Source organism: Hemitrygon akajei, chromosome 10, assembly GCF_048418815.1.
Source record: "Hemitrygon akajei chromosome 10, sHemAka1.3, whole genome shotgun sequence".
NCBI classification, from domain to species: Eukaryota; Metazoa; Chordata; class Chondrichthyes; order Myliobatiformes; family Dasyatidae; genus Hemitrygon; species Hemitrygon akajei.
In genome coordinates, this window is record NC_133133.1 from 51,743,375 (window position 1) to 51,852,497 (window position 109,123).

Here is a 109,123-nt window from a genome sequence, read left to right on the forward strand (position 1 = left end):
TAAACACACCAGAGTCTGGAAAGTTCAAAATAGAAATTGGAGTAATCAGATTAAGAACCATAAAAAGCATGTGAAGGATCTCAGAACTAAATAAATAAGGATAATGTTTACTGAGTGAAGTTCAGCACTTTTGGTGATGAATTGAATCTAGAGGTTAAAATTCATGTCAGAATTGCTAATAACCTGGTTCAGAATTAATTTGAGGAAGGGTTTGAATTCAATAACAAAGAATTGGATGTTATGATAAAGCTATGTTATCAGGAATATTAAGACAAAAGAAGCAATAATATACCCCGACTCTAACCATGGTACTTCTGGGAAAGTGGAAAATTCTTGTCTCCCAAACAGGAAACCTGAATTCAATGCATGAACTTCACCTATTCAGAATCAGATTTATTATCACTCATGTATGTTATGATATTTATTGTTTGGTGGCAGTAGTACAGCACCAAGTTAAAAAAAGTTACAATAATTAATAAATAAATAGTGCAAAACAGGAATAGTGAGGTAATGTATGTGGGTTCACAGAGAATTCGTAACTCTGATAGTGGAGGGTAAAAGCTGTTCCTAAGATTTTAAGAAATTACTCCAGAAATTCTAAGATTTTTCTAGAGATAAACATGATGCCAGATTTTGTTTTTTTTTTACCATCGAGCATTTCCTTTCATTTCCACTGGCAGGGCAACATTCTGTAGGAATCTAAAAAGTATTAATATTTCAGGTAACTGTTTCTCTCTCCAGTACCACAATTGTAGGCCGTATCTTGGTAATGATGAGACTGAGTAGAGAGAGGAAATTAAGAACCTGGTGGCATGGTGTGAAGACAATAACCTATCCCTCAACGTCAGCAAGATGAAGGAATTGGTTGCTGACTTCAGAAGGAGTAGTGGACCGCACAACTCCATCTACATCGGTGGTGCACAGGTCAAAAGCTTTAAGTTCCTCGGGGTGAATATCACAAATAACCTGACTTGGTCTAACCAAGCAGAGTCCACTGCCAAGAAGGCCCACCAGCACCTTTACTTCCTGAGAGAGCTGAAGAAATTTGGCCTGACCCCAAAACCCTCACTAATTTTTATAGGTGCATCGTAGAAAGCATTCTTATAGGGTGCATCACAACCTGGTATGGAAGTTGTCCTGTCCAAGACCGGAAGAAGCTGCAGAAGATCGTGAACATAGCCCAGCACATCACACAAACCAATCTTCCATCCTTGGTCTCACTTTACACCGCATGCTGTCGGAGCAGTGCTGCCAGGATAATCAATGACACCACCCACCCAGCCAACACACTTTTTGTCCCTCTTCCCTCCGGGAGAAGGTTCATGAGCATGAAGATTCATACAGCCAGATTTGGGAACAGCTTCTTTCCAACTGTGATAAGACTGCTGAACAGATCCTGACCTGGATCTGGGCCCTTCCTTCCAAATATCTGGACCTGACTTGCACTACCTTACTTTCCCTTTTCTATTTTCTAATTATGATTTATAATTTAAATTTTTATTATATTTAATTCGATTTGTACTTCAGGGAGTGTGAAGCGCAGAATCAAATATCGCTGTGATGATTGTACGCTCTAGTATCAATTGTTTGGTGACAATAAAGTACATTTCCAGAATTTAAAAATTTTGCATTTTCTTGCCCATCCTCATTCTCAAAGACAAGTGCTCATGGATGTTTTAACTTGCAAGATGGTTTCTGTCCAAGCATTTGATTTCTTTTCTGAATCTTTCCTAGTTTTTAAATAGGTGTGCATCTCTTACAATGTTTTCAATAATAACAAATAGAAAATTGTTAATGTCAGTATCCAAAGGAAAAGATATACTTTGTACTGGGAATTGAAGTTGATATGCTTTTGGAATATTTCTCTTCTGCTGTTGGCATGACTGGCCGGCTGGTGGCGCAATGGCATCAGCGCCGGACTCCGGAGTGAAGGTTTTCGAGTTCGAATCCAAGTCGGGCAACCGAGCACGCTTTCCATCTGTGCCAGGTTGAGCATCGAGCTAGCCACTCGGCCCCGTAAAAAAATAAAGGGTCGAGTCAGGAATGTTCATATTGTGACCCGGTTAATGCGAAAGGAGACCAATTCTGACAAGAATGGCTGAATGTCTGCTGCAAACATACTTAAAAAAAATCAAGAAACTTCTAGAAGCATCAAAAACCTGGCAAAGTTAAGTACCTGTTAGTTTCTGGAGTGATGTGGAACAATGGCACATGTTCTCAAAGTTACACATTGTACTGAAGCAACTTACACTGACTTTAAATGGTTTATTGTCTCAAGTAAAATACTTAAAGAGCAATTTTGGGCACACATCAGTAAATTCAGAGTTATGTTGTTCTTGCTTATTACAAAACTATCCAGGTTTGCAAGGGTTGAATATAAGGTCATAACAAAAAATATAATATAAAATTGTTAAAATAATCAAAATAGCATGTTATTCTGCTTTAGAGATATAAAACTTTAACATCAAGTATAGGCTTAATTTTAAACTGTTGTATAACTGGACTTGTAAGAGGAAAGATAACAACTCTGAGAATTGAAGAAATAAACAGTTGAGCAGACATTTAAATATTAATCAGCTTTCAGTCAGTTTGATTTTGTTATATCTAAAAAATACTGCAGTATGTCCTCAATACTAAAGTTCATAGTAATGCCAGACCCAGGGTAGCACTGAACAATCATTTCTTCAAACTGCTTGTACTGATGAACAAATTCTCCTTGCATTGTGCCCCACACCACCTGCAACATAAATTGTAAATTTAAGTATCACAAGTCTGAGAAAATCTGCAAGTGCTAAAAATCCAAGCAACACACACAAAATGCTGGAGGGAACTCAGCAGGCCAGGTAGCATCTACAGAAAAGAGCAAACAGTCGATATTTTGGACCATGACATGAAATGTTGACTGTTTACTCTTTTCCATAGATGATGCCTGACCTGTTGAGTTCTTCCAGCATTTTGTATGTGTTGATCTAAGTTTAATTATGCTAATTTCTTTGTAGATATAAGGTGGCCTTTGGTTGCTATTCATAAATATCTGTATTTATATGTTTCCATATTATGGAAAAAGTAAAAAGGATACAGAATACCTGGAGTTTGTGTTTAATAGTGTTGACTTATACAATGACCTTGCACCTTAAATTGACTGAACAAGCACAAGATTCTTGAATTCTAAGTACAAATTAAGTTTTTGCCTTTTTTTCTACTTTAAAACTCAATTCCTACAAAATTAAACAAAAATATTGATCGGCAGTTTCTATAAATTATGTTTGTTGGAACACTTCTCCAAACGTTAGCAAAATTAATTTGCATTCAGACTCATGAAAGTTCCTAAAGCATAACTTCTCCCTCAGTATTGACACCGCTTATTCCATTTTTACACATATAAATCTTCACCCTTATCTTCTTGTCTAAAATAGGCTATTTAATCAAATTAAAATAAAAAATAAAATTTATCAGTAGTAAGTAATGTTAGCGGAACTGAAAATCAATCACCACAGGCAGCTGGTGTATCCACATGGCACAGCATTCAGATTTGTTTTGCAGCTTTCTGCACTTGTCCTTTTCACGCATAGACACTACTAAGCACATCGGTACACTACACTGACGTAAATTCTTAACTGATTTTGCACAGTAATACTTGAGTGTGAATAAAGATTTAGAGCCAGTCTTAAATGCCTACCTTTGACAACAAGATGATGCACTAGCTACTGTGTATCATCTGTCATTAGAGATAAACATGTCAAACTGATCCTTCTGTTTGGAGTCACCTTAAATGTACAACTTCTGTGGTTAATCAGGCTTGGGACTTGAATACTTGTATGTTCAATTCATTGCACACACAGAAACACAGTTTAAGAACACATTAAAAATACAGATGGATTTCTAAAAAAAATTCTTAGTAATCTTCCCATAAACAATTTAGTTAGCTCAGACTTGTATTGTGTCAGTATGTATCTTCTTGTGTAGCTGCATTACAACAGGGCATTTGTAATTTCAAATGTACATCTTTCATTTATGTGCCACTGATTAAGCTATTCATGTGCTCTGCAAAAATGTGTTTTACTAACTTTTAACAATAAATTATAGAAACATAGAAAACCTACAGCACAATACAGGCTCTTCAGCCCACAAAGCTGTACCGAACATGTCCTCACTTTAGAACTACCTAGGCTTACCCACAGCCCGCTATTTTTCTAAGCTCCATGTATCTATCCAGAAGCCTCTTAAAAGACTCTATCATTTCCGCCTCCACCACCGCTGCTGGCAGTCCATGCCATGCACTCACCACTCTCTGCGTAAAAAAATTACCCCTGACGTCTCCTCTGTACCCACTTCCAAGCACCTTAAAACTATTACCGCTCATGCTAGCCATTTCAGCCCTGGGAAAAAGCCTCTGACTATCCACATGATCAATGCCTCTCATTATCTTGTACACCTCTATCAGGTCACCTCTCATCCTCCGTCGCTCCAAGGAGAAAAGGCTGAGTTCACTCAACCTATTCTCATAAGGCATGCTCCCCAATCTAGGCAACATCCTTGTAAATCTCCTCTGCACTCTTTCTATGGTTTCCACGTCCTTCCTGTAGTAAGTCAACCAGAACTGAGCATAGTACTCCAAGTAGTATATGACCAGGGTCCTATATAGCTGCAACATTACCTCTCGGCTCTTAAACTCAATCCTATAGCTGATGAAGACCAATGCACTGCATGCCTTCTAAACCACAGAGTCAACCTGTGCAGCAGCTTTGAGTGTCCTATGGACTCAGACCCCAAGATCCCTCTGATCCTCCACACTGCCAAGAGTCTTACCATTAGTGCTATATTCTGCCATCATATATAACCTACCAAAATGAAGCACTTCATACTTCTCTGGGTTGAAGCCCATCTGCCACTTCGCAGCCCAGTTTTGCATCCTATCAATGTCCTGTTATAACCTCTGACAGCCCTCCACTCTATCCACAACCTTTGTGTCATCAGCAAATTTACTAACCCATTTCTCCACTTCCTCATCCAGGTCACTTATAAAAATAACGAAGAGCAGGTTTCTCAGAACAGATCCCTGAGGCACACCACTGGTCACCGACCTCAATGCAGAATATGACCTATCTACAGCCACTCTTTGCCTTCTGTGGGCAAGCCAATTCTGGATCCACAAAGCAATGTCCCCTTGGATCCCTTGCCTCCTTACTTTCTCAATAAGCCTTGCATGGGGTACTTTATCAAATGCCTTGCTGAAATCCATATACACTACATCCACGACTCTAACTTCGTCAATGTGTTTAGTCACATCCTCAGAAAATTCAATCAGGCTCATAAGGCACAACCTGCCTTTGACAAAGCCATGTTGACTATTCCTAATCATATTATGCCTCTCAAGATCTTCTCCATCAACTTACCAATCTCTTAAGTAAGACTCACTGGCCTATAATTTCCTGGGCTATCTCTACTCCTTTTCTTGAATAATAAGAGAACAACATCCATGCCCTTCTAATCCTCTGGAACCTCTTCCATCCTTATTGATGATGCAAAGATCATTGCCAGAGACTCAGCAATCTCCTCCCTCGCTTCCCACAGTAGCCTGGGGCACATCCCATCTGGTCCTGGTGACTTATCCAACTTGATGCTTTCCAAAAGCTCAAACACATCCTCTTCCTTAATGTCTATAAGCTCAAGCTTTTCAGTATACTGCAAGTTATCCCTGCAATTGCCAAGATCCTTTTCCACAGTGAATACTGAAGCAAAATATTCATTAAATACCTCTGCTATCCCCTCCAGTTCCATACACACTTTTCTACTGTCACACTTGATTGGTTCTATACTCTCATGTCTTATCCTCTTACTCTTCACATACTTGTAGAATGCCTTGGGGTTTTCCTAATCCTGTCTGCCAAGGCCTTCTCATGGCCCCTTCTGGCTCTCCTAATTTCATTCTTAAGCTCCTTCCTGCTAGCCTTATAATCTTCTAGATCTCTCTCATTACCTAGTTTTTTGAACCTTTCGTAAGCTCTTCTTTTCTTCTTGACTAGATTTACAATAACCTTTGTACACCACAGTTCCTGTACCCTAGCATCCTTTCCCTCTCATTGGAATGTACCTATGCAGAACCTCACGCAAATATGCCCTGAACATTTGCCACATTTCTTCTGTATGTTTCCGAAGAACATCTGTTTCCAATTTATGCTTCCAAGTTCCTGCCTGATAGCATCATATTTCCCCTTACTCCAATTAAACATTTCCCTAACTTGTATGTTCCTATCCCCCTCCAATGTTATGGTAAAGGAGATAGCATTCTGATCACTATCTCCAAAATGCTCTCCCACTGAGAGACATGACACTTGACCAGGTTTATCTTGCAATACCAGATCAAGTACAGCCTCTCCTCTTGTAGGCTGATCTACATATTGTGTCAAGAAACCTTCCTGAGCACACCTAACAAACTCCACCCCATCCAAACCCCTCACTCTAGGGAGATGCCAATCAATATTTAGGAAATTAAAATCTCCCACCACAACAACTCCGTTATTATTACACTTTTGCAGAATCTGACTCCCTATACATAAATCATTATGTATAAAAGGTGCCAATATTCTTTGTGTCAAAGCTTCACGTGGATCCTTTGATTTATCATGTTTGATGTTGCAATTGTAGGAATGAACATTAAATTCAGCAATTAAACTTCATATTATTTGCTGATAGAATTCAATGCACTTGTAAAGTTATGGTCACATATGTGCTAATCTATGCAAGGAGTTCAAAGTTTTCATTCCATAAGAACGGTCCTTTCTGATTAAAAAAGGATCACTTTTCTTTGCTGCATTTACCACAATATTTCCAGTATTATCATGCTCATTAATTCTTATATTCATATATGCTCCACGGGACACGCTTACAAATACTGTTAGTAATTATCTTTTCTTACACAAGCTAACTACTTTGTGATCTCTAAGATCAAACAGAGTTTTTAAAGAACTGCATGGATTTTTTGTTAAATTCTCATCTCCACTTGATCTGCTGGCTTGACTCACTCCACTTATTTTCTTATTGCACTAAAAATCTATGATATCCAGAATGATGCAACAACTAGACAGGGAACAATTCAATGTGAGAAATTACCGTAGATTCTGGATTTTAAGCCGCTACTTTTTTCCCACATTTTGAACAGCTTTGAACTCTGCGGCCTTTAATACGGAGCGGCTAATGCATTATTTTTTTCACGCCGCCAAAAACATTTTGCCTCGTAACAGTAGACCAATAAAATTGATGAGTAGTTCACAGAGATCCAATGAAATTGTACGATAAATCAAGCGCACTTTCACAATTAAATTATTGTAAATCAGTCATTTGTACTCACCCTCATCAACATGGAAAACACTCGAAGAAAAGCATTGTGCTGCCTTTATGGCAGTTATTTAGTTTATAATATTTTCGCTTAGTAATTCATTTGTTAGTTAAAGTTAGAACTGTTTTAACTATATTTGTTTTCTGTACTACATCGCGGGATGCTATGACGTCACACCCGGTTTCGCCGCGTCTTGTGGGATACCGGTTTGCGATAAACGGGAAGGAGGGGGGCGAGCGGCGGAGCGAAAACGCTGCTTTTAAGTTAAAGGCGATCAATAACTTTTCCTGGTAGGCTGCAGTATATATATTTTTTACCAGTCGTTAGGAGATATTGGAATGTTGTTCAGTAAAGAAGTATACGCAACGTATATTTAAAAGTAGCTGCGTTACAGGCACGGTTCGAAAAAAAGCATTTGCAATATGTATTTGTTTATGTTACCATATGGATTTAATTAAAAGTTAAAAAATCCTCACGTGTAATATCTTTCTGTGTAAATATCTCATATTACAACGTGGGACACCTGCGGCCGAAAATCCGGTGCGGCCTAAAATCCGGTGCGGCCTGTACAAGTAAAAAATTGAATTTATTTCTAAAATTAGAGCCAGCGGCTTTTAATCAGGTGCGCTCTGTAGTCCGGAATCTACGGTAAGTTGTGTGTAATAGCACTTCCATAAATCCTATCCTAAAAGACATAATAGTTACCTAATTAAATGCATTACTTGATTCTTGTACAGGGTTTCAATTTTGAATTACAGAGGGGTACCTATTAATTCTATATACCTGTAACAGGTTTCCTTCTTCACTCAGATGCTTTAGAACTTTTTTGTAGAGGATTTCCAGAGCCTTCTTCACCTCTTTTCCTGGATATTTTTCTATTACTTTTCTTAATTCTTGTTTGCTATATAATAATTGATAGCTTATTTCATCCTCTTTGACTCCCTGTGCAATGCGGGTCTTGACCCCATCAAAGAAGATCTGCAAATTAAAAACATCCATATCAAATGTATGATCAATAGAAGTTCTAAATATCAAAATACTCAACACAGCACACTGCAGAATTTAACATATTTTACAGCAAGTTTTTAAAACATTTACGTTGATCAAATTTAAAATTTTATATTAGGCATAGAGTTGTGGTCATGCTAAAATATATCTCTGAGCCTAGAGGCTGAAGAGTAAAAAGCATCATCTATCCTGTATTCAACACAATTAGGGGAACTTAATTTACTCTGGATGTAGTCAATCAGTTTTGTTACATGATGTAATTCAACAGAACTAAATTCTATGATGGGCATTCTATGATTCAAATTATAAGTTTCAAGTCCAAGATAAATAGATTTTGCCAGGAAATGTGTCAAGGGATAGAAACAAACAGGGGTTATAAATGAGTTAAGATAAAAAAAAATGATTAATAGGTTCCATGGATTTACTGTCTTACTGCTGTTCTATTACTTCAGCAGTTTCAGACAACTTATCCTTGCTCTCTGCATACATTCCTTCAACACCTTCATAATTTAGCACAGTTTGCAAATCTTCCAAGAATGAAAACCTTGTCAACCACATCAAGGACAAGTTTTATAGAAATACTAATCTCCAATTCTTGTGCATGAGTAGCTGGTATTTCCTTACATTATATTGGCCATGAAGTACATCCATCTCATCACAATGTGACATTTAGCAGATCTGTATAAAATAGATGATTGCAATATGCCAACCTTATTTTAGGATTTTAATTCTCCTAGTCTCAGGATATGGAGTCATGAAGTAAAGTGCCAAATGCAACAGCTTCTCTGCTGCTGCTTGGACAGGTAATCTGATACCGGGGAAAAATTGAAGGCTGCAGAAGCATTTGTGCATGTACTACTCAGAAAACACACCTATTAATTCTCATTCCAGTACTGTCATATCACTAAGCAGCGTACGTGGAGGTATAAAAATAGCATAATTTAATGCAGTTCTACTTATTTAATATCCAGAATGATTTGCATATTTAACTCTGCCATTCTAGAGCTGTAAAACAAGGTATTTTTTTGAAAAACCCAAGAATTTCTTGAACGGGTTAACTGTTGAAAATAGCCTGCGGGTGCCAGATCTTCTGTGAAACATTTGCAACATCGGGATCAGACTTGAACTTTAATCTCATGTTATGCAACTAACAAAGGAATTAAAACAAGCAAAATCATGATTACTTTTCACTTTGAAAGATAAAATTAAGATACAGACATTTAGTTTCTCCAATGGCTGTCCCAGATATTTAGTAACATAGAGGTTAAGATGTTCCGAGTATTGTTGGTAGGCTTCTTTTTTCCTATCTTCAAGACTGCTGATTTTCATTTCGGAGAGGAAGCAGTAGATTTGGTGAAAGTTCTCCATTATAACAACATCTGGAGGAATCTTCAAATTCATTAAGGCAATGTTTTTAACTTGAAATATAAACAAAAATATTAAAGTTATTTATTTAAGTAAAATTCTGAACACCTATGAAGGACTTAAATTGAACTGTGCAAAAAAATCTTATTCTAATGTGTAAAAATGTTTTAATGGGCAAGTGCATAATTTAAACATGAAATCTACAGATGCTAGGAATCCAATGCAACACACATAAAATACTGGAGGAACTCAGCTGGTCAGACAGAATCCATGGAAATAAATAAACAGTCAATGTTTTGGGCCAAGGATTGAAAAGGAATTGGTAAGACCCCAGAATAAAAAGGAAGTGGGAGGGGAAGGAGGCCAGCTGGAAGGTGAAAGGTAAAGCCAGGTGGATGGGAAAGGTAAAGGTTTGGAGAAGATGGATTCTGTCAGGAGAGGAGAGTGGACCATAGGAGAAAAGGAAAGGAGGTGGGCCAATTGGAAGTAATAGGCAGATAAGAAGAGGTAAAAAGCCAGAGTGGGGAATAGAAGAAGAGGGGAGGGGGTAGAAAGTATGGCCTCAACATGGCACAAAAGGAGGGCATGGATTAATATGTTGGAATGGGAATGGGAATAAAAATATTTGGCCACCACAAAGTTCTGCTTTTGGCAGATGGAGCAGAGGTGCTTGATGCAGCAGTTACCCCTATTTATGGCGGGTCTCACCAATGCAGAGGAGGCCACATCAGGAGTAACGTACACAATAGACGACTCCAGCAGATTTGCAGGTGAAGTGTTCCCTCCACTGGAAGAACTGTTTTGGGCCCTGAATGGGGGTGAGGAAGGAGGTGAATGGGCAGGTGTAGCACATAGGCCGCTTGCAGTGATAAGTAATGGGAGGGTGATTAGTAGGAAAGGACGAATGGACAAGGGAATCAGAGGGAGCGATCCCTGGGGTAAGCAGAGGAGGGGGGAGATAAAGATATGTTTAGTGGTAGGATCCCTTTGGAGATAGCATAAGTTGCAAAGGATAATGAGTTGGATGCAGAAGTTTATGGGGTGGTAGATAAAAACAAGAAGAACTCTACCACTGTTAAGGTGAAAGGAAGATGGGGTGACCATGGATGTCAGGGAAACAGAGAAGATGAGTGTGAGGGCAGCATCAATAGTGGCGGAAGGGAAACCCCATTCCTTGGAGGAGGAGGCCAACTCTGATGTCCTGCAAAAGAAAGCAGCATCCTAGGAACAGATGCAGCAGAGGCTGAGAAAAGGTAATAGCATTTTTAAGAGAAGATACGGTGGGAAGAGGTATAGTCAAGATATCTGTGGCAATTGGTAGGTTTATAAAAGATGTTAGTCAACAGTTTGTCGCCAAAGATTGAGACAAAAAGATTTGAGAAAAGGGAGGGAGGAGTCAGGAGTAGACCAAGTAAATTTAAGAGCAAGGTAGAAATTGGGGGCAAAGTTGATGAAATTGAAGAGATCAGCGTAAGTTCATGAAACAGCATCAATGCAGTTGCCAATGTAGTGAACGAAGAGTTGGGGAGTCTTACTGGGGAAGGCTTCGAATATGGACTGTCCTACGTAGCTAACAAAGAAGCAGACATAGCTGGGGCCCATGCGGGTAACCATGGCTACCCCTCAGGACTGGAGTAAGTGGGAGGAGCCAAAGGAAAAACTGTTGAAGATGAGGAACAGTTCTGTCAAACAGAGGGTGGCAGTGGTGATGGAAGGGAATTGGTTGGTTCTTTTGTTAAGAAAGAAGCAGACAGCTTTGAGGCCTTCTTGATAGGGGATAGAAGCGTATAAGGACTGAACATCCATGGTGCAAATGAGGTGGTCAGGGCCAAGGAATTCTAAGTTACTGAGGAGATCAAGGCCATGAGAGGTGTTGCAGATGTAGGTGGGAAGGGACTGGACCAAGAGGAATAGAATGGAATCAAAAGTATGAGAACATGGGTTTAGTGGGGCAGGAGCAGGCAGACACAGTAGGCTGATCTGGACAGTCAGGCTTGTGGATCTTGGGTAGGAGGTGGAAATGAGAAATGCAGGATTGGGGAATTACGAATACGGTGGCACTGCATGGAATTCTTCAGAGTTGATGAGGTCAGTGATGGTGCCTGAGACAGTTTTCTGATGGTCCAGAGTGGGGTCCTCTTCAAGGGGTAGGTGTGAAAAGGTGTCAGAGAGTTGCTACTTGGCCTCAGCAAGGTAGAAGTCAGTGCACCATACTGAACAGCACCACCTTTGACAGCGATTTGATAGTAGATTTGGGCTTGATGCAGAGGGAGTGGAGGGCATGCATTCAGAGAGGGTGATACTCAAGGGGGGAGAGGCATGCTGGATTCAAGACAGTTGATATCTCATTGGCAATTTGAGATAAAAAGCTTCAAAGCAGGCAGAGAACCACTGTTCAAATAGAGGACGTGTGTTGAAGATGGGAGAAGGGGTCATCAGTGTGGGTTGAGGAATTCTTTCCGAAAAAATGGGCTCGGAGATTGAATTGATGGAAGGAGCTTGATGTCATGGCGTGCTCAGAACTCACTGAGGTGTGGGCGAACGGGGACAATGGCAAGGCCTTTACTGAGGACAGAACAGGCAAAATTTAGAAATATAGAATAAATTTTAAGATCAGATTTTAAAAATAATTTGTTTTTCTAATATAGATTTATAACCAAGAAATCTATCCCTGAATTAGATAAATCACAATGGCACAGTGATGCAATTAGTATAGCTATTGTCTCACACCTCTTGACCTCCAATGCTGTCTGCCTTGAATTTGCATGTTTTCTCTGTGATCAGGTATTCCCTGGGTACTCTGAGTTCCTCCCACATGTTGATTGTTAGAATAGTTAGCCACTGTAAAATTCTTCTAGTGGGTGAGTGGTCAGAGTACTGCGGTGAGGAGGAGCCAATATGTAGAACTGCATTCGCTTTTTAGCATCAGTGTTACTCAGTAAAAACTTATATTAGCCTGGCAGGAACATAACCCACAATTGATCCACATAAACTACATTTAGAAGAGCAAATCAATCTAATGGATTGGGTGATCTTGCACTGAGCATAATCTAACAGCCTTAAGTGGGAAGCATTGCAAGTTTGAAGTATGTCTGCTTTTACACATATGCCTCTTCTTCAGAAATATTTACTTACTGCTGGTGAAGACTGTTGCAATTAATTTATGGTAAGCTTTGTCCAAATCGCCTCTTCGCTCAGCATTCTTAAAGATGGTTTCAGCAACAGTTAAGAATTCCTCAAATCCAGTAACAAATGGCAGAATACCAATCTTGGTCTTCTTTGGAACCTTAGCTTCTTCTATTTGCTTGCACAAACCAGACTGTATTAAAATAAAACAATAAATATAACTAGGAGAGTTTAAAAATTACTCAAAGTAAAATATTGCACTACTTTCTCAAAGATTACCTTTCCAACATGCACATTTATCATAGGAACATATTGTATTGTTGCAATGCATATCTATTATTTAAATCCATCGACCTTACAATTTGTCTGAATCAGACTAGTTCCAGCATAAAAGGTAATTCAATCCTGAACTACTCCATTTCTACCTCTTCTAACAGTCCTGCAAGTTCCCCCATTATCCAAGTACTTATCCAATGGCCTTTCACCTTGTCTCTATTTCTATCAATCAATTTCTCCTTTTGGTTTTTTTCCCTTTCCCCTCCCCATTCCCTCTTCTTCTATTCCCTACTCTGGACTCTTACCTCTTCTCCTCCCCTGCCCATCCCCTCCCCCTGGTGTCCCTCCTCCTTCTCTTTCTCCCCTCCTATCAGATTCCTACTTCTCCAACCTTTATCTTTCCTACCCACCAGGCTTCACCTATCACATTTTACTTTGTCCTCCTTCACCCCCCGTTGTGTCTGTGCAACTACATATCAATTAAACAAAAATACGCAAGTGAGAGGTATTAACATTGCGGTGTGGGAGAGAGAGAAAGAGGTCAATATGCATGTGTAGACAACAGATCAATGCACGTAGGTAAGTTATTAGTGCATACATAGTGCTAAAGGGGGTTATTGCTCTAAAACAAATAGATGCATACATTGTACTTCCTCCCCCTTTAGTTTAATGTAACAAAACTGTAACTGTACAAACATTCAATTTCCCTTTCACAAACTATATTCAAATGACATGCTTCCAAAATAACGGTCCATAACCAACTTCACTATACTAAAGATTTAGTCTTTTGGGTGGTGGGGCTCTGTTTCTTTCAGGGTAGCACTTCTGGACCTGTGGAGTGGCATCGGGTTTGCCAGGAGGCTTGTCAACGACAAAGTTCTCAGTTGCCGGAGTGACATTGCTATTAGTGACATGATCATCACTGAGAGGCAAGTTTGATGGCAGTAATGTGTCCTTCTTGTTGGATGTTTTTGACTCAGGTGTGTTCGTCAGCTGAGTATTCAGTATCTGGTCCACATGTCATTTCCATGTATGACCTTCAACATCCACTGTGTACATCAATGGTCTAGTTCTTGTAGCTATCCTACCGGCTGTCCATTTACCTTCTCGGTAATCATGTGCTAGGACTTCTTATTCAATCTCAAATCTCCTTGCTGATTGACTTGGCAACTGGTTGAAATGTTTATTCTGCACTTCCCACTGTAGATCTGGTTTCAGGAGATTTATGCAAGATCTCAGGTTCCTGCTCATGAACAGCATTGCAGGTATTTGATTTGTTGTCACATAACAGAGCTCCGATACACAAAAGGAAATTGTCCACCTTGTGCTGTAGAGAAATTACCTCCTTGTCCATAGCTTTAATGGACTTCTTGAAGGTTTGGGTAAACCTTTCAACTAACCCATTCATTACTGGGTGGTGCAGAGCTGATTTGATATGTTTGATGCCTACTTTCTTCATGAATAATCTAAATTCTTCTGATGTGTATTGTGGTTAGTTTGTTCTGGTACGCTATTTCTGGTGAAGATAGTCCTCAGAGCAGAAACAGCCTTTCCTGATGTGGTTCTCTTTATTGGTATGACCACCGGCTACTTTGAATTAGCATCCACAGAAATCAGAAACATGTAGTCCATGAATGGCCCAGCAAAGCCAATATGTACTCTTTGCCATGGGGGAGATGGCCTCTCCCATAGGTGTAATGATGCCTGTGGGGGTGCATTTTGAATTTTTTGCCATCCCAAAGAGTTTTTGATCAAGTCTTCCATCTGTCTATCTATTCCCAGCCACCACACTTAACTCTGGGTGAGATTATTCACCTTGAATGTACCCAGGTGTCCTTCATGCAGATTGTATGACATCTTCTCATTAGAATTAAGCAGTTGTGACAATCTCTGGCTGCAGTTGCCTTTTGATGACACATTGAGAGCTTTGATTGAGTGTCAGCCTTGATGGATTCTTCTTAACCATTCATGTCCACTTTTCAACACAAAGCTCAGACTGTTGTGTTTGGCCGCCATATATCACAATTACTTTCAGTTTGCCTTTGGGAGACATTTTTTCATCTGTGTAGATCTTCAGCATCACTGAGGCCTTCTCTAATGGTAGCTTAAAAAACAGTCTGTTGTAATCAGCCTCTGAAATTATAGACAAAACTGACCCTAAATGTAGCTCTATTTTCATTTTGACATCTATTGTGATCCATATGAATTTGTGATCTGATTCAGTAATACTATGCAGTTCTAGGCATGTCAGCTTCCTTTTGTCTGGCACTGTGTTGTCTGATTCTGTTTCACACTTGGTCACTTAATGCACTTGCTTAGTTTTGTGTTTGAAATTTTTCCACTGGGTGTGTTTTTATTTGGTTGTGCTTTCTATCTGACTTGTACGCTCTCCCTATGTGACTTTGTTTGTGACACTTTCTGCAGACTTTTTCCTTGAACCAAGTCATTTGCATCATGGGACAATTTGCCACATTGATAGCATTTTTGTTTTTTTGCACCATCTTTTTCTGTCTAATGATTTTGCAATGGTCAATGCCTGTTCTAAGGTTAGGTCTCCTTCTGAAGTAGCCTCTTATGAGTGTTTTGACTATGTATGTCACATACAAGCATTACAGAGTCCATCTCTAAAGTTACAGTACTGGGAAAGTTTGCGCAGTACTGCAATGTATTCAGAAATGTTTTAATCCTTTGGTTTCTTTTGTGAAATCTAAATCTCTCAGCTATTACCAGTGGTTTAGGGCTCAAGTGATTTTGTAAAATAGCAACAATTTCGTCGAATGTCTTACTTGCTGGCTTTTCAGGAGTTACTAGGTTGTGAAACAGCCTGTATGTTTTAGCACCCATTAAGCTAAGAAGCATGCGTACTTTCTTTTCCTCATCCATGTGGTTTAAATTACAATACAGTTCAATCCTCTCTGTATACGACTCCCAGCCTTCATTAGTACTATCAGATTCATCAACTTTCCCGACTAAAGCCATTACTTATTTTGACTTTAACTTTGTTAGTTGTGCATCTTTCACTGTGTACTATGCAGTTACTCATGCATCCCTTTGTTAGTATCCATGAAGTCCTTCTCCATACTGTTTAACTCTTCTCTTGCTGTCTGGTCCTGTAATTGTCCCGTAAATGTTAGTGCAGTTGGTGATATTCTCTGACATTCAGGTTTGTACTTGTCATCACTTTGTAGTTTCTGTGAAACTACATATCAATTAAATAAGAGCACGCAAGTTAGAAGTGGCTTTAAATGGTGAATTCATGAGAGAGAGAGCGAGAGATCACTGCACATGCGTAAACAACAGATCAATGTGCATAGGTAAATTATCAGTCCATACGTAGTGCTAAAGGGAGTCATTGCTCTAAAAGAAATAGATCTATACATTACAGCCTCCTCCCACCCTTTTTATCCTGGTTTCTTCCCCTTTCCTTTCCAGTCCCAATGAAGGGTCTAAGCCTGAAATGTCAACTGTATTTTCATTTCCATAGATGCAGCCTGACCTGTTGAGTTCCTCCAGCATTTTGTGTGTGTTGTTGTGGGTTTGCAGCACCTGCAGAATCTCTTATGTTTATAATAATGCTAACATCATTTACAAAATGCATTTCACTTGCTTGCCAAGGCTCCTCAAACAGCACCTTCCAAACCTGCAATCTCCCAAGAACAAGGGCAACATGTCCATAGGAACTCAACATTCTTAGTTCCTCCCCAAACTGCACACTATTTATTACAATTGACTCTAAACCCTTGAACTTACAGAAAACATAAGTACCTTCACTAGAATAACTGTAGTGATTCAAGGAGATGGCTCACTACTCCTTCATTAGAACTATTATAAATGGAAAATATAGGTAGGCCCTGCTCAAAAAGCTGCAGGATGCTCAAATGTTTAAAGGAATATAAAATATGCAGTGAGAGACTAAGGATCAGGGTTGTGAAATAGGAATTAAGTGAATAGTATATGAGATTGCTGACCGTCATTACTCATGGCAGTACACACTTTGTTTCAGCTATTTCTATTGTCTATAGAAAAGTCATATAATCATAGACATTAAAAAAATGACAGCTCAGGAACAGGTCCTTCAGCCCATCTAGTTTATGTCAAACCATTTAAACTGCCTAGTCTCATCGATCTGCACCTGGACCTTAATCCTCCATACCCCTCCCATCCACGTACCCGTCCAAACTTCTCTTGAATATTGAAATTGTAAGTGTATCCACCACTTGTGCCCGAAGCTCGCTCCACACTATCACCACTCTGAGTGAAGTTTTCCATCATGTTCCCCTTAAACTTTTCAACTTTCACCCTTAACCCATGACCTCTAGTTGTAGCCTCACTCAACCTCAGTGGAAAAAAGCCTGCTTTCATTTATCCTACCTATACACCTTATACCTCTATCAAATCTCCCATCAATTCTCTACATTATAGGGAATAAAGTTCTAACCAATTCAATATTTCCTTATAACTCAGATCCTCTAGTCCCAGCAACATTCTTGTAAATTTTCTCTGTATTTTTTCAATTTTATTTACATTTTTCTGTAAGTAGGTGATCAAACCTGCACACAATGCTCCAAATTAGGCTCCACTAACATCTGACACAACTTCAACATAACATCCCAACTCCTGTAATCAGTATTTTGATCTAAGAAGGCTGATGTGGAAAAAGCTTTCTTCACGACCTATTCTACATGTGACACCACTTTCAATGAATTATGGAACTGTATTCTCAGACCCTTTTGTTCTATTGCATTCCTCAGTGCCTACACAAACTTCTGTCATCTGCCCAGTCTCATTCCCTAATAGATCAAGTGTTGCACACACTCTCTAGTTGGGACTTCTATATACCGATGAAGGAAACTTACTGAACATATTTGGTGAACTCTGTCTAGTTCTTTTACATACAGGAGTTCCAGTCAATATGTGGAAAGTAAATCACTTACTATCAAAACCTTATGTTTCTTACAACAGACTGTTATCTCTCCACAAATCTGTTCCTCTAAATCCTATGGACTGCTGGGTGGTCTGTAATATAGTTGCATTAACATGGTCATACCTTCCTTATTCTTCAGTTCCATCCATAAAACCTCACTAGACAAGTTCTCCAGTCTGTCTTGACTGAGCATTGCCGTGACATTTTCCCTGACTAGTAGCACCACCTGTTCCCTATAGTCTCTTGTGCTCTATCACATCAAAAATAACTGAACCCTGGAATACTGAGCTGCCAGTCCTGCTCCTCCTGCAACCAAATGTCACTGATGGCTACAATATCATAATTCTGTGTGTTGATCCATGCACTGAGCTCATCTGGCTTTCCTACAATACTTCTTGCATTGAAATATATGCGACTCAGAACATTAGTCCCACCATGTTCAACCTTTTGCTTCCTGACATTGTCTGAGGTCTTAACAACATCTGTTGCTACAACCTTTCTACAATCTGTCCAGCACTCTGGTTCCCATTCCTCTGCAACTCCAGTTTAAACACCTCGTGCAGTACTCGCAAACCATCCTGCTCAGATATTAGTCCTTTTCCAGTTTAGATTCAAACCAACTCCTCTGTACAGGTCCTTCCTTCCCTGGAAGAGAGCCAAATGACCCAAATATCTGAAACCCTCCCTCATACATTAACTCCTTAGCAATGTGTTAAACTGTATGGTCGTCTTCCTATTTCTAGCCTCACTAGCACATGGGATGGGTAGGAATCCTAAGATCACAATCCTGGAGGCCGTCTTTTAACTTAGCACCTAAACTATGAACTCACTTTGTAGAACCCCATTCCTCTTTCTACCTATGTCATTGAACCACAACTGCTGGCTGCTCACCCTCCCATTTAAGAATGCTGAGAACTTGATCTGCGATGTCCTGGATTCTGGCACTCGGGAGGTAACATACCATTTAGAAACCTCATTCTTGTACACAGAACCTCTTTACTGTTCCCCTAACAAATGAATCCCATATCACCACAGTTCACCTCTTCTTCCCCCTTCTCTTCTGATCCACAGAGCCAGATTTAGTGCCAGAGACCTGACTGCTGTGACTTTCCTTTACTAGGCCATCCCCAACATAATCCAAAGTGGTATTTTTTTAGAATAGTATAGTACAGCACATTATACCTGGTGTTGAGGGAGATGGCCGCAGGGATACTTTGCAATGGCTACTTAACCCCTTTCCCCTACCTGCTTGTCACCTAGTCTCCTGTGTCCTGCTCCTTGGGTGTAACGACCTTTCTATATGTCCTGTCTATCACCCCCTCAGCCTCCTAAATCATCTGGAGTTCATTCTGTTCCAGTTCCAACTCCTTAACATGGAGTGCTAGAAGCTGCATCTGGATGTACTTCTTGCAGGTGAAGTTGTCAGGGACTTGCCTTCCTACAACCTACAAGTATTTAACTATCCTGGTGGAACGCAGCAGGCCAGGCAGCATCTATAGGAAGAAGCACTGTAGACGTTTTGGGCCGAGACTCCTCGTCAGAACCTGTCGAAGGGTCTCGCCCCGAAACGTCAACAGTGCTTCTTCCTATAGATGCTGTCTAGCCTGCTGCGTTCCACCAGCATTTTGTGTGTGTTGCTTGAATTTCCAACATCTGAGGATTTTCTTGTATTTGCGTTTTTAAATTCACTACTGTGAAGCCTCTGCCAGTGATGCCTACACTGAAGAAGTTTAAATCTTCTCTTCGACGGGAGCTCAGTGAAATCCTCTCTTGCTGCTCCCCATCTATAATTTCTTCGGCCCTTCAACTTTTCGATCATATTTTGACCCAGACCCACTATTACAGCTATATATCCTTCCTTGGAACGTGTCTCCACTGCTGACTGACTCCAGTTGGCTTCAGGATCCATTTTCGAGCTTCTCAATTTGGACCTTCTGAGGATCCCAGGTACTCATATTTAATTGACTCTGCCTCCCGTTGTTTCTCCCGTCGAGCTCTGAGGGCAACACTCTCCACCATGAGGAGGTACCTGGCGTCCCTATCACAATCCCTTCCACGCCTCCCAGACACTTTCTTCTCTGTTTGTAATGTACCTGTCCGTTATTTCATCCTCCATTGGATCCATGTGTGCAATCGCCGTTTCTTTGACTTTGTCACGTCCTGCAAGGATCGCAAGATCTTCCATCTGCAGACCCCAGAGCCTGCTGGCTCTGCCACTAGCAGGCATGAACTTCGGATCGCAGCCCTGGCCGTCGATCTCGGCTGCCCCAGCAACCCAGGGCATATTCAAAATCCGGACTCCAGCACCATCAATGCACATTCCAAAGACCATGGATCAGCCCCTGCCGTCGATCTCAGTGGCCCCACCAATGACCATGGACACCTTCAAAGCGATTGTGCAGCCTCCAGCTACGACTCCAGCCTTGAACTCCGGGCCGAGTCTTCACATGCTGCGATTGTGTCTCCCGTCTCCCCTTCCCCCACCACCACTCTGCAATCCCCTCTCCCTTAGATCCCACCATCAACTCCTGGACCCTCAGAGGCTCCACCTTCCTCTCACACCAACTGTCCCCTTTCCACTAACACCACCCCTTTGCCCACACCTCAGCGAGTTTTGTGTATGCCATGACGCTGAACTCTTCTTCCGCCAGTTCCGTCTTTGAGCCTACTTCTTCGGCAAGGACTCTTCCACCTCCACTGATGACCCCTTCTCCCATCTTCAACCCTCCTCCTCTTCATGGATACCCTGCTCTGGTCTTCTGCCTGCTCTGGATCTCGTTATTGCTAACTGCCGACGGGACATCAACCGTCTCAACTTCACCACACCTTGTTCCAATTCCAACCTCACTTCTTCCGATTAGATTCCTGACGAAGGGTCTCAGCCAGAAACGTCGACAGTGCTTCTTCTTATAGATGCTGCCTGGCCTGCTGCGTTCTACCAGCATTTTGAGTGTATTTCTTGAATTTCCAGCATCTACAGATTTCCTCGTGTTTGCATTCAACTATACTGCCTGGCATTCCTACTGCTCTAACCATGCAATTATAAATAAGGAAACAATAAATAAACTGAAAAAAATCTATCTACAGCTTTTCGACTTCTTTCAATCAAGCTTCTTCTTGCTGAAGCCTTAAAGAGCTAAAGCCTCAAATCCCCACTCTTACATTGTCCACTCCAATAATGGTTGCTCTGCTTGCCCTGCCTTATTAATTCCCAGTTGCTAATGAATCCTAGGCTGGCTGGTGGTGTAGTGGCATCAGCACTGGACTCCGGGGCAAATGGTCCAGTTGGCTCCCTTGCACGCTTCCATCTGTGCTGGGTTGAGCGTTGAGCTAGCAACTTGACGTTTTAAAAAAATACTGGAGAGTTCTATAGAAATGCCACATGATGAGCAAAAACCTGATGACTCCACCAGGAGTTAAGGGCATTCTTCTTTTTCTAATGAATCCCAATCACTAAGTGGCCGTTGGTGGTTCATTCACTCAGACTTGGTAGATGGATGTATGACAGTTTTATATTTCCCTTTCTGGGAAGTTATTATGTAAAAGCATCAGGGGTGGAGAGTTACAGCTGGAAATGAAAACAAGCTTTGGTCTGTGATTTGGGGAAAGCAGCCGAAAATGTTTAATAGCTGAATTCTGTAACAAAAACAGAAATGGTGTAAGAACTCAATCAGGCAACATCTGTGGAAACAGTGTTTTCAACTCCCAGCTGTATTCGTCACACGCATGCTCTTCCTGTTACTTTTTACTTTTTTTCGTATGTTGTCACCTTCCAGGAAATTCTTCACCCCAATAGCACCTTGATACTTCAGTTATATCATATCTGTCCAACTCCCTGGCCATCTTTACAACATTTCCATTATTCTTTTCTCAACTTTTTTGTTCTCTTCTATTTGTTGTCTCATTTTGCTCAGAATAGTGTTACTTAAATATCCATTTCAGTTTCCCCATTCAATACTCATTTCCATTCTCCTTCTCTTGTACTTCACTATTCATTGTACTCAACTCCTCAACTTGAAGGCCCTCAGTCAGTACTCTGCTTCCCCTGACTGCAACCTGACAGCTCAATTGCTTTATCCTGATGCATTTCGTCATTCGCTCTCTACTTCTCTCAGGCTTACTGATCCCTCTCCCTCTTTGGATCTGCTGACTTCCGTGGCCACCTCTTTCTGCTCCTGATTGTGCTCTGTCAACACTTTGTGCCCCAGGGGATCTATATTTCAAAAGTAACATATGGCTGACTACCAATCTTAAAAGGGAAGTTACACAGTAAGCATATTTTTAATTGCTTTGTTGGGCTACATTCTAAAGCTCAAAATATCACCTGTTAAATATTTGCAGAGGAAATAATTTAGTTTAATATGAGAATTCAAATATTAAATTAAATGCAATGGCATCATTTGCTTAATCACTGAAGTGAATAAATATAATTATAAATTTCACATATGCATCTGAAATCAACTGCCAGGAAGCTCAACTTTGATAGCAATCCTCTAAAATAAATATGGTATTCTACTGAGATGATGAGTTTGAGCAAATTCTTCAGAAACAAAACTGCTCTATTTTGGCTTGAGCAAGCAAAGTTTTAAGTCACCCACTGGTGTATATTTGATTTTTTACAACAGGGTACAAATCCTTCTCAGTCTTCACTGAGAAGTGAGCAGAAGAGAAGGTGTGCTATAATGTCCGATGTACTGACAGTGGTAACCTTTCAGGCAAAATATTAAAAGATCCTGTATAATATGTTAGCAAATAGACATTATTTTGAAGTGCTTTTGATTTACCTCCAGTGTCATGAAAACATTTAATCTTTATTCAACATCTCAAAAACAGATTGCATTTAGTCAATAAGATACTTCTATTTTTCAGAGGTTGCTGTATTTCCTACAACACAAAAGTGATTTCAATAGTACTTAATTAGTTGCAGAGTATTTTAATGTGATCCAAGTCCATAAAAAGGAAGCATATGAATTCAAATCTTTAAATCATTTTAACAATGCTACAAAATTCATCTGAAATACATTATGTAAAGATATGTAAAAACATGAATTTGAGCTACATTTTTTATTGATTGCTATTGAAGTAATTTAATAAGAACTTTATTAAAAATATAGAACAAAATATCAATTACTTACAATGCATTTGTCAAAGTTGCGCTTCACATGCACCAGACTATTTCCAAATGTAGATTTGATAAAGTAAGGAGTGTCAGAATCTTGAGCTGCTAGTGCACGCTGGCTCACTATTACCAGTAAATGCAAGGTGTTTGATGGGTTGATCTTATCACAAAGGTTTACAAAACTTCTCAGATCTAGTTCAAGAGTACTGAAGATTTCATTCATCATTTTTCGTTTAATACTTATTCCGGCATCTTCCTGCCTAGTTGAAAGTATAGTAAAAATTACGGCACAGATTTTTTGCGCTTATTTAACACTTAGCGAGTGAGTGAATGATTAGAAAATATAATATTAATGCAATGGAAAATTCACCTAGTGTGAACAGACATAATCTGTTACTTATTCAAATTTCAAGACTAATATTGAAGTAATACAGAAATTATTAAGGAAATGAGTTGTAACTTATGTTTGAACATGCTCCGGATTTGTATTTATGGGATGTCATTCACACGCTCAGGATACCTTCATGTGCTTCACAAGAAATGAAGTGGCTTTTGAAATTCAATGCAAGGAGATGCAGCAAAATCCAACAAACTGCAATGAAACAAAAGGTCCAAATAATTTTATATTTGTTACAGGATTTTGGCTGGGATAAAATGCAGCCTATGATATGGGGCCAAGGTAACAGTTCTTTTAAACTTGGAAGAACAAATGGAACTCAGAATAACTGATCTAACAGAGTACTCTTACAACATAGCAACTCTGCAGGCTAGAATTTGTGATCAATTTTCTTAATGTGAACTTAAAGCCATGACCTTTTAAGCCAAGGAGACAAACCTTAATCGAGCATTTCTCTACAGACAAAGATATTTGTGATGCTTAAAACTGGTATTATATTTCTATCTTTCAGCAAGGAAACCAACACTATCTGTAAGTGGATTGAAAATTTCAATAACTAAGTAAGTGGAAAAATCCTATTTGAAATTGTCAAATGCTTATGTGAAATAAATAATAAATCTGAATTAATATTACATGCTGCATTTGAGTGCTCAACTCAAAAATCTAAACTGCTTGCATCTGAATTTTATTTTATTTTACTTTGGGACTAGGAGCAGATATCTGTAGGAAAAGACTTTTTTTGAAGGTGGTTATCAAAACAACGGTAGGGAAACCATTTCTTGGTATAAAATATTCTTTGATTTAAAAGATGTCTATCTATAGGAATAAAAACTGATAATTTTATTACTATAAGTTTGTTGTCAGTAAGTATTGAAATGTTTGTTGGATTCTTCGATCTTAATTCAGTTACCAACATAACAAATGGCCATAAAAATATACATACAGGAAAACAAAAATGTCAGTTTATAGCAAATAACTGACATGTTCTAATATGTTACGTACTCTGCAGTACTCCAATGCATCTGTTCTTTCTCTGTAGAGTCTTGGATAATTGTAGCCGCAAGATCACTTTTACTTCCCAGCAACTGAAAAAAATCATTTAATTTAAAAGCTTTCAAAACTCTTCTGCTATCAGTTAAACACACAAAACGCTGGAGGAACTCAGCAGGTCAGGCAGCATCTGTGGAGGAGAATAAACAGTCGATGTACTGAGGCCATTCATCAGGAATGGAAAGCAAGAGGGAAGAAGCCAGAATAGGGAAGTGGCAGGAGTACAAGATAGAAGGTGATAGGTGAAGTGAGGTGGGTGAGGGAGAGAGGATGAAGTAAGAAGCAGGGAGGTGATAGGTGGAAAAGTAAAGGGCTGGAGAAGAAGAAATCTGATGGTTGATGAGAGTGGACCATGGGAGGATGGGAAGGAGGAGGACACCAGGGCGAGGTGATAAGCAGATGAAAGAGAAGAGGCAAGAGGGGAGCCAGAGTGGGAAATTGAAACGGGGAGGGGAAAGGGGGAAAATATTCCAGCATCTGCCAAATCTCCCATGTTTATGATTTGCTGCTATCAGCCACATTCACACAGTTAAATAATGGTTATTAGTTATTCTGCATGACTTTCTAATTGACATAAAAGTTACTCAAAACATTTAAACAGAATTCTAGTTTATTTTGGGGTTTTTTTGTTCCATGTCTCTAAACCATTTCATTTGGGCATGAAACCCCAGAATTTAAACAACTTTCAACATTAGTGAATCCTTATAAACATCTCTTATAATCAGTGGTAATCATAATCTTTGACCTAACAGCTAATCAGGAAGCAGTCAGGTATACATATCACTGATATTTTAAAGTATTGTTCTGTCTGACCACAGTCAGTGCCAAAAATTATATTGACCACTACAATGCTACAACAATGTAAGATTCTTGGCTATAATCTGGCAATATTTTAAACTGCAAACATGGGAGCAAAAAATCATTACTATTTAAACCACTCAATTAGAATAAGATAGTACTTTTTATTGAATAATGATTTCATTTACTAAAGATAATAAAATGCTTTGCATTTAAGAGTATTGAAGCTAATAAAATTTAAAGGCAACATATTTCACATTAAAACTCAAAACAATTAATATTTAATGAAAACTTGAAATTTATAAAACACTCAAACTACAAAGAGTTTAAAAATATATAGAATGTTTCTACCTGTGGTGTTTCACTATATGTGTCTTCCGTTAACATAAAAAATTTGGTGATAAACTCTTCCTCTGCAATGCACACAGGCTCCAGTTCTGTGACTACATGATCTATGATCTTGAAAGAAAACACAATAACAAAGATAACACAATTACACAGTAATAAAACACACAGGCCAGTTATCCTCATTATTCCCTTTCTGTAATTTCACAAATAATGGGCAAGGAATATCTAAAAATTTTCATGAACTAAATAAAAATAGAAAATGTGGGAAAGTTGACAACGTGTGCATGTGAGAGTGGAAGTGGGAGAGAGACAGAATGTACAAACATCCAAGTTCATTGTCATACACAAGTACGGTGAGGTACACAGGTACAAAACTTCCTTGCAGTAGCATCACAGAGGTACAGACAACACACAGAATTACACTATTTCATTTTAGATACCTGATATAATTTTATGAGAGTAAGCGTTTGGCATGGACTAGAAGGGCCGAGATGGCCTGTTTCCATGCTGTAATTGTTATATGGTTATATGATATTAAACTGGCATCTGAAACTACATAATATTTTGAGTATACCCTACAGAAGCAAAGGGTGAAAAGTGTAATCCAGGTAACCGTGGAATTCAGCATCAGCTGGTTGGATATAATTGAGCACCTGTCCAAAGAAACAGCACAAACACAAAGGCAACAATAAAAGGAGCCAACATCATATCAAGCTCCAAATTCTTCAAGATGTGAACATAATGGGATGAAGCTGGGCTGTCTGCTGAGAACTGAGCATTTGAGGAAGGTTAGAGGACAAAGTGGAGTACAAAGTGAGACTGAAATAAATGTTAAGTCATAATTATGTGATGGACAATTGGAAGGGAAAGGAAAAGTATCTTATTCAATGAAGGATGAAACAATGGATGAAATGTAACAATAGAGTCTGGGTGCTCTGAAAAAGAATGAGTTTGTGCATATAAGAAAGCTTAAGAGCATACATGTGCTGGAACATAGCATTCAGCCTAGACTCTCAGGATTCAGCAAGGATATGACTTGAAAAGCACCAACTGTCTTGAAGACATGCAACTGTGAGTGAATTAAGGCAGCTCAAATCCACATGAAATATGTCTGAGCCAGATACAGTTACTGTTGAAAGTGGCTGTGAAAACAAATTTAGTGGATAACCTGATCAAAGCAGCAAAGCATTTACAGTGATCAGGGTAATGAAGTAAACAAGCATTATGCCACAGAAGACAGTGGACATCCTTCAATTTACAGTGATCAGGGTAATGAAGTAAACAAGCATTATGCCACAGAAGACAGTGGACATCCTTCAATTTACGATAAAACCCCAAATTGCTGGAAATAGAAATTCAAACAGAATCTGTCAACAGAGAAACAAGGTTAATATTTCAGATTGATAACACTGAACAACAAAGATTTTGCTTCCTGAATACACTTGAGTGTATTTTATGGGTTTTGCCTGCTGATCATGAAAATCACCATCAAATTTCCCTATCATGCACTATCTTTTTGAAATTGCCTATATTTGTTATTTCAATTCATAATTCAAGTCATTTACAATGCTGCCCACAACGTCACCTGAAAAGTTTGCTATATTGTCCAGGCATGCCTGGGCATGCTTAGGCAGGGCAGATGATGCATGGCAGGATAAATTTTAGAAAGGCTATAAATTTCCATGAAAGATTTCGATATTTGAGATTGATGTTTCCCAGAATAACTAATGCCAAAATTAAGGAAGGCATTTTTGTTGGTCCACAAATCTAACAGGTCATCACTGACAAGCAATTCAAAGGACTTCAATGTTGTTAAAAATTTTCTTGGGAACTACAGTGCTCCAAACTACATGCAGCTGGATGACAATACGCTTCAAGCATACAAAACCATGATGTGCAACATGTCACTAAAGACTCATTTTCTGCATTCCCATTTAGACTTCTTCCCTGCAAATCTTGGCACTGTCAGTGATGAGCATGGTGAAAAGTTTCACCAGGACATTGCAGTCATGGAGTAACAGTACCAAGGCAACTGGAATCCATCAATGATGGCTGATTATTGTTGGACACTTAGGCCTGAAACACTGAATACAAATTAAAATCACCAAAACTTTTTTTTAGCTTAGTTGAACTATTGCAAAGTGTCAGCACCGTTACGCAATTAAACATATTCAATAAAAGTCAATTACTTGTTTCTCCAAATTCCTACATGATACAAGCAGTCTGAAATTATATCTATGCTCAGCTTCAAATGGTCTATCATAAACAAAAGAAATTCTAAGAAAGCAACACTTACAAAAAATTAATTGCCCAGTGTAACCTTTCTTCATATTTAAGAAAATTAAATTAGGATCCAAATAGTTGCTGTACTGTATGTTTTCTTGGAGGTTTAGCTTTCCTATACTTGCTTAAATGTTTGTATAATCTCCTGTTTGCCTTTAAAGTTTTAGTAACCTGCTGAGTAATATCAAAGTAACCTTTTTATGTATATAAAATGGGAATGATGGCAGCCAACACGAAATGCTGGAGGAACTCAGCAGGCCAGATGTTGTCCTAAAGAAGAGTCTCGTCCTGAAACATTGACTATTTACTCTTTTCCATAGATGCTGCCTGGCCTGCTGAGTTCCTCCAGCATTTTGTGGATGTTGCTTTGGATTTCCAACATCTGCAAATTTTCTAGTATCTATGATGGCAGCCAAGGTAGATTTGGAACCTCTAGACCATGAGGCTGGTGAAGTAATAAAGAAATTACAGATAAAATAAAACATTTTTGCTTCAGTCTTCTAGGTGGAAGATACTGCAATTATCCCTTAGATGAAAGGTAGACTTCAAGCAACAAGGAAGAACAAGTAAAAATCAATCACAGGGAAATTCACAAACAAATCACCAGGGCTCAGTGGCTTTAACCCATAGGTTTAAAAGGAAATAGCTGCAGAGATAATGCACTTGCTGTTTGAAAATATTAAGACTCACTCAATTCTGGAAGCTATCAGAAGATTGGTAAACAGCCAATATCACTCCCTTGTTCAGAAAGAGAGCAAGAGGAAAAGCAGAAAACTACATGCCAGATTGTTAGAAATCTATTGTTGGCAAGACACTAGAGCCATATATAAGTGAGGAAATAAGTGCCAGTTTGGGAAAGCTGAATATAATAAAGCATTGTCAACATGCTTTTATGCAGGGTAAACATATTTGACAAATTTGCTCAAATTCTTTGAGAACATTAATGAATGTTAACAGAAGGGAACCTGTATATGTTGCATATTTCAATTTCCAAAGAACATTTGATAAGGAGCTTTGGCCAGAAAGACCTTCAGTCTACAAATCAGTGCATTCGAATTAATCAATGACACTGGAAGCAGATGGACTAATTGCCTTTGTCCTTGCCATGAGTAAGGAGATGGAGGGCCATTTTATGAAGAGATTGTGTTCTCTATTTTGTGTGTCAGTCACTTGGCTTGATCAGTGTTTTAAAGTTGACACAGTGATGCCTCAGGTAGTCTGCTGAACCAGGGATAATTTTCAATTAAGAAGTTATTTGTGAGATTGTCTTTGGTTGGATATAACATGCAGGTTTGTGAATGTTGGTCTGCGAGATTTGAGCTGGTGGCTGATTGAGAACAAACAGCCATAAATTACTGATTGTCTCTTGCTGGAAAGAGGTCAATAAATGGATGCTGGCCTGGAGAAGAGCCAGTAGAAAGCTGTTAAAGGTCAGCCAATGACACTGAAATGCAATATTTAAATTGGCAAGAAATGAATACAAAAATAGACACTTCAAGAGGACTGGTGGCAGTAACTCTGTAGGAGACCAACTATTATGGATGTGAGGAACCCCATGGACACTTGGAGATTCGAAACGGGACAACGAAGAACATGTGGCCAGCAGCAGAAACTACACATTTACTGGTATTACATTTTCTGTTCTTTGTTCATGGAAGTCAGGAAAATGTAGCTGGTGTGCACACAGATATTGGTAGTGTAGGTTCATGTGTTCTGCCATTGAGATAATAAAGGTACTTAGAGGTAAATACAGGTTCTCTCTCTGTGCATTTTTGATCATTATTACAAGGGGTGATTCTCATAACAGTGCTGCATAAGAGGCTGGTGCATAAATTAAGAGCCCATGTAGTGGAGGAAATGTTTTAACACGGATGGAAAACTGGTGGTCACAAAGAAAAGAGTTGGAAGAAATTGGTCCTTTTCAGACAGGACAAATGTAACTAGAGGAGTATCCCAGGGATCTTGGGCCTCGATTTTTCACTATTTACATTCAACATCTGGAGGAGGATATGAAAGGCAAGATTTCTAAGTTTGTCAATAATATGAAAATAGTTGGATGGGCATATTGTGATGAGGACATTGATTTTGCAGTGAGATACAGGAAAATCTGGCAACTGGAATTTAACGTGGGGAAGTGAGAAGTGATGCATTTAAGTGAGAGGAATCAAACTGCAGATTGCCTCAATGGAGAGAGACTGCTTATGAGTGAAGTTTAGAGGTATCTAGGTTTTCTTGTGCATAAATTATTAAAGTTTGCAAGTAAATCCAAAAAGGTGGCAAATGGCAAGTTGGTCTTTATAGTGAGGGTATTGGAGTTTAAGTTGGGAGATTTTCTGACAGTTGTATAGGGTTTTGGTGAAGTCACACATGAATTCTGTGCAGAGGTTTGGTTGCTTTACCTATAAAAAGGATAGAGGCAGTTCCAAAGTAGTTTCACAAGGCTAATTCCTGAGATGAATGTGCTTTCTTCTCCAGAGAGATTAGATAGATTGGTCTGTATTCCTTGGAGTTCAGAAAAATGAGCGGTGACCTAATGCAGAAGAAGTGAATCTCTGGATCTCTCTGCCTCTGAGTCTGGTAGAGGCTAGATCAATGGATATTTCTAAAGTGTATGCAGATAGATATTTGAAAGACTGATAAACTGAGGGTTGTAGGGAACAGGTACAGTGGAGAGTTGAGTCCAGCACAGAACATCCATGATCATATTGAATAAGGGGGCAGACTTAAGGGGCCTGGCAGCCTAATCCCGCTCATTTTCTTTTGTTCTTGCATTTCAGAAAATGGAAACCTAACATAATAACTGAAAATACTCAAAATGCCGACCATATATTTTTGACAATGGTATAGTACTGTTCTTCATTTATGGCAAATTAATCTGTTCAAATGACATATTGAAAACAATGAGAAAATATATTGGTACAATAATATTTTTATTAAGTTTAAGCCATACCTCTGTACAAAATGAGGAAGTGCTCCATTCCTTGTCCTGGTCATCTTTTGCCTTTATTATTGCATACAAGCCAAAAAAGAAGCAAAATATTTAAAGTTAATTTATTGTACATTAAAGCTGTGAACAGATGCATAGACAACTATTTTTTCAATGGAGAGTCAAAGTTCAGAGTAGATTTATAATCAAAATACATATGTGTTTCCATATACCACATTGAGATTCATTTTCTTTAGGCATTTAAAGTAATTTAATAGAATTTTAAGATAAACAGGCACACATGTTTAAAAATGTGCAAAGGAAGACAGTGAAATCAAGTCTGTAGGGTATAAAATCAGTTCAGAGTAGTGGTGGCTGAAGTTGTCAAGAATGGTTCAGGAGCCCGATGGTTATTGGGTAATAATTGTTCCTTAACCTGGTGGTGTAGGACCCAAACTTTTGTACCTCTTGCTCAATGATAGTAGTGAGAAGAGGGCATGGCCTGGATGGTGGAGGTCTTTGCTGATACTTTCTTGTGATAGTGTTCCAGGTAAATGTACTCAGTAGTGAGGAAGGCTTTGTCTGCAATGGGCTGGGTGTATCCACCACATTCTGTAGCCTATGTATTCCTGAGCATTGGTGTTTCTATACTAGGCCATGATATAATCAGTCAGGATAATCTCCACTATTCACCTACAGAGGTTTGTCAAAGTTTCTAGTAACATGCTAAATCTACACAAACTTCAAAGAAAGTAGAGGCGCAGTCATGCCTTGTCACAGAAACAACTTGATTTATTTAAATATCAAAATAGGTATCTTGTTTTTTTTAAAATAACAGAGTATGCTAAAAAATAGGTTTGTTGAAGTCACAAAGTAAAACCTCTTGTTTAAATTTGTTTTAAGATACAATGCAAAAAGCCAAAATAACATATATAATAACAATAGTAATCCCAAGACATAAGTTGACAATAATAGTTATTTTATTTCCAAAAGGATTGGCAGCCAGATGGTTCAAATGTGAGTGAGCTGACTGTTGAATGTCAAATGAATCCAAGACCATTAGGGGAATACCATCATTCCCACAATCCTGATCGAGAAGTTGCAGAACTTGGGCCTCTGTACCTCCCTCTGCAACTAGATCCTCGACTTCCTAACTGGAAGAGTACAATCTGTGTGGATTGGTGATAACATATCCTCCTGGCTGGTGATCAACACTGGCGAACCTCAGGGGTGTGTGCTTAGCCCACTGCACTACTCTCTATACATACATGGCTGTGTGGCTAGGCATAGTTCAAATACCATCTACAAATTTGCTGATGATACAACCATTGTTGGTAGAATCTCAGATGGTGATGAGAGGAGTGAGATATGCCAACTAGTGGAGAGATGTTGCAGCAACAACCTGACACTCAGTAAGTAAGACTAAGTCAGTAAGACTATAGAGCTGATTGTGGACTTCAGGAAGGGTAAGACAAAGGAACATGTACCAATCCTCATAGAGGGATCAGAAGTGGAGAGAGTGATCAGCTTTAAATTCCTGGGTGTCAAGATCTCTGAGGATCTAACCTGGTCCCAACATATAAATGTAGTTACAAAGAAGGCAAGACAGCAGCTATACTTTATTAGGAGTTTGAAGATATATGGCATGTCAACAAATAACACTCAAAAACTTCTATAGTTGTACCGTGGCGAGCATTCTGGCTGGCTGCATCAATGTCTGGTATGGAGGGGCTACTGCAAAGGACTGAAAGAAGCTGCAGAAGGTTGTAAATCTAGTCAGCTCCATCTTGGGTAGTAGCCTACAAAGTACCCAGGTCATCTTTAGGGAGCGGTGTCTTAGAAAGGCAGTGTCCATTATTAAGGACCTTCAGCACCCAGGGCATGCCCTTTTCTCACTGTTACCATCAGGTAGGAGATACAGAAGCCTGAAGGTACACACTCAGTGATTCAGGAACAGTTGCTTTCCCTCTGCCATCTGATTCCTAAATGGACATTGAATCTTTGGACACCACCTTACTTTTTAAAAAATATACAGTCCACCCTCCTTATCCACCGGGGATTGATTCCGGGACCCCTCGCAGATACGAAAATTCGCGGATGCTCAAGTCCCTTATTCAACCTGTCTCAATCCGGTAGACCTTAGGACCCAGTGGACCCCAGACCTTATTTAACCCGTCTCAGAGCGGTGGACATTAGGACCTGGCGCCAGAGCTCTGAATGCTCAGTGTTTCTGTTCACGAAAATTATCATGATCACGATTGAAAAGAAAGTGGAAATAGTAAAATGATTGGAAAGAGGTGAAACGCCATCGGTCATTGGAAAAGCATTAGGCTAGGTCGGTCAACAATCGGAACAATTTTAAAGGATAAAGTGAGAAAGGCTCTGCCCCGGTGAAAGCTACAATTATTACTAAGCAACGCAGTGGTTTAATTATTAGGTTTTGAGGTTTTGGGTTTTTGATCCTCCACATCAACCCGGCACGGTGGAGAGCGCACTAGGGAGCGATCTATTCCGAGTCCTGAGAACTTCTGTTCCCGAGCCCGGCGCTGAAATATACATTCTTAAGTGTTTTATATGCATAGAAAGGTAAAATATATACTATATACTAAGACAAACGTTTGACTAACTAACGCTAAATAATACCGGATGTACCTGTTCCGACTTACTTAGTAAGAGCACTTCCAATTTTTTTCGATTCCAATGCACGATAACCCACGCACATCCTCTTGTATACTTTAAATCATCTCTAGATTACTTATAATGCCTAATACAATGTAAATGCTATGTAAAATGGTTGTTAGACTGCATTGTTTAGGGAATAATGACAAGAAAAAAAAGTCTGTACATGCTCGAACAACAAGTGCTGGAAGAGCACTTCCGGGTTTTCACGATTCGTTGAATTCGCGCGTGCGGAATCCGTGGATAAGGAGGGCCCACTGTACAGTATTTCTGTTTTTGCACATTTAAAAAAATCTATTCAATATACGTAATTGATTTACTTGTTTATTTATTATTTTAAAATTTTTATTTATTATTATTTTTCTCTATGCTAGATTATGTATTGCATTGAACTGCTGCTGCTAAGATAACAAATTTCACATCACATGCCGGTGATATTAAATCTGATTCTGATTACTAAGGCACCAATCCTGATCACCTTATCAAGAAAACTTACTCAATAAATGAATGAAAAGACATTCTGACCAAATAATAGATCCTTAATCATAAAATTGTGAAATTCATCATGAAAATGGTATCTTAACCCCATCATGAATCAAAACAAAACTGTAGAATACTATTGCTAGAAGCCAAAGCACACATGAGGCATCATCTCTTGACCATAATATCCCCTTTCTCTTTTCTAGCGGCATAATTAGGCTGACCATATCTTTTTTAACTCTAAAGCTGGATAGAAGATATGAAGCAGTAATACCAAAGGAAGCTGATTATTCTTGATGATGTGGTTGGCGCTCTCCTAAATGGACGTGATATAGTCACTGCTGTCCTTTGACTGCAGCAAAGGGTTTTATGGGTGTCTCATAGTGCGTCAGTACAGGTTATGGGATGTTATGTCATGTTTAAATTTAGAGAAGATCCGATGTTCCGTTTTTGAATCTAGTCAAGACTTTTATACATTGTGGGGACCATTTTTGAGTTATTTTCAAAATCTTTGATTTGTTGTAAAAGTACAGATGGTGGCTAATAATATATTTTATTATAGGATAAGGGTTTGTTTTTCCTTTTTTCTTGCTTTTCCTAACAGCTCTTACTTTGGTAGTGGGTTTAGATTTTTTTTCTGTATAACTAAATTACTATATTTCAATATTATGATTTAATTTAATTTTTATAAATACAGGGCTTTGTGACTGTAACTATATTTTTAATACAATGTATTTGTTACTTTTTTTGACTTATGATATGTATCTTCTTTTACTCTGTATTCCTTTATGCAGAAACTAATAAAAATATTGAAAGAGAAGTACGTCATTACAATAAGATTTAACAATCTCTTATTGATGGGTGGCAGTTAGATCTGTCCCAATCCTGCACATGCTGATAGTGATATGTGAATGCTTGAAATAGAGCTGTCCTGCCCTTTAGCTCTGGTTGGTGTCGCTGCTGAGGCTGGCCGTGCGCATGCGTTGTGGTGTCGTGTTCTGATTTCCATGATGGCGGATCATGGGTGAAAACAGGGCAGTTGATTTTGGCGAATGAGCAATTTTATACAAATATATAACCCTGAACTTTGCCTGCATTCTGTGTTAGCGCATTTTAAGTTGATTTAGCCAAAAAAAAGTGCCGCTGTAATGCACCATTTGCACTAATTGGAGGTCACAAACAGATAGAGCATGAGAGTTTTAGTAGTATATAGATAATGTTAAAATACAGAAGTGACAAGTAGACAAATAAAAGATGTAGCCAAATCTGAGTAGTACATGAACACTGCATTATATGATTGACATTTAGGTAATCATTTTTAAATGGTGTGCAGTAGAATTTTTCACATTATACGGCTAATTTTTAAGCATTGATGCAAAGATCAAATAAAGACAAGCAATGCATTAATCAGAAAGAAAATCAAACTTAAATATACATTGGACCAACTGCGATGGTACTGATAAGACTATTATAAAGCTGACTTATTTAACAAAAGGATTGGAAACATGCTGTACCTTGTCGAGGATTCCACGATCTGTTAAGTCAGTTTCTGATTCTAAATGCTCATACAAAGAATTTCTGAAAAATGTTTTCTGAAGATTGGATGTGGAAGCAGTCAGCTTTTCAAAACTTTCCTGAATCTCTAAGAGTCACAACACAACAAAGAAACCAGATTTTGTATGCTAAATATTTGATCACATAATTGTTTCTTATTACAGTACGGTATATTAATACAGTCTGGCTGACATATTCCCTAAAGGTTATGTTAACCATTAAATAGTCATATTTATAAGATACAGGTTGTGTCCACGTTAAAATAAATAGTTGACCCTTTTAAAGCCATTAGCTGGGACCTGGTACTGAGTCCTGACCCAAAATTGACTTATCATTTTGTATCTACAAATGCTGTTTGATCCGCTGTGTTCCAGCAAATTTGTTTTTTCTTGTCTACGTTCCAACTTCCAGCATCTGCACTTGATACAGTATTATATGGACACCCCTATATCTTTGCACTAAATGTCTCCATTTTTTAAACCTTAGTTAGGAATTTTTTCGGTATCTCCTACTTGCCTGTGAACATATCTAACTTACAATGTCTAGCAAGAGTTCTAAATCCGGGAGAAAGGAGGCTATCGCTCCTTCGGACGAGACGTTGGCTGCGCTCAGAAAGCTCCGAGACGAAATTTTAAAGGAATTTAAAACCGCTTTCAAACAGTTGGAAGACAAACTGGATTGGATCAACGATAAAGTGGACAAGCATGCTGAACACTTATCTCGCATCGATTCGACTTCTGAAGATTTAGAAAGTCGTGTTCGATACTTGGAGACTCTCTGTTCCAGCCTAGAGGAAAAATCTAACAAACTCCTTTCCAAAATGGTGGATCTCGAAAATCGCAGCAGACGCTGCAATCTTAGAATTCTTGGATTGCCAGAGGCGACTGAACAGGGATCAACTGTGAAGTTTTTCGCCGAGTTTCTCTGTGAGATATTCGGGAAAGATTTGCTTCCGAAGCCGCCCGAGCTCGAACGGGCACACAGAGTTTACGTTCCCCCCGGAATTCTGGGCTCCCGGCCGCGACCAGTAATCTTGTGTTTCCATCAATACCAGGTAAAACACAGTCTGATTGTAGAGGCGCGTCGCAGGGGGTCTCTTCCTTTCAAGGATACAACCACTCGTTTTGTGGAAGATTTTGCACCCCAGACCTTAAAGATGCGCGCTGAGTTTAAAGGCGTAATGAAAGTGCTGTTTGATCGTGGTTTTAAACCTTCCCTTCATAACCCTGCTGATCTACGAATCAAGCTTAATACTGGAAAATACAAATGGCTCAGGTTGGTGAAGGAAGCTGAGGCATTTGTGGCAAGTCTTCCGGCTATCCAGTCATCTTCGGAATCTGATCGGACCTCCTAAAATGGTGGATAAGTACTCCTCGTAGTAAAATTACTTTTTCTGGACTCAGACACTATTCATTGAAACTCTAAGGGCTGTTGACAATCTCTCCCGGGATTTGGTGTATGTGTAATCTATTTTTACTCTTGTATAACCTTATCTACAGAGTTTTACAACTGACTCTAACTTGTTTTGGAGGTTCGAAGTTTTTAGTGAATGCCTCCCTGTTTGTTGGTTCACAGTTTAATTGCTGATTTATTTTTCCTCTTTTTTAATATTTACTTATTTTATCTTTTTTTCCTTTCTTCATCCCTTTTTTCTAATCTCTGAATTTTTTTCTCTCCTCTCTGTAAATGGTTGATAAATACTCGTCTTGAATTCATAATTTTCCCCTTCCTCTCCTTTTTTTTTTACCTTTTTTTCCTTTCTCTTCCTTGATTCTTCTATAATTTTTCGCAGGTAGGTTAGTTTTGGTTTTCTTCAGATTTTCTCTGTATTAAGTTTTATATTTCTGCAGAAGGTGTTCTAATCTGTAGCTATGTTTTCCAGTGCATAAACTACCGGTAGTTACTATTTGCTATAGTATTTATACGGAACTGTTGTCAATGACACAGATCTGGAAGTTGTATTTGGGTTAATTTTTTTGGTAGAGCTAGCTACTTGTTTTGGTAGCCGTCTAGTTTTGGGTTGTGTGGGTGGGGTGGATTTTCCAGTTCCATCATCACTCACTGTATTTATTGTTTCTCTTTATTGCTCAGGACATGTATATGTTTTGATTTTACAAATCTATGTTTACATTTCTGCTCCCAGACTGCTAGTGTACTGCTTGACTTTTTATATGCCTGCTGCCTTTTATGCATTAGTAATTGATAATGGCTAGTGCACTTAAATTCGTGAGCTGGAATGTAAAGGGATTGAATCACCTTGTTAAAAGGAGGAAGGTGTTCTCACATATCAAACAACTCAAAGCTGACATTACTTTCCTTCAAGAAACTCATATTCGTTGTTTTGATAACTCCCGGCTTCTGTCAAAGTGGGTGGGTCAGCATTTTCATTCATCCTTTGTCGCTAAAGCTAGGGGAGTCTCCATTCTTATTAACTCAAATATTCCTTTTGAACTCCATAATAAAATATCTGATACAAATGGCCGTTTTATTATTGTTTCTGGTAAACTATATAACACTAAAGTTGCACTAGCAAACCTGTATGCTCCCAACTTTGACGATGTTAACTTTTTTGAACGGTTTTTTTCCTCACTACCAGACTTAAACTCATACTCTCTTATACTGGGTGGTGACTTTAACTGTTGGTTGGATCCTAAACTGGATCGATCGTCCTCTGTTACCAGATCACCTACTAAATCTGCCTTAGCTATCCAATCGTTTCTCTCTAATTTTGGTATCTCTGATATACGGCGTTTCCTCCATCCTATGGAGAGAGATTATTCTTTTTTCTCACATGTTCACCATACCTTCACTAGAATTGACTATTTCTTACTCGATAACCAACTTATCCCATTTGCCCACTCTTGTGACTATCAGAGTATACTGATTTCTGACCATGCCCCAATTACCCTCTCTCTGAACTTTCCTGGTCTCCCTCAGAGGAATAAACACTGGCGGTTTGATTCAACTTTATTATCGGATGATGATTTTGTAAAATTTATTAAGGATCAGATAACCTTTTATTTTAACACTAATACATCACCTGAAGTGCCATCCCAGATTGTCTGGGATGCCATGAAAGCATATCTGAGGGGTCAAATAATCTCTTACACAGCAAATCTCAACAGAAGATCCCGTGAAGATCGATCAGACCTCATTAACCAGATTAAAGATTTGGATCAAATATATGCCCAAACTAAGAACCCTGAATTATACAAGAAGCGCGTTGAACTCCAAACTAAATTTAACCTTCTGTCCACTCAACCTGTTGAACGCCAACTTCTCGAAAGCAAGAGTCGCTTTTACATTCATGGGGATAAGTCTGGTAAATTCCTAGCCAATCAGCTGAGGCGCTCCAAAGCCAAACAACATATTACAAAGATCCGGAAGGAGAACGGAGACTTTCCATCGGATCATTTAGAAATTAACGACGCATTTAAAAATTTTTATTCTCGGCTTTATTCCTCTGAATCTCTGAATGACAATATCTCTGTTGATCAATTTTTACATAATCTGAATATCCCCTCACTCTCATCTGATTTCAAAGCCAAACTCAATGCACCTATATCATCAGAAGAAATATCTTTTGCAATTTCTGCACTATCCTCAGGGAAATCTCCTGGACCTGATGGGTTCCCTGTAGAATTTTATAAATAATTTTCCTCACTTCTTTCTCCTCAGTTACTTTCAGTATTATCTGACTCGTTTAATTATGGCAAATTGCCACCCTCTTTCAATGAGGCATCTATTATTCTTCTTTTAAAAAAGGGCAAAGATCCAACAGAGTGTTCCTCGTACAGGCCGATCTCTCTGCTCAATGTTGATGTAAAGATCTTAGCTAAAGTGTTGGCTCATAGATTAGAAACTGTTATTCCCTCCATTATCTCAGATGACCAAACAGGCTTTATTAAAAACCGTCTCCCTTTTTTTAACATTCGGCGTCTATTTAATATTTTATACTCAGCTCCAACTGGGACTCCTGAATGTGTTATTTCCCTCGATGCGGAGAAAGCATTTGATCGTATAGAGTGGAACTACCTTTTTGCAGTCTTAGAAAAATTTGACCTCGGCCAAAGTTTCATCTCTTGGATCCAATTGCTGTACCTGTGTCCTACTGCTTCTGTTTTAACTAATTTTCAGAAATCCCAAGTATTTAATCTCAAACGTGGCACCCGTCAGGGATGCCCCTTAAGTCCCTTTCTTTTTGATTTGGCTACAGAACCTCTGGCGATAGCATTTCGAAACTGTCCTGAATTGACCGGGATTTGGAGAGGGGGTGTTGAGCATAAAGTTTCTCTCTATACTGATGACTTATTACTCTTTCTCTCAAATCCGTCTACATCCTAACCTCTAATGTTTTCACCAGTTTAGCCAGATCTCTGGCTATAAACTTAATTTACATAAGAGTGAACTTTTCCCAATAAATAAAGAAGCACAAGAAGTAATATTTCGTGATCTCCCTTTTAAAGTAGTCCATAATCAATTTACTTATCTTGGAATTACAGTCACAAGGAAGTTTAAAGATCTCTTTCGTGAAAACTTTGTCAACCTTTCATATGCTATAAAACAGAGTCTGCTACAATGGTCACCTCTATCTATGTCTTTGGTAGGTCGTATTAATGTTGTTAAAATGTATGTTCTCCCCAAATTTTTATACCTATTTCAATCTATCCCAATTTTTATTCCTAAATCTTTTTTTGATTCCTTAGACTCTATTATTTTGTCATATCTGTGGCAGAATAAGGGCTCTAGAATTAATAAAATCCACCTCCAAAAATCTAAAAAAGAGGGTGGCATGGCTTTACCTAACTTTTGCTTATATTACTGGGCAGCTAATATACGTTGTGCTACCTTCTGGTCTTTCTTCCACGGCCAACCCGAGTGCCCTAACTGGGTGGCAATGAAGTTGAGCTCCACTAAAGAATTATCTATATCTGCACTTCTTGGCTCTGCACTCCCTAGCAGTATGCCCAGATCAATAGCTAATCCTCTTGTTAGACACACTTTGTGTATTTGGGCTCAGTTTAGGAAATGCTATGGTTTCCAGGGGTTTTCCGTTTCTAGCCCTGTCGCACACAATCACCTTTTTTTACCTACTACGTACGATTCAGCATTCCATGTTTGGTATAGGAAGGGCATTAGACATTTTGAAGATCTTTTCATCGATAATCGCTTCGCTTCTTTTCAGCAGCTCTCTGTTAAGTTCAACCTGCCTAACACTCACTTTTTCAGATATCTCCAAATCCGACACTTCATTGCTCCTTTAATTCCTAACTTTCCTGAAATGCCTGCGAAAAATACTATGGACCTATTTCTTTCCATTAATCCACTAGGTAAAGGTTTAATATCAATTATCCAAGATAAACTAGCAGCCTTACGACAGGCCCCTGTGGATAAAATTAAAATGGCCTGGGAGCAGGATTTAAATATCTCCTTATCCGAGGAGAGCTGGGACTCAGTTCTCAAATCGGCTAACTCAACCTCTCTTTGTGCTCGCCATTGCCTTTTACAGTTTAAGATTGTTCACAGAGCCCATATGTCTAAATCTAAACTATCTCGATTCTACCCTGGCATTAGCCCGCTCTGTGATAAATGCAAGAGGGGCGTTGCCTCTCTCATCCATATGTACTGGCTCTGTCCTAGCTTGGAGAAATTCTGGAAAGATGTCTTCACCACATTATCGGGTATTCTGAATCAGCACCTAGAACCAAACCCCTTAATTGCTCTGTTCGGTTTTTGGGGCGAGACAGATTTATGTCTGGGTCCGACCAAATGCCGAATACTATCCTTTGCCTCTCTCCTGGCTAGACGCTTGATCCTCCTTAGATGGAGAGATGTTGCCCCGCCCACTCATGCGCAATGGCTTAACGACATTATGGCCTGCTTGGACCTCGAAAAAATTCATTATTCAGTTCTTAATTCGGATCTAAAGTTCCATAAGGTCTGGGGACCTTTTATTGAGTACTTTCATAACCTTCCTCCTGACTAGGTTTTTTTTTTCTTCTTTTCGGTCCCTTGCTTTCAGCTCCCTTTTTTTTCTGGTAGTAGGCATTATTATCCTCTGCTGCTAAGTGTATTCACAGTCTGGGAGTTTGACTGTCCTGACCTATACTCTTTATACTGTGTTGTGGTCGGTCTGGAGTTGTTGTTGTTTTTTATCTTGTGTTTTGGGGCTTGGGGAGGACACTAAGCTCACCTGTCTCTAATTTAGGTGCTTTTTTGTTAAATTCTCTTCCTTTGTAGCATATTGTTATTGTACGCTTAATTTTGCACTGTATTAATGCTCCTCATTGGGATTTGGGGCTTTTAATTTGTAAAATGTTTTGAAAAACTAATAAAAAAATGTTTAAAAAAAAAAGGTGCAAGGCACTCCATCCCTCTGCTAGCCTGCAGGTCACCCTCGGGCAAGGTGTATCACCTGCTTAGTCCCTCAATCAGAGTCATGTGAAGGCATAGGAGCAGCTGGTATCACATGCCCTGGTTATGTGACCACTGACATCAGACAGACTCTCTTTGAAAAGTATTGATAATGGTTGGAGTCACCCTTTTTGTAAAGACACTGCCCAGAAGAGGCAATGGCAAACACTTATGTGGAAAAATTTGCCAAGAACAATCATGGTCATGTGACCACAATCATTCACGCCAAACGACATGGCACAATGATGATATATAATACTCTGTCAAACTTTAGAAACACAGACACTGCTAATGCTGGAAGGTTGAATTCAGAATGAAAAAAAAAACAAGTCTGTTGTAGGAAGGTGGTTGATCAAGCAGCATCTATAAAGGATAGTGATGTATTTGGTCAGGACCCTATACCATCTCCCAGCTAAAGGCTTCTACAGGAAACTGAACAATTCATCTTAACTTAGACATAATCTGCATCTCATAAATGTGACTGTTTAATGGCTAACATGATTTTATTAATGCGTCACCCACACTCAGTTCTATCATCGCTTCCTTCCTGCCTTTGGTACTTTTTCCTTTGCCCTTTTGTCAAGGCTTTTGGAGAAAATTTAGAAATTGATAATAGTTAGTCAAGTGGTACAAAATACAAATGGAACACCAGTTTTTACTTCAAGATGACTGAAATACAAACATGCAAAACATATTATGTTCATATAAAGTTCATTATACTTCAGCTAGGGTACTGCATTTTTCCCTGTGAATCACATCTCAGGAAAGAGCCAAAAGATATTATTTGTCAAAATGAGACTGAAAATAAAAGAGTTCATCATTGAGGATGATTGCATTTGGTATGCATTTACAGGTATTTCCTTTAACATGGAAAATTAAAGGATTTTTGAGGTACTAAGATGTTTAAGATAACTGAAGTTTTTAATAGTTTTTATTTGTTCAGTTTCAAAGGCATAAGTATCTAGAACAAGGCATATCATTCACTTTTATCTTTGAGATAAAATTTTGCAAAATGAACACTCAAACTTTGGTACCTTTGATTTCATTTCAAATTTCAAATTGCCTTTTGTTTTAGAAAATGAGTACGACAGTCCTGCCTGAAAGCTGTAATTTAAATACATTTACATTTTTCTTTGTTGTGTCTATAACAAGGCAAAGTTACTTTGGTTTATAATTAAGATCAATCTTTAAAATGGGCAGGCAAAATTACATAATTATCATAAATCCATTTCATAAAGCAGGGTAGCCATGGAAATATCTGTGTCACATATTTTTCCTATGATAAGGCTTTTTGCTGTCATTCCTGTTGTCTGGTACAGTCTCTTTAAGCATACTTACTGAATTTCACACCATTCTTTATCCCAGCCAGTTTAAACTTTACTAAATCAAAGAATTCTTTGACTTGCTTGTCATAAAGTTTTCTAATGCTTTCAGCATATACCTGTTGAAAAAGAAACGGAGAATTAAAATGGTAAGAAGGGAAAACTTGCAATAGTCAAAATATACTCTAATCATAACATTTTCTGGATTTCACCTGTTCTATGGATTTATAAAAAATGTATAAATTCCAAATACAGTCTCAAAGATTGTTCTATCAGATGTTCTTCCTTTGTGTGGTAGAAACAGCTACTAAGAACTTCCATCATAAATTGTTTTCAAAAAGTTCAAAGTAAACTTATCAAAGTGCATATGTCTCCATATACTACCCTAAGATTCATTTTCTTGCTGGCATTCACAGTAAATTTAAAGAAGCACAATAAAAACAATTAAAAACTACACACAAAGACTGACAAACAAATACTGTACAAATACAAAAAGTAAAATAAAATTATATTAGTATGTAAATAAGTAACAAATCATATTGAGAACATCAGTTGTAGAGTCCTTGAAAATGAGTCCATAGGTTGTGGAATCAGATGTGCTTTATGCTGAAATTTCTTATTTCAGTTCTAATTTGCAATTATGTACATGGTCATCCATTGATAAAGCTGATTATTCAGATTTAATAGACTACTTTGATAGACTATGCCAAACCCACATACTTCTCAGTACTATACATGGTCCTGCTCTGCAGTTCAGATATTTTGGCTTAGAACTTCAGACAGCAATAATCCTGCAGACCACACAACAGAATTCTATTACCTGTTTCTCATACACTGAAGATGAACTTCCAGTGTCTTGTCATGGGTTTTCAGAGCATATAACACAGACACATATACAGGTACTGGCAGTTTGTGCCTGATTTTAATGGTAAGCTCAGTGTTTTAAGATGGTGTGCAATGCATGTTTTGACAAAAATTCACATAACCCTTCTGATTAAACAAAATGACGTAAGCTGTAACCGGTCTTGAGGGCTGATTCCCATTAAGGGGGCCCAGCATTACTTGAGGCATTGCAGGAAGTACCAAGCCATTGCCTTCCAGAGAGATTTAAGAATTTTTCACTCAGCTCACTGTATCATCAAGACTCGGAATCTGTTTTGCATCCCTTCAATAATCAAATCTGATTTCATCATTCAAATGTCAACTCCCAATCATTACTGATTCTCTCCCTGACCCTCTGATTTCCCTCAATTCTATTCACTAATCACATTACTAATCAACTGTATTTCACCTCTGTGACGGCTGCTGGATTTCTCCATAACTACGTTTTGATTATCTTTCAAATAGCACTCCTCGCAAAGCCACCTAAACCCTCCCAATTCCCATCCTCTTTAGAAAAGAAAACCCAAATCCACCAAACTGTGACTGGCAGCTCAACAAACAGACTTCCTTTACAAGCTGGAACAAATGATGACATCTAACATTGCTTCTACTTTTAGCAAAACTATTTATTCTGCTGCTTGCTTCCACTCTAGTGCCTGTTTCCTCAGTCTTTGTTTTGTAGTGTCAAGGATTGTTTAAGAATAAGTTATTATGCAAATAAAACTAATAACTAGAATGGACAAACTAAACAATTTTGCACATATTTTAAAGAATTAGTAAGTAAGGGAGCTTCATTCCATTCTAGACATTTAAAATCCTTTGAAGATTCCTGATTTACATATATGCAGGTCCTGGCAGCTTGTGCCTGATTTTAATGGTAATAGCTAAATGTTAATGTCACTTAATTTTAATAGCAGATTTCTGTGCAATGTAGTTGATAACTCCCTTTGGTTTTAAAACAGATATTATTAAATTAATTAATATCATAGAGTAATGTCACATGAGTAAGTAATCATGTATTTACATCACAATTTGTTGGCCTTCCTATCTTATAGACCACATTTTTGACAGGCAAATAAACATACCTTAGACAAGTCATTAAATATAGCGGGTTTGCTGCTTTTTAGCCAGGCCATTAAAGGGCTGTATGGTAACAATTCATCATGATAAAATTTATGCTTGGGGAAGATCAGTTCTCCAGTCTGCTGCATCAAACTAACACTTTGGTCACTTCCCTTAAAAGCAAGAAAGAGTAAAAGTCTTCAGAATATTTAGCAAATGAAACAAGATCACTCAACTTTGCCTCCAAGATTATACAAATATTTCAGCAAAACTTCCAGATAACATACATTAAAATTGAAATAGAGGTAAAAAAAAAAGGCACATTCTGTGGAGTTAATAAGGCTTGTTACTAAGTATGCAGATCAAGAGTTTCTGTAACCTTCTTCAGTTTGACAACCCCATTGTTCAGCAATTTAGTTGAATTTGGACACACCACCTCCAGCAAAAGAAAATTCACGGTCCTTAACGATGATGGACATCCTTGAGCTGTTAATTTTCTGTAGATTAGACATTTGCTGTTGGTTCACCAAGCTCAGGTACTGAAAATGATAACCTGATAGAGACTGCTAGTGTCTTTGCCAATTAACTGAACTCTGAAAACTTGTACTTGTTACTCAATTTCATTTTATTTACTTGTGCATAAGGAGAACAGCTTGAACTCTGCAACCAAACTGTAAGTCTGAAAAAAAAATGGCACTTATATACAGACATTGAAGCTTGAAACAGATATTGACCAATTGCTAACATTGAGGCTGTTTTATAACCTTTTCTGCATAATCAATTACACTACAATAGTTATTAATAACCAATAGAATCTGCATGTTAAAAGCCAATAATGCTTCAGTATTAGTAAAGTAATTGACCAAAAATAAATATCACCCTAGAATCTGAATTGTCTTGCTGCTTGTTACCGGTCAATTATCAGTGACAAAAATCACTGCTTTTTGAACACAAGGACTTGCAAGTGACGCTATTTAAAAACCGTTTCCTCGAAGCACATTGTAGTGTCTAATGGCCAAACAACATGTATGTGAGTGACACTAGTTAGAAGCTGTTCAGCCAGTCTGTCCCAATTAAGCAGTCTAGTGTCCTAAATAAACAAAGGGAATTCCAGCTATTTAATTTACTTATTTTTGTTATTTAAGAGTCAGCTACCCTGATGCGGGATGGCCCAGTTAACTAGAATCAACTGTATTCCTTATTGTAATTTATAGTTTTTTTTAAATTATGTATTGCAATGTACCACAGCCACAAAACAAAAAAATTCACAACATATGCCAGTGATATTAATTCTGATTTTGATTAGCAACATCCTAACAATTACTGTTGGAAAAAAATTCAACAGGACCAGTCCATAAACATTGAGGCATCCCATGACCGCCATCTTGAAACATCTGAACCACTATTCGATAGCCCAATGTTTATTCATCAGCAGCAAGGCTTATATCAAGGATATGATAGAATACTCTTCATTTACCTATATTAATGCAACTCCAACAACACCTGAAACATGACTTTATCCAAGAAAAAGTGGGCATAAATCTTGATTACCCACACAAAGTATTCACATATTCCACAAGTGGTAGGCTATAACTTCAGTGCAGACCTTCTAACAAGGCAGCACAATTACTCATCCAGGCTACTTCAACAGCTCCTCAGAAGAAAAAGGCTGCTTTAGAACACTACTATCCAACTCAGAAACCACTTTGACTTCGAACTACATCATTGTTCTTTTATCACCACAAGATCCAAATATTGAAACTCACTTGCAACATAATATTAGGACCATTTTTACCACTGCATAAAATTCAAGGTTGTATAATACTAACCTTTATTTATTTATTCAGAGATCCAGCATGGAACAGGCCATTCCGACCCAATGAGTCATACCACCAAGCAACCCACCCATTGAACACTAGTATAATCACAGGGAAATTTACAATGACCAATTAACCTACTAGCCAGATTGTGGGAGGAAACCTGAGAAGTACTCAGAGGAAATCCATGTGGTTCACAGAGAGGGCATACAAACTCCTTATAGACGATGCCGGAATTGAACTCCAAACTCTGGAATGTCCCCAGCTGTAATAGCGTTATACTAACCAATAAGCTACTTTAGCAACTTGTCAAGAGCAATTAAGAGTAACCAATAAATGCTGGCCTTTTATGCCAGCATTGCTTAATTATTGAAAAATTTAAAAAAAGAAATTACTTTGAGCTGGTTTATCTGTTGGAAGTAATGACCTCACATTTAGGTAAAAAGTCGTAATTTCTAAGCAGAATTTGCAGCCTTTATTAAAATAAAGAACAGTTGTGAGGAAATACATCTACTAGTGTTCTGTATCTTATGTATTTTAAATAGTTCTTGGAATTTTGAAATTTGTATGTCTAATAGTCAATGGGGTTTGAATGTTTTCTGTTGCCAACATTCTGGATACACGTTTTATGTTAACTATTGAAAAAGCTATCTCTGGAAACATTGGTCTGTTTTAAGGGGCTTGTGCCAATGATTTTGCTTTAGATAATGGTGGGTTTAGTGTAAAAGTAAGCAGTGAGCACCTCAGCAGAAATTCTGGGCCGGCGTTATAACAAGGAACAAACTGATAATGATCACTGTATTTCAAACATTTCAAAAAGTTAACAATGACATGGATAACAAACTTTCTGTAAGGTCTGCTAAAAGCTTGATGTAAAATATTTAATTCAACTGGCAAAAGTTAGTTTGCTGAGTATTGCCCAGTCAGTTAATATCCATTCATCAAGAAAACAAGTATCAAAAGAATTGTAAGCAAAATCAAATTAGAATTAGCTTATTCACACAACTTTTTCTATTCAATTCAAGAAATATTAGATCATGTCATATTCAAAAATGATATGATCAATGAATGAGGCATAACCTTCAATGCATTTAACTACAGTTTATCAAAATATTAAGAAAATTATAAACCAGAACAGCATAATATCACATACTTGAAACTTTGCTCATATACCAGAAAGCTTTGCAAAAACTTTCCTAACCAGGTCTATTCCAAAAACTTCTAACTTCATTAATTGTTAGTCTTACCTGTTGCACAAATATATTGTTAATATGCAGTATGAATCTTCTTTCAAATAGCTGTCGCAAATTTTCAAATGTTATTAATTGCTCGACAACACTTTGCATTTTCCGATGGCCTAATAAAACCAGAGTATTAAGGAACATTTCATGTTAAAGTAACCAATTAAATTTACAGATAATGGTCCACAACTCATATTCCTCATAAACTGCATTCCAAGGTGAAATGATGAATCAACAATATGCTTTTGTGGCTATAAGATCTAATGAAGCTTGTAGCCTCATTGCTATGACTATCTTGCAAATTGCAGCAGTTTATAAGCATTGGGAAATTCCTTAGCTCAGGACATACAGTATATATCTTCATTACCTCAATACTCAGTGTGTTAAAGGAATGAGTTAACCCCTGAGGAGTACCATTTCTCATTTCACATCTGTGTAGATGTAGTGAATTTACCTATGCTATGTTTCTGTTGACATCAGCCAGCAATTGTTACAAGAGGTGGATATGATTTTCCCAACTTAGAGCTTCAAAAATCAGTGAAAACATGTATGGGCTTACTGTAAAATCAGTTTTGTTGACAACACTGCTGATAATATCAGCCTTCAATTGAAACAATTTCTCATTTTTCCTACCACAGATGCTGCATGAACTGATGAATATTGCCATCATTTATTTTGCTCGACTATTAGCTGCTAGATAATTCCTTTAAATTATACATGTAACTGTATTTTAGGCAGCAAGGTTTAGCTCAGTGGGTGAAAAGCCATTTCAATCCCTTACACATCACTATTTGACAGCTCCACCATATATTTCTAAAATATTTTAACAATTACTTCAAAAATCTTTTGGTATATCATCTGTTTCCAATGAAGCAATAGCAGTGATTAATATCTCTTAGGGTTTTAACACTGAATGCATAAAATACCTATAGCACACAGCCAATTTCTTAATAGGTTTAATTTGAATTTCATAGTTGCCTCACAGTTGAATTACTTGTTGCAAGTGTTAAATAAAAAAAAGATAAAAATATCTGATGTAGCATTGTAAGAAATAATTTTCTGCTAGTTTTCCCCCATTTTTGATGTTTATCTCAAGACATGACACAAGACTACACCCTTCTGATACATCCAATTATTAGTGACTCAGCAAATATACTCAGTGGCCACTTTATTAGGTACATCTGTACACTTGCTCATTGATGCATATATCTAATCAGCCAATCATGTGGCAACAACTCAAAGCATAAAAGCATGCAGACATTATCTAGAGGTTCAGTTGTTGTTCAGATCAAACATAAGAATGGGGAAAAAATGTAATCTAAGTGGCTTTAACCATAGAATAATTGTTGGTGCAGACGGAGTGTTTTGAATATCTCAGAAACTGGCCAGATTAGCTCAAGTTGACAGGAAGGTGAGAGTAACTTAAAAAGTGGCAATTGCGTGTAGAATGACGGTATATCAACCTGTAGCCTTTATTTGCTGATAGGTTGGTTTGTCAATCTGGAGGTGAGTAGAGTGTTTTATTCAATTTGTGTTGAGTAAAGGCATCCTTCTTGTACTTTTGGTTCTTTATATAAAAATATACTCAAGAGAAAAACACAGTGTCTTCAAATTGGGTGCTTAGATAGAGTTACGTTCCCTTCAGAAAGATACTGAACAACGACATAACATTCTAATGCATTTATTATTATCAAGGTCTAAAATTTTAAAGTTAATTGGTGGACTCACATATATTCAGTGGCCACTTCATTAAATACCTCCTGAACCTAATAAAGTGGCCACTGAGTATTTGCTTGTGGTTTCTCGCTACAATGTCCATCTATTTTAAGGTTCAACATGTTGTGCGTTCAGAGATATTATACTGCACGCCACTGTTGTAACACGTGGTTACCGGTATTTAAGTTACTATCGTTTTCCTGTCAGCTTGAATCGGCCTAGGCATTGTCTTCTGACCTCTCTCATTAACAAGGCCTTACTGCACACAGAATGGCCGCTCAGCGGATTTCTTTCTCGTTTTTTGCATCATTCTCTGCAAACTCTAGATTGTTGTGTGTGAAAATCCCAGGAGATCAAGAGTTTCTGAGATACTCAAATCACACTGTGGCACCAATAATCATTCCACAGTCAAAGCCACTAAGCCACTTAGATCACTTATCTTCCCCATTCTGATATTTGCTCTGAACAACAAATGAACCTCTTGACTATATCTGCATGCCTTTGTGCATTGAGTTGCTGCCACATGATTGACTGATTACATATTTGCATTAACAAACTGGTGTATCTAATAAAGTGGCCACTGAGTGTGTGTATATATACACACACACACACGCACACGCACATGCACACGTGTAATCTGCACTTATGGGATTTATACATTCATTAATTCCAAACGGTACAAACTACATAAAGTAAGGAAGAAGAATTAAAGTGGTACATACCTGGTAATAACCTAACATTCATGCAATTATTCAAAGCTTCAACAGCAGCAATGCAAGCCTTTAAATTGTCAGGTATGGACAGATCACCAGTCCTTAAAGCCTCTTGATGTTCTTCAGCAAGGTCAAACTTGTCCTATTAAAACAATAATTATTATAAAAAGACACAAAGAACATCACGATGTATTGGATATGTAAAATCATTTAAATCATACAAGATAAAATATTTTCAGCACACACAATGGAACAAAATATCCTTAACTCTAAGCTAAATATTCACTGCATTATAACAAGAGTGATGAGAAGGAATTGTGGTTTTTCAAGATGCAGCAAAGAGAAAAAAAATCCATGCTAACAATCTTGTAGACAGAAAGCCATATCACACTCTTGTCCCTCTTCTTAAATTAATTTAAAATATCCTCATTGTGTGTGGAGAATGTAAATGAAAAAAGTTTCTTTTTCATTTCTAATATGATTTTCTGTATATAGTTTCACTGTTTATCTCATGATGTTAAGTGCTTAATGTTTTTGCAAATAGGCCAACTAATTGCTTCAGTTTTTATCATAAAAGATTGAGCTATATGGGTTTACTTTATAAAATATGGAAAACTGAAATCAAGTATGTCTCAAATGCAAACATTTGCTGGCCAGGAACAAATAAAAAATACGGGAAATAGAAACAAAGACAAATCTTAAATTGAGATACCAGGTGACTCAGTAATTTGAAATTCTATAATTATACTTACAATGGAGAAATAATTTCTCTTTCCTCAGGCTAAATTCATGTTATGCAAATAGAGACTAATTAGTTTCAAATGGTTTTCAGTACACAAGACTATGAATGAAACTATTCACAGTCTGACATGGGCCTGAAATCTCAATCAGAAAAGAGGAAAGCATTGCTTCAATATATAAATTAATAGCACAATCATTTCTGTTCTGAAGTAGTGGTCAGTCACTTTGTTGGGGAAAATATACTACAGAAAGTAACAAACCAATGCTATATTTTACACCATTGTAATATCTCAAGGACAATTTCAGTGTTGGAAAGCTATTCTTGATTTTTTTACTTTCATTCTTATAGTAATGAGTACACAAAGGATATTTCTCAAACTGCTTGCAGGATACAAAATATAAACATTATTAACCAGTAAATTAGACCCCTAACTTTGATTTAAATTCTTCATTAAATAAATCTTCAAAGTAAATTTGTCAAACATGATTTGCAGAAACTAGACCAAGTTATAAGGAAGTGACAACATTACATAAAACATAGTTACATAAAGCACAAGAATTGCATGTGCTGGTACACCACTGAGTTGTGTCACTGTATGCTTCACTACACACACAGCTTGGCAATTCATTTCCATACACAGGAAGGAAAATGATGAAAGAATCAAATATGGATGAAATATACATGAAATTTTCTCCATGTACATCCAGCCTTTTAGCAATAAAAGCCCAATTGAAATTGTGCAAAACAGGCCTGCTTTCTTTTAAGTCTTCTTGTGAAAGCATTTGAGGCTTCATTCGTGCAGATTGAAGCAGTGTCTTTGTCATATTAAACTCTTTAGTTTTGGCCATGCTTCCTAAAGATTGTTACATTAAAACAGGGATTCCCAACCTTTTTTATGCTATGGACCCTCACAATTAACCGAGGGGGTCTGTAAATCTGTAAATGGCAAAAATCACATAGCTCTTATTGCCCCACCTGTAGCTTGGTCATTGCTTGCTTACCACAAGAAAAAGTACTTCTTCTAAAAGTTTTTGTTGGTTAGAATCAATGACTTGTAACTGATTATTACTCTGGTGAATATGGTCCATCTGTTCTTTAACACTCTGCAACAGTTCTTCATAGGTCTGAAGAGTTTGTTCAATGTTTCTCACTTCAACAAGACTCACATCGATCAACTCCATTAGTTCAGTTACTTGTTTCTCTGACACAATGATTGATTGTATGTTTTCCTGAAAGATATACAAGAACCTTAATGTAAAATATCACCATCAATGTCACTTACATGTCTGTGCATATTAAAATGTGCAGTTATCTATACATGTTATCGACTTTTTGTGTCTAATAATAAAGAAAATGCTTCATGTACATGGACAATATAGTGGAAAGGTTAAAAGTATGTAATTAAAACTTAAAGAGTGGAAATAATCAGCAAGTAAATAAGGCAACAATTTTCATTGGAAATGGAAATGTGAGGGAAGTAACAGTTTTTATGACCTAGGGAAAAAGAGGAGCCTTGATGAAGTGTATCCTCAGACATTATGGGAGGCTAGAGGAGAAATTACGGAGGCTCTTGAGGAGATATTTGTTGCATCTTTAGACAATGGTAAAATTCCTGAAGACTGGAAGGTGACTAATATTCTTCCATTATTTTAAGAAAGGTAGTACGGACCAGTCAATGAACTGCAAGCCAGTCAAACTGACAAGTCAGGAAGTTACTGGAGGGAATTCTGAGGGATGGCAAATACCAGCATTTGGACAGAGTTTGATTATAAGTCAATAGGTCTTGGTGAATGGAAAGCTGTGGTAATGAACTTTTAAATTATTTTGAATAAATTACCACAAAGGTAGATAAGGATAGGGTAGTAGATATTGTCTATTTGGACTTCAGCAAGGCCTTCAACAATGTCCCACACAGTAGGCTGGTCCCATGGAATCCAGGGAGAGCTAGTAAGTGGTACAGGAGCCACCAGGTTCAGAAACAGTTATTAACTTACAACCATCAGTCTTCTGAACTAATGTGGATAACATCACTCACCTCAACTCTGAACTGAGATCACAACCTACAGACTCTATAACTTATATTTTCAGTATTATATATACAGTATGTATCTCCTGTCTATAATAAACTGGCCACTGAGTCCAAGAATGTAGCTTTGTGCTTTTCTGCTGCTGTAGGCCATCCAGTTCAAGGTTTGACATGTTGTGCATTCAGAGATGTTCTTCTACACACCACTGTTGTAACACGTGGCTATTTGAGTTACGTCATTATTTGAGTTACTGTCACCTTCATGTCAGCTTGAACCAGTCTGGCCATTCTCCTCTGACCTCTCTCATTAACAAGGTGTTTTCCCCCAAAGAACTGCTACTCACTGGATGGTGTTTTTCGCATCATTCTCTGTAAACTTGAGAGACTGTTGTTCATTAAACTCTCAAGAGATTAGCAATTTTAAGAAACTCAAACCATCCTGCCTGGCACCAATAATCATTTCACAGTCAAAGTTACTTAGATCACATTTCTTCCCCACACCATGTTGATATTGACTGATTATATGAAGGCAAGACAGCGGCTTACTTTATTAGGAGTTTGAAGAGGTTTGGCACGTCAACAAATACTCAAAAACTTCTATAGTTGTACTGCGGAGAGCATTCTAACAGGCTGGTATAGAGGGACTACTACACAGGACCAAAAGAAGCTGCAGAAGGTTGTAAATCTAGTCAGCTTCATCTTGGGCACTAGCCTACAAAATACCCAGGACATCTTTAGGGAGTGGTGTCTCAGAAAAGCAGTGTCCATTATTAAAAACCTCAAGCACCCAGGGCTTTTCTCACTGTTACCATCAGGTAGAAGATACAGAAGCCTGAAGGTACACACTCAGCAATTCAGGAACAGCTTCTTCTCCTCTGCCATCAGATTCCTAAATGGACATTGAAGCTTTGGACACTACCTCATTTTTTTAATATACAGTATTTCTGTTTTTGCACATTTTTAATAATCTATTCAAAATATGAAATTGATTTACTTGCTTATTTATTATGTTTTATTTTATTTATTATTATTTTTTTTCTCTCTCTCTGCTAGATTATGTATTGCATTGAACTTCGGCTGCTAAGTTAGCAATTTTCACGTCACATGCCGGTGAAAATAAACATGATTCTGATTCATGAGCAGGTGTACAGGTATACCTAATAAAGTGGCCACAGAGTGTTACTTTTTTTTGCACATTGGTTGTTTTTCTACTATTTTGCAGTTTTTTTTGTAAACTCTATTGTATTTACTTATTTTCCTGTAAATGCCTGCAAGAAAATGAATCTCGGGGTATCATTTGGCGACATATTCGTATTTTGATAATATCACTTTGACTCAAAATTGGCTTCTAGGTAGGAAACAGAGGGTGGAAGTTGGCTTTTTCTCAGAATGGAGGCTGTATTGGGATGCTTGTTATTTATATAAATGTTTTGTATGTGAATGCACAAGGTTTGATCAGTAAGTGTACCAATGACATGAAATTAGGACATGTTGTTGATAGTGAAGAAGGTTATTGTAGATTAAAGGGGAATTTTGTTGAGTTAGGGGTGTCAATACAGATTAAGTGTGAGGTGATTCAATCTGGGAAGTTAAACCAACACAGAGGCTTAGGAGTGCAAAAGCATCACAGGTAAATGGGTTCATTAGTGTACAGTCAGAGAAGAAATGCATCCAAGAGTAAAGAGTCAAACAGCCAGAAGCTCAGGTACAGAAAGTTAAAAAAACAGAAAATACTGAAAAGATAGGAAACTTCTCCAATTCTTTTAAAAGGCAGTTGAATAAAATGTTAACTCTTTTTTTGCTCTTGATGGAGTATCTCCAGCATCTGTTTTTAGTTTAGAAGCTGAACAAAACCCTTGCAGACTGAAAAGGTTTTCTGGAAAGCAATGTAGCAATGTATCCTCCAACCTGATGACGTGAATATTGATTTCTCCTTTGGTAATCAACCCCACCCCACTCTGACTTTTTACTCCTCCTCACTTGCCTATTATTTTCCCTTGGGCCCTCTCCTCCTTCCCATCCTCCTACAGTCCACTCTCCTCTTCTATCAGATTCTTACTTCTATAGCCCTTGACCTTCTCACCCATCTAGATTCACTTATCACCTTCCTGCAAGCCTTCTTCCTCTCCCCTCCACCTTTTTATTTTGGCATCTTCCTTCTCAGTCCCGAAGAAGGGTGTCGGCTTGAAACATCGACTGTTAATTATTTTCTATATATGGTGGCTGACCTGCAGAGTTCCTCCAGCATTTTGTTGTGTGTTGCTTTAGATTACCAGCATCTGCAGACTTTTTCGTGAATGTAAAGGATGGTGTATCATGAACAACAAATACATTAAAATTAAAGAAAACACTTATTCCAGGTAATTATGAGTCAAAGAACCTTTCACTGAAAAGTAGTAATTCAAATGCTAGGACTGTATTACATAAACCATTTTCTTTAAGGTATTAAATGCTACTCTAGCTTGGCAGTTTATAACCAATACTTTAATCTATGTTGCTTTTCAAAACAATTAAATGTTTTCTCAGTAATATCAGTAACCTATTTTCCATTCCACCATTATAGTAGAATTATAGAAAGTAGAAGTTTTCTTTATCAAGGAAATTATTGTACATATTGTACTCATCAGTAAATACTTAAGGCATCTATCAATTTATGATTTTTACAGAATACAATAATATACCAACTTCCAGTAATTCAGCAAGTAAAAGTAACTCAAACTATCAACTAGTAATTAAACTAGTAGCACCATAAAGAGCACATTGTATTAACTAACAAATGAAATAATGTGCCTCTTTCTAAGAAGATCCAAGTTTCAGAAAGCTAAATAAACATCAAATCCATGTGGAACATTTAGCAAATACATCAAGACTTTCAAAAATATTTACTTTACATGAATACCTCATCTAATACATGGAGATCTCTACTCATCTTCTCTGCAAAAGCTTCAGAATTAGATATAGATTGATCAAACTGTTCCATTATTTTTTCTACATCAAGTGCCTCTTTTGATGTGAGTTCTTGATAAACACCAGTTTCTTCTTCGTCATCAACTTCAACAGCCTCACTTGTTCGCTCTTCAACTGGAGGTCGCACACCCTCTGAAATCCAATGATTTGATTATACTTCCTTTACATTAAATTAAAAACACTCAAAGCACTTCTCATTCAAAGTAAATCTTAAGATTGCACTTTTCACATGGTAAATCTTTAAATATGCTGCAGATGGTGTATATCAGCAAAACCATAAAGGGAAAAACATGACATTAGAAAAACTGGGACTGATACACTACATTATAAGAGCTAACAGCAAGTTGCTTAACACCAAGCTTAATATTCATTGTTCAAGATTTCACATCTACTACTTACAGCAAAGGAACTAATGCACATTTACATAATGTCTTCATGTCCTCAGGATATCACAAAGTGCTTTACAGGCAATGCATACATCTATAGCATTATCACTATTATAATTTCAGTAGACAGCTTTATCAGCAAATTTTGTATATTTCATTATTCATTAACTATATTAAATCATGAATGGAATACTCAACGTCTTTTTAAACAAATCACGCAAGAAGTACAAATTTACAAAATGCAATGCAAGTTTCAAAAGCCCCTCTTGCAAACTAGTTAAGGCCTCAGACTCTGACTATTATTTGCACTCATGGTCTTACCACTAAGGGCAAGTTCATCATAATGGTTCCATTAGGGTCAGATGCATCACAAAATTGTTTAAATATATTCAGGTTTGTATTATATTGCAAGTTAACCCAGTGTTACTCAATCATGTTTTTTAAAAATCTACTCTGTGGCTTACCTCTGCCACAAGAAAAGGAGAGCTTGCATTAAACTGTAATTCTGCAGGACAATACACCAGATCATCAAAAAAGCAATGACAATAACATTCAATGTACTTCATCAGCACTTTAAAGACGCTGATAATGAGAAAGCCATTAAACGAGTTTCTAGCAACACACACAAAATGCTGGTGGAACACAGCAGGCCAGGCAGCATCTATAGGAAGAAGCACAGTCGACGTTTCGGGCCGAGACCCTTCGTCAGGATTAACTGAAAGAAAAGATTATTAGAGATTTGAATGAGTTTCCATCTATTGTACCATTGAACTAAGATATTTGTGACCAATTGGACTTACAAAAAGTGGCAGGCTTGTAAAAGTGAGATAATGACAGTTCCAGGTTCCAAGTTCCTGCTGGGGTGAAGGGCAACGCCGGCAGAAGTGGACCCTGGATGACGAGGTCTATTAAGACTCAGGTTAGGTACAGGCCATGTGAATCTATGGAGAAATACAGGCTATGCAGGAGTATACACATGGAATTTAGGAGGGCAAACATAGGACCAAAGATGGCTTTGGCAAGAGAAGATTAAGGATTAAGGAAAATCCTAAAAGATTTAAGTACCTTAATTAAGGGAAAAGAGTAGCTATAGAGAGATTGGTCCCTTCAAAGACCAAGAGGCTTCTCTGCATGGAGCTGCAGGATATAGGCAGAGTCCTCAAAGAATATTTCTCCTCCTGAGAAAAGTTTCATAAGGTTGTTACCTGGAATGGAGGACTTGTCTTATAAGGAGAGACAGGCAAGTCTGAAATTGTTTTTCTTTGGAGAAAAGGAGCCTGTAGGCTGACCTTATATATATTTATCAAATCAAGTGGGGCATAGAAAAGGTGGATGTTACAGTCTTTTACCCAAGGCAGGAAAATACAGTATAAAATAAGATGGCAGAAATTTGGGCATGGTAATACTTAAAGAGGCCCTCAAAGGAAAATTTTTTCCTTACACAATTCATTTGACCTGGTATCAAGAAACAGGTGGAAGTACTGGATACAGTAATAGCTTCACAATCAAACAACTTGGTTGTTGAAGTAGTTAAGATGTGCACTCCAGAGTGAGTAGTGCTTCCAGTGAAACAAGATATTCCAATGCAATTTTCATACTGTTATTTACCCAGCTACTTGGAAAATTGCACAAAAAAGCAAGACAAATTCAATCTGGACATTTACCATCCATTCAGTTTATGTTTATTCATCAGTAATTGATGGAAAGTTTCTCAAAGGTGCAATCAAGTGACACATGCAATCAATAATAAAATACAAAATGTTGGAAACATTCCAATAACTTTCCAAAACATACTTCAGCTTTGATCAAAGATCTTCTGTCTGAATAATTATTTTTTCATGTAGCCTGACCTGGTAACTGTTTCTAACATTTTTTTGTTTTTTATTTCAGATTTCCAGCATCTTCAGCTTTTTACGAAAAAATTCACAGGTGAAAGGAGATATAAACGGTCAATCAGTGATCTTCGCAGTGACGTGGGAGAAAAGCCTGAAGTGGGCTTTACGTACTTCCTTTTTGAAGCTTCAGGTTCATTTGCAAATGCTTGGACACACCCAGTATCCAGGTTCTCCTGCATCCAGGATGCTGAGAGTGTTCCAAGCATTTGGAATGCATCAACCTTGACCTAACCTCTCTTGGTTTGGTGGCTGGGATTTGTCCATGGGCATAATGGACTTTATGTGTACTTGGCACCGTATAAAAACTTTGATCTATTTCTGAATCATGGATAGTTCATGAACTAGTTACAGATCACCACCATTAGCAGATCTTAAATTATATTCTCTGTATGTTCTAATCAGCAATGCTTGTGAATAACCAACAGGTCTTTAGGCAAACTGAAAGCTCTTAAGGTGCATAAGTCACCAGGACCAGATGGACTACATCCCAGAGTTGTGAAAGAGGTTGCTGAAGAGATAGAAGATGCATTGGTTATAATCTTTCAAGAATCACTTGATACTAGCATGGTTCTAGTGGACTGGAAAACTGCAAATGTCACACCACTCTTTAAGAAGGGAGGAAGCAAAAAAAAAAAAAAGGAAATTATAGGCCAGTTAGCCTAAACATTGTGGTTGGGAAAATGTTGGAGTCCATTACTAAGAGTTTCAGAGTACTCAGAGACTAATGATAAAATAAGTCAAAGTCAGCATGGTTTCTGTAAAGGGAAATCTTGTCTGACAAATCTGTTAGATTTCTTTGAGGAACTTACAAGTAGGATGGACAAAGGAGAGGTAGTGGATGTCATTTACTTAGATTTTCAGAAGGTGTTTGATAAGGTGCCACACATGAGACTGCTTAACAAGAAAAAATCCCATGGCATCACAATGGCAATGATAGGGGAATGGTTGACAGGCAGGAGGCAGGGGGTGGGAATAAAAGGAGCCTTTTCTGGTTGGTTGCCAGTGACTAGTGGTGTTCTTCAGGAGTCAGTATTGGACTGCTACTTTTCACATTGTCAGTGATTTGGAAATGCAATTGATGGCTTTGTGGCAAAGTTTGCAGATGATACAAAGGTAGGTGGAAGGGTAGGTAGTGCTGAGGAAGCAATGTGATTGCAGCAGGACTTAGACAAATTGGAAGAATGAGCAAAAAAGGTGGCAGATGAAATACATTGTTGAGAAATTTATGGTAATGCATTTTGGTAAAAGGAACAATAATGCAGACTATTATCTAACTGGGGGGAAAATTCAAACATCAGAGGTTCAAAGGGCCTTGGGAATGCAAGACTCCCAGAAGGTTAATTTACAGGTTGAGTCTGTGGTAAATGTGGCAAATGCGATGTTCGTATTTATTTCAAGGTGAATAGAATATTAAAAATAAGGAGATAATGCTGAGGTTTTATAAGACACTAGTCAGGCTGCACTTGGAATATTGTCAACAGTTCTGGGACCCATATCTCAGAAAGGATGTGTTGTCATTAGAGAGACTCCAGAGGAGGTTCATGGGGATGATTCTGGGAATGAAGGAGTTAAAATATGAGGAGTGTTTGGCAGCTTTGGGCCTGTACTCCCTGCATTCAGAAGAGTGTGGAGGGATTTCACTGAAAGCTACCAAATGTTGAAAGGAATAGAAAGGTGGATGCGTAGAGGATGTTTCCTATAGTGGGGGTATCCAGAATTATAAGGCACAGCCTCAAATTTGAGGGGTGACCTTTTAGAAAAAAGTAAGGAGGAATTTTTTTTTTTAGCCAGAGAGTAGTGAATCTGTGGAATGCACTGCCACAGACTGTGGTGGAGGCCAAGTCTGTTAGTATACTGTATTTAAAGCAAAAGTTGATAGTTTCCTGATTGGTCATGATGGCTGGTGATCCACTAGTTAAGCAAATCAGCAAGACCAGAGTTAGGTCTCGTATACAGGGTCCTCATTCACTGCTATTGGCAAGCTCTGGGGTTGATACCAAAGATTAAAGCCTGATAGTTGATCAGAAGTCTGGAAGTAGTAGCCTGATGGCCAGAACCCTATGTCTGTAAGTCCACCGATGTCAAAGCCCAATGTCTGTGAATTCACAAGTCCACAGGAGGCTGTAGACTGGAGTCGTCCTGTCCCGGGGCTGGAGAACTGTGTATGTGCATGTGTGGATGGGAGGGAGGGAAGAATGGGTACTGTTTTGTTGTGGTTGTTGTTTGTTGTGCTGAACGTTATGGGTATGCTATGTTATCACTGGAATGCATGGTGACATTTGCAGGTTGCCCCCGACATATCCTTAGATCAGGGGTGTCAAACTCATTTTAGGTCACGGGGCGGATTGAGCAAAATGCAGCTTCATGCGGGCCGGATCAGTCGGATGCGTGTGAACGCAGCTTTCGTTGCCTCCGTTTTTTCAGCCTGCTCTCATGTGTCTCAGTCTCTGCTATAACTACAAAGTGTTTCACTTTACAAATTCCGTTTCTTATGAAGAAGACTGCCGAATAAACACTAAAAACCCTGAAAACCTGGTACCTGAATAAACTCAGCATTAGCCATATCATACGCCATAAGCGCTTCGATTACTGGGGCCAGCTTTAATAGTAATTAGATATTATCTCGCGGGCCAAAGATAATTCCACCGCGGGCCGGATTTGGCCCGCGGGCCTTGAGTTTGACATATATGCCTTAGATTGTGTTGGTTGTTAGTGTAAATAATGCATTTTACTGTATGTTTCGATGTATGTGTTAATAAATAAATTTGAATCTCAGTTGAAATCAATGGAGGCACACTACCACATCAATTCCAACCAGACACCATTAATTGGGTGGATTATACAGTGTACATGCTGGGTAACTGACACAATGTTTATTCCTCTGCTGGAATTCACCAGGGTACCATGGTGAGGCACAGTCACAAGAATGTCAAATACCAACAAGTTCAGTTCTTTCCTAATTATGGAAATACTAAAGAGGTGCACACTTCAAGGGAATTTCCATAATTTCCAGCCCATTGAATACTCTCTACCTCTGCCCTCAAGTTTAAAGATTACAAAACAGAATTCATTAGACAGAAAACCATTTTACTATTTATTGCCATCTTTGGCTGAAATTAAGCATTATTTTCAGTATTAAAACTAATTATATAAAGATTATCAGAGTTATGCAGCTCTACAGCACAGACACAGGCCATTCAGTTCATCTACTCTGTGCCAACCCATTTTTCTGCCTCGTCCCATTTACCATCACCTGAACCATAGCCCTCCATATCTGTCTCATCCATGTATGTAATTTATACAAATTTCTCTTAGATGTTGCAATTGAACCCACATCCACCACTTCTATCAGCAGCTCATTCCACACTTGCAACATCCTCTAGTAACGAAGTTTGCACTTGGGTTCCATTAAATAATTCACCTTTCACCCTAAAACTATGACTTCTAGTTCTAGTCTCATCCAACCTCAAGGAAAAAAACCTGCATGTATTTACCCTATCTATAGCCTTTATTATTTTGTTACCTCTAAGATCTCTCCTCACTTTTCTCTGCTTTAGGGAATAAAGTTTTAACCTATTCAACCTTTTCCTATAACTCAGGTCCTCAATTCCCAGCAACATCCTTGTAAATTTCTCTGTAATCTTTTAAGTTGATTGATATCTTTCCTGCAGACAGGTGACCAGAATTGTAGACACTAAGCCAGATTTGGCCTCATCAATGTTGTGTACAAAAGATTCAGATTCATTTATTTATCACAAGTATATTGGACCAGACAGTGATATAGATAATTTGTGTTAACAACCAACACAACCTAAGTATATGCAGAAGTCAGCTGGCAAGTGTCCTCACACATTCCAGCACTAACAAAGCAAGTCCAAAATGCCTGGCAGTATTACACAGAATATCACAGCAGCAAGACAAGCCCCCTTCCTCCCTCTCACCCACCCATACTCCCACTCACACAATCAGACAGTCCTCCAACCTCAGGACAAGCTGCTTTCAGTATTCTGATGGACTTGCAGATATCAGACCTTCGACTTCCCTAGTAGACTCTCAGACTCATAGTCCTAGGGCTTCGGCTTCTGGACCATCAATCAATCCTTGGGCTTTGGTCTTCAGGATCTTGAGTAGAAACATAATATTCCAATTTCTATACTTAAGGCTAATGTGCCAAATGCTCTCTTTATAACCCTAACTGCCTGCGATACCACTTTCAGGAAATTAGAGATCAGTATTTCCAGATCCCTTTGGGGGTCTACCACACATATCAGTGCCCTACCATTCACTCTGTAAATTCTACCCTGGTTTTGCCTACCGAAGTGAAACATCTCACGTTTATCTGCATTAAATTCCATCTGCCATTTTTCAGCCCAGTTTTCTAACTGGGTCCAGATCCTACTATAAGCTTTGATAGCCTTCCTTAAGTACACTATGTCCTCAATCTTGGTGTCAACTGCAAATTCTCTGATCCAGTTTATCACATCTAGATCATTAATATACTTGATAAACAGCAAAAGAACCCAGCATCAATCCCTGTAGCACACCATTAGTCACAGGCCTCCAGTCAAAGACAACAATCTATTACCACTCTGTTTTCTGCCAATGCTGAATCCAACTGACAATCTCATCTTGAATGCCAAACAACTTAACCTTCTGGACCAGCCTCTCATGCAGTCTTTGTCAAAAGGCTTACCAAAAGTCCATGCAGACAAAGTCCACTGCCTTTCTTTCACTAACCTTCCTTGGAACCTCTTCAAAAATTTCCATGATTGGTTAGACGTGATTTACCACACACAAAGCCATGTTCACTAGTCCCTATCGGGCCCCATCTACCCAAAAACTTATATATCCTGTCCCTTAGAAAATCTTCCAATAATTTAACCTGTAATTTTCCTGCTTATTCTTAGCACCTTTCTTGAAGAGCAGAACAACATTTGCTAGCCTCCAGTCCACTGACACCTCACCTGTGGCTAAGGATGTTTTAAATTCTCTGCTAAGGCCCCTGCAATTTCTGCACCATTCTCCCACACAATTGGAAGGGTCACCTTGTCAAGCCCTGAGGATTTATCCTCTCTAATTTGACTCAAGACAGTAAGCAACTCCTCTTCCGCAATCCAGATGTGGTCCATGACCTCACTACTCATTTATCTCAGTTCTATAGATCATGTGCCCATCTACTGAGTACATACAGATGCAAAAAATTTGCTTAAGATCACCCCCATCTCTTTCACCTCCATGCTTAGATGACCACATTGATCTTCAAACGAACCGATTCTGTCCCTTGTTATCCTTTTGCCTTTAATATATTTATTGGAGCCCTTGGAATTCTCTTCCATCTTGTCTTCTAGAGCAACCCTATTTCCTCATTTAGTCTTCCTGATTTCTCTCTTAAATGCTCTCTTGCTCTTTTTATATTCATCAAGCACCTCATTTGATCCTAACTGCAGAGACCTGATTGTTGCCTTCTTCTTCTTACACAGGCCTCACTGTCCCTCAAAAACCAAGTTTACCTAAACCTTTTAGCCTTGCTTTTTATTCTAACAAATTGATGATTCTAATGTACAAAAGTGTGTACTCTCAATATTTCATTATTGAAGACCTCTCACTTTCCATGTATCATTTTAACCAGAAAACCATCTATCCCATTCCACACCTACCTGATCTCTTTGGCCTTTCTACAATTTAGAATCTCCAGTCCTATCCTTCTCCATATAGATCCAAAGTCTTCCCCTGTACACACTTCTGTTTCTTTCCCTGTCTCATTCCCCAACAGGAGAGCTAATATCACACCCTTTCTTAAGCAAAACTTTCCTGAACACATTTGACAAACTCAATGCTACCTAGTCCTTTAACAGTATGGGAATCCAAGTCAATATGCAAAAAGTTAAAATCACCTATTATCAGAAACTTATTTTTCTGTCCACTGTTTCTCTACAAATATTTTTCCTCTAAATTCCACTGACTATTGGGAGGTTTATAATATTAACCCATTGACGTGATCATTCCTTCCTTATTCCTCAGTTCCACTCATATTATCTCAGTACATGAGCCTTCCAATATGTCCTAAGCACTGCTGTGACATTTTTCCTGATGAGTAATGCCACCCCACCCCATTTAATATATCCTCTATCATGTCTAAAACAAAGAAGCCAAGGAACATTGAGCTGTCAGTCCTGCCTCTCCCACAACCATGTCTCACTATTGGCTGCATCCTAGTTCCATATGCTTATCCATGCCCCAAATTCATCTGGCTTACCTACAATACTCCTTTCATTGAAGTAGATTCAGAATATTAGTACTACATGCTCAGCCTTCAGTTTCTGTCTTTGCACGTAGACTTAGTATCTTTCCCCACGGTCATTTCACTTGTTACCTTGCCACTCTGGTTCTTAACCCCCTACAACTCTAGTTTCAACCCTCCAATGATACTTCATCCCTCTCCAATTCAGCAGCAAACTGTCCCATTTGTACAGCTCCCATCTTCCCTGGAAGAAAGCTCAATATTCCAAAAATCTAAAGTCTTCTCTTGAGCACCATCTCCTGAGCCACGCATTAAACTGCATTATCTTCCTATTTCTGGCCTCAATAGTATGTGGCACAGCTAGCAATTCTGAAATCCTGGAGGTTCTGTGCTTTAACGTAGCACCTAACTCCCTGAACTCACTTTGCAGGACCTTGTCACCCTTCGTACCTATGTCAGTGGTACCAATGTGGATCATGAGCTGCACAAAAGAATGCTGTAGTTTCATCAGAGACGTCTCCGACCCTGGTACGCTGGAGGCAACATACCACCTGGAGTCTTGTTCCTGTTTGCCCCTGTAACCAGTGAATACCCCATTAACTCATTCTTGCCTCTTCCTTCATTCTCCTCCCCCACCCCTTTCTGTCTGAACCACATAACCAGGTCAGTACCAGAACTCTGATTGTTGTAGCTTTCCTCTGTTACGATGTCCCGCACAACAGTATTTAAAACAATACACTTGTTATTGATGGGAACTGCCAAAAGGGTAATCTGCAGTGACTCCCTATTCCCTTCCTCTCTCCTGATAGTCACCCACTTGCCTGTGTCCTGCAACTTAGGAATAATTGCCCTCATGTAACACTTGTCAATCAACCCCTTAGTCTCTTGAATGATGCATAGGCCATCCAGACTTCCTCCACTTCTCTAATATGGTTTGTATGAAACTGTAGCCAGATGCACCACTTGCAGGTGTGTTCATCAGTGACACTGGAAAACTCCTTGACTTCCCACATCCCACAAGAGTAGCACTCCACTGCCCTGGGTTCCATTCCCATTATTCTAACAGATCAATAATAAAAATATAGAGAATTTAACAGAAACCTCACCTGAGCTTCCACTTTATTCTCATCAAAGCCTCAGAGTTCCACTCTAATACTGTCCACTCACACTATGGCCATTCTCACAATGGCCACTCTGCACAAACCTTATATCTTTATTTTGGTCCTTGCCAATTACATAATTACCTAATCAATTTTCAACCAACAATTCGCAATTATGCCTCTTTTAGGCTCCTGCTACTTGAAACTGAACAAAAAGTCCCATCAGGCACTACTTTTTAAATCTCTCAATTCTTGTGGCAAATAATGCCTCCTGCAATGAAAATTGCAGGAGCAATTATTGTGCAATGAAAACACTTCATTCTCTACCATAAATTATTTTTACAAACTCATTATTCCCACTATATCCTCAACAAACATCTCCCACAAAAGCTGTGAGAACTACAATATTTCTTTTATCTTGAAGATTATAACTATCATTTCACCTGTCATTTCCCTCCCTTTTCCTAGTCCATTGAACCTAACTTGCACTAAAATTTCCCACCACCTCAATTGTGAAATCACGTCTTTTTCTGCTCCCTGCATTTTATTTATTTATGTATTTATCTTTCTTACTTGGCGATACACTGCAGAGTAGGCCCCTCCAGCCCTTTGAGCTTTGCCAGCCCAGCAACCCCACAACTCCGAATAACCCAAACCTAATCATGGGACAACTTACAATAATCAGTTAACCAACCTGATATGAATTTGACTGTGGGAGAAGACCGATGCATACAGGGAAAACCCACATATCCACAGAGAGGACAGAGATACTCCTTACAGAACAGCACTGGAATTGAACTTTGAACGCAAGCTGTAATAGTGTTGTGCTAAACGGTATGCTGGCACGTCACACTCTTTCCAAATCCTGTTAATCCATTAGGCCTACACCTGCTAATATACAATGGCTCCTGCAATGACAGTAGCCCAATTTCAAAATAATCACCCTGATTGTTTTAAAATCTTTCCACGATCCTGTCTTCAAATACTCTATCATCTCCCATCCCTTTCCCTACCATAATATCTTGTGAAGTCTATTTTTCCTTTCAATTCAAAAACTCTGTGCACCACAAATTATACTATTCTGCACATTCCTGATTTTAATTTCTGCACCACTGGCAGCCAGGTCTTCTGTATTGGCTGTATTGACCCATGGAATTCTCTCCCAATATCTTTTTAACTTTTTCCTCCTATTGAAATGCTCCTTAAACCAAACCCCTTTAACCAAGTCTTCGGTTAACTGTCCTGATGGATGTATTCCCCTGTCAAACTGTCAATTTTATTGTTTAATATTTCAGCTGTTAAACATCTTCAGAGATACTTCAGTGCATGAGAGGTGTAACGTGAATACAAAATATTGCTCTTTACTTATCTCCTACAAAATAGGAAATAAGGCATTGCAATTTACAATATCTTGAACAAGGAAGTGATGTAATTTTAGTTTTGTTATTCCTACACATACAATCTGAGAAATCCAAGGCATGCCTTATTTTCATGCTTGGATCCTGGATTATGCTATTTTTTTTTTAGCTATTTCCTTGATATTGGGAACAATTAACAATTAAACTAGTACAGATAGCACTACTAACCAATAAACTGTTAACGGGACTAGTCTCTGGATGGGGAAACTACCCATCATTTTCAGGGAATTTTCTGAGTTTTTCTGAGATGGTAAACAGAGTCACGTGTGAAATTATATAGAAATAATCTTGGTCCTTATGAAGGGTCTCAGTCCTAAACGGTGACTGTTTACTCTTTTCCATGGATGCTGCCTGGCCTGTTGAGTTCCTCCAGAATTTTGTGTGTGTTTCTAGAAATGATCTTGATCGTACAAACTGATTGAAGCCCACTCAGTAAAGCCCTTAGCCAATTCTACATTAGTGTAGAAAAAAAGAGGTCTTGCAGACATAAGTCAAACTATGTCTGTTGTTGTCAGAGGAACAATAGCTAATCTGGAATAAATCCAGAAGATACTGGAATTACTCAGCAGGCCAAGCAGGATATGAGGAGAGATTCATACATTTTAAACACACTTCCTTTTACATCTTTGCAATATAATTTTCATTAAGGTAAAATATGCATTTGTAAATTTTACCTTCTAGAATCTGAGGACTGATGTTTCTAAATTTAATTCTACTGTGCATATAGTGTCGATTGAGCTTGAAGAGACAGGACATGAAATTATTTTTCTCTCCAGAATTGCTGGCAATCCACTTGTATACTTTATCAAAATGCAAATTGAATTCAGGGTTATCCTATGAAAATAAGAAAAAAAACATTACTTCAAGTAAAAGAATATGTCAATATAAACCCACATGAATTAACATTAGTTGATTTGACCTTTCAAAACAGCTCTGCCATTCAATAAGATTAAAGCTAATCCAAATGCAATCTCAACTTTGCATTCCTACCCATTACTAGAAGACTTTCTATTCAATGTTTACTGAATATCTGTTCTGGCAGCACTGCCACATGGCTAGAGCTGCTGCCTCACAGCTCTATTTCCATTTTTGGCTAAAGTGGACAATTATGTTTGCCAAATCTTTGATCATGCAGTTAAGCAATTTACATTCCTTTATAGCCTCTTCAGAGTTTACTTTTCTACCCTACTTTCCTACCTAACTTAGATAATCAGCAAATTTGGCAGACAAACCTTCAGTTCTTTCATCCAATTCACAAATATGAACCATAAGAAGTTCGCCTCTTACCTTGATTTCCATGGTACATCATTAGTCATATCTCTTACCAATGATTTTTTCTGATCTGGGGATAATTTTCCTCTGTACTAATGGCAATTCAGACAAATCACAAGCTACTTCTACCACATCAGTCTTTAGCCTCACAATCATTCCATCTAAACTTATCTGCCCCCATTCCAATTTGTTGCTGACAGGTAATAATGCAGAGGTTGCCACCTTTGGGGTTCTATTTCTTAATCTGATGCATAGCTGCTCAACACTCACTGTAGAATGTACTTTTTTTTGGTCTGCCTATGTCATGCACCATTTACATTTCTCCAAATATTCAATTTAATAAAACAATGTTCAATCACAATCCAGATAGGGGCATCTCGTACCTTTTTGACAGGTCATATAGACTTATCAGCAGATGACATAAAATCATGAACCTTCACTTTCATTAAAACTATAAAAATGACTCTAAGACTCTAATACATCATTTTGTATTGTCATCCTTATTTAATGTTTGATTTTTATTATATCTGATAATCACTTTTACTTTTGTAATTGGATTATCGTAATGCATACATTTTTAAAAAAGTAATAATTTACTTGTAAGAATAAAATTCACTAAATACTGTTTCCACGTAAGACTGTTTTCCACAAAATGTATTCATGAGCACAAAGATAGATGTACTGCAGATATTTTGACTCACTATAAAGTGTGGACAGTTAAAATAATAAAAAAAGAAGTTCCACTCAACTACCATGCTCCCGATTTTACAGGAAGTGAGAGGAGATGGGCTGAGGAAATCTGCCCAGTTTATTCTGGTTGAGTGTGAGATTCTAAAGTGGGTGGTTAGTTCCATTTTAAATCCAGTTTTACTTTCAACATGTTTGGGGTAAAATTCCCAGGCAGGAAAGGAGGCAGAAAAGGAAGATCTGTGAGGGAAGTTCATAAATAGCAGGAATGTCTCTCCAAAAGTCTTATTTTATAAACACTAGCAACTTGTCTCCAGCCCACCAAATTTATCTTCACCTGCGATGTCCATCTGCTTCCTCTCAACTGCGATCTATTCACACAATCTCCATGATTTCAGATTTCACTCACATTGTTTCAACACCACACCCTCAGACTTACTATTCATCTAATAGCTAGTTCATCAACCACCACATGTCATAATCCCTACTGTTCATCACCCTACTTCTCTTCTCTCCCCTCCCACCCCAATCCAATCAAGTTGGGAGCTACAAGGAGTCCTACTGAAAAATAATTAGATTTGGCTATTGGAAATTTTTACTTCAACTTTACTTCTGCAAAATTCATTACCAACACAACCACCACTGTTCCCCATTCCCTACTGCTAATTCTTCCCTGGCTCAGAATTTTCTTTAACAATTACAATTCTTCCACTCCTTTTTTGGGCAGTAAGTTACGCAGTACATTGGTTACAGATACCGCTCCTGGATTGAATCTTTAATGTTATGAGGATACTTTTGGTTCCCTTTGCCTTTCTCCACCAAATATGCTGAATCAATTTCAGAGCTTTGGCATAATATTCCAAAGACCATAAGATATAGGAGCAGAATCAGGCCATTTGGCCCATTGATCTTGCTCAGCCATTCATTCATGGCTGATCCTTTCTTCCCCTTCTCAGCCCCATTCTCCAGCCTTCTCCCTGTAACCTTTGATGGCATATCCAATCATGAACTGATCAAGCTCAGCCTTAAATACACCTAATGACCTGGCCTCCACAGCTGCCTGTGGTAATAAATTCCACAATTTCACCCCACTCTAGCTAAAGTAATTTGTCCACATCTGTTTTAAATGCACAGCCGTCTATCCTGAGGCAGTGCCCTCTTGTCCTAGACTCCCCCACCATAGGCAACATCCTTTCAACGTCTACTCTATCTAGGCCTTTCAACATTCGAAATGTTTCAATGAGATCCCCACCCCCCATCCTTATAAATTCTAGTGAGTACAGATCCAAAGTCATTAAACACTCCTTTTATGATATCCCCTTCATTCCTGCATTCTCCAGCATTTCATTTCATTTTCCACTTTCCTGCCCATTCTCCTAATCTATGTCCTTCTGCAGCCTACCTGTTTCCTCAACACCACCTGCCCCTCCATTAGTCTTCGAATCATCTGCAAACTTGGGAACAAAGCCATCTATTACATCATCTAAATCATAAAAAGAAGAGGTCCTAATACCAACCCCTGTGGAACACCACTAGTCACTGGCAGCCAACCTGAAAAGGATCCTTGTATTCCCATTTGCTGTGTTCTACGAATCAGCCAATGTTCTAGCCATGCCAGTAACTTTCCTGTAATGCCATTGGTAAGCAGCCTCATGTGTGGCACCTTGTCAAAAGCCTTCTGAAAATCCAAATATGTAACATCCACTGCATCTCCTCTATCTATTCTACTTGTAATCTCCTCAAAGAATTCCAGCAGGTTTTCCAGGCAAGATTTCCCCTTAATGAAACCATGCTGACTTTGTCCCATCTTGTCATGAGTCACCAAGTACTCCATAACCTCATCCTTAACAATTGACTCCAACATCTCCTCAACCACTGAGGTCAGACTAACAGGTCTATAATTTCCTTTCTGCTACCTTCCTTCTTTCTTAAAGAGTGGAGTGACATTTGCAATTTTCCAGTCCTCTGGCACCATGCCAGAGTCCAATGATTTTTAAAAGATCATTACTAATTCCTCCACAATCTCTATGTCTTTCAGACCCTAGCGTGCAGTTCATCTGGTCTGGATGACTGATGTACCTTTAGGTCTTTCTGCTTTTTGAGCATCTTCTCGCTTGTAATAGTAACCTCACTCACTTCTCTTCCCTCACACCCTTCAACATCTGGCACACTGCTAGTGTCTTCCACAGTGAAGACTGATGCAAAATACTCATTCAGTTCATCTGCCATCTTCTTGTCCACTGTTACTATTTCTCCTGCCTCATTTTCTAGCGGTTGTATATCCACCCTCATCTCTCTTTTATTTTTTTACATTCTTGAAAAAGCTTTTGCTATCCACTTAGATGTTTGCTAGCTTGCTTTCATATGTCTTCTTTTCCCTTCTAATGATTTTTTAAATTGTTCTCTGCAGGTTTTTAAAAACTTCCCAATCCTCTATCTTCCCACTAATTTTTGCTTTGTTATATGCCCTATCTTTTGCTTTTACATCAGCTTTGACTTCCCTTGTCAGCCTTGTCAGTATTTCTTCATTTCTGGAATACATCTATCCTGCAACTTCCTCATTTTTCCCAGAAACTAACTTCATTGCTGATCTGCTGTCATTCCTGCCAGCATTTCCTTGCAATTTTCTTTGGCCAGCTCCTCTCTCATACCATTGTATTTCCTTTACTCCACTGAAATACTGCTACATTAAAGACTTTACTTTCTCCCTATCAAATTTCAAGTTGAACTCAATCATGTTGTGATCACTGCCTCCTAAAGGTTCTTTTATCTTAAGCTCCCTAATTGCCTCCAGTTCATTATATAACACGCAATCCAATATGGCTGATCCCCTAGTAAGCTCAACAACAAACTGCTCTTAAAAGCCATCTCTTAGGCATTCAACAAATTCACATTCTTGTGATCCATTTCCAACCTGATTTTCCTAATCAACCCACATGTTGAAATCTACCATGACTATCATAACATTGCCCTTTTGACATGCCTTTTCTATTTCCTGTTGTAATCTGTGATCTACATATCAGCTACTGTTATAAGGCTTGTATATAACTGCCATTAGGTCCTTTTACCCTTGCAATTTCTTAACTCAACCCACAGGAATTCAACATCTTCCAACTCTATGTCACATCTTTCCGCTGATTTGATGCTATTCTTTACCAGCAGAGCCAAGCCACCCCCTCTGCATACCTTCCTATCCCTCCAATACAACATGTAACCTTGGACATTCAGCTTGGACAACCATCCTTCAGCTATGATTCAGAGATGGCCAAAGCCGTATAATGTTGCAGCTGTTGGATAGACCACACTTTGAACATTATGTTTGACTCTGGTTGTCTCATTATGAGGATGTGGACACTTTAGAGGGTACAGAAGAGACTTACCAGGGTTCTGCCTGGATTAGGGAGCATGTCTTAAGAGGATATGTTGAGTGAACCAGGGCTTTTCCCTCTGGAGTGAAGGAGGATGAGAAGTGACTTAACAGAGTTGTACAAGATGATAAGAGACATAGATCAAGAGACAACTAAAGACTTTTCTCAGAGCTAAATAGCCAATACAAGGGATATAATTTTAAGGCGATTGGAGGAAAGTATATGGGGAATGTCAAAGGTAAGTTTTTTTTTTACACGGAGAGATATGAGTGCATGGAATGTCCTGCCAGGTACATTAGGGACATTTAAGAAAAATAGAAGGATTGAGAGCTATATGGGAAAAAGGCTTAGATTAGTCTTAAGAGTAAGTAAAAGGTCGGCACAACATCGTTGGACGAAGGGCCTGTACAGTGCTGTAATATTCTATGTTCTATGCTAGTAAATTAATTTGGCTAATAATTAGTTTTAGTTGTTACATGCATCCAGTAGCATGCATGTACTCATTTTTTTATAGCTCACCAGACTGGAACCTCAATTTTGAGAGTACTTTGTCTTAGCATACTGCTGGAGACATGCTGAACCAGAAGTAGTTAACTAACTTGATGGTCACAGTACAGTGGATGATAAACATCACAAGGTTACAAAGTTACACGATATTGTTGAAACCAAACCTTCTGCTGTCGCTTGGCCAGTGTCTTATGGATAACTACATTTGAACTCATGGATTTGTGCTGAATCTGTTGAAGTTCAGTGTGAACTTGGGACTTAATCTCCAAGTGGACTACATAATGGCCCCTCCTACTAAAATCTCATAGAGAAACCTACCTGTAACAAGTACACTGGTAGGCATAAGACTAAGTTCAGTAGATTTTTGTTTCTATTGCTTCTCTTAATTATGCTCAACAGGTACTCAGTCATCTAGGGCAATAGAGCTGTGTAAAGATAGATGTTATTCATGCATCAAGTTTACTCCATTACATCAGAATAAGAAACTGAAACAAAAGAAATGTATTGCTGTACTGTATATCAATGCTTAACTGTGAGCAGCTGCATCACAAAGATCAGGACAATTCTATGTACAAATCATAATACATGTCTTGATTTGTTGATCTCTGCTGAAATCAAGGGATAATGGAAACTTGGTTTGGAAAAAGAGGGAGATCTACAATAAATATAGGCAACATGGAGTAAATGAGGTGCTTGAGGAATATAAAGAATGTAAAATGAATCTTAAGAAAGAAATTAGAAAAGCTAAAAGATACGAGGTTGCTTTGGCAAGTAAGGTAAAAATAAATCCAAAGGGTTTCTACAGTTATATTAATAGCAAAAGGATAGTGAGGGATAAAATTGGTCGCTTAGAGAATCAGAGTGGACAGCTATGTTTGGAGCCGAAAGAGATGGGGGAGATTTTGAACAATTTCTTTTCTTCGGTATTCACTAAGGAGAAGGATATTGAATTGTGTAAGGTAAGGGAAACAAGTAGGGAAGTTATGGAAACTATGACAATTAAAGAGGAGGAAGTACTGGCGCTTTTAAGGAATATAAAAGTGGATAAATCTCCGGGTCCTGACAGGATATTCCCTAGGACCTTGAGGGAAGTTGTAGAAATAGCAGGGGCTCTGACAGAAATATTTCAAATGTCATTAGAAACTGGGATGGTGCCGGAGGATTGGCGTATTGTTCATGTGGTTCCATTGTTTAAAAAGGGTTCTAAGAGTAAACCTAGCAATTATAGGCCTGTCAGTTTGACGTCAGTGGTGGGTAAATTAATGGAAAGTTTTCTTAGAGATGGTATATTTAATTATCTGGATAGACAGGGTCTGATTAGGAATAGTCAGCATGGATTTGTGCGTGGAAAGTCATGTTTGACAAATCTCACTGAATTTTTTGAAGAGGTTACTAGGAAAGTTGACAAGGGTAAAGCAGTGGATGTTGTCTATATGGACTTCAGTAAGGCCTTTGACAAGGTTCCGCACGGAAGGTTAGTTAGGAAGGTTCAATCGTTAGGTATTAATACTGAAGTAGTAAAATGGATTCAACAGTGGCTAGATGGGAGATGCCAGAGAGTAGTGGTGGATAGCTGTTTGTCAGGTTGGAGGCCGGTGACTAGTGGTGTGCCTCAGGGATCTGTATTGGGTCCAATGTTGTTTGTCATATACATTAATGATCTGGATGATGGGGTGGTAAATTGGATTAGTAAGTATGCAGATGATACTAAGGTAGGTGGCATTGTGGATAATGAAGTAGGTTTTCAAAGCTTGCACAGAGATTTAGGCCAGTTCGAAGAGTGGGCTGAACGATGGCAGATGGAGTTCAATGCTGATAAGTGTGAAGTGCTACATTTTGGTAGGAATAATCCAAATAGGACATTCATGGTAAATGGTAGGGCATTGAAAAATGCAGTAAAACAGAGTGATCTGGGAATAATGGTGCATTGTTCCCTGAAGGTAGAATCTCATATGGATAGGGTGGTGAAGTACGCTTTTGGTATGCTGGCCTTTATAAATCAGAGCATTGAGTATAGGAGTTGGGATGTAATGTTAAAATTGTACAAGGCATTGGTAAGGCTCAATTTGGAATATTGTGTACAGTTCTGATCACCGAATTATAGGAAAGATATCAACAAAATAGAGACAGTACAGAGAAGATTTACTAGAATGTTACCTGGGTTTCAGCACCTAAGTTACAGGGAAAGGTTGAACAAGTTAGGTCTTTATTCTTTGGAGCGTAGAAGGTTGAGGGGGGACTTGATAGAGGTATTTAAAATAATGAGGGGGATAGATCGAGTTGACATGGATAGGCTTTTTCCATTGAGAGTAGGGGAGATTCAAACAAGAGGACATGATTTGAGAGTTAGGGGGCAAAAGTTTAAGAGTAACACGAGGGGGAATTTTTTTACTCAGAGAGTGGTAGCTGTGTGGAATGAGCTTCTAGTAGAAGTGGTAGAGGCAGGTTCGGTATTGTCATTTTAAGTAAAGTTGGATAGATAAATGGACAGGAAAGGAATGGAGGGCTATGGGCTGAGTGCGGGCCAGTGGGACTAGGTGAGAGTAAGCGTCGACACGGAATAGAAGGGCCGAGATGGCCTGTTTCCGTGCTGTAATTGTTATATGGTTATATGGAAATGGCAATGCTGCGCAATATCTCAGGGGGTTATAGAGAAAAGAAAATCAAGTACAATTACCAATATTTGATTTCTATGACATCCTCCGAAGTGAAAGTGTAATGGTTGAAATCTAGGAAGGCAGAAACCCTTTGCAAAAATAACATGCTAACCTATCAAAGGTTATTATAAGGAGTGATCCATAATTAATATCCACTGGGGCAAAGTACCGGAGAGCATGTAGACTTGAGGAAGTAAACAAAAGAAAGAACAAAACTGCAAACAAAACATGTAAAATTCCTTTACACTATTGACTGTCAGAAAAGCAATAAAATAATTTTTCATCTACCTTATCTGCATCCTTCCCGTCAACTTCAAGCAAATCTTCAAATGACCACCATGCCACCTGCTTGTATGCATCACCTTTATCAGCTTTTTTAAATTTCACAAGGGAAGCTTGACATGGATGATCAGTTGATACTGCACAAGGAAATAAATGGAGAATCATTACAACTAATGGCAGAATACTGTTAGAAACAAAAAAATCTGTTATACTTGATTGATCTATCTGAATTCAACTTTATTTTAGATCAGCACAGTAAAAGCTTGGTTTAAGTAAACTCAAAAGGTTTTAAATTCATTTTTCTCATGTGTACTAAATAATGACAGATAATTCAATTTGACCTTTCAAGCACATGCGTATGCAAATCATAAATGGGTCTCAGCCCAAACATTGACTGTTTATTCATTTCAATAGATGCTGCCTGACCCACTGAGTTTTCCCAGCATTTTCTGTGTGTTATGTACACAAATATGAGGTCATACTTTCTGCCCATTCATTGCCAGTGGTTGAAAGTGCAACTTATTTTGAGTCTTTGCCTTCATTGTAGTATGTAGGAGCTCAATAACAATGTTCCAGAGGCAGACAATTTCATTTAAACTGTCAAAGAGGAGGATCTCTCTGCATGTCAACTCTGGCAGGGATTGTAAGACATTACTTTCTACAAAGTGAAACTCAATAGCATGAATGGCAACAATGCTTCACTGCCAGATGAACTCAACACCTTCTATGCCAGCTTTGAAAGGGAGAATATAACTGCAGTTGTGAAGATCTCCACTGCACCCGGTGACCCTGTAATCTCTGTCTTGGAGGCTGTCTCTAAAGAAGGCGGAAGGCCCCAACAGAGTACCTGGTAAGGCTCTGAAAACTTGTGCTAACCAACTGGTGGGAATATTCAGGATATTTTCAACCCCTCACTGCTTGGCAGAAGTTCCCACTTGCTTCAAAAAGGCAACAATTATACCAGTGCCTAAGAAGAACAATGTGGGCTTCCTTAAAGACTATGGCCCAGTAGTACTCACATCTACAATGATGAAATGTTTTGAGAGATTGGTCATGACCAGACAGAACTCCTGCCTCAGCAAGGACCTGACCCACTGCAATTTGCCTATCACCACAATAGGTCAATGGCAGACACAAACTTAATGGCTCTTCACACGGCCTTGGACCACCTGGACAATACAAACATCTATATCAGGATGCTGTTCATCCACTATCGCTCAGCATTTAACACCATCATTCCCATAACCCTAATTGAGAAGTTACAGAACCTGGGCCTCTGTACCTCCTTCTGCAATTGGATCCTTGACTTCCTAACCGGAAGAGCACAACCTGTGCGGGTTGGTGATAATATCTCCTCCTTGCTGACGATCAACACTAGTGCACCTCAGAGGTGTGAGAGCCCACTGCTCTTCTCTCTCTATACCCATGACTATGTGGTTAGGCATAGCTCAAATGCCATCTATAAATTTGCTGATGATACAACATTGTTGGTAGAACATCATATGGAGATCAGAGGACATACAGGAATGAGATATACCAACTAGCAGAATGATGACACAGCAACAACTTTGCACTCAATGTCAGTAAGATGGAAGAGCTGATTGTGGACTTCAGGAAGGGTAAGACAATGGAACACATACCAATCCTCATAGAGGGATCAGAAATGGAGAGAGTAAGCAATTTCAAGTTCCTGAGTGTCAAGATTTCTGAGGACCTAACTTGGTCCTAACATATTGATACAGCTATGAAGAAGGCAAGGCAGTGAGTATACTTCATTAAGCTTCATTTGAAAAAATTTGTTATGTTAACAAAAAGAACTCAAAGGCTTCTATAGATATACTGTGGAGAGCATTCTGACAGGCTGAATCACTGTCTGGTACGGGGGTGGGGGGGGTGCTAGTGCACAGGACTGAAAGAAGCTGCAGAAGATTGTAAATGTAGTCAGCAGCATCCATTATTAAAGACCCCCAGCACCCACAGCAAGCCCTGTTTTTTATTGTTACCATCAGGTAGAAGGTACAAAAGCCTGAAGGCATACACTTAGTGATTCAGGAACAGCTTCTTCTCCTCTGCCATCTGATTCTTAAATGGACATTGAACCCATAAACACTACCTCACTTTTTTAATATATATTATTCACTTTTGCACATTTTAATCTATTCAATATACATATAGTATAATTAATTAATTAATTTTTACTTGTTTCTTCTATATTATGCATTGCATTGAGCAGCTGCTGCTAAGTTAACAAATTTCACGACACATGCTGGTGATTATAAACCTGATTCTGATTCTCAACACAATGTTTTACGGAATTTTGTGTAATTGTGAATGAAGCTGTGGAAATCCATTACTTGCAGTTGACTGCTTTGGTGAAGCATCTGAAAGAGTTTAAAAAATTAGCTAAAAAAATCTCTGAAAAATTAGCTTCAATAGTTGTGTTTAGTCTAGAAAATCTTAATTAACCATCCTTATAGAATCACTGTGAAAAAAAATCAAACCCAGAAAACTGCTATAAACTTTAGAATTGCTTTTCTTTATAAAAAAACAACAGCTTTTAATTAATGGGAGTGTTGTTAGTATGCTGGGGAAGTAACAATGTTTGCATGCCTAACATTGCACACCCAAAATTTACACAGTATTCTGAGCTCTATTATGGAAAGAAATTACCAGAGAGATAAAGGAAAACGTTTGAAGATTTGCTAGAAACCTCCTTGAGAAAACGAAACATCTCACAGTCTCTTGGGAATTCTTGACTCATCACTTTCCAAAGTGTAGAAGGAGCATTGGGGAGGATATTGAGAAACTCAAGCTTGTGCATCAGGACCACACAGAAGCCGTGCTTAAGCTGCAGGAGTGCACAACCTCATAATCCCAAAACCTGCCTGCATGTGGCAATGTCTGAATTTCCCATATTGGCTTTATCGGTCACTTCAAAACCCACAAACTCAAAGTGGAGATTAGTCATCCTCTATCCTAAAGAACATCTGAATTTATTAGTTTTAAAAAAAGCTTTAAAAATCCCAATTAGAAAATGATATAAGGAAAGAACTTTAAAGGGAGCTATTCGTATTTGCCCTTTGGGCCAAGCAAGTCAACCAAGGACATAGCAGCAAAACCAAACCAAAACAAAAAAAAATCAATTGTTGCTAGCCTGTGGCCGCTACAGAATTGTTATACTTGAATGGAGTGCCCCCAGCTCCAATGGTTGTTCCAACAGTTGAATCCTTTATTCAATCTTATATTAGCAATTAGCAGACAATCAAATTTGAAGCAATGAACTTCAGCGTACCCAAGTGTAAGCTAAACAATATTCAGTAGTCAGCAGAAGATATGACCTCCACCGGTCCCAAGCTATTAACTGCCATGAAATAAGCAAGAATACATTACTTATTCCCTTTCCTTTTACCATGTCAACACTCATGTGACTCATATTACCATAATAAACATGCAACGCAGAATACAAAGCAGATAGAGATCAGATACTCTGTACGTGGCTCCTACAAAGGTGACCATGCTGACCATGGTGCCTATTTAAGCTAGTCCTGCATTGCTCTAAACTTTTCCTATTCATGTACTCATCCAAGTTGCTTTTAAATGTTGTTAATGTACCTGCCTCAGCAACTTTCTCTGACAGTTCACTCTATATACTGATATTTTCTCGATGAAAATGTTGCCCCTCAGGTTCTTAACAAAACTCTCCCATCTTATTTTAAAAGCAGACGTTCCAGTTCTTGATTCCTCAACTCTAGGAATGTATGCATTCATCATATCTTTGCCCCTCATAATTTTTAACAACTCTAAGATCATCCATTTTTCTGTTGTGTTCCAGTGAAAAGTCCCAATTTGTATTCAAAAATGGCAACCTAAAAACAGGAAATTAAGTGCTGCATAACCAGTAAAATTTTAAAATTAGAGATATAAATGCAGCCATAATTACATCCAATTCAAAGTGACATTTTTCATCAAAAATATATCATTAGTAACTGCAAACATATTGCTATTAGTGGGGATTTGGAAGCTTAACAACAAGTGCTAATAAATAACCCAGAGATGTATTTCCTGATAAAACTTTAATGCCTGTACATCCCAAGAGGTCAGTAAATGCAGTAAGAAAATGTACTTACTTATTATTATTCAATTATTTATGGTTTTATATTGCTATATTTCTACACTATTCTTGATTGGTGCGACTGTAACGAAACCCAATTTCCCTCGGGATCAATAAAGTATGTCTGTCTGTTTGTCTGTATTGCATGTGAGGAGTTAATGAGCTCCCAAATCAGAAATATAGGAGATAGAATTTTCACAATTGCCACAGTAATTCAGAAAGGAACTTGCATGAAAACAATTAATTCAGAATGATTTCGATAAATAGTACAGGCCCAGTGCAGTTAGAGAATTCTGATTCAAATTCAATTCAGCTATTCATAGTTGCACATAACTTTATAAAACACATCAATTACTTAATTAATTCAGTTTCCATCAAACATTTTCATTTCATTGTAGCACTGGGCTAAAACAGTATATGGAGCACTATAAGACCATAAGACATAAGAGCAGATTTAGGTCATTTGGCCCATCGAGTCTGCTCTGCCATTCAATCATGACAAGTTTGTTTCTTTTTCTCTCTCAACCCGGACCGGATGAGATGTACCCCAGGCTACTGTGGGAAGTGAGGGAGAAGATTGCTGAGCCTTTGGCGATGATCTTTGAATCATCAATGGGGACAGGAGAGGTTCTGGAGGATTGGAGGGTTGCAGATGTTGTTCCTTTATACAAGAAAGGGAGTAGAGATAGCCCAAGAAATTATAGACCAGTGAGTCTTACTTCAGTGGTTGGTAAGTTGTTGGAGAAGATCCTGAGAGGCAGGATTTATGAGCATTTGGAGAGGTATAATACAATTAGTAGTCAGCATGGCTTTGTCAAGGGCTGGTTGTCCCTTACTAGCCTGATCATATTTTTTGAGGATATGACTAAACACATTGATGAAGGAAGAGCAGTAGATGTAGTGTATATGGATTTTAGCAAGGCATTTGATAAGGTACCCCATGCAAGGCTTATTGAGAAAGTAAGGAGGCTTGGGAACCAAGAGGTCATTGCTTTGTGGATCCAGAACTGGCTTTCCCACTGAAGGCAAAGAGAGGTTGAGGACGGGTCATATTCTGCATGCAGGTCAGTCACTAGTGGTGTGCCTCAGGGATCTGTTCTGGGACCCTTACTCTTCATGATTTCTACAAATGACCTAGATGAGGATGTGGAGGGATGGGTTAGTAAGTTTGTTGATGACACAAAGGTTGGGGGTGCTGTGGATAGTGTGGAGGGCTGACAGAGGTTACAGCAGGACATTGATAGGATGCAAAACTGGGCTGAGAAGTAGCAGATGGACCTCAACCCAGATAAGTGTGAAGTGGTTCATTTTGGTAGGTCAAATATAATAGCAGAATATTGTATTAATGGTAAGACTCTTGGCAGTGAGGAGGATCACAGGTCTCTTGGGGTCTGAGTCCATAGGACACTCAAAGCAGCTGCGCAGGTAGACTCTGTAGTTAAGAAGGCATATGGTGTATTGGCCTTCATTAATCATGGAATTGAATTTAGGAGCCGAGAGGTAATGTTGCAGCTATATAGGACCCTGGTCAGACCCCACTTGGGACTACTGTGCTCAGTTCTGGTCACCTCACTACAGGAAGGATGTGGAAGCCATAGAAAGGGTGCAGTGGAGATTTACAAGGATGTTGCCTGGATTGGGGAGCATGCCTTATGAGAATAGGTTGAGTGAAATCGGCAACTTCTCCTTGGAGTGATGAAGGATGAGAAGTGATCTGACAGAGGTATATAAGATGATGAAAGGCATTGATCATGTGGATAGTCAGGCTTCTTCCCAGGGCTGAAATGGTTGCCACAAGAGGACACAGGTTTAAGGTGCTGAGGAGTAGGTGCAGAGGAGATGTCAGGGGTAAGTATTTTACTCAGAGAACGGAATGGGCTGCTGGCAATGGTGGTGGAGGCAGATAAGATAGGGTCTTTTAAGAGACTTTTGGATAAGTACGTGGAGCTTAGAAAAATAGAGGGCTATGGGTAAGCCTAGTAATTTCTAAGGTTGGGATATGTTCGCCAGAACTTTGTGAGCCGAAGGGCCTGTATTGTGCTATGTTTCTATGCTTCTAACCCCACTCTCCTGTCTTTTCTCTGTAATCTGTGATGTGTGACTGATCAAGAATCTATCAACCTCCACTTTAAATATACCCAATTACTTGACCTCCACAGCCACTTATGGCAATGAATTCGAAAGATTCACCTCTGGCTAAAGAAATTCCTTCCCATCTCTGTTCTCAAGGTATGTTTTTTTATTCTGAGCTGTGCCCTCTGGTCCTGGACCAGAGGATTTCATTCAAAAATGTTTCCATTTTTGGAAACATCCTCTCCGTGATAGCTTCGTAAAGAGGTTTCAATATTCTGTAAATTTCAATGAGATTCCTGTCCCCCCTCAGTCTTCTAAATTCTAGCGAGTACAGAACCAGAGCCAGAGCCACCAAATGCTCCTCATATTAACCCATTCATTCTCAGGAGCATTCTAGTAAACCTGCTCTGGATCCCTCCAGCACATTCTTTCTTAGATACAGCGCCCAAAATTGGTCACAATACTCCTGATGTGGCCTGATTACACCTTATAAGGCCTCAACACAACATCCTTGCTTTAATATTGTAATCCTCTCGCATTTGCCTTCTTTGGTGCTGACACAACCCGCAAGTTAACCTTTAGGGAATCCTGCACAATGACTCCAAAGACTCTTTGTACCTCCAATTTCCCAATTCTTTCTTTGTTTTGAAAATAGCCTACACCTTTGTTCCTTCTACCACAATGCATGACCATACACTTTCCTATACTGCATTCCATCTGACACTTTTTTCCCATTCTCCCAACTTACCCAAGTTCTTCTGCAGACTCCTTGCTTCCACAGTACGATCTGCCCCTCCACCTATCTTTGTATTGCCCACAAACCTGGCCACAAAACCATCAATCCCATCATCTAAATAACCTACATGCAACATGAAAAGTAATGGACTCAACACCTGAGGACACCATTAGTCACCAGCAGCCAATTAGAAAAGACCCCCTTTATTCCCTCTCTTTTCCTTCTGCTAGTCAGCCATTGCTGAAATATCACGAGCTTCTAGCTTGAACAGCAGCTTCTTGTGCAGCACTTTGACAGACAGACATACTTTATTGATCCCGAGGGAAATTGGGTTTCATTACAGCCGCACCAACCAAGAATAGTGAAGAAATTTAGCAATTTATCGAAGTATCAAAATATCAAAGGTCTTTGGAAAATACAAGTCAACAACATCCGCTGACTCTCTTTAGTCTACCTGCCTGTCACTTACTATAGTCTCACTGCACGATTTGCTCAGAGTTCCCCCAATCTGAACTGTCTCTCGTATCATTGTAAATTATTTCAATATTCCTGGCTATGAAAATTCATACAGTCCTTCTATTCAGCTATTATTTGTGAATATCATACTTCATCTAGGATGAATAGTATATTCTATCCAGGGACCAAAAGCCTCAATGCACACAAGACCAAAGCTTGCAAGTATCTGTAGTCATAGTTCCCAAAAGACAAATTTCCACTTGAGAAAAATACAACATAGTATATGTACCAACAAATTATTATTCAGCATAGGTCAACGGTCTGGTTTTTGGAATAGTAATTATAAAAAGCTACCAGTGCTTGACATCAGTACTCGAAGAATAGAGAGCAACTGTGGGACTTTAGTGCATTAGTAAATTAACAGAAACAAGTCAAGGTTCTTGTCAGTGACTCAGCATGACTCCATTATACATCCACTGAAATCAAGGGAATCCAGCGTTGCGGCAGCGCAAGTCATACAATTATTTCATACTTCCGATACCCTAAACTAGATTCTGAGGTTCAGTGTGATCAGGTAATCCAGCTTCCTTCTACATCACATAAACATGTTGAAATGTAAGTGAATTGGTAGGAGAATCAGAAGTATTAATGGTAATGCACGAGGGCAGGTTACAGTAAAATAACTGGAGAATGGGACTGCTCTACAGCTAGCATAAACTCAAAGAGTAAACAGTTGACATTTCTGGCCGAGACCCTTCTTCAGCACTGAGAAGGAAGGGGAAAGATGCCAGAGATGCCAAAATAAAAAAGGTGGGGAGGGGAGAGAAAAGGGGCTAGCTGGAAGGTGATAGGTGAAGCCAGGTGGGTGGGAAAAGTCAAGGACTGGAAAAGAAGGAATCTGATAGGAGTGGAAAGTGGACAACAGGAGAAAGGGAAGGACGAGAGAACCCTGGGGAAAGTAATAGGCAGGTGAGAGGAAGTGAAAAATCAGAGTGGGGAATGGGGGGGTAGGGGTATTTGTTCACCAGAAGGAGAAATTGATATTCATGCCATCAGGTTGGAAGGCACCCAGATGGAATACAAGGAGTTGCTCCTTTACCCTGAGGATGGCATCATCTTGCCACAAGAGGAGGTCATGGATTGACACCACACGTTGGAACAGGAACGGGAATCAGAATTAAAATGTTTGGCCACTAGAAATCCCGGTTGTGGAGGATGGTGTGGAGGTACTTGACAAAACAGTCCCCCAACTTACAATGGGTCTCACCATTGTAGAGGAGGCCACATCAGGAGCACCAGACACAATACACGACCCCATCAGATTTGCAGGTGAAGTGTTGCCTCACCTGGAAGGACTTTTTGGAGATGAGGAAGGAGGTGTACGGGAAGGTGTAGCACTTTGGTCCCTTGCAGGGAAAAGTGCCTGGAAGAAGATTAGTTGTTAATTTTTTATAATAATTTTACAATTTACTTATATTTCAACTTTTAATTCAATTAATTTATTTGCAAATTAGTTAGGCAAACTCAGAACTGATGAATACAATTTCGCAGAAATTTCTGGCCGTAATTCAATATTCCATTGCGATATCCTGGGAACAACAACCTCACCTGACTGGCAATTCAAAAGTAGATGTAGCATTTAATGGGATATGAACAGTTGTGCTGCATTATTTTTACAAATTGCATCTAAACATCCTGAGGAATAGTCATATTAAATACAAGACATTTTAATCATTTCCACTCCCACTTTTATAAGAAGAAAATTAAGATACTCCCACACAGCTCCAGAACTGATAACAAAGATGTGGATTGAATGCAACAAAACAAATATTGGCCCACGCTTTTCAGTCTAAGTATTTGTCTAACAGTATATCAGATTGTAATTAACACCAGGCAGTTTCTCTGATGCCACAAATTAAGAATGAGACTTAAGTACAAGCAAATTTAGTTCTCTAACTGTACAAAAGAGCAACATTATTAGCTATATTTCTGTAAAATGGGGAAGTTGCATTGGAACATGCAACATCTGAAATGGCTTTCCCTTACAACTTGTAAAACAAAGTGGTGCATTTAGTATCCACTAAATTTGGATCACTTAGGTTAAAAAAAAGGGACATTCAAAGGTGGTCAAAATTTGGTGGAAATCACAAAGACAAAGTACAGTTAAAACCACCACATTACACTGTAACACATTTAGAAATTCAGTTAAACTGGGAAATTCCAAAACATAAATATGCATCTTGAAATATATAGACTATATATTGGCTTCCTGTTCAGATATTGATAACCAAACAATAATCAATGAGCCTAATAAGAGCTTATCATCACAACCTTTTAAAAAAACATTCTTTCATATAAAAATAAATATCCAATCACCATACAGTCCTCTTTTAGCAACTGAATACCACAGTAGCAACACCATCAGGAAACACACTTAAATGTACATATAACCAATAGGTAGCTTGCCTTGGTTTCTCCACAGCAGCAGTCAAATTGTACCCAGCAATAGTTTGCACCACCTTCAATAAAATTTCTTCAAGCATCATGAAGTATTTTCAGGCAGTAACTAAATTCGAAACATTCTAATGGGCAGGAAACAACTGACGTTTTCAATTCCCAAAACTTGATTTTAAATATTTGTTCAATGTGTGTGCGGTGAGACCAGATTTCATCTCTTTCCTTGACTTTCTTTAACCTTTAAGAATCTAATTATTTAATTGTCTCATATGCTACTTTACAACGTTTAATACGGTAGTACAACACATCAGAGTTAATGATTCAAGTAAATTTTGACATGATAAAAATCTAGCCGATTTACCACGGTGATTCTTGCTATAAATCGGAAATATATTTTATATTGCTGAGTGAGTTCCGTTAAGCTGGTTTACCGTAAACTGAGCATACCATTTTGTTGTTAAGGTGTTAAGGCTTAACTTGGCTTATTACCATCTCATTCAAAATACGCAAATGATCAGATCAAGTGCATTATGACGTTTTCAGTTTGAATTATACTGATGCATTTCAAGCTCCAAATCAGAAGAAGCAAATTGAGTTCCCATCTTATAATCGACATCTAACATGTCTTATACAAGCAGACTAGATTCTTTTTCAAAACAAGATAGTAGCACTTGAAGCTTCAGCAATTTAAGTCATGGGAAATTGCATACGTATAGCTAAAACTTTTGTTCAGTGATTGCGTGATGCACTTGCTCCTCGCATCAACTTCAAACCGGATGACAACTCGCTGTAAAGGCTTCTTACAAACCACCCAGCTCAGAATCATACAGCCCACGCACCTGCGGCACATAATATGCAGTTTTTCCGTTTCTTTCCAGCTTTCCAGGCATACACCAAGCCCAGAAGCCTTTCTTCCTGTGGTGTGAAAAAATCCTTCTGCAACTGGTTCCGAATGGCAATCATGTCAGGTACAGAAAGGACACGAATAACGCTTGAAAATAACTCAGAAACTCTCGGAAGATGAGGTAGCTGTACACATGATCGGGCAACCCTTGCAACCAACACGGACAATTTGGCTAAATACGTATTATTTCTGGTCGTTGTTGATCGCTTAGCAGAAAGATGAACTGTTTACTACTGTATAAGAAACGATTGCTGTGACACATCCGCCCTGCACCTTCCTGACTTCGCCAACCGACACGCGCTTCCTGCCACCAGACGCGCGAGGGAAATCCCACGCGTGCAGCTCGAGCTCGTCAACCAAAGCGAGGCTGGCCGCCCCGCCCCGCCCCGCCCACCTGATTGACACTCGCACCCCGCGCACTACCTACCGTCGGAGGAGGGTCGAGACCCTTCACTCTGACGGACTCGCCTTTTGCCCAGTCCCGCGTGTTTATGATTAATCCTCTCCTCGTTTGCCTGGTAACTGAATGGTGCCGGAGGAATGGCACTGGTGAGGGAATGATGCTGGCGTGCTTGTTTTGCCCGAGGTACTCCACAGCACGTCGTGGAAGATAGGTCGAAACCCATCGTTGGGTCAACTGGATGAAGCTGCTTGCGTTTCTTCATTTAAACACTAACATTCTTCTTTTCCGGCTCAAGGATGGCTTCAATACCTATTTGTGCAATTGGATCCTTGATTTCCTCACTTGCAGACCTCAGTCAGTTTGGATTGGCAGCAACAACTCCTCCATCTGCACAGGTGTCCCTAGGCCCCTATTCCACACTTATGTCTGTATGGCTAAGTACAGCTCCAATATGCCCTATTTAAGTTTGCTGAGGACACTAGTCATAGGTTGAATCAGCATTTGGGAGGGAAATTAAAAATCTGGTTGAGTGGCAATATAACAACAGCCTCTTACTCAATGTCAGCAAAACCAAGGAGCTGATTATTGACTTCAGGAGGAGAAAACCAGAAGTCATGAGCCAGAGGTCTTTGGAGGATCAGAGGTGGAGAGGATCAGCAACTTTAAATTCCTCTATGTTATTATTTCAGAGGACGGCCTGGGCCCAGCACATGCAATTATGAAGGAAGCATGTCAGAGCTGTTCCTTCCTCAGGAGTTTGTAAAGATTCAGTGTGACATCTAAGACTATGACAAATTTTTATAGTTGTGTAGTGGAGAGTATATTGATTGGCTGCATCCAACCCGGGCTCCCAAACAGACTGACTTGTGTCTGCCCTTCCCGGGCCACACTTCATCAGAAGTGTGAAGAGAAAAGCACCTGCCATATGAAACAACAAAAGCCTGCTATGGAAACACCAATGCCCTTCACTGGAAAATCCTACAAAAAGTAGTGGATACAACCCAGTCTATCACAGGTAAAGCCCTCCCCATCATTGATCACATCTATATGAAATGCTGTTGCAGGAAAGCAGTATCCATCATCAGGAACCCTCAGCACCCAGAGCATGCTTCGTTTTAGCTGGTGCCACCAGGAAGAAGTTGTGGGAACCTAAGGACTCACACCACCAGGTTCAGGAACAGTTATTACCCCTCAACCATCAGGCTCTTGAACCAGAGGGGATAACTTCACTTAACCTCACTTGCCCCATCATTGAAATATTCCTACAACCAAGAATTCATTTTAAGGACTCTTTATCTCATGTTCTCAATTGTTATTCCTTGTATATTCATTATTATTAATTTATTTTTGTATTTGCACAGTTTGTTATCTTTTGCACTGGTTAAACACCCAAGTTGGTGCGATCTTTCATTGATTCTATTATGGTTCTTGTTCTATTATGGATTTATTGAGTAGGCCTGCAAGAAGATGAATCTCAGGGTTATATGTGGTGACATATATGCACTTTGATAATAAATTTACTTTGAACTTTGCTAGGTATTGAGTGGCTCCTGAAGCTAATGTAGTGACTGCAGCCTCCACCATGGATGGAAAAGGAGGTGCCTAGCCTGGCATGATAGGCAAGTGGATAGTTTGGCAGATGGTGAACACTTCCTGCCCCATTCAGAGGACCTCTGATAGCCTTTTGTTATCAAACACAAAAAGGAGTGTGCCAGCAATACTGATAGAGTTGTTTCTCCTACTCCTCCTCTGGGCTCCAGAACACATCAAGACAACTGCCAATTATGAAATTGCAAAGTACGTTTGTACCAGCCCCTCAATATGAGGCAGCAATGTGGGGGAAAAATCTAAAATAGCTCAAAGCTAAGCATCGCTGCCACATTTCTATTCTACTCTTCCTTCCTTCCTCTTATTCCATGCCCCAGCCTCACCTTTCCTATCTTGGTTAACCTTCTGAGACAAGATAAATTGGTCTACATTGTGGCTTTCCACTGTTCGGTCTTTCTCCATGTCCCCATAGGTAATGAGTACATATTACATTTTGGATAGGATTGCTAGCCATAGGTTTTCCATGACCTTTTTTTAATAGTCATATCCCACCCTTCATTAACCTGTACAGTATTTTCTTCTGGATTAAATAATCTGGAAATTCTTTTCATGTCATTCATGTTCCACTGAATGTCTCCAACTCACATACTATAACTCTAAATAAGCATGGGAGGTTTGGCCCAGTGACATCTACAGATGTGTTTGCTGACAGCAGTTTTACCATACATAAACTCCCTCATTGCATTCCAGATACACAAGCTTCTTTGTTCATATCTTAAACTAGTTTCATTTATTTCGGTAAACATTTTACTCAGATTGTTTATGTTTAAATAGCTTAATCAATTAAGGTGTATTATATATTACCTTATAGTATTTATATTACAAGGTGCATTAACATTGGATTATAGTTTCAAGAGGCATAACTTAAAGGACAACAAGTACCTTAATAATCAATAGCCAATCACTTTTCTGTTATCTAAAATAACATTTGTGTTTCCTGATTTCTTTGCTCCAACAAAATTTCAAGTCTTTCAAGTCTCTGATGACTACACCTGCAAAAGGTGCATCCAGCTGCAGCTCCTGTCAAACCAAGTTAGGGAACTGGAGCTGGATAAACTTCAGATCATTTGGGAGGCAGAGGCAGTAATAGATCGGAGTTTTAGGGAGACAATCACCCCTAAAAGTCAGGAGACAGGTAACTGGGTGACTGTCAGGAGAGGGAAGGGGAATAGACAGAATGAGCAGAGCACCCCTGTGGCCGTTCCCATCAACAGTAAGTACACTGTTTTGGATACTGTTGGTGGGGACGATCTACCAGGGACAAGTTGTAGTGGTTGCGTCTCTGGCATCGAGACTGGACCCTCAGCTCAGAAAGGGAGGGAAAATAGGAGAGCAGTAGTGATAGGGGATTTGATAGTTAGGGGGACAGATAAGAGGTTCTGTGAGAGAGATCGAGAATCCCAGATGGTCTGTTGCCTCCCTGGTGCCAGGATCCATGACATCTCGGATCGAATTCTCAGGAGAGAGGGTGAGCAGCCAAATGTCATGGTCCATGTGGGGACCAATGACATAGATCAGAGTAGGGATGAGTTCCTGAAGAAGGAATATAGGGAGTTAGGAAAGAAGTTAAAAAGCAGGACCTCAAGGGTGGTAATCTCGGGATTGCTGCCTGTGCCACGAGACAGAGAGGGTAGGAACAGAAAGTTATGGCAGATGAATGTGTGGCTGAAGTGTTGGTGCAGGGGGCAGGGGTTCAGATTTCTGGATCTTTGGGATCTCTTCTGGGGAAGGTCTGACCTGTACAAGAAGGATGGGCTGCACCTGAACTGAAAAGGGAGCAATATCCTGGCGGGCAGATTTGCTAGAGCTGTTGGGGAGGTTTTAAACTAGTTTGGCAGAGGGGTGGGAATCAGAATGTGAGTGCAGAGATTAGGGTAGAAGGACAAGGGCATGATGCTATGTGTTCTGAGTTGGTGAGAAAGGGCAGGGGACAAAACATAAAGTAACCAGTTAGGGGGGTTGAAATGTGTCTACTTCAACGCTAAGAATATTAGGAATAAAGGGGATGAACTTAGAGCATGGATCAGTATGTGGAACTACAATGTTGTGGCTGTTACTGAAATTTGGTTGGAGGAAGGGCAGGATTGGCTGATGCAGGTACTGGGGTTAAGGTGTTTTAAAAGGAATAGGATGGGAGATAGAAAGGAGGGGAGTAGCATTACTGGTCAGGGATAGTATCACGGCTATAGAAAGGGAGGACGCTGCAGAAGGAGTGTCCACTGAGTCGGTGTGGGTGGAAGTCAGAAATAGGAAGGGATCAATCACTGTGCTGGGAGTAGTCTATAGGCCCCCAAATAACCCTCAGGACACCGAGGAGCAGATAAGCAGGCAGATTTTAGAATGGAGCAGGAAATACAGGGGTGTAGTTATGGGTGATTTCAACTTCCCTCATGTTGACTGGCACCTCCTGACTGCAAGGGGGATAGATGGGGCTGAATTTGTTAGGTGTGCAAGAAGGATTCCTGACACAGTATGTGGACCGGCCGACGAGAGGAGATGCCATAATGGACCTAGTTCTGGGTAATGAACCTGGTCAGGTGGCAAACCTCTTGGTGGGGTAACATTTTGGTGAGAGTGACAACAGCTTCCTTAGCTTCAGCATAGCTATGGAAAAGGATAAAAACAGACAAAATGGGAAAGTGCTTAACTGGGGAAGGGCTAACTATGAAGGGTGTGAGGCAGGAACTAGTGAGAGTAAATTGGAAACAGATGTTCAAGGGTGAAAGCACAGAAGTAATGTGGAGGAGATTTAAGGACCACTTGTGCTGGGTTCAGGATAAGTTTGTCCCACTGAGACAAGGAAAAAAAGGTAGGAAAAAGGAACCGTGACTGAGGAAGCACGTGAAGCAACTCGTCAAGAGGAAGAAGGAAGCATATGTTAGATATAAGAAGCAGGAAGCAGGAGGGGCTCATGAGAAATATAGGGTAGCCAGGAAGGAGCTTAAGAAAGGACTTAGGAGAGCTCGAAGGGGGCATGAGAAGGCCTTGGCATGTAAAATTAAGGAGAACCCCAATGCGTTCTATGCGTATGTGAAGAACAGAAGGATGACAAGAATGAAGGTGGGACTGCTAAAGGATAAAGAAGGCAACATGTGCCAGGAGGTTGGGGTGGTCCTAAATGAATACTTTGCTTCATTATTCACAAATGAAAAGGACCTTGATCAGGGTGAGGTTGAAATAGAACAGGCCTGTGTGCTGGACAATGTGGAGATTAAGGAAGAAGAAGTGTTGGATCTTTTAAAAAACATCACGATTGATAAGTCCCCAGGGCCGGACGTGATATAACCCAGGTTGCTGTGGGAAGTGAGAGAAGAGATTGCCGGAGCAGTAGCTATGACCTTTGAATTCTCTTTGGCTGCAGGGGAGGTGCTGGAGGATTGGAAAATTATAAATGTGGTTCCCTTGTTTAAAAAAGGTGATAGGGAGAATCCTGGGAACTGTAGACCAGTGAGTCTTACGTTGGTGGTCTGCAAACTACTGGAAAGGATTCTTAAGGATAGGATCTATGAGCATTTGGAGAAGTACAGTCTACTCAAGGATAGTCAACATGGCTTTGTGAAGGAAAGGTCATGCCTCACGTGCCTAATTGAGTTTTTTGAAGAAGTAACAAAAGAAATTGATGAGGGTAGGGTGGTAGATGTGCTCTACAAGGCATTTGACAAGGTCCCCCATGAGACACTCATCCAGAAAGTTATGAGGCATGGGATCAGTGGAACATTGGCTGTTTGGATAAAATATTGGCTTACAGGAAGAAAGCAGAGGGTAGTAGTGGAAGGAAAGTATTCTGCCTGGAGGTCGGTGATTAGTGGAGTGCCTCAGGGATCTGTCCTAGGACCCCTGCTCTTTATGATTTTTATAAATGACCTGGATGAAGAGGCAGAAGGATGGGTGAGTAAGTTTGCGGATGCTACAAAGATTGGAGGAGTTGTGGATGGAGCTGTAGGTTGTCGAAGGTTACAAGAGGATATAGACAGGCTGCAGAGTTGGGCAGAAAAGTGGCAGATGGAGTTCAATCCAGATAAGTGTGAGGTGATGCATTTTGGAAAGACAAACCAGTAGGCTGAGTACAGGGTTAATGGTTACTTAAGAGTGTGGATCCTATCAACCTGTGCAAGGTCGCTGCACAGGTTGATAGGATAATTAAGAAGGCCTATGGGATGCTAGGCTTCATTAATAGAGGGATTAAGTTCAAGAGTAGAGAAGTCATGTCGCAACTCTACAAATTTCTGGTGAGACCACACTTAAAGTATTGTGTTCAGTTCTGGTCACCTCTTTATGGGAAGGATGCTGAAGCTATGGAGAGGGTGCAGAGGAGATTTACCAGGATGTTGCCTGGATTAGAAAACAAGTCTTATGAGGCAAGTCAGCAGAGCTGGGACTTTTCTCTTTGGAGCGTAGAAGGATGAGAGGGGACTTGATAGAGGTCTACAAGATTATGAGAGGCATAGATAGGGTGGATAGCCAGCACCTGTTTCCCAGAGCATAAGTAGCAAAAACCAGAGGGCATATGTACAAAGTTAAGGGAGGGAAGTTTAGGGGAGACATCAGGGGTAAGTTTTTTTTTACGCAGAGGGTTGTGGGTGCCTGGAATGACTTGCCAGGGATGGTGCTGGAGGCTATAACATTAGGGGTATTTAAGAGCCTCTTGGACAGGCACATGGTTGAAAGAAAAATAGAGGGTTACAGGGTAGTGTGGGTTTAGTACTTTTTGTAAGGAATATATGGGTCGGCACAACATCGAGGGCTGAAGGGCCTGTACTGTGCTGTAGTTTTCTAGTGTCTAGTGTTGCTTATGCAGGAGTCACAATATGTGATTTACTTCAATGCTGAATTCTAAAATAAAGCCAGGACCAAGACAACTATTCATTTGAAAAGATCAATGACTGGCTTGGAGCCAGACATTGATTTTCTTATCTTTGTGTGTGTGTGTCATTATTTGCCGATAGTGAGAATAAAATTTATCACTGATTTTGTAAAGTCTAGCTACATGTAGAATTTTGTTTTTTTTAGGAAATTATCACCAGTTGCTTTTCATTTGATAGGTATCATGTCATGGATTAGGAAGCTGCATGTTTCCATCAGCATCACATGATCAAGGCACACTAATAGACTCTTGTTATTAAACACAAAATAGGTGGCTGCCAGCAATACTGATAGAGTTGCTCCTGCTCATCCTCCAGGCACCAGAACATATCAAGACAACAGCCAATTGCAAAATTGCAAAGTGGATTAGTGCCAGCAGTATCGCCTCAGTATGAAGCAGCAATGTGGGAAATAGATCTAAAATAGCTCAAAGCTAAGCCTTGTAACTCTAATCTCTGAGTAATCTGCTTAGCCTTGCTCCAATTTTTGATCCAACACCTTCTTATACCTATCATTTTTCACAGACATAAGCTGATCTTGATCTGCATTTCTCAAAACTTCTCACTAGTATTCGTGATTCACCACTATTGTGCCAATGCACTTCTCTTTTTCAAAAAGGGAAGCTTGTGTGTAACAAAAAGTACAGCCAGCTATAGGAGACAACTTATGGTTCATGTTTTGTTCTACCTTTAGGAATAGCCTGTGGACGACATTTGCAAGGGCAATGTCTAGATCATTGGCAAAGCTGGAGGAGAAGTCTGGTGTTTTAAACCATACTCCTTTCCATTACCACTGAAAATATTATTCTTACACACACCTATTGGAAATTTCTGCCGCCTTTATATATACTGTATCTTCTATATCCTCTACCTCTGCATTTCTTCCAGCATTTCAAAACAGCATTGGATTTACCATAAATCATACTCAGACCACACCATAGGGTTAATTTGGATACACAATTCTCTGCTCCAGAAATGCTTTAGTTTTAATATTGGCATTTGTATTTCTCTGTCCTTGCTACTTCTGATACCTGTAATCTCCTCCAAACTATAAATGTTTTTTTTTCCCTCCTTCTGTGGCAGCTTGCACCACTGGTTCTTGAAGTTAAATTGCTGGTTAGAACTCAGTATGTCAATCTTTCTTCCTGAAGCATTAACTCCTTTTCACTTTCCACAGATGCTTTCTGACCTGTTGTTTGTTTGTTTCTAGCATTTCCTGTCTTTATTATTTCAGATTTCTTGAATCTGCAGTTTTTAAAATTTAGAAACAGAAAACATACAGCACAATACAGGCCTTCGGCCCACAAAGCTGTGCCGAACATGTCCCTACCTTAGATCTACCTAGGCTTTACCCATAGCTCTCTATTTTTCTAAGCTCCATATAGCCATCCAGGAGTCTCTTAAAAGGCCCTATCGTTTTCACCGCCTCCGGCAGCCCATTCCACACACTCACCACTCTGTGTAAAAAAACCCACCCCTGATATCTCCTGTGTACCTATTTCCAAGCACCTTAAAACTATGCCCTCTTGTGCTAGCCATTTCAGCCCTGGGGAAAAGCCTCTGACTATCCACACGGTCATTGCCTCTCTTTATCCTGTACACCTCTATCAGGTCACCTCTCATCCTCCGTCACTCCAAGGAGAAAAATTGAGTTCACTCAACCTATTCTCATAAGGCATGCTCCCTAATCCAGGCAACATCCCTGTAAATCTCTTCTGCAGCCTTTCTATGGTTTCCACATCCTTCCTGTAGTGAGGCGACCAAAACTGAGCACAGTTGTCCAAGTGGGGTCTGACCAGGGTCCTATATAGCTGTAACAATAACTCAATTTACATTATTATTCTAAATTATTTATGTCATTATGTTAAACCCAGTCATTGATTCTCTTGGACTCAAAGCCACAAAGATAGTGATTCATAATGCATAACTATTGTTTGGTATCAATTGTAAATAATACACATAAGACTTAACAAAGAGTCCAATGACTCTTATCAATCATGCTACTAGTTACAGTTATTCACAGTATTCAATACATTATCATGGATTCAGTTGTAACAAACTACATTGATTACTTCTTGGAAGTTTGTCCCCCTGCTTTCATCTTGCCTTGAATTCTCTCTCCCATTCTGATTTAATGTGATATCAGACTTTTAATTTTCTCTGCTCTCACCTTTGAAACCATAGAGTCCTCTAACTTTTCAGAATAATCACAAGGCTTTCAATTCTGGTTTGATTGTGCTTAGTCTATCATGTCTCATTCTGGCCATGCGCTACTGAACTGACATTGCTGTAACAATATTCAGAGGATCTTTAGAGCTTTGGAAATGCCTCAGAATTGCAGTGCAATTGTTTTGTAAATTATTCAACTCAAGCTGTGCTTGATTAGGTCCATTCAGCAATTTTATAAAGAGTGAGAGTCTCACGTGCTCTTCTCCAGAACTGGCTGCTCAATGTTGATAATATAAAGCAATCAATATAACTTCAATGCAGTACCCTGTGCTGAGTCTATTTCACTTGTCAACACACAACTAATGCCTGAAGCTACTGTGAATAGGCTCTCTCATATTTTTCTAATAGATTATAGAAATTCTGCATAAACTATTTGCCTTTGAATTGTTCTTATGGTCTTAGGCAGAACTGTTGCTATATCAACTCATAATGGATCTGGTTAGGAGGCTTTCTATCAGAATCAGAATCAGACTTTAATCGCCAAGTACCTGTGCATATACAAGGAATTTACTTCTGGCAGATGTTGTCTCTCTGCTCATAACAATAGTAATGATAAATATAAATGAAAATATAGATTATACATACAGGTAGTGCAATCCAAGTAATAGTTAGCCGACAGTTAACCGGCAGTTAACTGTTCAGCAAAGTGACCGCAGTAGGGAAAAAACTTCTCCAGTGCCTATTAGTCTTAGTCTGGAGGGATCTGAAGCGCCTACCAGACGGAAGCAGATCAAACAGTCAGTGCGCAGGATGGGAGGAGTCCTTTATGATGTTCCCCACCCTCTTCTTCAACCTGGAAGAGTACAGGTCCACAATAGAGGGCAGGGAGGCTCCAATGATGTGCTCGGCAGTCCTCACTATGCGCTGTAGTCTGGTTCTATCCTGCTTGGTGGCGGCTCCAAACCACACAATGATGGAGGTGCACAGGACAGACTCAATGACTGCAATGTAGAACTGCAGCAGCAATTCCTGAGGCAGACCGTATTTCCTCAAGAGCCGCAGGAAATATATCCGCTGCTGGGCCGCTATGGTGCATCGATTAACAATTACTGAGGGTTAAAGGGAACATGCACAACATCCTTAACCTCTGAGGAAGTAGAAGCGCTGGTGTATGTACTTGGCTGTGGTGTATACGTGGCTTGACCAGTACAGGCATTGGTGATGTTCATTCCTAGCAAACTGCCTCATCACAGTCAATGTAAATAGGACTGTGCACATCAACCGTAGCCTCCCCCCTAACCTTCTGAAGTCAATGACTAGCACTTCCATTTTACTGACTTTAAGGGAAAGGTTGTTGTCATGGGACCATATCACTCTGCTGTCTACCTCCTTCCTGTACTATGAAAGTCTATGAGAGAGGGATCCAGGATGTTTTGGGTGGGGACCCAACACCTCTCCTCAAGACCGTAGCCCTACCAGTCCACAAGATCCTGGAGGCCATAGTCCCAGCAATGAACATCCATCAGTCAATGCACCGTGAAGGCCTCTGACCCATTGATGAGCCATGGGGAAGGTGGGGGTGGTTTGGGGACAGGACACAGGGTGGCTCATGAAAGACTTGATGTGGGACACATAGAAGGAGGGATGAATGTGGCGGAGAGTGGAGGATAGCTTGAGATGGACGGCAGCAGGGCTGATGACTTTAGCAATGGGAAAGGGGCCAATGAAGCAAGGGGCGAATTTTCAGGAATCCACCTTGAGGGGCAGGTCTCAGGTTGAAAGCCACACATGCTTGATCCTAGCAGAAGTATGAAGAAGGGCAAAGTGAGTATGCCTCCACATCCGCTGACAAAGGCAGATGAACATCAAGACCCTGCTGACTCCTCACTAGACCCCCTGCAGTTTGCATATCGTCCCAACTGCTCAACAGACGATGCCATTGTCACCACCCTCCACCTGGCTGTCACCCACCTGGACAGAAAAGACATGTACGTTGGAATGCTGTTCATAGATTTCAGTTCAGCATTCAACACAATCATTCCTCAGCACCTGACTGGAAAGATGAGCCTGCTGGGCCTGAACACCCTCCTCAGCAACTGGATTCGGGACTTCCTGACTGGGAGACCTTAGTCAGTCCAGATCAGGAGCAGCATCTCCAACACCACCATACTGAGCATGGGGGCCCCTCAGGGCTGTGTGCTCAGTTCACTCTGCTGACCCACAACTGTGCAGCAATACACAGCTTGAATTACGTCATCAAGTTCGCCGATGACACGACCGTGGTGGGTCTGATCTGCAAGAATGACGAGTCAGCTTACAGAGAAGAAGTGCAGTGGCTAACGGACTGGTGCAGAGCCAACAACCTGTTCCTGAATGTGAACAAAACAAAAGAGATGGTTGTTGACTTCAGGAGAGCATGGAACGACCACTCTCTGCTGAACATTGACGGCTCCTCCATAGAGATCGTTAAGAGCACCAAATTTCTTGGTGTTCACCTGGCGGAGAATCTCACTTGGTCCCTCAACACCAGTTCCATAGCCAAGAAAGCCCAGCAGCGTCTTTACTTTCTGCGAAGGCTGAGAAAAGTCCATCTCCCACCCTCCATCCTCACCACATTTGAGAGTATCCTGAGCAGCTGCATTACTGTCTGGTTCGGAAATTGCACCGTCTCAGATCACAAGACCCTGCAGTGGATAGTGAGGTCAGTTGAAGGGATCATCAAGATCTCTCTTCCAGCCATTACAGACATTTACACCGTATGCCGCATCCGTAAAGCTAACAGCATTGTGAAGGACCCCATGCACTCCTCATACAAACTCTTCTCCCTCCTGCCATCTGGCAAAAGGTACCAAAACATTTGGGCTCTCACAACCAGACTGTGTAACAGTTTCTTCCACCAAGCTATTAGACTCCTCAATTCCCAGAGTCTAGTCTGACACCAACCTAAAAACAAACAAACACACACACACACACACACACACACACACACACACACACACACACACACACACACACACACACACACACACACACACACACACACACACACACACACACACACACACACACACACACACACACACACACACACACACACACACACACACACACACACACACACACCCCTGAACACCACTCCACTCCCTTTGCAATTTTTGTTCATTTCTTTCTCAATTCCTGCTAAAACATTGTTTACATTTACATTATTTATTATATTGTAATTTGCCCTTTACTGTGTCTATTGACTTCTTTATTAATTATTGTACTGTCTTACACTGTTTTGTGCACTTTACGTAGTCCTGTGTAGGTCTGAAGTCTAATGTAGTTTTGTTTTGTTTCAGGTAGCACCATGGTCCTGGAGGAACGTTGTTTCGTTTTTACTGTGTACTGTACCAGCAGTTATAGTTGAAATGACAATAAAAACGACTTGACGATGAATGCCTCAGCAGATGGAACATCAACTTCCTCCTCCTGGGCAGGAAACAGTGGAGGTTGGTAGCCAAGGCAGCATACGAAAGGGGACAGACCGGTGGATGAGGACGGATGAGAGTTTATGGCGTACTCAGGCCAGGGTAGCTTCTGACTCCACGCGGAGGGGTTCTGGGAGACCAGACACTGCAATACAGTCTCTAGCTAGGTTGGCCTGCTCGGTCTGGCCATTGGTCTGTGGGTGGAATCCTGAAGACAGACTCAGAGGCACCCAGAAGATTACAGAATGCCTCCAGAAGTTGGATGTGAATTGAGAGCCCTTGTCTGACACAAAATCTATAAGTAAACCATGTAATTTAAAAGCATACAGTAGTAGTAATTTAGCTGTTTCTTTGGCCGAGGGGAGTTTAGGTAAAGGAATGAAGTGTACAGACTTGGAGAAACGATCAACTATTGTGAGTGGTGGTATTACCATTTGATGGGGGAAGACCAATGACAAAATCCAGGGCAATGTGAGACCAGGGTCTCTTAGGGATAGACAGTGGTTGTAACAGACCAGCAGGTGACTGGTTAGAGTTCTTGCCTTGAGCACAGACCGAGCAGGCTGAGACAAAGTTACAGATGTCATCTCCCATGGAGGGCCACCAGGACCACTGACTGATGAAGGCTTAAGTATGCTTGGTTCCAGCGTGACAGAATAACTGGGAAGAATGATCCCACTACGATATCTGTGAGTGGACAGAGCTGGGAACATAAATACAGTTAGTGGGACATTGTCTAGAGGCTGCCTCGCTCTGTTGAGCAGCTTGAACCATGGCTTCAATGTCCCATTGCGCTTCACCCACAAGACAGTGAGCAGGGAAGATGACATTGGGTACCTCAGGGGTCTCAAAGAAAGGAAATCTTTGGGAGAGAGCATTAGGTTTTCTATTCTTGGAACCAGGGCAGAAGGACAGAGTAAAATTGAATCTTGAGAAAAAACAGTGACCAACGAGCTTGATGGAAGTTGTGTCATTTGGCTGTATGGATATATTCCTGATTCTTGTGATCAGTCCAAACTAAGAATGACACCTTTGCTCCCTCCAGCCACTCCTCCAGAGCTAGCTTCACAACCGGCAGTTTCCGGTTTCTGACATCGTAATTCTACTCCGTGGGAGTGAGGCAATGAGAGAAGGCGGCGCAGGGGTGTACCTTCTCATCCTTGGCCGAGAACAGCTCCTACACCAATGTCAGATGCATCCACCTCCACAATGAACTGCCAGTCAGTGTCAGGTTGAATCAAGATGGGGCAGAGGTGAAACATTCCTTCAGGTCAAAGAATGCTTTTTCAGCAGCAGGGGGATCCAGGAGAATGTGACAGCTGATGAGGTAAGAACAGTGAATGTACTGTAATTTCTGATGAACAGGCGATAGGAGTTAGCGAAGCCCGAGAAGTATTGCAACTCCTGATGAGTCAAGGGTTGGGGCCTTTCAACTACTGCTTTGACCTTCTGTTGGTCCATTTGAATGGAACCTCCTGAAGTTACATACCCCAGGAAGGAGACTATTGCGATGAAATTCACACTTCTCAGCCTTCACAAAGAGCCGGTTCTCCAGAAGGCGCTAGAGAACTCTGTGGATGTGACTGTGTGTTCGGCAAGGGACTGAAAAAAAAAATATCAATATGTCGTCGAGATACCCAAAATCAAATTGGTTCAGCATGTCCTGAGAATGCCATTTACTAGGGCTTGGAAGACGGCAGGGGCATTAGTGAGACCGAATGGCATGACCAGATAGTCGTAATGGCCTGATGTGGTGTTGAAGGCTGTTTTCCACTTGTCCCCTTTGCGGATGTGGACAAGGTGGTAGGCATTACAGAGATCAAGCTTGGTGAAAACTGAGGATCTTTGTAGTAGTTCAAATGCCAAGGTCATGAGCTGAAGAGGGTAACGGTTCTTAACAGTGATTTAATTCAGTCCCCGGTAATCAATGCATGGACGCAAGCAGCTGTCCTTCTTTTCAACAAAGATGAAATTGGCACCAGCAGGGGAGGAAGATGGCTGGATGATGCCTGCGGCCAGAGACTCGTGAATGTACTTACTCATGACTTCTGTTTCAGGTACAGTCAGGGAATACAGGCAGCCCCTTGGGGGAGTTGTGCCAGGCAAGAGGTAAATGGTGCAATCATATTGATGATAAGGCAGTAGGGAAGTGGCCTGGGACTTGTTGAACACAGCCTTGAGGTCCATGTCTTCAGGAGGGATGTCACTAAGGTCTGGAAGTTCCTCGGGGGGAACTGGGCTTGGAGACAAGGGAATCCGAGCATGGTGGAGGCAGTGGGAGTGACAGAATGGGCTCCAGCCTATAATCTTGCGACTGAGCCAGTCAATGTGGGGGTTGTCTTTAGCTAACCAGGGATGGCCCAGGACAATGGGAGCTTGAGGAGAGTCAATAATATAAAGGGTTAACTGTTCATGATGGTTGCCAGATAAACTGAGTCTCACTGGGGCTGTGACATGTGTGATGTTAGCCAGTCTCCGTCCATTCAAGGCGTTGGCCAGTAATCATGACTGGGGTTGGAACTGAACTAGATTTGACAGGGGAAGACCGGAGGGGGATGACATCCTCCCCTCCTCATCTGGTTCAATTCTATCTGGCCTCCATCTCTCCACAGTGGTTCCTACTATCACATTTGTTACTTATCAGATTCCAACACATATTGCTTTTGTGTTTTTTCATAACATCCTCCAGCAGCTTTCACCTTCACCCACCTGGATTGATGTCGCTGTCTTTTTATTTGTCGGCCTCTATCTATCAAGCTCCTCAACTCCATCCCTCTCCTTTCTCTAACTGGTTCAACCTGTCCATCATCATTTACCTGTTCTCCTGAATCCACCAATTATCTCTAGCCCCCTATATCACTTCTTTCTCTTTCCTCTTTATACTGCTTATCTCCATCTGCACACTGAGTCCTGATGACCTGAAACATTGACAATGCCTTTCCCTCCACAGATGCTGCTCAGCTCTCTGAGTTTCTCCAGCTGACTGTTACTCCAAATTCCAGCACCTGCTGCCTTTTATGCCTTCACTGATAATTATAATCTTTATAATGGAATTATAGAGTCATAGAGCAATTACACTCCCTTGTGTCCTCCTATTCATAGTAGGTCTCATGGTAGTTTGACTTTCCAAGATGCATCATCTCATAATTGACTATTGAAATCTATTGTTTACTCTTCAGCCCACTTCTTTAATTAATCAATATCCCTGTAATATATGGTAACCTTCTTCACTGTCAACAACATCTCCTTATTTTGTGTCATCTGCAAACTTACTGTTCAAACCTGTACATTGATATCCAAATTATTTATATAAGTAATAAATAACAATGGTCCCAACACCAACCCTTGTGGCATGCCACTAGTCTTTGGCCTCCATTCCAGAAACAACCTTCAACCACTACCATTGGCTTCCTACTTCTGGGCCAATTTTAAATCCACTTAACTAGCTCTCTCTGGTTTTCATGGGAACCTTCCAGACCTTGCTAAAGTCCAAATATGCAACATCCATTGCCCTAATCCTCATCTTCCTTTTAGCTAACTCATAAAAAAAAAGGATTGTCAACCCCAACTCTTCAAAAATCTCTAAAAGGTTTTCAAGCATGACTTCCCATGCAGAAAACCATTCTGACTCTTCCTAACCAAATTCTGGTTCATACTCAGTTTATTGTCATTCAACCATACACATGTATATCGCCAAAAGAAATAACGTTTCTCCAGACCAAGGTGCACGACACAGTACATATAACTCACACACTTAACACATAAAGTAATATTACCAGAAGTAAATTAGCAAATAATAAGGTGTATTTCCAACCCAAGTTAATAAATGAACAGTATAATGTTACTGGCACTTAATGCATGATGAGACTTGGCTGGTGGCAGGGTGTTCAGTAGTCTTATGTCCTGAGGGAAGAAGCTGGTTTCCATCCTAACAGTTCTTGTCCTAATACTACAGTGCCTCCCACCTGATGGTAAGGGGTAGAAGAGATTGTAGGATGGATGGGAGGGATCATTGACAATGCTAAAGACTCTGCGCCCACAGTCTTCCTGATAAATATTTTTGAAGGGTGGAAGAGAAATTCCAATAATCCTCTCAGTAGTCTGTGCAATTCTTTGTAGTGACTTGTGGTCAGGTTGCTTACAGTTTCCATACCATATAGTGATGCAGCTGGTCAGGACGCTCTCAATGTTGCTCCTGTAAAAATTGGTTAGAATTGGGGGAGTGGGGAAGGAAGGAGCCTTACTCATCACTTGTCCTCAGAAAGTGGAGATGCTGCTCTGCTTTCTTGACCAAAGAGGTGGTGAGATTGACTGTTATATGCATTCCAAGAAACTTGATGCTCCTAGCTCTCTCCATGGAGGGGCTGTGTATGTGCAGTGATGAGTGGTCAACCTGCAGCTTCCTAAAGTCCGCAATCATCTCTTTGGTCTTGATCACGTTGAGACTCAAGTTATTGTGCCTGCACCATTCTACCAGCCACTCTACCTCCTCTATACATGCCAGTTTGTCGTCGTTGTTGATGAGGTCAGCCACTGTTGTGTCATCATCAAACTTTGTCTATCCAAATGCTGGTAAATCCTGTCCTTTGAATTCCCCCCTGTAACTTCCCCAATACTGATATTAGGCTGACTGGCCTGTTGTTCACTGGCTCATCTTTATTGCCCTTCTTATACAATGGAACAACATTAGCCACCTTCCAGTCTTGGGAAATACACCAGCAGTTAATGATGAAGCAAATATCTCTGAAAGGGCCTTCAGGATTTCTTCCCTAGCTTCCTACAGAGTCTGAGGATACACTCAAAGTTAAAGTCAAAGTAAATTTATTCTCAAAATATGTATATGTATACAATATGTCACCTTGGGACTAATTTCGATATTCAATCAGGATCTGGGGATTTATCCACCTTAATACACAGCAGGTTGCAAATAGTTTCCCCCTGGTATAATGAATGTCCTCCAAAGCATCTCCACTTGTTTCCCTTATCTCTTGAGCAACCATGACTTTTTTCCCTCAGTAAACACTGAGAAGAACTATTTGTTACCCTTCACCCTAACATGAACCTGCTAGTCCTGTAAATTGGTATTGCACCTTTTAAAGCTCCCCACTTACCAACTCAATTGATTTCTGCTGGATTCTGTCTCATTTCCCCAAAATTAGAAACCCAAGAGATTTGCAGATGCTAGAAATCCAGAGTAGCACACACAAATAGCTGGAGGAGCTCAGCAGGTTAGGCAGCATCAATGGAGGGGAATAAACAGTCAGTATTTTGGGCTGAGACCTGATGAAGGTTCTCATCACTCAATTCTACTCTCTTGATGGCCCTCCCCTTCATGAATGTCATTACTAAGCACTGTTGTTATGTCCTCCCTTATCAAAATGGCAATACCTCCTCCTCACTTACCTGTATCTCTGTCGTGCCTGTGGTGTTGTATCCTGGAATACAGAACTACCAGTCTTCATGGTTATAACATTTCCATCCTCAGAGCTAATCCATGCCCTGAGTTCACCTCCTTTATCTGTTAAATCTTGAGCATTGAAATATATGCATAAAATACCATTTAACCTGGTATTTCTGTGCGTACCTTTACTGCATCCATGATTATCCTGCTTCCTGGACTTGCTCTCGTCGGCTTCTGCTTTTTCCCATGACTTGCTTCTGCTCAGAGTCCCAACCTTACGCCAATCTAGTTTAAACCCTCCTGTGTAGCACTAGCAAATTTCCCTGCAAGGGTATTTATCCCTCTCCAGTTCAAATGCAACTGATCCCTCTTTTACAGGTTGCCTCTACCCTAGTAGAGATCCCATTGGTCCTAGTACCTGAATTGGTGCTTCATTCACTAGCTGCTTAGACACAGACACATTAGGCCTATCCTGCTTCTACATTAAGGCATGTTACTTTAATTTACTTAGGCACTGGGAATGATAGTGACCTTCTTAAAGCAAGTGGGAACCTCAGATTGAAGTTGGGAGAAATTAAGATTATCTGCAGCTGATCTGCACAGGACCTGAGGGCACAGCTGGGCTTGCCATTAGGATAAGATGCCTCCTGCAGGTTTATTGTCTGACATCTGCAATAGTTGCTGTGGGTTCAGGTGCATTGATGGCTATCAGCATGAGTGATGACATTCCATTTCCTTCCAGTTCAAAACATGCATAGAATGCCTTAAGCACATCAGCAAAGAAAGTGCTCTGCTTCATGATGCTACGTGACTTTGTTTGGTAGCTAATTATAAGCATGTAAGCATTAGCACAACTGGCAGATGTTCTTGGACTCAATTTTGGACTGGTACTATCTCTTGCCTACTCAGAAAACTTTAAGGATTGTTTCTCGAAGGTTCTCATGGGAAGGCTCGCACAAGAAGGAGATATTAAATGAGAAGGAACTATTTGAGGGATAAATCCCATGCTGGTTAGGAAGTCCAACTGCAATACAATTTGTTTGCTTTACAATGGTTTATAGTGTTGAGAGATGTACAATTTTTGCTTTTTATGTAATTTATGTGAAGTATTTCAGGACAATATGTAGAACAAAGAAGAGCTCAATCTATCAGATTTCCAAAAAAGTATCTACCAGATTAGCCGTTGATCAATGGGCATGTGGATCAAACATTACAAATGCAACATCTGTAGAAGACAACATTTGTTTTCAGAAAAAGAGAGCACAACAAAACTCCTTCACATCCTGAGTGTTTCTGTATGAGATTCCATGGTTAAAACTATCAACCTAATGGCTTGGAAGAATCAACAGGAACTCTATAATTTACTTAAGACATAACAGACACATGCTAAAATAGGCACATGCTTTACCTGTTTTTCTGAAATATTAAAAGTTTACTATGCTTGAATAATTTGAAGGCTTATGATAATTGTGGACATTTATTGGGAGGCTGGATCCTCTGCAGACATTATTGCTAACTCAGCTAGGAACCCAAAGAACATCAGTGGAAGAGATAAAATTATGCACATCTATTTAATAGAATTTAAAAAGTGCACATTAATAGCATAAACAAAAATGCCAGTTGGTTTTACTGACAAGAGAAAATCTGCAGATGCTGGAAATCCGAGCAACAAAATACTGAAGGAACTCAGCAGGCCAGGAAGCACCTCGGAAAAGAATACAGTCGATGTTTTGGGCCAAAACTTTTCAGCAGAATTGTTTTTTATTGTTCTATTGTAATGCTTCTGAAAACAAAATTTTAAAAAAAGTCAGTAAAGGACCTCAAAACAATCAGGCATGTTGCATAACCTTTCAATACAAAATAGAGTATGCAGATTGATGATGAGAAAATCTATTTTGTAAAGATCCAAAACAGGAAAATAAGCAGAAATAGAGGATGTTAATGAGCAGCCTGACAGATTAGTGCAATGATCAACAGCTGATAACTGCTTCTTCTAATTTCCAAATCTGCCTGCTGCCTAAGGCATTATTGATGAGCACCACACAGTGTACCCATCTGTGTTTGTCCATCTGTGCAGCTCCTGTTATCTTACCACATCCTGTCATAGTTAACGATCAACAATTTTTAAACCAGATAATAATATACAAACTGTTGTGAAATGAACTGTTCTAATCTCAGTACATGAAACTTGCATGGCAAAGTATTTCTGAATCCGTACTTCCCCTTGATGGGACAATATATATAGCTCCCCTACTTCCGAATTTGTTTTTCTCAGAAAAGGGAAGAACCATATGACAACATGTTGTTTATTGAAGGTTCAAAGATCAGAAGTGTCATTTCATCTCAGGATGGTCTCATCATATTGGAATTATTTCAAAGACGGTAATAAGTTATTGACATTGGCCAACATCCTGTACTTAATGGACGGGGCTGGATTCAATGGATGTGAAGTCATTCTACCATGCTTTTCTTTCAAGCTCACCTGCAGGATGATAAGTGGTGACTATAAGAAGTGACTGAAGTGAAGCTGGAATTTTCTAAATTAACTATCTTGAGCTGACTTCATAAGTTATAGTAAATTGGAGAAAAGATTTTAATAGCTAGAGTCTGAGTATATCTGGAGAAATACGTCTTTGCTTGTTTTTTCTAGAGAGATGGCCTTAAAGTTGACATGTTCATAAGAAGCAGGATCAGTGTTTGGGCATTTGGCCTTCTGTGGCTGGTTTTCTATTCAATCAGACCTGGCTAATCTTTTATCTCAATGCTTTCCCTGCATGAAACATATTTTGTTTGATTCCTTTAATGACTTAAGAAAAACTATCTTTCCACCTTGGAATTTAGTAAGTACATGAAAATCCATGATACATTGGTGTTGTTTGTTTTTATGAAGAATATTGTTTATTCTTATTATGCCCTCAAAATGATATAACAGTATTTTTCATTTCATAACCAACTCCTTATCAAAGTAATTTGAAAACCAACCCTTGTTACTGAGAAATACATCAGTGTTGGGTACTGATTGCTGTTCCTTACTACTGCTTCTCTTTGTTTCATCCTTTTTTATTCTTGTCAGTGTATTGAATCAAAATATCTTCATTATTAAGTACTAAGAAGCTGTTTTTAAAATTCTTAAATCCTCTGCATAGCAATAAAAAATACAAATAAAATGTCTACCCAAAATGTTTATGTTTTACTTGAAAATTCTGAAAGTGTCACATGAAATACCTGCTTTCCAAAGTGTAGCATCCTTTATCTGATACTGAACTGATAACGTAGTGTTTGACCCCATTTTGATCTTAAAGCTCTTAGCAGTTTTTGCTGTAAGTTTTCAAACCACCTCAAGTGTGTATTCCCTGTGTAGTGAATCGGGTCATATCTCCAGTCACATCCCCTACTTGATTCCAATATGATTTTGTTGCCACACAGCTCCACATTGTTGTGTCACTGACACCATCCTTTTATCATAAGAGCAATAAAACCCACAAGGATACCCATTTCCCTTAACTACAACCCTTTAGGTATACGGGTGCAGGGGTAAACCAAATGACCTATGATGAACCTGCAACTCCAATCAATCGGATCATGGTAAATCTGTCGACTAATACCAGATTCACAGGTTTACCGCAAGCCTTTTATGCCATGACAGTCACAAATGACTGAGGTTCGGCTGGTGCCTGAAGAAGAGAGTAACATATTTTTATCTGTTTCTGAAAGGCCAGGCTCATTCTGTTCAATTCAACATGCTAATTGCACTAATCATTATCCTCATAATTTAACCATGGTTCAGATAGCATCATAGTAAATATGTGTTGTACATATGTGTCATAGGAAATATGCCCTATATCCTTTCTGTTTCCCAGAATTGCTCTCAATATTTTTGCTCATTTCCTGCCACACACAGATCATTCAATTTCTTGTATAGGGTGACCCAACAGTTACTCCTTTGCACCATTTATTTAATTTATTATTTATTGTAACTTATAGTACTTTTTATATCTTGCTTTGTACTGCTGCCTCAAAACAGCAAATTTCATGACATTTGTCAGTGATAATAAACTTGATTTCGATTCTAATTCTGTTCGGTCT

General features: G+C 39.4%; 1 protein-coding gene across 1 annotated transcript; it reads right to left on the minus strand.

Annotated features, from left to right (window-relative positions):
* Nucleotides 1–2,250: 2,250 nt before the first annotated feature.
* LOC140734392 (exocyst complex component 1-like) lies at nt 2,251–87,429 on the minus strand. Its single transcript, XM_073058279.1, has 18 exons — nt 87,060–87,429; nt 76,394–76,524; nt 68,289–68,448; nt 56,507–56,706; nt 52,583–52,810; nt 50,849–50,981; nt 48,417–48,526; nt 45,376–45,525; nt 43,425–43,527; nt 35,633–35,760; nt 30,984–31,034; nt 25,754–25,861; nt 24,557–24,639; nt 23,174–23,417; nt 12,848–13,031; nt 9,566–9,765; nt 8,123–8,317; nt 2,251–2,737 (listed from the first exon to the last, which is right to left on the minus strand). Exons 1-18 carry the CDS (start codon nt 87,181–87,183, stop codon nt 2,585–2,587), a joined length of 2,685 nt encoding a protein of 894 aa, XP_072914380.1. The 5' UTR covers nt 87,184–87,429; the 3' UTR covers nt 2,251–2,584.
* Between the last annotated feature and the right edge of the window lie 21,694 nt (nt 87,430–109,123).

What these genes read in the sequence shown, in the direction of transcription:
- LOC140734392 (XM_073058279.1), bottom strand. Translation starts at nt 87,183, where the DNA reads ATGATTGCCATTCGGAACCAGTTGCAGAAGGATTTTTTCACACCACAG. An exon ending in ATCGTGGAATCCTCGACAAG is followed by an intron (nt 31,035 to 35,632) that starts GTACAGCATGTT and finishes GCAATAATAAAG; the next exon opens with GCAAAAGATGACCAGGACAA. An exon ending in CATATAGTGAAACACCACAG is followed by an intron (nt 24,640 to 25,753) that starts GTAGAAACATTC and finishes GATTTTTTTCAG; the next exon opens with TTGCTGGGAAGTAAAAGTGA.